Here is a 144,179-nt window from a genome sequence, read left to right as displayed (position 1 = left end):
GCTCAACCAGGAGTCTAACCGAGGCAGTGTGGTTCTGCAGGCCAGACTCTTAACAACTGTACCATAGGAAGTCTCAAGATTTGAAAACAGAAAGACTTCAGTTCAACAGAACTGCTGTTTATTGTTTCAAGTCTGATATCATTATCTAGTAAATAGTTAATGGTAACATCTCTAATACAAGGTTGTTGTGAGAAGGAAGCAAAGCAATCTATATAACCAGGCTAGCGTGCTACCTATCACATAATAAGGTCTCAGTAAATTAGAACTGTTCCTACTATAATTACTATAATTATTTTAATTGCATGCATTCTTTTATTCATCCAACACACTTTTATTTAGTTAATGCTAACCATATGTTTGTGCTAAGTGTTGGTAAATAGGAGCCCTTGGACTCATAGTATAGTAAGGGGCAATAGGCATGCAAACAATTAATTCTAGTTAGATAGATAAGTACTGTGATAAATGTATTCAGACACATCAGAGAAAGTAAAACATCTGGTAGCATCAAGGAAGGCCTCACTGACATGATATGTATGTGGCATACTTACATGGTTTAGCATCCTGTACATTTTCTCAGGTGGAATAATGAATAAGCCAGCTAGAGATATTATAGATTTATTGAGTTCACTGCTAGATTAGAAAAATCTTAGAATAAAAGGAAAAAAAAATAAGTGTTGTGCTAACAAACAGATGAATCTGATAAATATATTTTACTAAAGATTGCAGTGAGCTGAATTTATGACACTTTTTCTCAAAACATGAGAATCTGTGAAATATATGAACAATAGCCTTCCTCTCATAATGTTATTCTCATGGTTATGATATAAATTATATTCTGCCTGGTGAAGCATTTTCTTTCAACGAGAATTAATGTAGCTAAGTTAGTGTGAAATTTTAAAAATTATAGACACAGGAATACCACTTTATCAGAAAATGGAACAAGATGGAACTTTTAAGATTTAAATATACACAAAGTATGTCCAAGGTAATTAATATTGAAATATTATTAAATATCTATCAAATTGTTTTAACATTTTTGCTTTCTTCAAGCATGAGGGGGAAGAACCGTGATTCAATTCTTAATGTGTTCTAATAAACAGGACCAGGCTTCTGTGTTAACCAAGGGCGATTGTTCCTGAGAAAGCAGAGAATAGTCCCCTAAGAGCTATGTTTAATAAAACATGGTTTTAAATGAGCGTTTTGGAAAAAAAAAATCACTTTCATTATTCAACGTGAATTTCAATGCATCCATTAAGCATTCTGAATTGGAAAACATTTTAAAATATGGTTCCAAATTTATTCTCTTCTTTTTTCCTGTTTGGTCTACATTTGAAATATTAGAGAAGGAGATGAAATAACACTTTTAGGAGTTTAGCTATCTCACTCACATGCTTTCTTTTATTTGTCACACCGAGATTTAGTTTAATGGGAGTAGGAACCTTGGCTCTACTGAGACTTCCAATATCTATGAGAAGCTGCAAAGTGTTTCAGGTAACTACCTCTTAATTCTCATAGTGGCAATATGAAAGCACATTTAAATTGCAATATTTCTTATTTGTAATCTAAATGCCATATTGATTCTCATTTTTCTCATTGCCTGTATTTCATTCTCTTCTTCCTCAGTCTTTTTCATATCTTCTTTTCAATGCTTACAGGCTATATTGTGTCCTCCCCCTGTCAAATTTTATATACTGAAGTCCTCATCCTCAGTGCCTTAGGTTGTGACTGTTTTTTAAGGCAGGTTCTTAACACAGATAATTGTGTTAAAGTGAGATCATGAAAGTGTCTTCTAATCCAGTACAACTGGTGCCTATTGTAGGAAGAGAAAATTTGGATATAGACACATACAGAGGAAGACAATGTGAAGACACAGGAAGAAGACAGCCACGTACAAGCCAAGGAGAGAGAGCGAGAAGAAATTCTTCCCTCAGGGTCTTTAGAAAGAACCAACCCTGACGATACTTTGATCTTGGATTTCCAGCCTCCAGAACTGGGAGGAAACATGTTGCTGTTTTTAAGCCTCCCAGTGTGTGGTATCTTGATATGGCAGCCCTAGCAAACTCATATGCCAATTGATATTTTTGTGTTTTTGCTTATAGATACACATGTTCCTGAGACCTTCAAAGTTTATCTACCATATTGTGTGCATTTGGAATGTGTCGCTTTAAAATAATCTCTAATACAGATTCTGTATACAGAAACAACAATGAATAAAACAATATATGTATATATGTATATTTATATACATATATTATACTGATATGGTTGCCAGATATAATACAGGATGGCCAGTTAAACATGAATTAATAGAAAATATGTTTTTAGCATACATATATACCAAATATTCATGAAACATGCTTGTACTAAAAAAAAATGTTCTTTATCCGGAATTCAAATTTAATTAGGAATCCTATACTTTTTTATTTGCTGAATCAGGCAACCGTATTTACTGTCACATTTTTGAATGATGAATTTATGAATTCTTTGTGATTTTTACTTATTGGTATTTATGATTGACATGGTTTGGCTGTGTCCCACCAAAATCTCACCCTAAATTATGAACTATAAACTTCTTCATAACCAATAGAGTGGCTATAAGTAACTCCCACAATTCCCATGTGTTATAGGAAGAACTCAGTGGGAGGTGATTGAATTCTGGAGGTGGGTCTTTCCTGTGCTGTTCTTGTGATAGTGAATTAGTCTCACAAAATATAATGGTTTTAATAAGGGGTGTTTCCCTGCACAAGCTCTTTCTTTGCCTGCCATCATTCACATAGGATATAACTTGCTCCTTCTTGCCTTCTGCCATGATTGTGAGGCCTCCCAAGCCATGTGGAACTGTAAGTCCAATTAACCCTCTTTCTTTAGCAGCATGAAAGCAGACTAATACAATGACCTTTCTCAATTAAGGTTATTTCTCTTTCTTCCATCCTCTTTGTGTAATGAATGTATCTCAAACCCATCGTAGTACCTTTGCTATTTGCCATATCTTCCTCAAATTATAACCTCTACACTTAGAGACTCCAGTTTGTTCTTTATAATTTTTTATTAAAATAAAAACTTCATGGGAATAAGCAATATTTGATGAATTAAACCATTCAGAAGGTATTGAAATGTAGTTTAATAATTAAAAAATATGTTCCATAAGCTTTCATAAAACATGAAAATTATTTTGAAACATAATGCCTGAAAATATGTTTAAACATAATTCTTATCAAAAGGTAAATGGAACAATACAAATATTTTACACAATAAAAATGTATAATTTGTATTAGTTTGCAATCATAGACTTTATAATTCATTGCATTCTACAGGATTTTATCCAGCAGTATTAAAGAAAAAGTAGAACCATACCTAAAGGAAAGACTTTAGCTTTTATTCTACCAAAAGATTGAAATCCAATAATGGCATACTACTTCATAACCAATAGAGTGGCTATAATTTTAAAAACTAAAAATGCTATCTGTTGGGAGGATGTGGAACACCTAAAACTCATACATTTCTATTAGAAGTGTTCATTTAGTCACTTGGAAAATTACTTGTTTCTTTTATATAATTAAGCAGATAACTTTTGACCCACCAATTCCACTGATATTTAATTTAAAAAATTAAAACATGTTCACACATAGACTTGTTCATGAATGTTCCTAGTGCCTTCAATCATAATATCCCAGTATTGGAATAAACTCAAGTGCCCAGAATTTATCAGCAATGAGTGGTATATTTATACAATGGAATACTACTTAGCAACAGATAAAGAGGAATGGACTACTCATATATTCATCATGTGGGTGAATCTCAAAAATTGTATACCAAGTGAAAAACTAGATACAAAACATTGCAATTTGTTGACTCTATATGAAATTCTGTAATGTGTAAAATGAATCTATGGTAACAGACATCAGGAAGTGGTTACCTGGAGTAGGTAGAAAGGGGATAGGAGACAAAAAAGAGGAGGAATAATTCTGATGTAATGGAAATTTGGGGTTATTGGAGTGACAGTGAAATGGGTGTGCATAGTACATATTCTCTACAATTTAACAACCAACATGCTTAAAATCTGTGCATTTTACTGCATGTAAATTATGTTTCAATGTAAATGGAATATAGGCGTAAAAAAATCAAAATCAAAAGAGTTAAAGCATTTTAAGCTTTGGCTTTGTGTATCTACACATCAAAACAACAATTTTGTTTAAAAAGACTCATATGAAACAGTTTAAATAATCAGATCATAATGCACACAGATGGGTCCTTTCTCTCTTGGTCTTTCCACTGGTCAATTCGATAGGGATCACAGGCTAGGCTAAACTGAATGCCTTCTAAGATGTGCTTTCCAAGTATTTTAATGCATTATAAAACTTGCCATACCGCTGTAAAAGGATCTTGAATCCACAGAATGCTTTTTATGGAAAGTTTGCCTTCAGAATGAAAGGAATGTTTCTGGTTTATAGACACTCTCACTTAGTCACTCTTCCTGCTATTTGTTTTACCAGGCCAACATAATTCAATACTGTAAAGTAGGTATTATAGATTGTATCTTTCTTGTGATGTACATCAAGCATTGATGCAATTGCTCTCAAGTAGTATTTAAACACTGAATATTCATGAGTCTATTGAGAGTTCTGCATAAAGGTTCTCAGGTAAAATCTCTAGCCTCTAATGCTTTGTGATCTGAAACAAATTATAAATATTCAGAATCCCTTATAAATGAAGGTGTGAACATAACATTGAAAATACTCCCAAGACAACATGCTTAACAGAATAATTCTCAACTTAATTCCTGGGGCTTTATTGCCCAGGCAAAGTACAACGTTGAACCATTCTCTTTACCTATATTTCAGTTTCTTTGGCAAAAACAGAAACTCTAATTTTTATGTAAACTACTAAGATTTTCTGTATTATGCTTATATTATAACCAACATTTGCTGACCACTTATTCTGTGCCAGGCACAGTTCTAAGCAGTTTATTCATACTTATTTATTTTCAACTAACATCAAATCCTAATAAGGAGATGTTACTGTCTCCATTATAAAGGTAGAGAAAATGAAGAATAGAGAAAAAGAGAAGAAAGAGACTATTATCTTTGGAGGAATATTAGGTGCCACTTAGGATGTTTTTAAACTGCTGTCATATTATCACTTTTTAGGTTTCTTTTAATTTGAAATCTTAATTACAAGTAGGAAATTATAATTGCCACTCCCAACTTGACACTTTGAACTGGAGCTTTATATTATTTTTGTCCTGGTCAAAAAAAACAGTCACCAAAGTTATATTTAAAATATTTTATCTCAGAAATATCACTAAAACATTTGTGACAATTTGTATATAATATTTACATTTTAGAAGTTATGCTTAATGTGTTATAAACATTATATTTTCATAACATACTTTATAACTACTCATTCTGAATTAAAAAGAATCTAAGGTCTCTAGCTCATTCATATATACTTTCTTAAGATGAAGTTCCAGGGACCCATCCAAGATGGCCAAATAGGAGCAGCTCTGGAGTGCAGTTCCCAGAGAGAACAACACATAGGGTGAGTGATCACTGCATTTCCAAAAGAGTTATTACTGCCCACAGACCAGGAGATTCCAGGCTGAAAAGCACCACAAGTTTCCAGCACGGCTGTTTCAGCTGGCACAGAGGGTCCCTACACAAAAACTCACACAAATCTAGGTGGCCATTCAACTGGTGCGTGGAGTGCCTGGGAGACAGAGCTGCCCATTCAACTGAAAAAAGGGGGTGAAACAGAGAGCCAGGTGACCTGGCTCAGCAGGTCGCACACCCACAAAGACCAGCAATCTGAAACACTCTGGATTGAGAGTTTCACAGCAAGTGCAGCTGGACCCTGAACGGTCCAGTTCTGTGGGGGGAAGGGCATCCACCATTACCGAGACAGTCTGACACTACTGAGGCAGTCCGCCATTACTGAGGCTGTCCACCATTACTGAGGCAGTCCACCATTACTGAGGCAGTCTGCCATTACCAAGGCAGTTCTAACTACACCTCTGTAAACAAAACTGCAAGGAAGTTCACACAGCAGCTGGACAGAGCCCATGGCAGCTCAGCAACACCTCTGCTAGCAGACTGTGACTAGGCTACCTCCTAGCTAGGCAGGGCATGTCTGAAAAAAGGCAGCAGCACATCAGGAACTTATAAATAAAGCCCACCTTCCCAGGACAGAGCACCCGGGAAAAAAGGTGGTTATGAGTTCTGCTGCAGCAGACTTAAACGTACCTGCCCAGCAGCTCTGGATGAAACAATGGATCTCACAGCTCAGCACTTGAGCTCCTATAAGGGTAAGACTGTCTCCTCAAGTTGCTCCCTGATCCCTGTATATCCAGAGACACCTCATAAAGGAGAGCTCAGGCTGACACCTGATGGGTATCCTTTTGGGATGAAGATAATAGACGAAGAAACTGGCAGAAACCCTTACTGTTCTGCAGCTGTTGCAGGTGATCCCCAGGTAAGCAGAGTCTGGAATGGACCTACAGAAGTCCTACAGCAGAGGGGCCTATTAGAAGGAAAACTAAAAAACAGAAAGAAATAACTTCAACATCAACAAAAAGGATGTCCACTCAGAGACCCCATCTGAAAGTCACTAACTACAAAGACCACAGGTAGATAAATCCACAAAAATGAGAAGAAACCAGTGCAAAAATGATGAAAACAGCCAAAATCAGAATGCCTCTCCTCCTCCAAGGGATCACATCTCCTCACCAGCAAGGGAACAAAGCTGGATAGAGAATGAATCTGATGAATTGATAGAAACAGGCTTCAGAAATTGGGTAATAACAAACATCTCTGAGCTAAAAGAACATATTCTATCCTAACGCAAAGAAACTAAGAACATTGAAAAAAGGGTTGACGAAATGCTAATGAGAATAAACAGCTTAGAGAAGAATATAAATGACCTGATGGAACTGAAAAACACAACATGAGAACTTTGTGAAGCATACAGCAGTTTCAACAGCAGAATCAACCAAGCAGAAGAAAGGATATCAGAGATTGAAGATCAACTCAATGGAATAAAATGAGAAGGCAAGATTAGAGAAAAAAAAAAGTAAAAAGAAATGAACAAAACTTCCAAGAAATAGGGGATTATGTGAAAAGGCCGAATCTAGGTTTGATAGGTGCACCTGAATGTGACAGAGAGAATGAATCCAAGCTGGAAAACCCTCTTCAGGATATTACCCAGAAGAACTTCCCCAACCTAGCAAGGCAGGCCAATATTCAAGTCCAGGAAATACAGAGAACACCATAAAGATATTCCTCAAGAAGAGCAACCCCAAGGCACATAATCATCAGATTCACCAGGGTTGAAATGAAGGAAAAAATGCTAAGGGCAGCCAGAGAGAAAGGTCAGGTTACCCACAAAGGGAAGCCCATCAGACTCACAGTGGATCTCTCCGCAGAAACCCTACAGGCCAGAAGAGAGTGGGGGTCAATATCCAACATCCTTAAAGAAAAGAACTTTCAACCTAGAATTTCATATCCATCCAAAAAAAGCTTCATGAACAAAGGAAAAATAAAATCCTTTACCAACAAGCAGTTACTCAGGGATTTCATCACCACCAGGCCTGCTTACAAGAGCTCCTGAAAGAAGCACTAAACATAGAAAGGAACAACCAGTACTAGCCACTCCGAAAACACCAAATGGTAAAGAGCATCGACACAATGAAGAAACTGCATCAACTAATGGGCAAAACAGGCAACTAGCATCAAAATGGCAGGATCAAATTCACACATAACAATATTAACCTTAAATGAAAATGAGCTATGTGCCCCAATCAAAAGACATGGACTGGCAAATTGGTTAAAAAGTTAAAACCCATTGATGTGCTGTATCCTGGAAACCCATCTCACATGCAAGAACACACATAAGCTCAAAATAAAGGGATGGAGGAAGATTTACCAAGCAAATGGAGAGCAAAAAAAGGAGGAGTTGCAATCCTTGTCTCTGGTAAAATAGACTTTAAACCAACAAGGATCAAAAGAGACAAAGAAGGGCGTTACATAATGATAAAAGGATCAATGTAGCAAGAAGAACTAATGATCTTAAATATATACGCATCCAATACAGGAGCACCCAGATACATAGAGCAAGTTCTTAATGACCTACAAAGAGATTTAGACTCCCAAAGAATAATAATGGGAGACTTTAACACTCCACTGTCAATATAAGACAGATCAATGAGACAGAAAATTAACAAGGTTATCCAGGACTTGAACTCAGATCTGGACCAAGCAAATCTAATAGACATCTAAAGGACTGTCCACCCCAAAGCCACAGGATATACATTCTTCTCAGCACACATCACACCTACTCTAAAATTGACCACATAATTGGAAGTAAGTCATTCCTCAGCAAATGTAAAGTAACGGAAATCATAACAAACAGTCTCTCAGACCACAGTGCAATCAAGTTAGAACTAAGGATTAAGAAACTAACTCAGAACCGCACAACTTCATAGTATCTGAACAACTAGCTCTTGAATGTTGACTGGATAAACAATAAAATGAAGGCAGAAATAAAGATGTTCTTCAAAACCAATGAGAACAAAGACACAACATACCAGAATCTCTGGGAACATTTAAAACAGTGTCTAGAGGAAAATTTGCAGCAATAAATGCCCACATGAGAAGCAAGGAAAGATCTAAAATGGAAACCCTATTGTCAAAATTGAAAGAGCTAGAGGAGCAAGGTCAAAAAAAACTCAAAAGCTAGCAGAAGACAAGAAATAACTAAGATCAGAGCAGAACTGAAAGAGACAGAGAAACACAACATCCTTCAAAAAATCAATAAATCCAAGAGCTGTTTTTTTCTGAAAAAATCAACAAAATAGACTGCTAGCCAGATTAATAAAAAAGAGAGAAGAATCAAATAGATGCAATAAAAAATGATAAAGGGGATATCACCACCGATTCCACAGAAATACAAATTACCATCAGAGATTACTACAAATAAATCTATGCACATACACCAGTAAACCTGGAAGAAATGGATAAATTCCTGGACACTTGCACCCTCCCCAGCCAAAACCAGGAAGAGGTTGAAACTCTGAATAGACCAATAAAAAGGGCTGAAGTTGAGGCAGAAATTAATAGCTTACCAACCAAAAAAAGCCCAGGTCCAGATGAGTTTGTGGCCAAATTCTACTAGACATACAAAGAGGAGCTGGCACCACTCCTTCTGAAACTATTCCAAACAGTCCAAAAAGAGGGAATCCTCCCCAAATCATTTTATGAGACCAACATCATCCTGATATGAAAACCCGGCAGAGACTCAACAAAAAAAGAAAATTTCCTGACAATATCCATGATGAACATAGATACAAAAATCTTCAATAAAATACTGGCAAACCAATTGCAACAGCACATCAAAAAGCTTATCCATCATGATCAAGTAGGCTTCATTTCAGGGATGTAAGGCTAGTTCAACATACGCAAGTCCATAAATGTAACCCACCACATAAACAGAACCAAAGACAAAAACCACATGATCATCTGAACAGATGCAGAGAAGACCTTCAACAAAATTCAACAGCCCGTTATGCTAAAAACTTTCAATAAACTAGGTATTGACAGAATGTATCTCAAAAGAATAAAAGCTATTTATAACAATCCCACAGCCAATATCATACTGAATGGGCAAAAATTGGAAGCATTCACTTTGAAATCTGGCACTAGACAAGAATGCCCTCTCTCTTCACTCCTATTCAATATGGTATTGGAAGTACTAGCCAGAGCAATCAGGCAAGAAAAAGAAATAAAGGGTGTTCTGTTAGGAAAAGAGGAAGCCAAATTGTCCCTATTTGCAGGCAATATGATTGTTTATTTAGAAGACTCCATCATCTCTACCCCAAATCTCCTTAAACTGATAAGCAACTTCAGCAGTCTCATGATACAAAATCAATTGCAGAAATCACAACCATTCCTATACACCAATAACAAACAGAGAGCCAAATCAAGAATGAACTGCCATTCACAATTGCTACAAAGATAATAAAATACCTAGGAATACAACTAACAAATGATGTAAAGGACCTTTTCCAGGAGAACTACGAACCACTGCTCAAGGAAATAAGAGAGGGCACTAACAGATGGAAAAACATTCCATGCTCATGGTTAGGAAGAATCAATATTGTGAAAATGGCCATATTGCCCAAAGTAATTTATAGATTCAATGCTATCCCCATCAAGCTACCAATGACCCTCTTCACAGAACTGGAAAAAACCACCTTCAACTTCATATGGAACCAAAAGAGAGCCCGCATAGACAAGACAATACTAAGCACAAAGAACAAAGCAGGAGGCATCATGCTACCTGACTTCAAACTATACTACATACCTACAGTAATCAAAACAGCATGGTACTGGTACCAAAACAGAGTCATAGTCCAATAGAACAGAACAAAGACCTTGGAGGCAGCACAACACGTCTACAACCATCTGATCTTTGACAAACCTGACAAAAACAAGCAGTGGGAAAAGAATTCCCTGTTTAATAAATGGTGTTGAGAAAATTGGCTAGCCATGTGCAGGAAGCAGAAACTGGACCCCTTCCTCACACCTTACACTAAAATTAACTCCAAATGGATTAAAGGCTTAAACGTAAGACCTAACATCATAAAAACTCTAGAAGAAAACCTAGGCAAAACCATTCAGGACATAGGCATAGGCAAGGACTTCATGACTAAAACACCAAAAATATTGGCAACAAAAGCCAAAATAGACAAATGGGATCTAATTAAACTCCACAGCTTCTGTACAGCAAACGAGGCAATCATTAGAGTGAACCAGCAATCAATAGAATGGTAAAAAATTTTTGTAATCTACCCATCTGACAAAGGGCTAATGTCCAGAATCTATAAAGAACTAAAACAGATTTACAAGAAAAAAACAAACAAACCCATTCAAAAGTGGGCAAAGGACATAAACAGACACTTTTCAAAAGAAAGCGTATATGAGGCAAACAAACATATGAAAAAACGCTCATCATCACTGGTCATGAGAGAAATGCAAACCAAAACCACATTGAGATACCATCACACACCAGTTAGAATGGCAACCATTAAAAAATCTGGAGACAACAGGTGCTGGTGAGGTTGTAGAGAAAAAAGAACACTTACACACTGTTTGTGGGAGTGTAAATTATTTTAACCATTGTGGAAAACAGTGTGGTAATTCCTCAGAGACTTAAAAACAGAACCATCATTCAACGCAGCAATCCCATTACTGGGTTTATACCCAAAGGAATATAAATTATTCTGCCATAAAGGCACGTGCACCTGTATGTTCATTGCAGCACTCATCACGATAGCAAAGACATGAAATCAATCTCAATGCCCATCAATTGCAGACTGGACAAAGAAAATGTGGTATGTATACACCATGAGATACTATGCAGCCACAAGAAAGAATGAAATCATGTCTTTCATAGGAATATGGCTGGAGCTGGAGGTCATTATCCTTAGAGAATTAACATGGAAGAGAAAACCAAATACTGCATGTTCTCACTTGTAGGTGAGAGCTCATGATGAGAACACATGGACACATAGAAGGGAGCAACAGACAATGGGGCCCATCAGAGGGTGGAAGTTGAGAGGAGGGAGAAGATCAGGAAAAATAACTAATAGGTACTGGGCTTAATAGTGAGATGACAAATAATCTGCACAACAAACCCCCATGACACAAGTTTACCTAAAAAATTTAAGGTAACCGTGAACTTTAGAGAAAGTTTAAAAATTTTGTGATTCCATGAGTTTGAAACATGCCTGCTTTTGGAAGCCCACCCTGATTGGCTCTTGCCCGTCATCTTCATCTCTGACTTGATTAGGTTTCCCTCCTTGATGCCCCCACAATGGCCACTGACTAACCTATGAGCTTATTCAGTTGTACAGAAATGTCCTCTTTCTTGATTTGTCTCTCCTAATAGGATGTAAGCTCTGTGCGTATAGGTTTGACTCTTGTTTTCTGTTAGAGACACAGGACATACTGTAAGGCCTGGCACATAGTTACCATCTAATGCATGCTTGTTGAATGAACACTTAAATCATGCCTTCTCAACCCTAACAGAACTTGTGCTTTTAGATTACAGGCTTAAGAAGACAAAGATGACAGGGCTGGATATGTGTGTATTGATCCTTCCAGACTTTACTGGCCTTATGAACAAAGAAAATTACCCTTCTGTGAGATAATTAGAGAGAGGACCCCATGCCCCCAATTACCACCTGCAGCATTCAAGCTCCATTTCTTGGGTTCAAACAGCGATTGCTGGATTTTTAGGAGACCTCTGTCAATATGTATGGTGAGAAAGTTCACACACAAATCCCTTTTCAGCTAACACTTCAGTCTTTACTTTTATCAGTCAATGCTTCAGTGAGCATTTTTAGAAATGCAGCAGCAGCCAGAGAGTGCCAGAGAAAGAACAGGCACATGAACAAGCAACACAGGAGGACACCAAGACAGTTTTCACCTCCTCTGCAATTTAGCTCAGGTGTGGCCTTGCTTCTAAGTATCAGCCTTCTCCTGAATTTGTGCATGGGTTCAACCTTTTGAATTGAAGCATCCAAGTTTTCAGTTTTGTAGAAAGCAAAATTCTCCTTTCATCTTTGAACTCTTATCAGATGTGGTCCTAAAATGTACATATATAATCTTTACCTTTTAGCAGGTGTTGGACTCAGAGCTCCAACTAACTGCAGAAAATTTTGAAATGAATATACTTCTCTGCCTTCAAATCCAGAATGTAAAAGAGCAAATTTGGAATCTTCCTTTCCAAATCATATTTTGGCTAAAGTACTTAGGCTAGAAAAGTTTACATTTATCTTTTCTAATTCCTTTTCCTGAAAGCTCTACACTTACTATTCTTTAAAGTAGCTTTTGATTTTGCCTTATTTACCAGCTTCAATTAATTGCCAGTTCTGAGATTGCACTCTCAAATGTCCCTAATAGCCAGACAACCGCAGTAATTCAATAATATAGTCCATGCAAATAAACAAATTTGTATTTTTTCATGTTAAATCTTCAAATGTTATTCACAGATGAAATTTTTTAGGAAAGCATTCTCAGGGCCTCCATTTTATGGCAGCATTGCATTATACCATACTCTTAGGGCCAGCTTCAAGAACAGGTGACCTGTACTGATAAATAGTGCCCCCATGTTACAAACACACACACACACACACACACACACACACACACACACACACACACACTCTCCCTCTCTATTAGTTCATTTTACACTGCTATAAGGATACTACCGGGTAATTTATAAAGGAAAGAGGGTTAATTGACTCATAGTTCTGCATGACTGGGAAAGTCTCAAGAAACTTACAGTCATGGCGGAAGGTGAAGGGGAAGCAAGGCAGTCTTACATCATGGCAGGAGAGAGAGAGAGGAGAAAGTGCAATGGAGAAGTGCCCCTTATAAAACCATCAGCCCTTGTGAGAAATCACTATCATGAGAAAACATGAGGGAAACTCTTTCATGACTCAATCACCTTCCTTCCTCCACATGTGTGCATTACAATTCGAGATAAGGATTTGGGTGGGGACACAGAGCCAAACCATGTGAACACACATGTGGAAATCCCTCTGCTGTTACGGTCATGAATCACCTTATGTTTTAAACAGAAGCCTCATATTTTCATTTTGTAGTAGATCCCACAAATTAGATTGCCGGGTCCTGTATACTCAAAGCCATCATCATTCTCCACCTGAATTACTGAAACAGTGCTTCAGTTTGTACCCCTCCCACTGAGGTTTCTGTTCTCAGGCCCTCCTACATACAGCAATGGGACTGATTTTTCCAGTTACTAATTTCATTATGCTGACCTGTGTTCTATAGTTTACATTCTAAGCTTCTCTGCCTGGTATAGACCTCACGTCAGAACCTTGCACTTCTCTGTGTTATTTCTTGCAGTTTCTGATATGATTCTGTAGTCGGGCTGGCCTTACCATTATTCCCTATTTAGTGAACCTTAACTCTATATTAAAACTCATGCTCCTGGTTAAATGAAAAGTGTGATCTTCCTTCTTTTCTGCATATCCAGAACCATCTTCAGCTGATTAGCCCCACTGCTTGCTTCTGCAAATATCTCCCTAATTATTCTCACCCTAAAGCATTTGCCCTAACTCTGATTTCAATATTTATTATCTGCTGGACACTAATTAACACGTGTTATCAAATGTGAATATACATGAGAATCACCAAGACCTAATGAATCCAAATCATTGAGGAAGTTTCCAAGGAACATCACATTTTAAATAAGCAACAAAATGATACTGATCTAGAGGGTTCAGAAACTATACAGGTAGATAGAAATACTACTAGTATTTAGCACATACTCTCTGAATGTTGGCCTTGTGTATTTTTCTGCATTGTAAATTCCCAGAGCAGAAGTGCTATGTGTACAGCTTCTATAATTCCCAGCACAGTGCTAAATTCACAGGTATTTACCAGTTTGACAAGTTTTCATGTGTTGTATTAAAAGTATTTTGGTGGCCAGGCAGGGTGGCTCATGCCTGTAATCCCAGCACTTTGGGAGGCCACCGCAGGCAGATCACAAGGTCAGGAGTTCGAGACCAGCCTGGCCAATATGGTGAAATCCCATCTCTACTAAAAATACAACAGCAACAAAAAAGTTAGCTGGGTGTGGGAGCAGGTGCCTGTAGTCCCAATTATTTGGGAGGCTGAGGCAGGAGAATTGCTTGAACCCAGACAGCAGAGGTCGGAGTGAGCTGAGATCATGCCACTGCATTCCAGCCTGGGCAACAGAGCAAGACTCTGTCTCAAAAAAAAAAAAAATTTTTTTTTTTTGGCAAGGGACAGTGGCTTACACCTGTTATCCCATCACTTTCCAAGGCTGAGGTGGGAGGGCTGCTTGAGGCCAGGAGTTTAAGACCAGCGTGGTAAACATAGCGAGATCCTGACTTTACAAGAAGTAAAAAAAAAAAAACTTAGATAGGTATGATAGCGTGCATCTGTAAGTCCTAGCTAATCAGGTGGCTGAATCAGGAGAATTATTTGAGCCCTGAAGTTGGAGGTTACGGTAGCTATGATTGCACCACTGCACCCCAGTCTGGACAACAGAGAAAAACTCTATTTCTTTTAAAAGAAAAAAAAAAACAAAAACCCACACACAGTATTTTGGCAAGGCCAGTCTTCTCTAAAATATCAGTATAGATCTCAACTATAACCTCTTTTAGAAATTGGACCTAAGTGAAACAAACTTTTCTGATTCATAAAAAAGAGCTAATGAAAGTGATTTTAAGTTCTAAAAAGAAAACAGCAGCTCTAGGGAATATCTTAATGATTTAAATATAAATGAATTAGAATCATATGAATTGAAGTCCCCTTGAAATATATATGTGGACTAATACTTGGGAAACTGACTTTCAAGTTTTGGTAGTTCTACATGTCTAAAAAATAGTTCAAGATGCTTTGGCAAAATTAGAGCACCATAGAACTATTCAGCTTCTTGCATAATACCTATTTGCCAGCATGTATCTCTCAAATGTGGTCCTTATCCAGTCAATATACTAGGCACAATAAACCAATGTAAATAGTCACCAAAGAGCTCATAAAGTCTGTGTGTTTCTTGCTTTTTTACTTTTTTATTTTTATTATTGTTTATTTTTATTTTTTAAATTTTACTTTAAGTTCCAGGATACATGTGCGGAATGGGCTGCTATATTACATAGGTATACATGTGCCATGGTGGTTTTCTGTACCTATTGACCTGCCCTCTAAGTTCCCTCCCCTTGCCCCCCACTCCCAAAAGGCGTTGGTGTGTGTTGTTCCCCTCCCTGTATCCATGTGTTCTCATTGTTCAGCTCCAACTAATGGAGTGAGAACATGCAGTATTTGGTTGTCTCTGCCTGTGTTAGTTTGCTGAGGATGATGGCTTCCAGCTTTATCCATGTCCCTGCAAACTAGATGATCTCATTCTTTTTTATGGCTGCATAGTATTCCATGGTATATATATATATCACACTTCATCATTGATGGGCATTTGAGTTGGTTCCATGTCTTTGCTATTGTAAATAGTGCTGCAATAAACATATGTGTGCATGTGTCCTTACAGCAGAATGATTTATATTCCTTTGGATATATACCCAGTAATGGGATTGCTGGGTCAAATGACATTTCTGGTTCTAGATCCTTCAGGAATTGCCATACTGTATTACACAATGGTTGAACTAATTTACATTCCCACCAACAGTGTAAAAGTGTTCCTATTTCTCCACAGCCTTGTCAGCATCTATTGCTTCTTGACTTTTTAATAATCACCATTCTGACTGGTGTGAGATGGTATCTCATTGCGGCTTTGATTTGCACTTCTCTAATGATCAGAGATGCTGAGCTTTTTTCTTTATATGTTTCTTGGCCACATAAATGTCTTTTTTTGAGAAGTTTCTGTTCATATCCTTTGCCCACTTTTTGATAGGTTGCTTTTCTTTTTGTAAATTTGTTTAAGTTCCTTGTAAATTCTGGACAGTAGACCCTTGTCAGATGGGTAGATTGCAAAAATTTTCTCACATTCTGTAGGTTGCCTGTTCACTCTGATGATAGTTTCTGCTCTGCAGAAATTCTTTTGTTTGCTTAGATCCCGTTTGTCAATTTAGATTTTGTTGTGATTGCTTTTAGTGTTTTAATCATGAAGTCTTTGCCCATACCTATGTCCTGAATGGTATTGCCTAGGTTTTCTTCTACGGTTCTTATGGTTTTGGATTTTACATTTAAGTCTTTAATCCATCTTGAGTTAATTTTTGTATAAGGTATAAGGAAGGGGTCCAGTTTCAGTTTTCTGTATATGACTAGCCAGTTTTTCCAGCACCATTTATTGAATAGATCCATTCACCATTGCTTGTTCTGTCACATTTGTCAAAGATCAGATGGTTGTAGATGTATGGTGTTATTACTGAGGTCTCTATTCTGTTCCATTGGTTAATATGTCTGACACTAGTACCATGCTGTTTTAGTTACCGTAGCCTTGTAGCATAGCTTGAAGTCAGCTTTGTCCTTTTTGCTTAGGATTGTCTTGGCTATATATGGGGTCTTCTTTGATTCCATATGAAATTTAAAGTAGTTTTTTCTAATTCTGCAAAGAAAGTCAATGGTAGTTTGTTGGTGATAGTATTGAATCTATAAATTACTTTGGGCAGTATGGCCATTTTCATGATATGATTCTTCCTATCCATAAGAATGAAATGTTTTTCCATTTGTCTATGTCCTCTCTTATTTCTTTGAGCAATGGTTTGTAGCTCTCCTTGAAGAGGTCCTTCACATCCCTTGCAAGTTGTATTTCTAGGTATTTTATTCTCTCTCTAGCATTGTGAATAGGAGTTCATTCATGATTTGGCTCTCTGTCTATTATTGCTGCATAGGAATGCTTGTGATTTTGCACACTGATTTCGTTTATTGAAGTTGCTTATCAACTTTAGTAGTTTTGGGGCTGAGATGATGGGGTTTTCTAACTGGAAATCATGTCATTTGCAAACAGAGATAGTTTGACTTTCTCTCTTCCTATTTGAATACTCTTTATTTCTTTCTCTTGCCTGGTTGCCCTGGCCAGAACTTCCAATACTGTGTTCAATAGGAGTGGTGAGAGATGGCAACCTTGTCTTTACTGATTTTCAAAGTGTCTTTGCTATTTTTGCCCATTCAATATGATATTGGCTGTGGGTTTGCCATAAAGGCTATTATTATTATGAGATATGTTCTATTAATACCTAGTTTATTGAGAGTTTTTAACATAAAAGGATGTTGAATTTTATCAAAGGCCTTTTCTGCATCTATTGAGATAATCATGTGGTTTTTGCCTTTGGTTCTGTTTATGTGATGGATTATGTCTCTCAATTTGTGTATGTTGAACCAGCCTTGCATCCCAGGGATGAAGCCGACTTGATCAAGGTGGATAAGTTTTTTGATGTGCTGCTGGATTTGGTTTGCCAGTATTTTATTGGGAATTTTCACATGGATATTCATCAGAGATATTGGCCTGAAGTTTTCTTTATGTGTGTGTGTGTCTGCCTCATTTTGGTATCAGGGTAATGCTGATTTCATAAAATGAGTGAGGAAGGAGTCCCTCCTTTTCAACTGTTTTGAATAGTTTCAGAAAGAATGGTACCAGCTCCTCTTTGTACTTCTGGTAGAATTTGGCTATAAATCCACCTGGTCCTGAGCATTTTTTGGTAAGTAGGCTATTAATTACTGCCTCAATTTCAGAACTTGTTATTGGTCCATTCAGGGATTTGATTCTTTCCTGGATTAGTCTTGGGAGGGTGTATATCTCCAGGAATTTATGCATTTGTTCTAGATTAAGAAGGATATTCAGGACTTGAACTCAGCTCTGAATCAAGTAGACCTAATAGACATCTATAGAACTCTCCACCCCAAATCAATAAAATATACATTCTTCTCAGTGCCACATGGCACTTATTCTAAAATCTACCACATAATTGGAAGAAAAACACCCCTCAGCAAATGCGAAAGAACTGAAATCATAACAAACAGTCTCTCAGACCATAATGTAATCAAATTAGAACTCAGGATTAAGAAACTCACTCAAAGCCACACAACTACATGGAAGTTGAACAACCTGCTCCTGAATGACTCCTGGGTAAATAATAAAATTAAGACAGAAATCAAGAAGTTCTTTGAAGCCAATGAGAAAAAAGAGATAATGTACCAGAATCTCTGGAACACAGCTGAAGCAGTGTTAGAGGGAAAATTATAGTACTAAATGCCCACATCAGAAAGCTAGAAAGATCTCAAATCAACACCCTAATATCACAATTTAAAAAGCTAGAGAGACAAGAGCAAACTAATGCAAAATCTAGTAGAAGACAAGAAATAAGATCAGAGCAGAATTGAAGGGGATAGAGACACAAAAAAACCCTCAAAAAAAATCAATGAATGCAGGAGCTTGTTTTTTGGAAAAAAATAACAAAATAGATGACTGACTGCTAGACTAATAAAGAAGAAAAGGGGGAAGAATCAAATAAACACAATAAAAATAATAAAGGGATATCGCCACTTACCAGAAATACAAACTACCGTCAGAGAATATTATAAACACCTGTACGCCTTTTTAGTTTTAAAAGCCTGTTATTATAGGTTAAGTGTGGAATGAATATACTGACCAGAGATTTCAGAAACTGAGCAACATGAATGCAGTACCTAAAGCTAATACTCTTTGCAAGGATCTTACAACTAAACATAGACAACATGTCTTTCTACAAGCATTGAATAAATGTGAAAAAATGTAAAGCATCAAGCAGAGTGTAAGGTTAAAGTTCTTGCCCCAGTACGAACAACAGGTGGCCTCACCATAAGGTGTGCATATGGCTGAGATATGGTGCTACTATGAATTCTGTTCACAGAAAATTATCTTGTAACCCATGGGGAATAGAGTCTCTGTCATTGTGAACAGAATGTGAATCTTATAGGCAACAGATGTGATGGCTTATCAGAAAATCTTAGCAAGGAAGTGACTTTTATTCTTCTAGTCCATTCCCTTTTTAGTAAGGATGTTTCTTTCATGACATTCTTACCAGATTGACTACTTCAAATTAACTAGTACAAATACATCTTTTATTCTTGTATGTTGAATATTAATTACACTTTTTTGTGTAAGAAGAATGTTTTAAATTTTTAAGATAATTGATTATTTACATAGACAATATATTTTTTATACAACAGTAATTAATGGAATGCCAATGTTCATTTATTTTAAAAGGTGTGATTATATATGTATATATGTTCACATATGTATATAGAATTTAGAAGAAACTCAAATCTTACATTTTCAGCCACTGACTCTTAAGTAATCATTCTCCTGTGTGCGTTGGTCACTCATGTGTATGGAATTATCCTCTTTTTAACTTCAAGATGAGTGACCATTTATTCATGTGTTGCTTGAATCTGTTTCTTGATGTCATTATTTGTTACCTCAATTTGGACATAATTCATATAGTCACATAAATTCAAAGAAGCATTTCACATGTTTGATCATTATATAGACACCTATACTCTCTATCTACTTTCCATATCCCAACAAGAAATAAAATCTGAGGTGCCAATAATAGACATTCACTTTTGTTTTAATGTTTTAAAGTAGTTTCTTAGACAATTTAAACTAATTTCCCTTCAATTAAGTCAATGTATGTTAGTGGAGAAAAATAGCAATGCTATTTCTTAGCAAATATTACAATCAAACTGTATAATGTTGGAGTAATGATATTATATTTTAAATCTATTATAACGAAGGACAGGGAATTACTTTTTTAAGAAAAAAATTAAGACGTAAAACAACCTAATAAAAGTATAATAATAACTGACAACCACAATCCAGTTCTCCTTCGCACACTTGTCAAATATGCTTGCCATTTCTGATAATACATTCAGATCATATGACAATCTAATTTTTCAGATCACTGAGATTTAGATTCAGGTGTGTTATTCTGAAGTTTCTCTCAAAATCTGTCAAATCTCTAGAAGACTTTTGGAGTCCTCCACACTGTCATTTAAAATTATTTAGACATCCACTTGCCTGAAGGTGAAGAACAAGAGAAGATGACCTCTGGAGGGACTTTCTGGCTTTATGCTACTATTTCAGATACCCAAGAAGGAAGCTGTAAATGATGACCTTGTTCTCTGATACATTTTCTGTCTTACTCATTAACCAGTACATACTATTGTTTACAAACTTTCATGCCTGGCTTAATCCTTTCTTTTCAGGATTCTCTTGTCTATTTCTTCTGCATTTCAGAATTAATTGCTTCTTTCTTCATTCTGTTTGTGGCATCCTTCAATACCCTGAATATTCAAATGAAAGGAATGAATAAAAAGAATGACCTCTTCAAAAGCTAAGACAGAGTCAGTGGGTTCCCATATTAAAACCTCAGCCATTAAATAATGTAGTCACCTAGCCTAAAAAAAAAAAAAAAAAAGGGTAAAACAAAAAAAAACCTTATAGTTCTTTTCTTATCTGCAGAAAGAATAGTAAGTTGACATTGAAATGTTTCAGTTACAGTATACATTCACTGTACTCGAAGAAGAATCAGGTATAGCATAGATCTTCAAATTACAGCCCTTGGGCCAAATTAAACCTATCTCTGTTTCCATAAAGGAAGTTTTGCTGAAACCCAATGATGTCCTTTTATTTGCATATTGCCCTTGGCTTCTTTCTGCACCAGAATAGAGAGTAGTTTCTTAGAGATCTTATAGCCCACAATGCTGAAAATATTTACTATCAGGCCCTTTAATAAAAACTTTGCAAGCCCCTGAATTATATTATACCTTGTTTTAAGAAGACTTGTGCCTTGTGCAAGGTAATACTTTGATATGTTTGCAAAATTTAGGACTTTTTTTCCTTAAAATTTTAAAATAATTTAAGCTAACAATATTTCTACTTATAATCAATACCAATTAATAAGGCATCTTATTATATTGACACAGAAGCTTTTTCCTTGAAGCAATTAATTTTGTTTTTAAATTAGTTCATGCAGTTAAACTTTTTACAGGGAACTATTTTTAATCAGTTTTTCTCAGCATTCTCCTTGTTTCCAATATTATTTACATTTTTAATTTGGATCAGTAATAAGTGGTGTGGTCAGTGGGGATTGAAATTGTTATCTAGACTGTGATATTTACTTTATTTTAAAATTATTGAATAAACTAGATACTCAAATATTTGTTCAGTGTATAGAGATGTATTCCATTCATAGAAAAAAGAGTTATCTCCAGTCTGTGCTACTACAACCCATTGTGAAGTATACTTTAAATTGTAAATTCTTAATGGATTATTTTTTATATTAATCTTAGAAATTATTTATTATTTTTTGTATTCCATGACTGTATGTTATGCTGTTTGAAAAATAAATATGACAATATATGCTTTTAAATACAAAAATAATCATTAAGTTGGAAATTTATCGGTAAGCCAGACACTCACAAGAGAAAACTTTTCTAAAGGCGATTGGATCCCTTTGAAGAAGACGATTTGCCTTATTTCCTTAAATACCTTTCTAATCTGGAATTCCAGCTCTTGTACTCTGCATTTCTTTGTATTTTACTTTTATTTCTCTTTTTATTTCTATTTGACAATAATTTCTTTGAGAGTCATCAATACATATGTGAGTATTTCTGTTTCTTCCAGTTCCAAGAGACTTCCATTCTTGATAATTCTCAGTGTTAAATTAAGAGATAGTTAGCAGTCACCATAATTAAGTATTATGCAGAACTTCTGGTTAGTTTTATAATTCTAAAAGTCATATATGTTAATTAATCCCATTCAAAATTAATATGCACTCTGCAAGTAACTCTTCTATTAATTTGTGGTATATGAGCTAACAATATGACAATATTTTAATAAAAACATATTTAACACGTGATGGAACGACAAATCTATAATATCAGCTTTATGTTTATGCTGTAAGTGCACTTTGTTTATTATTGTTGGTTCTCAACTCCTATTTAAATTAGATGTTACTTTCTTTATTTTACATTTGAAGAAAGAGCCCTAGAGAAGATGCTAGACCCAAGATTCAGATCCAGTTATTAGATACACACCCATTTATCTTCCAATGGTTCATTCTAAAAAAACAAACAAAAAACCTTGCAATAAAAGTTTTATGGCTCAAAGATTTGTCAGTTCAATTCACGGACACATGAAATGATAGAACTGGAAACTTCACCTTAGAAAGGATCCAGCTGAATCTCTTTATTTTACAAATAAGGATATTGAAGTCCTACTGAATTTTTAAGCAAGCAAACAAACTTATCTTTGGTTAGGAAATTAATTTCTGGCACAGCAAAAACTGGAAAGCAGTTCTCTTCCCTCCAATGCAGAGGTCTTTTCACTATACAGCAAGTGATTCTCTTCTTACCCAGATGCCCTCTATATAATCCAAGTTACCTAAATGCAAGTCTAAAATGTGATTTTGGTCTTGTTTCTATTTGCTGATAAATTTCAGGTGCATAGGCTGATGTCACCAATATGTACTTACTGGAGAAGTAATTTGTATTGCCATACCCTTATTAGATTTCACATTTCTGTCACTCATACAGTGAGAACAAATTGCCTGTTTTGAAAATCGTAAGCTAAGAAAAAATAAATACGGCCCTAAAATTTCTTCTTTAGAGAGTTAAGAAGATATTTCTCACATTCTGAACTTTATACTCAAACTAAAGGATAAATACATTGTCTAGAAAAGTAAAAACTTATCGAACATAATGAAAACATTTTTGTGATGTTTTTCATTCTAAGACTAGGAATGTACATTGTTTATATTTTATTCATTTTCAGAATTCTGAGTTTTCATGATGACTTAGAAAACTAAAAGTTATTTAAGATCTTCCATTTGGTAGTACTATTCCATTACCATTGATGTTAACATTTGGCAAGTTGCTTAAGCTTTTGACAAGATTTTTTTTTTATTGCAATGAAACAAATTAAGAATTAATTGATAGATAATACAAGATTCCACATAAACTTAAGTTTTCCATGAAAGTTTTTACTTGAAAAAAAATCATAATCACAAGTCATTGTGAAAATGGAAATAATATAAGCAACTCTCATCTCAGAACACTTCTTGCTGATGAGGCATTTAAAAACAATGTTGCTTGTGCAATGGTGAATTACATAGCTTGATGCAAAAACAACATAAATTTGCTAGCTATACACATACAGACACAAACAACTATACCTATATGTGTATATATATTGGCATCAAGTGCAAAAAATGAGATAACCATTCTTCATTTTGTTTTCATCATTGTTTAAGGTCCTTCTGTTTCACTGATATATTTTATCTTTTATCCACACCTCCAAGTGCACTCGTTCCTTTCATAAAGAATGTTTCTAATGTGTTTAGTGTAATGTCTTTGAAAAAATATCCATTTTACATAGATGGTGTTGTATTTGGTCTATTTATATATGTTGAATGTATATATTTACATAAATATATATAAATATATATTGTACATATATGTGGAATATATATGTGTATATATATATACACACACGTGGTATGTGCATACATAGACATATATATACACATATACATATGCGTGTACACACTTCACATATGTATAGATGAATAAACATATATATGCACATCTGAAAAAAGTATTGTGCAAAAGCCGTTGTCATATTTCTTGACTTTTTATGATAATAAAATATGGCTAAAAGTAACACTTAATAAGGATATAGAATACAGGCTTGAAGAAATAATACTTAAGTAATCAAATAACATATCCTTGGAAAGAAAAACTGAAAATATAAAGATGTTAATTCCTCAAAGTTCAGGTGAAAGTGCCAGTAGGAATACACTGAAATTGCTCATTTTACTTGAAACAAAAGAAATATTGAAAGAACTATTGAAAATATTTAAAAATGTCTAGCCATTTTCCAAAACTAAGTGAAATTTTTTTGTAAACTCCACAAAGGAGGAGATTCAAATAGTGCCATGAACCTGACCACCCTGGTTGGAGCAAGGTTTCAATCTGAGAAGGAACAGAGGGTTAAAAAGTGCCTCTGGCAGAAATGGGATAGAAGCTGGCCTTCTAGTATGACCACCTTGTGTTTTCCAGAGGAGTTAAATATATATATTGATTAACACCTGAATTTGTTATAGAAATAAATTTTCGAGTGTATATATTTTCGAGTGAAACCTGTACATATAATTTAAAACTGTAAAAGTAATTTCAATCAAACAGAAGGCAGGAATTGATTTAAAAAAAAAAAAAGAAGAAAATATGGTTAAAATAAAATGTAGAAGAATATGGCAGAAATAAACTCAAAATTTCAATATTTACCATAAAAGTAAATGGCTTAAAATTAACTATTGAAAGCTAAAGAATATAGGTTAGATTTGTAGGAAGTCAAATATAAGCACGTTTGTTGGTAAAACACTGGGGTTGTTAGAGGACAAAGAAAGAAATGAAACCAATAAAAAGAGAGAAAGGTAGTAATGTTCCCCAGAGAAGGCAATGATTCGTTTCCAGAGCCTAAACCCTACCCAGAATTCGTTCAGCTGATGAGTTCATCAGACCATTGGGAACCACAATTGTCTGTGAGCTAGGCTCAGCTCTGTATACATAAGCTAGAGCTGTTCTGCATATGGACTAGATTAGGTATACTTGGGGACCTCTTTATTTGGAGGGGATGGAATTTTATATGTAGGTCATCTGCCCGATAACACCCTCCAAGATATTTTTCCCTTAATGGAAGTCATTTCTGCAAAGGTGTTTTTAAAAGGGCTTTTAAAAAAATAAACCTTTAAGCATTTCTTGCCTTCACGTTGTTGAGCCTTCACATTTAAACATAATTTGGCTAGATGGAAAAGTCTAGCTCCAAAGACCATTTCTTCAGACTCTTTATAACTAATCCCTCGTCATCTCATTTCTAGTGCCTCTGTTGAGAAGATGGCCATCAATCTAACTATGTTTCATTTGTGGGTGATCTGTCTTTTTTACTAGAAACTTTTAGAATTTCTCTTGGTCTTTGCTGTGTGTATATTACACTCTAATCTGTCCAGATGTGGATTTTTCCATCTTTCTACTTGACACTGCATCATGTCTGTGTTAGGCATTCATTATTTTTCTTTAGTTCTTTGAAATTCTTAGTCATATTTTCTTCAAATATTCTTCGGATAATTTTTTCTCTATATTTTTCTGGGTTTGTAACTATTGCCACAGCTACTCTTATACTCAAACATTTGTTAACATTTTTAAATATTTTCTATCTTTCCTTTCCTAACTGCTTCCTACAATTGCTCTTCCATTTCCCAAATTCATTCGTATAGTATTTCTAATTTGTTTCTGTTTGGCTCATGTGTTGTTTACCTTATTTCAACTATTGTAACTGTTATTACCAGTATACCTTCTTTTTGTTTGTTGCTTTTTGTTCGTTCGTTTGTTTATTTGAGATGGGGTCTAACATTGTCACCCAGGTTGGAGTGCAGTGGTGGTGTGATCACAGCTCACTGCAGCCTCATCCTCACCAAGCTCATGTTATCCTCCCACCTCAGCCTCCTGATTAGCTGGGACTATAGGTGCATGCCACCATGCTCATCTAATTTTTTATTTTTTTGTAGAGACAGGGTTTCACCACATTGCCCAGGCTAGTCTCAAACTCCTGAGTTCAAGCGATCCACCCACCTTGGCCTCCCAAAGTGCTAGGATTATAGGTATGAGCAACCGTGCCTGGCCTATTACCAGTATACCTTCTTAAGGTATAGGCCTTAGTGACCATTCCTTCTTCAATTATCAGTAGCTCCATTGATATAGTATTTTTGTGTCATTTTTCCTTTTTTAAAAATTCTTGATTTACTTGCTCTATTAATGCTGATTTTTCCAGTATAGTATATATATTTTGTAATTCCTCTTTTATTGATTGTGACTCTGTATATCTGGCTATTTTTTTCTGTGAGGATATTTCCCCTGAGGATATCAGCCATCTTGACTATACTTAAACAGAATATGACTGCCAACAGGTAGCCCCAGCTTGAGATGTTTCAATGAACCGGTTTGGAAGTGCAGCAGGCCCCAGGAAGTTGCCAGAATGTCATAAACTGGGTTTGACATTCTATTTGTTCTCTCCTCATTAAGTAACTCTGACCCTCAGAGAACTTCCCTAACTATACGTGACACTGCTCCTTGTTGAAAGAGTTTTTTCAGCTGATTTTCATTTCCAAGTTGCAGAATAGGAGTAGAGCAAAAGAGGAAAGAGAAATCAGCAGCAGCGGGTCTTCAGCACCAACTACATCCTTGGCAAAGCCTGCTGCATTGACCCTGCTACTTTTCTACTTTGAAATAATAATCTAGTAGTGGGTGATTCCCACAGGAAATGTGGCAGAAAAACAAGCATGCAAGAGCACCCCCATCTTATTTCTCGCTGAGGACGCACTAGGCCTGCTTCTGTTCCTGACTTCCATTGCTCTTATGCTGGGCTTTAACAGCACTAATCTCTGTTCACTTCCTCCAGTATTTCTCACAGCTTTACCTTAGCTCTTCAAATCAATATACTTTTTCCCACTTCTGTGATATTTCCAGGTTGGACTGGGGAAATAAAGTCAGCAGCTGGTGACATAATCTCCTTATTAATAACTGAAAGTCACAGTCAAGTTTTACCCATAAACAGGCACGCACACTCAGACATACACATTTAGGAATAGGTACTGTAACATTATTGTGTAGTAGAAAAAGAAAACAAGAAGCTATCAAAACGTCTAACTGTAGGGTTGTGGTTAAATTAGTTAGCTTAAATTCAGTCACTAGAATAAGATGAAGATTTTGATATCCAAGTGTTAATACAAATAACTCAAAAACATCATTAAAGAGGAAAAAATCAAAGTGCAGAACACTGTGATGAATGTGGAAGATGAAAGATACATTTATACTGATCAATATACTTTTTAAAAAACATGTATCCAGAAAAAAAATCAACTGTGCTGACCTTTTTGGGAAGGGTCTCTGTAGAGGTGTGTTGATATATATTACCATGTAATTTGAAAATTTAAAGGGACAGATATATGATTTGTAACCTTTAAAATTTACTTTCCTAACACCATATAAAGAGAAATGTTTTATAAATATAAAGAGAAATGTTTTATAAATATTGTATATGTTCTGACATGTGTACACAGACACATTCTTTTTTTTCTTTTTCTTTTTTTTTGAAACAGAGTCTCCCTCTGTCTCCAGGCGCCGGGCTGCAGTGCAATGGCGCGATCTCGGCTCACTGCAATCTCTACCTCCAGGGTTCAAGCAATTTTCCTGCCTCAGCCTCCCAGGTAGCTGACACTACAAGCACACGCCACCACGCCCAGCAAATTTTTGTATTTTTAGTACAGACGGGGTTTCACCATGTTGGCCAGGATGGTCTCGATCTCTTGACCTCATGATCTGCCCGCCTTGACCTCCCAAAGTGCTGGGATTACAAGCTTGAGCCACTGTGCCCAGCCCACATTCTTATTTAGACTTGTATATTCCAGTGGAAGGCATTGTATAGGATTGTATTAAAACCGTTATGCTAATAGATAAAAATCATAGAAAGAAATGTGAAACAGAAGGACAGGTTAAAAATATTATTTAAATGATTATGTTACAATGATGCATATTTATTTGATTAGAAGCTGCTGACTTAATTTCCCCAGTCCAACCTGGAAATATCACATAAGTGGGAAAAAGTATATTGAAGAACTAGGGTAAAGCTGTTATTAAAGTTATTAAAGATTAGTGGAAGCTAATACTTTGCTTCATTTTAATTATACGTTGAAATTTCATACTAAATAATTTATTCATATTATGTAAAATTTGTGTAGAGAAACAATCTGCATGCTAACATAAATGAGCTTGTGAAAGGTGTCAAGTGATATTATTGAACAGAAAAAAAAAGATTTGTTGAGATTAGAGAAACCAAGGCATCAGTTGTCAGTTCATCTATTTAGAAAAGGTAGACAGAAGGGAAGACAAAAGCCAATATTCAAATTATCTGCATGATTTGTTCTTTTACTGACTACAAATTGTCAATGTGAGAAGGATGTGAGAAGAGACAGTAAAATCAAAACGTCACTTTTGTTAGCAGATTAAAATCCGGTTTTTAATGGTATGGGAGCTATAGGGAGCTGTTAACAATGGAGCCACACTTACCTCCCTTGGCTTGTCAGTTTCCATTTTGAAGTATTGTTTTTAATGACCTGTCTAGAGAGTTTGGTTTTAAAGAACATGAATATATTTAGGCGTTTCATCTATCAAAAACTCACTTGCTATTTCATGATCAGACTGTATTCTGTAAGTGTGGTGTGGACCTTGACAATAGTGTCAGTTAATACTAAGGTGATGTCTACAAGGATAATAATACAATGCTTCCAAAAAATGTTCTGACTTTAATCAGAAGTCAAATCAATTAGTGCTATCTTGCTATATGCTGATTCAATCAGAACCTATAGTTTGAGTTTTCACACTAATTTCACTGATGTGAAATGAATGAATTTGAATGAAAGCAATAGTTATGGAAAGATCTTTGCAAATGTTTGCAAACACAAGTAGACACAATAATATTAAGTTAAAATTAAAATAACTCTAAAGTCAATTCATTTTCTTCAAGTGTATTTACAGGTGGAGGAATAGGAATCTATTTTTTCCTAATAAGTTTCTCTCCTGCTTTCTCCTATTTCAGTTTTCAAGAGGTGAATCACTCTGGCAATTGCATTCAATTATTTACTTTTTTTTTTTTTACCTATTTTAGGTATTTTTATATTTATTTATTAGACACAGGGTTTCACTCGGTCACTCAGCTTGATGTGCTGTGGTGCAATCAGAGGTCACTGCAGCCTTGACCTCCCAGGCTCAAGTGATCCTCCCACCTCAGCCCTGCAAAGTAGCTGGGAATACAGGTGCACACCACCATATCTGGCTAATTTTTAAAAATTTTGTAGAGATAAGAGTCTCCCAGGCTGGACTTAAACTCATGGGTTCAAGCAATCCTCCGTCCCAAATTGCTGGGATTACAGATTTAAGCTGCCTCACTCTGCCCAAATATTTACTTTATTTTAGCATCTTGAAATTTGAGTTTTGAAGAATGAACCCAACATAGAGCAATACAGACTTCAGAGCAGAGAAAATCTAGTCAATAATAGAGGAATGGAGTGGGAATAGAGAAACAGTAAAAATGAGAAAGAGAAAGAAAGAATAAATTTTGAGATTCCCAGCAAAACATTTAAACGACAACCCTAGCCTTGCCTGAAGCCAGAAAAATTCCTGGGCTTTTAAATCTTTGAGCCATTAACATTGTTATCCAACTATAATTACCTAAACCTGAACATTTATTTTTAGTTTGATTTTAATTGATACATAATAACACATATTTATGGGTTATTTGTGATGTTTTGATACATTTATGCAATATGTAATATTCAAATTGGGCTAATTGGGATATTCATCACCTCAAACATTTACCATTTCTTTGTGTTGGAAACATTCAAAATCCTCTCTTCTAGCTATTTAAAAATATACCATAAATTATTGTTAAACATTGTCACCCTACTGTACTGTAGAACACAGCACTATACTATAGAACTAAGTTGTTCTCTCTAATTTTGTATCCATTAATGACCTCTTCTTGTTCTCCTCTCTCCTCTCCCCTTCTCAGCCTCTGCGAACTACTATTCTGCTGTCTACTTCTACTTCTATGTATTCTTAACTTTTTTTTTTTTTAGCTCCCACGTATGAGTGAGAACATGCGGTTGAAACTCTTTCCCCAACATGTAGCCAACAACTGAAGTTGCTCCTCAATTGTGCTGAACTGTTGGGAGCTTGCCACCCGCTACTATAGCTTGAGATACCTGATCTACTTTATTTCCCTTGTTAAGTCAAAAGGCAGTAGTCTTCATAGTTACATGTAGTTAGAATGGGGAATGGATGCCCCTGCGAGGATGCCTAAGCACTCACTGTCATAGTGTTCAGTGAAATAGCTCTTTCAATCTGCTCACACAGTTCCTTCTTCTCTGGGGTATGTACACACTGCTAACTGCATGTAGTTAGTTTTGGTGTCATCCAGCAGAATATATTGAGATCTTCCGATATCCTCTAATGTTTTTGGAAAAATTATATCTACTATTTTCATACATGCAACCTGTCATTGTAGCTTTGCCAGGCCTTACCTTCCCTCTTTCTCATGTTCCTCATCTGCACAGCAGCGGTAGTCATCCTTACTACCTGTGGATGAGAATGAACTGAGTTAATACATGTGAAGTGCTTAGAACAATATCTGGAATATAGTAAACATTCAACAAATGTTAACGATTACTACTATTATTTCACTGGTGTTAGTACTTTGGTTTGGTTTTGTCATTGTTAATTGTGAACCCTTGGAGTTCAAGAGATCTGAACCTGGGTTCTCTAGAACACAGAGCCTGAGGCCAACTCTGTGATAGTGATTTATTTGAGGAAAGGAAGTTCAATACCAAAAAATCAAGAATAAAGGAAAGGGAAAGTAGGGAGAACTCTGTGATGGTGATTTATCTGAGGAAAGGACGTTCAATACCAAGAAGTCAAGAATAAACGAAAAGGAAAGTAGGGAGAGGAAGAAAAGATAGCAAATAAAAATGGAGTGTGCTAAACAGCTGTACAAAGCTTCACAGCATGGTTGGTTTCTTCAAACATCTCTAGAAAGTCCTTTCAAATTGCATCTTGAAAGATTATATCACGTGAAGAAGGCTGAACTTGCCACCCGTTAGTCAATGTTTGCTATATATTTTGTCAACTGTATCTCCCTCCTGGGTTGTACCCGCAGCTCCTTTGGAAAATGACAGGAAAGATGCCTAAATGGCAACAGCAGCAGCACCCCAAGGTACAGGATACAGGTAAGCCAGTAAACCAGGGGCACTCTTCCCTCGTGCACCTTCAGCCTGCAGCTGAGCAAGACCTGGAGGGCCAGTACGTAGCATTGGGTATTGGAGTGAATTACAGGACATTTTGAACTTCAGCACCATTGGGAATCCCTGAGGTAGAAGGCAAGAGGTATACCCCACAAGGTGAAGATAAGGCATAGTGTGTTGTGTCTTAGCCTAGAGTGGTATGACAGAATTAATACATGCCATGTTAATCGTGAGCTGTCAAATAAATAGTATTCCAAACAATACCATTTTCTCCCTCTCTACCCTACATAATGGCCAAAGGACTCAAAGAGCTCCCTTAACAAATAGCAAAACTATTTGTGTATGATTACAAGAATGTGGTTGGGGCCAGGTGATCTTCCTGGAGGCATATCAGAAGCATCAAGCAGAAAGAATAGCAGACAAATCTGGAAAGTCAAAGAAATGGGTCCAGGAAAATCAGACAAGGAAACTGAACACTAATTGTGGCTTCTGCCACAAAGTTATTTGTATTTTATAATGAAAGAAGAAAGACATTTCCTCTTCACAGCTCTCATTCATCTCTAAAGAGTCTCTGGGGAAATCTACCAGGGTCAAATACCCACCTATGGGTAGTTCCATTCACAGAAATGGAGCTTTCTTACCAACCAGATTGATTTGTGTGCTCAAATTCAAGAATACAGAATCCTGGACTGACAAACACATGCAGAAGGGTGGTGCTCAAATAAAAGGGATGTAAGGGTCAACAACAAAATCTATGGTTCACCTTTTCTCTGTCTCTCCCTTTCAGAGTTTTGTTAATATTTCTGTATTTTCAAACATCTGTATGTATTTATTGAATTTATTTACTTTAAAATTATTTATAAAAAGAAGTTGATGGATTATTGTTACCTTAACAAGTCTTTCAGGAAATAGTCTATTATTATTTTTCCGATTATATTGTCTTTTAATCATCTCCTAGAATAAACATAGTGGTGACATTCAATTTCCTGTATCTGGCCTTAGTATTTTCTATATTTTTCATATTTTGTTTTTTCTGTATTTTCAATTTTTATTGGATTCTGGGAAAAAATTTTCAACTCCATTCTTCAGCTCCATAATATTGTCTTCAGCCATGTCCTGTCTGCTATTCATCCTATCTTTAGAAATTTAGTTTTGGCAATCATTTTGAAACTATTTTTCTTATGCTACAAAGCTTATACCCTAATGTATCATTATGGGTTTACCAGGTATTTCTATTATCAGCCTTATTATTTGGCCTCTTCTATTATCTCTGTTTCCTTGGGGATTATTTATTCAAATAATACTCTAGAGATTTCTATGATGATAATAATAATCTGGAGATTTCATAATAATTTCATAATGATGGAGATTTCAGTCATCATGAGTTTAACTATTGTTTAATTATTGTTTTCATGTTAAGGGTATTATATCTCTTATTTAATCATTATATTGGTGTTTTCCATTAACGCTGTTTGTTTAGAGAGCTCCGTTCAGGCTAGTAAATATCTTTTGTTTAGAATGTTACATGCTATTGAAAGCCTGTTAATGTTTACTGATTCTTGGTTATTTCTTTCTTATTCTAGGTAAAAATCTAGGTATATGTATATGTATATATACTATATTATATTATACTGCATTATATCATAATAAAGTGATTAGCTAACCAGAGAGTATTTCCTTAGCACAAGCTAAGCACAAGCAATAAATGCTGATTATGAATAAAGGTACTAAGATTTTAGGGTTGGTGTAGGTGAGAAGAGTATGTGAGTAGTTTGACTTCCAGTTGTCTGAACTCTTTCTACTTTCCTCTTTGTTTTTTGTCCACACCCTGTGAGTCTCCCTCAGCATATGTCCCATTGCCTTTGTAGAACTCTAGCTGAGTTTTGTCCTGGGGCAAATGCCATAGCAACTGCTATGAAAATGGATCCTCGTAAGGCTGTCCTACTGCCCTTTAACTCAGTATGACCTCATAACTACATCACTGATCACTGTATTATCCCCTGTGCATCACTCCTTAGAATATTTTCATGTTTGGTTTCCTGTAAAAATGTACTTATTTGCAACCTTTATTTGTTCCCTGTTTACGATTCTAAGTCTTTAATTTCTGTGGTCTTTTACCACCAGCCAGATCCCACTTGCATTATATCTTCCAGAAACTCCATAGTATTCTGGTTTGCTTTTCACAATTTTTGGGGATTTTCAGAAATATGTGGTTTTCTTCTCATTTTTATATTTATCTTGTCACATAAGCCGGGATTGGGGAGATTAGGAGGGCTAAGTAATTGTGTTCAATAGGCATCATGAGGCAATACATTCTAGTTTAACTTTGAAATGCATCAAATTGTTCTTTTAAACAAGTACACAATAGTAAACACAAATGTGGAATTTTTGTAACCTAAATATGCATTTTTTAATTTCTAGATTTTCTGGTTATTATATTTAATATTGATTTACAATTAAGTTCACTGATAAAATATTTTAGCTTATCATTTCTCCTTTGTGCACAGTCATCCTCACCAGCAGAATCACAATCAAGGGGTGCAAATGAGTATCATTTCACCACAAATGGCCACCATTATGTTGTCAAAGCACAATTCAACAACTGTTTATTTAAATCTATATAAAAATGTCATTATAAATATTCCAGCTTTAACAACCTGGAATAAAAATAGATTAAATATGAATAATTTTTTTACAAAGTATCTCATAAATCCAGCAGATAGGAACAAATCAAATTTCTCTTTGTATCTGATCTTCAACAGTTCAGTTTACATGCTGCTTAAAATATCCTAAAGAATAACTGTGAAAATATTTTTAGAATACATTTAGGAGACAAAAGTTATAGCAAAATTGAAATACATGAAAAACAATTTCTTCCATTTAACGGAAAAATAAAAACTTGAGACCTTTATAGAAGAACTGTATTGATTTTCTTTCAATGTTATAGCAGAAGAATTGTGTTTTGTGAAGTTGACTTCTCACATGCTGTGTTCCATTTACTCTAGAACTATATCACTAACATTGAGCAGAATAAACTGCATTGTATTTTCTGTAGGAATAATTTTGTAATTTGATAATTTCAGTTTGAATTCCAGACTATGAACTAAAAATTAAATGTTAAAAAATGTGAATTTTTATTAATCAACATATTAACAGCATTAAAAGGATAGAATTATAATACATGTAACAACTGAAGAATCTCCAAAACATTTTGGTAATTGAATGAAGCCAAACATAAAAGGCAACATACTGTCTGAATCTACTGGTGTGAGATTGTAAAAAAGGAATAACTGTAGATGGAATTTTGGAGAGATAAAAATGTTCTACATTAAGATTCAGGAATGGCTCCATGACTTTATACTTTTGTCAAAGCTTATTAAATTGTACACTTAAATTTGGTGAATTTATAGTGTTTATGTCTCAACCAATATTAAAAGAAAAAATTTTTAAACTTCCCATTGATGGCTTACAGTCATTCAGATAACAAAGATCAAATCATGTAACATGGCTAGAGATGGATTGGCATTTTGTTTCATGTCGTTCCTGAGACTCATCTTACTTCGTGCTCTCTTTTGTTGTTTGTGCTCCTGTAGTACCAGCCCTCCTCCTCCCCCAGCATTATAGGTAGAAATATGGTTACCTCTTTCTGAAAGGTATGAGAGCAAAAATCACTTCCACAAGAGTCTTCCCTAACCACTTATATTAGGTGAGTTCTCATTCTAAAAGACCCTTGACACCCCCGTCTTCTTTCTGGAATGTGTTCCATAATTAACTTGCATAAATTTTGCTTTCATTCTGACAGTTCTGTACCTCTTCTTACCACGTACATTTACAATGATAAGAGTAGAAGATTTGGTAATGTGAAGCAAGGCTAATCAAAGCATAAGTTTGTTTAGTACAAAACCACCCAAGAAGCAGCTAATCTTGGCCTTGTGAAAGGTTTATCCTGAGGCTAAATTACTGAAGATTCCTCTCCTTTTCCTCCCATTCCCATTTCCTACTCTGGGGGCCCCATGTAGAAATAGATAAGTAACATAATTCACACAAGAAGCTGAGCACAAAAAAAAAAAAAAAAATACAGAGGGTCGGAGCAGTGGAGGTGGGAGTTAAGAAATAAGAAATGAATGTAGAGAGTGCCCAAGGAAGATAGATTTTGTTCTGACAACAATAGAGTGTTGGTTATATTGGGGCATCCCTAAAGAATGAAGGCCACCTGCCCACTGAAGGAGCAGCAGGCATGTGGTATCACTGAATAGAGTCAAATATTTGAATCTCCATCCACGTCTGATTGTGTACAGAATGTAGAGAAAACTCACATTCAAAGGAAAGAACTGTGTGGACATTGTGCAGGATTTCCCTTTTGTGTTTGTCAAGCAATGTGAATGTGATGAAATGTCTTATTCCTCCCTTGAATAATAAAGAAGGTGGAGCAGAGCCTAAGGTTATTAAATAATTATTTGTTAAATGAATATATTGTTGTTTGTCTCCCTGAAGCTATAGACTCAAACTTTGTTGTTTGCTGTGGGGTACTCCATGCCTAGCACCTTTGTCCTGCATATAGAAGACACTAACAATGAATAGTAATTAAATTAACAAATTACATTTTAAAGGACTAGAGGTCATTTTTAACACTTCTTGGACTTCTCTATTCCATTGCTGGATTAGACTATGAAGGCTCAAACTTGTCTCTCTCCTGGGTAATTAAAAAAAGATGTGGTGAGTCAAAGAAAGTCTAGTTTTACTTCATTATGATTCAATTGTATCTGAGATTGGGAAAGTAAAAGCCTGTCAGCCTCGATGCTTATTTAAATATTCAGGAGATATATTGTTCTAATTAAACAAATTAAACAAATAAACAGTACCTCTGAAAAATCAGGTGCAAATATATAGTCTGAAAAAAGGAACATGAATTAACTGATTTATGGTTTGAATTATGCCTTTATAGTATATGTGTTTTGTTGCAATTGAAATGTCTTTCTAATTAGTATGTTAAACATCATATTTTCACCAGCAGGAACTGATGATATTTTATAGAAACTATAATTTTTTAAAAAAAAATTGTAAATTTTTTAGTATGGAAAATTGAAGAAATTATTTTAGTTTTCAACATTAAGATTTTCTTTGTGTAGCTCAAAAATGATGAAAATAAGCAAATTTGTAAGATACTACCTAATACTCTTGCCCTCTCCCATAGTACCACTAAAATTACCGTAAGCATATTTTCAAAAAAGGCAAAACCAAACAAAACAAAAATATAAATTAATAAAATCATGACCAGAGAGAAGAAGAGGGTCAAAATTCAAGCAGAGGGGCAAGTCCTTATATTATCAGAACAGTAAAAACTGAGGCCGGGCGCAGTGGCTCAAGCCTGTAATCCCAGCACTTTGGGAGGCCGAGGCGGGTAGATCACGAGGTCAAGAGATCAAGACCATCCTGGTCAACATGGTGAAACCCTGTCTCTACTAAAGCTACAAAAAATTAGCTGGGCATGGTGGCGCGTGCCTGTAGTCCCAGCTACTCAGGAGGCTGAGGCAGGAGAATTGCCTGAACCCAGGAGGCGGAGGTTGCGGTGAGCCGAGATCGCGCCATTGCACTCCAGCCTGGGTAACAAGAGCGAAACTCTGTCTCAAAAAAAAAAAACAAAAAAAAAAAAACAAAAAAAAACTGAATCCTTAACTTGCAGTTGGATCCCTCAGTGAGGTTGTATTTAGTTTTGTAAGAAATATACACACTCTATTACAAAGTTACTGTTCCATTTTTCATTCCCATCTTCTATAAATGAGAGTTCCTGTTGCTTCACAACCTTGCCATCATTTGATGTTGTCAGTGTTCTGGATTTGGGCCATTTCAAAAGGTGTGTGGCTCATTGTTGTGTTGATTTGTATTGCCCCAATGACATATGCTGTGGAGCATCTTTTTAAATACTTATTTGCCATATGTATATATTTTTTGGTGAAATGTGTGTTCAGGTGTTCGGCCCACTTTTAAAAGTCAAAGTTTTTTATATTGTTAAGTTTTAAGAGTTCTTGGTATATTTTGGATACAGTTTCTTTATCATATATAACTTCTGCAAATATTTTCAATATTTTCTCCTAATCTGTGGCTTGTCTTCTTATTCTCCTGACATGTATTTTGCAGAGCAGAAGGCTTTCATTTTAGGAGGTTCCATTTATCAATTATTTATTCATGGATTGTGTCTTTGGGGTTGTATCTAAAAAGTTATCTTCATGCACAAGGTGATCTGTGTTATTGCCTCTGTTATCTTTTAGAAATCTTATGGTTTTGCATTTTATATTTAGGTCTATGATCCATTTGAATCAATTTTTGTGAAGAGTGTAAAGGCTGTGCCTGAATTCATTGTTTTATATCTGTGTGTCCAGTTCTTCCTGCACCGTTAGTTGAAAAGACCATCCTTTCTCCACTGTATGGTCTTTGCTCCTTTGTCAAACAGCAATTGACAAACGTGGGTCTATTTTTGGTCTGTCTATTATGTTCCATTAATTTATTTGTCTGTTCTCTTGCTAATGTCATAATTTCTTGATTATTGCAGGTTTATAACAAGTGTTGTTCTTCTCTTTTAATATTGGTTATTCCATGTCTTTAGTATCTCTATAAACATCACAATCAGTTTACTGATATTCACAATATAACTTCTGAGATTTTGATTAGGATCACTTTGAAACTACAGATTACATTAGAGAGAACTAACATTTTGACAATATTGAGCCTTTCTAACCATGAAGATGGGATAACTCTTCATTTATTTTGTTCTTGTTTGATTTACTTTATCAGAGGTTGGCAGCCTTCTTCAGATAGACCTTCTACATAGTTTAAAAAATATATATCTAAGTATTTCATTTTAGGGGTGATTCTAGTGTAAATGATGTTATATTTTAAATTTCAAATTTTACCTGTTTATTGCTGGTATGTCAGAAAATGATCAACTTTGTGTATTAATCTCATATCCTGCAATCTTGCTTTAATTTCTTATTAGTTCCAGGAGGTTTGTTTTTATAAATTCTTTTGGATTTTCTAAAATAATGTCAACTGCAAACAAACACATTTTCATTTTTTTCCTTTCCAGTATTTATACCTTCTATTTTCTTTTCCTATCTTATTGCATTGGCTAGGACTTCCAATACAATGTTGAAAACAAGAGGTGAGAGGGAACATCTTTGCCTTCTTCCTGATCTTAGTGGGAAAGTTTTTAGTTTCTCAACATTAAGTATGGTATTAGCTGTGGATATTCTTTATTAATTTGAAGAAGATATTCTTTATTATTATTTTGCCAGGAGACTTTGACATGAGTAAGTTCTGAACTTTGTCAAATGCGTTTTCAATGCATATTGATATTATCTTGATAATTTTCCTCTTTAATCTGTTGATGTGATGAATTACATTAATTACATTAATTCATTTTCAAATGTTAAACCAGCCTTACCTACTTGGAATAAATCTCAGTTGGTAATGTATAATTATTTTTATACATGTTGGATTTAATTTGCTAATATTTTGTTGATGATTTTTGCATTCATTCTCATAAACCTGCAGGATAAAGTCAACAACCTACACAATTAAGTCTGCAGAACTTCCAAAAGGGCTCTGAAATTGGCAATACTGGTTACTTTTAATTAGAGGTCAAGAAGGGATAATGTTGATTAGTTAAATATCTAACTGAGCAAATATTAAATCCCTTCTTCCCCTTGACCATTTTTCTAGCCAGGTAATTTCCTCCACTATAGAAGAAAACTACAAGTGTACTTTTATACAGAGTATAAAACCAAGAACGTCACTTTCCTGGATTTCCCTGTGTACTTTTGAGGGCAAACACACCATGTTTACAAGTAAGAGATTGTGTGAATATATGCATATCAGATGCTGAGCACCTTTCCCTTTACGTTCTTAACTATGCTACTGGAAAGCTGAAAGCTAGGCTTCTCCCTCTGGGCAGGAGAGAAAAAAAGTCTTTCCAGAGTGATTTTGACAGCCTTAGAATAAAGACAGAAACGCATTGACCCTCAAAGGGATTCCTTAAGGAAACTTCTCATTGCACTGTTGTTATAGGAAGGATCACAATCGACGAATTTGTGCTCAGAGATATCAATCAATTTTTTAGCTTTCTATTCCTAAATCTTAGCAGACAACTGAGGCTTATTAGGCAACTGAAGAAACTACATAATCAGAAATACAGATACCAAAACCAAGAGATGAACACCACAAACAAATGTAAATCAACAAATATATTAAACATACACAAAACAGGCATGGACAAAACTGTGGAAGAAACAAAGCATCTGTAGAATAAAGCAAACTTTAAAACATATATCAAAAATATTCTTACAAGGTAATAATTGGATCATGCCATGATGTATGAAGAATAGGGTGCCATAACAGGGAACATTTAAGTTAATAAAAATTTTAAAGAACACTGGATTGCATAAATTAAAAAAAAAAAAAAGATTCAACAGAAGATTTGAAAAAACAAGGCAGATTTTTTTGCCAAATTAATCAAAAAGACAAATTGATAGAAACATAGAAGATAAAATAGAATTAAAAGACTACTTTAGGATACCTAATATATAAGTAATAAAAATTTCAGAAAGAAAGATATCAGAAGAAATCAGAGGGGAAAGAATGATCAAAGAAATAATTCATAGAGAATGTGCCAGAAATGAAGGGTTTCTCCCGGCAGAGACTCAACAAGAAAAGAAAACTACAGGCCAATATCCATGATGAACATAGATGCAAAAATCTTCAATAAAATACTGACAAGCCAATTGCAACAGCACATCAAAAACCTTATCCACCATGATCAAGTAGGCTTCATCCCGGGGATGCAAGGCTGGTTCAACATACGCAAGTCTATAAACGTAATTCACCACATAAACAGAACCAAAGACAAAAACCACATGATTATATCAATTGATGCAGAGAAGGCCTTTGACAAAATTCAACAGCCCTTTATGCTAAAAACACTCAATAAGCTAGGTATCAATGGAACGTATCTCAAAATAATAAAAACTATTTATGACAAACCAACAGCCAATATCATACTGAATGGGCAAAAACTGGAAGCATTCCCCTTGAAATGTGGCACCAGACAAGGATGCCCGCTCTCACCACTGCTATTCAATATAGTATTAGAAGTTCTAGCCAGAGCAATCAGGCAAGAAAAAGAAATAAAGGGCATTCAAATAGGAAAGGAGGAAGTCAAATTGTCTCTATTTGCAGACGACATGATTGTATATCTAGAAGACCCCATCGTCTCAGCCCCAAACCTCCTGAAACTGATAAGCAAGTTCAGCAAAGTCTCAGGATACAAAATCAATGTACAAAAATCACATGCATTCCTATACACCAGTAACAGACTTAAAGAGAGCCAAATCAAGAACAAACTTCCATTCACAATTGCCACAAAGAGAATAAAATACCTAGGAATACAACTAACAAGGAATGTAAAGGACCTCTTCAAAGAGAACTACAAGCCACTGCTCAACGAAATAAGAGAGGACACAAACAGATGGAGAAACATCCCATGTTCATGGTTAGGAAGAATCAATATCATGAAAATGGCCATACTGCCCAAAGTAATTTACAGATTCAATGCTATCCCCATCAAGCTACCAATGACCTTCTTTGCAGAACTGGAAAAAACCACCTTAAACTTCATATGGAACCAAAAGAGAGCCCGCATAGCCAAGTCAATTCTAAGCAAAAAGAACAAAGCGGGGGGCATCACAATACCAGACTTCAAACTATACTACAAGGCTACAGTAATCAAAACAGCATGGTACTGGTACCAAAACAGAGATATAGACCAATGGAACAGAACAGAGGTCTCGGAGGCAACACAACCTTTCTACAACCATCTGATCTTTGACAAACCCCACAAAAACAAGCAATGGGGAAAGGATTCCCTGTTCAATAAATGGTGTTGGGAAAGCTGGCTAGCTGTGTGCAGAAAGCAGAAACTGGACCCCTTCCTGACACCTTACACTAAAATTAACTCCAGAAGGATTAAAGACTTAAACATAAGACCTAACACCATAAAAACCCTAGAAGAAAATCTAGGCAAAACCATTCAGGACGTAGGTGTAGGCAAGGACTTCATGACCAAAACGCCAAAAGCATTGACAACAAAAGCCAAAATAGACAAATGGGACCTAATCAAACTCCACAGCTTCTGCACAGCAAAAGAAACAATCATTAGAGTGAATCGGCAACCAACAGATTGGGAAAAAATTTTTGCAGTTTACCCATCTGACAAAGGGCTGATACCCAAAATTTACAAAGAACTAAAGCAGATTTACAAGAAAAAAACTAACAAGCCCATTCAAAAGTGGGCAAAGGATATGAACAGACACTTCTCAAAAGAAGACATACGTCAGGCCAACAAACATATGAAAAAATGCTCATCATCACTGGTCATCAGAGAAATGCAAATCAAAACTACACTGAGATACCATCTCACACCGGTTAGAATGGCGATCATTAAAAAATCTGGAGACAACAGATGCTGGAGAGGATGTGGAGAAATAGGAACACTTTTGCACTGTTGGTGGGAGTGTAAATTACTTCAACCATTGTGGAAGACAGTGTGGCGATTCCTCAAGGACCTAGAAATAGAAATTCCATTTGACCCAGCAATCCCATTACTGGGTATATATCCAAAGGATTACAAATCGTTCTACTATAAGGACACGTGTACACGAATGTTCATTGCAGCACTGTTTACAATAGCAAAGACCTGGAACCAACCCAAATGCCCATCGACGATAGACTGGATAGGGAAAATGTGGCACATATACACCATGGAATATTATGCAGCCATCAAAAAAGATGAGTTTGGGTCCTTTGTAGGGACATGGATGAACCTGGAAACCATCATTCTCAGCAAACTGACAGAAGAGCAGAAGATCAAACACCGCCTGTTCTCACTCATAGGCGGGTGTTGAACGATGAGAACACATGGACACAGGGAGGGGAGCACTACACACTGGGGTCAGTTGGGGGGAAATAGGGGAGGGACGGTGGGGGGTGGGAAGCTGGGGAGAGATAGCAAGGGAAGAAATGCCAGATGTAGGTGATGGGGAGGAAGGCAGCAAATCACACTGCCACGTGTGTTCCTATGCAACAATTTTGCATGTTCTTCACATGTACCCCAAAACCTAAAATGCAATAAAATAAATAAATGGGAAAAAAAAAAAAAGAAATGAAGGGTTTGTATTAGAATTAGAGATTGAACGTATACAAAACATTCCTGCATCAAAGCACATAATGGAGCAATTACAAAATCCTTCAAAGAAAAAGAAATCATATTGGCCTCAGACTTCAGAGTCACATAGGAAGGAAAAGGACACTGGGACAATGACTTTAATAATTTCCAGCCTAAAATTCTACATCAATGAAATTACCAATGAAGGGTCATGGCAGAATAAATATATTTTTTGATAATTATGAGCACAAACATTTCCTCTCCATTATTCATTTCCTAGTAAAATACTGGAGGATAGGGCCACCAAACCAAGAAAGTAAGCAACAAAAAATAATCATATGGATAAAATAAATTGAAGATCCAAAATAGTAAAAAGATAGAGGAGTTCTCAGATGACAACTGTTCATCTGATATAGAAAGGATAATTGTCAGTGTAAATTGGGTCATATTTGCAAGTTCCCAGAGATGCTTTTACAAGAAAATTAATTTGTAATAATGCTTGATGTGTCTGAATGTCTTCCAAAGTTTAGATAATTGGAAATTTAGTTCAACATTAAATTTGCTTTAAGAAAATAGTAAAAAAGACTAAAAACAACAACAACAAAAACAAACAATTAAGAATTAATTCCATGGGGGAAAATTGTACAGACAAAAAAGAATTCTCACTAGTCATTAGAGCTGTTCAAAAAATAGCTGGTTCTTTCATTCTGGGTGCATAGTAGTCAGGGGACTTCTCTACTCACTTAAACTCAGAGTGGTAATGTGAATTGATTTGCCCAAACTAATATGAGAAGTGATGCATGTTACTTTCAGGCAGAAGCTTTGAGACCAAGCATGTTCTTTTTATTCATACAATCAAATAAAGGCAGGCAGTACGATGAACAATTCCCCAAGGCCACCATGATGTCCATGTCCAGTAACAGCCATGACAACATGGAGCGGAGTCTCAGCCTACAGTCAGAGGACATGTACAATGGGTGTAAAATAAGCCTTTGCTCTGTTAAGCATCTTTTTCTGAATTACTTGCTATTGTAGTATAATCTAGTTTATTCCAATTCATACAGAAATTTGTTCAGAATTTGTTTTATTGGCATTAAAAACATTAAAATATGTTGCAAAGGCTATAGAATAGGGAATGAGATGGAGAGAAATATGTATCAGGCTTGTAAATGAAACAATTTATATTTTGCTATGGCAAAACATTTGGTAACATTGTTACTCATGATACCTTAAAAGGCAGATAACATACTTAAATATCCTGTAATTTTAGGAAATATGTTGAAAAGTTAAATATTGATAGCTTGAGTTTATTATTATTGCCTGCATTTTAAAAAGTGCTCAAGGAAGTAAAGGAAAATTGGCTGGTTTCCAAGCATGTATGAAGGGGAAGTAGCAAGAGTTCAGAATTGTGGGGTTGGAAGACAGAATTCTCATCCTCATCCATTAAGTGATAAAACCTAGAACATGTTGGCTAACAAAGGCCAATTAGGATTTAGTTTTGTGGCAATGATAAAATAAATGATACAACCGTTACACTATTTTTTACAATCTGGGAGTAAATTAAGATGCTTCCCAATGAATCCTTTCATCTGGAAGAAAGAGACAAAAAGTTTAGCTCTATCCTAACAACTCATTCAGTCAAGATAACCATAACTAAGTGACAGAGTGGGGGGGGGGGGAAGAGAGAGAGAGAGAGGACAGAAAGAGAAATATTGGAAAGAGAAGAACGGAGAGAGGTTAGTCTAAAAAAAGTGTATGTGGTTAGCACATGGTTTGAAATAAAATATATATGCATCTGAATAAATTTGTAGGAAGTATAATCAAAAGAAAAATTCATGACAAGGAAACAGGCTAGGAAAAAAAATGTTCATTTCCCAAAGAGTACATATATCCCAATATCCATTCCATATGTAACCTAAGATGGTAATAAAAAATAAGGGGCTTACCCAAGGTTGGAAGTATGGGCCATGGAGACCAATGGGCTGAACCACTCAAGGAAGACTTCACTCCCCATTCTCATAACTTTTGCCTGAGAGAATTTGAATTCCTTTAAATTAATGACTGGTGTATTTCTCTCCTTGTTCCTCTTTCTGAAAGTGTTGATTGAGTCATTCTATCATTCTATTTCTATTCCACAATTGTATATTGATTCTCTCTCTCTCTCTCTCTCTCTCTCTCTTTCTCTGTGTGTGTGTGTGTGTGTGTGTGTGTGTGTGTGTGTGTGTGTACATACTTAGTGTAGCTGATAATTTGTTTTTATTTTTGGTGTTCATAGGTTTCACAACTGGGAGAAATCATATCTGTGCCAGATGTACACTATCACAAGATTATTTACTTCATGCTCAATACTATGAATGGCAAGAATTTTTGAGTTTTATCCCTTGGGAAAAAAAGGAGTTAACTTCTCTCAGTGATTGCAATGTGTCTCTCATTTTCGCACCATTGAACAACAATACTCTTACATTGAGTATACACCTATCCCAACATTGTATGTTGAGTGTATGGAGTGGGACATGTTTTGATCAAGTTGAAGGATACCAAAAGAACTATATTTAGAGAATTATGCCTGAGGAATGGAACCTTTATCTATATCTAGACCAGATTTACATAATGAAATCCTAGTTCTCAGTCCCAAGCCTGATGCTATAAAATATAACTCACTCCAGAGGGGTGAGTATATTTTAACAATGGTAGAAACATAAATAATTTGTATAGGGTGAACTGGAGACTTTAACATAGTGGATAGAAGTTATTCGTTACTTCTTCCTTGAGTCTTGATGGGCTTTTGATTTTCTTTTTGACCCATAAAATATAGAGTAAAAGATGTTATATGAGTTCTGAAGTTACATAATAAAAACCATGTGGCTACTGCCTAGCCTTATTCTCTTGGGACATTATTCTGAGCAAGGTCTACTGTTATATAAAAGGTGTAGACTATCATTCAGGAAAGGCCACATGTCAGCTCAAGCTGACCTCCAGCCAATAGCCAGTATCATTTCCAGCCATCTGAGTGAGCTATCCTTGTTATCTTGCCCAATCAGGCTTTCAAATGAGTGCGGCCACAGCCATTATAGATGTGCAACTGCCATGAGAAATCCCAAATGAGAACTATCCAGTGGAGACCTTCCTGAATTTTTGACCTACAAAATCATGGCAATTTAAAATTGCTGTTTTAAGCCACTAAGCTTTGGAACAATTTGTTGTACAATAGTAACCAGAAAATCTGTCTGTAGTTTATTCTCAACATGGGAGTCAGGGTGATCTTTTGACAAATTAAGGGGAATTATGATACACCTGCAATGAAAAACCCTGCAATGAAGTAGCCCTACCAGAGGGTCCCAATTCTCTGACATCATTAGCCACTGTTCTCCGCTTACTCAGCTTACAGCCATGCTGGCCTCCGTAATGTTTGCATATCCCCTCCCTTGATATACTCATCCTAGGGCCTTTTCTTCACCTGCTTTCTCTACCTGGAACCTACTACATCCGCAGGTTTGCTTGCCTAGCTTCTTCATGCCTTTTGTAATTTTGCTAAATCTCCTCTCATTGGGACCCTCCCCCATTCCTCCTTTGTTCATGACACACTTGGTATGCTTCAATCCCAGCTACACTCTCTTCATTCTATTTACTCTTTGTAACTCTTTGCACCTTCTAACATATTTGTTTGTTATATCTTTTATCCGTTTACAATCTCTTTTTGCTAAAATATATCAATGAAAGGAGGAGGGTGTGTGTGTGTGTGTGTGTGTGTGTGTGTGTTACAGGCATCCCAAATGCCTGTAACAATGCTTGGCATGCATTATGGCTTATAAACTTTTGTTAAAGTGTGAGTGAAGAAAAATGTTTTAGTAGGCAAATCTATTGAAAATTAACATTTCTTAAGATTAACCTGTTAAATTTTTTAATTTTCCTTACAATTTTAAAATTCAAAGTTTACTTAACATTTTTTTACATAACCAATTTTTATAGTAAGAGCATATTAATTTTAATTAACTATTGCTTTTTTATTGTACTTTGGTCTCTGGGGTACAAAAGCAGCATTCAAATCCCAACATTATGAATCATTCAGAGTTTTAGATCTCAAAGTCACAAATTATTGAATTGTTTAATATGAAGTTAAATGATGCCATTTTGCTTTTGAACATTTTGGAGTTAAAGTCTGCCTCCTGATTTTATGATAAACTAGGAAAAATAATAGTCAAAATTCAGATTTTGGATCTTATGAAGGGTATCATTCATCTTCTATAATTAAGAAAATTCCAAAGCAATGCTGATACACTGTCCTCATCTCACTCTATTAAGTTACACCCATGATATCATTGTAAGCTAACATAGTTTTCACTCACAGTAATGCTCCCAAAAGAGTATCTTTCCAGAAGGTCCTATTTTAGGATATTTAATATGTGGTAACTGAGATTTTTGATAATTTACTCAATTTTATTCTGATGGCTGTTTAAAGAAACACGTTTAATTAAGCAGAATAAAAAGCCTTTGCATTCTTTATTAATAGATTTGCTCACCGCACAGACAAAAACTTGCTAAGAGAATTTTCATGTATCTCAGACATATTTTTAATTCACTTCTTAAGCTAGTTTTGAAGACTTTGCAATATGTATATGATGATTACTTAGCACGACTATAGGTGCTGGTAGTGTAAACTGAACCTAACACTTCATTCTATAAAATAGAAACATTTATCAGATAGCTAAGAGAATTTCCATAGAGAATACGTCCACTGAACATCCACTTAATTTGCAAGAGTTCAAAGGATATTCATTCTTAACTGAATGACATCAAAAAGAATTGTAAAAATATCTTGTCAAGCAGCATTGTTGTGCTGTCTAGCTTTTTAATCATAGCTTAATGTTCATACTATTAATGCTCCTGCAAAGACACATAGAGGTCAAGGATGCAGAGAGAGAGAGAGAAATAGAGAAGGAAAGAATGTGTTAATTACATTTTCTGGGAGTTTGGTAAGATGCTGTGACTGCCTCTAGTAAACTGTATTAATACTATATTTATAAGCATATGATCTCATTTTAAAATAATTCCTTGAATATAAGAATTTAAGAGATTGGCAAGACAAGAGTGAGTCAAGGTTTAAGTATAAAGAACTTAATTAATATTTATGATAATACAAAGAAGTATATATAAATAAATTGAATTGATATATTAAAGAAGAAATTTAGTCAATAATGTGTATAGTTGGCATTCAAATTGTGTATCTCATTTTATTTTTTATAATCTAATTTTTAATACTATAACAATAATATATGCAATTGAATATGAATATATTTATCAAGGTGATTAGAATTAGCATTTGATGTAGGCATATTATGTATATTTCTATACAGCTATATAGTAAAATCACCCACTATCCCTCAAAAATGTATATACATATATGTGGTCATGTACAGGCACGTTTTATCATTACTCAAAGAGAAGTATCAATTACAAGTGTTCTGGTTTGCATTGGTCAGATAATTTATTATTTACACCTAAATGAAAGAACACTTCCTTCTCTTTTACTTAAAAATCTTTCTACTTACAAGCATTAATTCTAAAATATGTTCACAGATGTTTAAATGTAGATGCAGTGTCAGGATTTCCCTCGAGTACTATAAAAAGACTCTAATAAAAATTTTGTATTGATATCTTGTGTATTTTAATATTGAAAGTAACAGATAACAGTATCAAATACATGATATGGCCTAGAGTTAGCTTTCCTGAATATCTAATGTTCAATTTTAATGAAGAGACACCTTATTTTTGCCTTCTTTTATCAGAAATTTCAAGAGCTATAATTTTCTTGCTGCTCTCAGAGACAAAGCATGCCGATCTCATATAGCAAGTGTATTCTGAAGGCTATAAATATTTGCTATTCAGAAAACCTCAATGAGGGTTTAGTTATTTAAAACTAAAGAAAGAAAATTACTATCAATAATTGGTTTCAGCTAATTAAATGTTTTTATGCAAATAGGTGGACCCTAAATATGACCTGGAAACAAAAGACTGCTTAACAGTTACTATTAAGCAATACATTAGTAGATCAATTAAACAGAACTTCTTTTTAATGAATGTGCTGTACCCTCGTTGTCATAGTAACCTGGAAAGAGAAAGCTTCAGAATGCTAATAACATGAGAAACACAACAAATGTTTGTAAACATACACCTTGAAATTTGCACAATCAGTGAAGTAATAAAAGGGTGATGCAAAGAATTTCTCAGCAAAAGAGAAAGGACGCAATTCAGAATTCAAGGTATTACATCATTTTTTTTCAATATGCAGATCAGCTAAGAAACTGCCAAACATCATGGGTCTCACTCACATGCATTAGCTGATATAAGAAACAGTCTGCATTCAGGCATTGAAAGCAATAACTAAAATCATGTGGTATTAAGGATTAGTGAAAAATCCATGTAAGTTATTTTTCAGAGTGAAGAGGAAGCTAAGATAGGGCTAAAAAAAAGAAATTCATCACATATGTAACATTTTTACCCAAATATATAACCTGTATAAGTCTTTTTTTCTCCTTTAATTTTTTCTCCCTCTAATTCTCTTGTGTGAAACCTCTTTTACCCCTTTGTTTTGGTTCATGCATTAATAATATTTGATTTGACTTAAACAATTCCTAACAAACTGAAATGTCTGGAGCTCTATAGACAAATACTGTTATTAATGCAAGTACAATTACTGAATTGAACAAGAAAAATAATTTGGGCCACTTTAGGTTCCTGACATCCAATGATAATTACTCCAATTTAGGTTATACTTTAAAGAGAAACAAAGCAGCGAAATCTCAATTCTATTCATCCAAGAATTAATTTCTTTGCTATTCACTATTATGACAGAGTATTGGATTCTTTTAGAATCTAATAAATCAGAAATTTCCCAACCATTTTGTACCGAATTTCATTCATAATTATTGAGATAGTAGTTGGGACAAAGAGAACATTCCGGTGTCACTGAAAGCAAAGATAAGATAAAGAGGGTGGCATTGTCCAAGGACATAAGGTTTGTATCCTGTCTCAGGAGCCTACAAATCTGACAGAGTGTGAATCTGCCTGTATAGCAGGCCCTGGCTGCTTCCTGATTGGCGAAGAGTGAAAAACCTTTCTCTATCTCTTCCAATTCGCTCAACTTGAGTTAATTATTATAGTATCATTGCATATTGTTGATTTCATGTCAATTACATAAAGGTGGTCAATGTGTTTGCTGCTTCAAATAACTGTGATTAGAAATGCACTTTATAATGAAACATTCCTTAAGGAAAATCATATTTCTCCAGCATCTTGTCCTGGGACATAGGAAGAACATTATATAACAACCCATGTGCTACTGTTAAGAGGTCCATATTTTCTTCCTGCCCCCATATTTATTCAGGCTCCACTCTCTAAACATTTGATTAGAAACTAACACTGTTTTGATGAAAATCATTAAATATTTATTGCCTGATTCTTCTAGATATTAAAACCTGGGATTAATTTTTCAAAGTTCTGAAGGAAAGAAATTTTTTGACAAAGTTCACATTAAGTAGATTTTACTGAACAAAAACAGCAGCACAGATTATTGCAAGTGTTATTACTCTTCTAATTTGAGAAAAAATCATTATATGAAAAGACCCATCTCCCAAATAACCAAAATAAATAAATGTTAACTTGTATCATATTTGCTTTAGATCTTTCCTTTCATGTGAGGAGGAAATAAATCATCACATAGTTCAATTCCTTTTATCATTCTGAGGCTTAAACATTTCTTCTGTGCCAGCAGGCAGCCATGATCTTGAATTTAGCTTGTAACAATTTGAAACAAAGGTTCCACAAAAAAAGAATTCAGAAGTAGCATAGGGAAAGTTTTGATTGTCATATATGTTGTACTATATCTGGATGCATTACTGTGTTTTATTGTTTTAAATTTTTATGTTTAAACAATGAAATCTAATGAGGTTATTCTAACATAGCATTTCTGAAGTTGACATATGATATTTTATTTATCCATTAACCTGTTGATGTTTAGATAATTTCATATTTTACCTTATACAAAAATGCTGCACTATTTAGCGTAGTCCTAGTATTGTCATTTCCTGGGAGTAAATTATCCCATTTTTTGGATTGTTTGCTTACGTATTTTTTTCGTGTACATTTCAGGTTTGAATTGACTAGTATTTCTTTCTGGTTTTCAACAACTTTTTCTTCTCTTACCTGTACTTGTCCTTCTGAACATAGCAATTATCTATTGTCTCTGTCCTCCTCAGGTACCTACTTAAGACCAGGTAATATATTGGTGATTGGGCTCTCTGCTTCTTTATGTACACTGCAAAATCCATCACGTATTTTGTCCCAAGTTAACATTTTTAGGCTATTTTTCCTTCCTTCTTTTTCCCAAGTCAAGTACCTGTAGTTCCATACCAGAGTGCCAGATATTGACCATAGGCTGCTTTGAGTGTTAATTACAATGGGAGGCTTTTCTGAATGTCTAGTTTTGTTGCATCAAGCCTGGCTGGTTATTGGAGGACATAAAAGTACTTTTGATCTCTAATAGGAATTTAATTTCATCTTTTGGAATAAAAGGCTTGGGGAATGTAGGTAGTAAACTCTAGTAGGCTATTGATATTTGTAACAAACCTAGGCTATTTGACAAGACATGTGGGCCAGAGGTAATCCTAGCAAGATGTTAAGTAGAACAGATGATCTTCCTTAATGTAAGAGTAGGTCATAGCTAAATGAACAAGGCATTCATTCATTCATTCATTCATTCTTGCATTCAGTCAATAATTATTTATTGACCATGGGCTTTATGCCAAACCCTGGGATAAAACTAGGTCTAGTAATATGACAAGATGCAGTCTCAATCTTCCTAGTACTTATGAAATTGACCTATTGATAATTTGTGAGACTATCTTATAGCCACATAATAGTTTTAACAGGAAATACAAAGGAAAATGCATTATTTCTAGTCTCCCTCTCTCTACAAGAATATACCTGTACCTTCTAATTCAGGAGATTAACATTAGAAAGGCTTACCTCTGTTGTGGGTCTGAGAAATCTCCTTGTTGGGGCTCTCCTGTATGAAATAATTCAGGAATCCAAACTTCTTTAGCTTGTGTTGTTCCCATCTTAAAAACATGGTCACCACAGATGTCACCACAGAAGAAGAAAAAAATGTCAGAGGTTTGAGATAGATATATTTCCAGGGCCACATACAAGTATGGGTTACATCATTCCCATGCATAATATATTGCCAACAACTTAGTCATGTGGCCCCCAAACTGGCTGCGGGAAAATGTAGCCTTCTATGGTACCCAGGAATTGGAATTACATTTGTAAACTCCTTATTAATATTTGTTGTTTTGTGATTATTTCTGTAAATAATATATTTACAGATTATTTCTGTAAAAAAATCACAAAATAAATAGTAAGGAGAAAAATGAGACGTGTAATGATATAAATATGAATCACTATTTTTAATATAGGAAGAGCTCAGTTTGTCATTTTCGTTAACTTTACTGCGTCGTAAGACAATGTTTTAAGTCTTTCATTGGTGTGAAGTTTTAGAGGACATTTGAAGATGCATTCAACAAGTGTTCAACCTGGATTTTTTTAAAAGTTGTGGTAATTTTGTTTCAAAGTGCTATGGGAAATAACTCACTTCTAGGCTCATTATGTTTAAAGTCTTCTTGAGGGTCTCAGTGATTGAATAACCCACTTTATTTTCCAAAAAATGAATAAAAGCAATGATATTGTATTAGTTTCCTGTTGCTGCGTAATGACCATATTAGTCCATTCGGACACTGCTAATATGGACATACCGGAGACTGGGTAATTTACGAAAGAAAAGAGGCTTAATGGACTCATAGTTTCATGTAACTGGAGAGGCCTCACAATCATGGTGGAAGACAAAGTCACATTCTACATAGTGGCAGGCAAGAGAGGGAGCATGTAAAGCAGAGCTCCTTTTTATAACTGCCAGATCTCTTGAGACTTATTCACAATCACAAGAACAGCATGGGAAAGACCAACCATCATGATTTAATTACCTCCCACCAGATCCCTCCTACAACACATGGGAATTACGAGAACTACGATTCAAAATTTGGGTGGGGACACAGCCAAACCATATTACATGATAGTTGTTACCACAAACTTTGCAGCTTAAAAAAATCCTTCATTTATTAGGTTACAGTTCTGTAGGTTCCAAGCCTAGGTACACTTGGCTGGATTTGTTAAGGTTATTACAAAAATCAAGATGTTGGCCAGGCCAGGCTCATATCTGGATACTGTGGGAAAGAACTCACTTCCAGGCTCGTTAAGATTTTTGGAAGAATCCAGTTCTTTGTGATTTTAAGCCTTAGGTCCCAGTTTCCTTTATTGCTGTTGGGAGAGGCCATTCTTTTCCCTAGGAGGATGCCCACATTTCTTGCAGTTTGGCCAACAGCAGCATATTGAGTCCTCTCATGCTTCAAATGTTTCTGCCATTCTTTCCTGACTTCCTCTGCTGTTTTTATGGGCTCAAGTGATTACGTCAAGTCTACACAAAGAATCTTCCTATCTTAAGGTCAACTGGGCCAAATAGCTTAACAATATCTCATCAAATTCACCAGTTCCAGAGGTTAGGGTGGCACATCTTTTGGGGTGGGAGTAGAAGTGGGGAGATTTTTAAAATTCTGCCTACCATAAATACATTTAAGGAAAGTAATTTTTTAAATCCTTGAAGAAGAAGGTAATGCTCTAATAATTTTCTAGGAGTGCTAACTTAGGGCAAATATGGATATAGTCGTTTTCTAGAAAATCATTAAAAATCCACTGTCTTTATTTGCTTGTATTCTCTGTACTGCATTTTATTTATATAGAAACCTTATTTTATTTCATGATTACTCTCATCACAAGGAGTAAAATATAGTATTTTCTCAGTAGGAGATAAACATAACACTTGAGAATACCTGGATGTTTTCTCATGTGCAGTAAGGGCTTGGAATAAGCAATAGACATATGACAAATGCACAGATACAATGTCTGTATGTTGTCATTTGTATACCAGAACCATGGTACAGGAAAGAGTCTCTGAGCATGTAGGTCCCTCATTAATGCCATTTTACATGTTGAATGTTGACAATGAAAAAGATTCTCTCCTTAAAGCTTTGAACATGGAACTATGAAGATCAAGAAATATGTGGATTGAATTGTCACTGCCAAGCACACAACTGAGATTTATGTACAGGAAAAAAAATATAATAGTGATAACCAAGCATATTTTGTAAAAGCCAAAGTTAAATGGTGTAATTTCAACTAAAACAACTTCAAAAGTTAACAAAAAATGTCAACAAATACAAGTAAATCATGTTTGTTTTTTATTTTTACACAGAAAATTATGAAAACTTTCATAACTTATATTGATGGCTGGCACACAAAAACAAAAGTTAATTCTATTTTTTGTTTATCTATACACATGATAATTTCTCTATACACACAGCATCTGTGTTCAGTAAAGCCATTTTCCGTGGCTTTTTTTCCTTCTAACATTTAGCTGTAGTTTGCACAAGAAATACAAAATTATTTTAATAGCAGTCTAAAATATATTAATTGGCATTGAAATTATTCAACATTACCAAAAAGTATAAGGTCTTATACATAAAATCACTGAATTCGTGGTAAACAAATTTGGATTTATGTATTCAAGTGAATCTTCTTCAAAAAGTTATCTAGGGTTTGTAGAGAGTCATCTTTATTAACACTGCTTGCTATTAAGCAATGCATTTTTGTAAAGTTATAATTAAGCAAAATATTTTTGTAACATATCCATTCAATGAATATTTATTTGTCCCAATTACATTGTGCTTTTTATTTTTGTTTTTTCCTGTTGATGTGTGTAGATGTTGCCCTTAAAACCCACAGGGCATTTGTGTTAAATGTTCTCACCAGTAGGGACTATTTTTCTTTTGATTATTTATTTGATCTACTAAACATTTACAATTTAACTTGCTGTTAAGTCTAATTTCTAAGGTAGATGAAAAAGACATTCTTGCTCCCAATATAGTATATTAGCACTATATTCTTCACTTGTCCAAAGCAACTTCTAGATTTCGGACTGTTTATTTTCCAATATCATATAAAACCGATGTTTTCCTTTATAACACAAGCTCCTTTACTCAAACAGCCACATTATTCCTCCTTCTTCCTTTATACACTAAAAACCTTACTAGTTTTGTGATGTTGGGCAAGTAAACATTTCTGTGCTTCATTGCACTAATTGTAGGTACCACGTATGGTTACTGTTTCCTGGACCATGGGTCTTCTTTCCAGGATCCAAAACCATGATGAATATTGCTAATATGGTTTCAGTTTCACATGGGGTCCCTTTGTGCACAAGTGTGCCCCTAAGACTTACAGGTGTACCTCAATGATTTGGTGGGTTGGATTTAGACCACAGCAGTAAAGACTGCAATAAAGGTAGTTTTGCAAAATTTTTGGTTTCCTGGTGCATGTAAAAGTTACATTTACACTATATTATAGTCTCTTAAGTATGCAATAGCATTATCTCTAAAAAAATTACATACCTTAATTAAAAATATTTTATTGCTAAAATATTTTATTGATAAAGTTAAAGAACTTCCATTATTTATCTAAAATTACTACTTTAGCTTTAAGGTTCTATATGTACAGCAAGAAAGTCAATTAGCTTCACAAAGAAACCACTACCTTATCCTTATTAAAGAATAAGTAGACTTTGCAAGGAAAAAAATAGAGCTATAGTGTTTCTCCATTTAACATGAATAGGAAACCATGGAAGTAAGATGAAACAGTGAAAAAAGTAAGTCCTCAGGGAACATAATAACCTCAGTTTATGAGAAAAGATTAATTAAAGTCCAGGTTATTTGTTGATAATAACAGCTGATTTTCTCATTCTTTTTTTTTATCAAGGCTTTACTATAAAACTTTCTGTGTCTTTTGGATTATTAAGTTTTAACTTGACCCAAATAAAGATAGTTTCAGATTTTCAAAGAACGTCTCCATCATTACAAATTTTATTCAATCTCTAAAAAAAAAAAAAAACAAATGCATGAAAGAGTTTGCAATTCACCCTAAATGTATTTAACCCTCTTAGTCTTTAAATAATACATTTTAAGTGAGTCACTCTAATAGTCCAGCTATGGCACTATGAACATCGGCAGCCTGAGACAAAGACATTGTGTTTTCCTAGAATACAATAGTATATATGCTCCTCTTCTCAAGAACCTAGTATGACCAGCTACAGATTGCAGAAAGGAAAGAAGGGCTGCCACCACCATGATAATTGTGATAGTTTCCTGATGTTTTCTACATGGCAGAGGTTCGTTCAACATTCTTCTGTTACATCTGCTCATTTAGATACCAATAAGGAATAAGTAGAATGCACCAGATAGTTGGGTATATTAAAAGGCTTTAGAGCCTTCAGAGAAGCCAGTTTCTGAGTACTAAAACCTGCAGGCAGGGGCTAGGATTTCCTCTTATGTCTCAGTTTTATGCCAGCATTTAATATCCCCTTAGTAATGTATTTCACCAAATACTTTGACTTACTTGCCTCTCTTAAAACAGACAACAGTAGGAGGAGAAAGTAATGTATAGGAAAAATTATTCTGTTTATGTTTAAACAAGAAAATATTCATAACACCAAATATTAACTAGGGAAAGGAGGGTGGCCAAAACCTTGAGATTTTAAGTTGAACAAGTGAAAATGACAAGGTCTCCTTGTCTCTACAAAAAATTTTAAAATACGAAAATTAGCTGGGCCTGGAGGCATGTACCTGTAGTCCCAGCTACTCAAGAGGTTGAGACAGGAGGATCACTTGAGCCCAGGAGGTCAAGACTGCAATGAGCTGTGATCACACCACTGCACTCCAGCCTAGGCAACAGAGTGAGACTCCATCTCAAAAATACGAACAAAAAAAATATTTTTTGAGACTAATGTTTCACCATGTTAGCTAGGCTGGTCTCGATCTCCTGACCTTGTGATCTACCCACCTCAGCCCCTCAAAGTGCTCGGATTACGGGCATGAGCCACTGCGCCCAGCCACAAAAAATTTTTTAAAAAGAGAGATGGATTCTGTCACGAAAAGAAGGGATATTGGACCGTCAAACACAATAGGTATCTTGGCACCTTTGTTCCTAAGTATATCAGTGTAAAGGTTGAACTAGGGGGCTACCAAGAAAGGGTTCTTGACTGATTCCTGTATGTAGAGTTAGCTTTTGATACTGAGCAAATTACTCCAAAACTTGGTGGTTTACGACAACCATTTGGCTGACCACGGTGGCTCATACCTGTAATCTTAGCACTTTGGGAGGCCAAGGTGGAGGGATTACTTGAGCCCAGGAGTTGAAGACCAACCTGGACAACATAGCAAGATCCCATCTCAGTAAAAAATAATGGGCCGGGTGCAGTGGCTCATGCCTGTAAAAAAAAAAAAAAAAAAAAAAAATGACAAGGTCTCCAGGCAGATATTCAGATATTCTTAATAGCAAAAGCACTTGTGAAAGCTTACCCAGTGATATTTGCCCTAAAGTAATAAAATACATGGGTATGACAGAACTGCAAAAGAAGCTGTGAATGTTCATTTATTTAAATATCCAGCTGCACATTCCAGAACAAGCAGGTGGATCTGCAGAAGAAACTACTTTGTCTTGTGATTTGTGCAATCCACAAGCCAACATGGTACTAATGGAGATGACTGGAGGTGGATAAAGTGAAGGAGAAAATTGAGAAAAGAACCCACTAAGATAATGTAATACACATAGAACATCAATTCTATGTAGCTGTTTCTGAGACCTATATTCCAGCATTGACTTCTATGTCAGACAGTCCTGAATCCTTTATTTTCTAGTGAAGAGCTCAGCATGAATCCACTCAAATTTATATTCTTTACCATCTTGCTTTAACTATATTTTCCTGTAGGGCTTAATGATATCGTACTTCCTAGTCGTCAAAGCCTGAAGTCTCTGTATGATCTTATTCTCCTGTTTTCTCTTGCTCCTAGAACATGGTTCTAATATGTTTCTCTCCCCCTCAGGAACTTCTCTTAGGTGATATTAAAAAAACAGAACATTTAACTTGCTATAAAAAGATCTATCTGATGAAACTTCCAAACCATTCACTTCAAACTGTTTAGATTTTCACCTAGGAGAGACATTTTTATGGAACAACTTTCAAATTTTCTTGCTCCTTTTATTTCTGGTTTAAGGTCTATTATTTCTTTGTGAAGTATTTCCCAAACATTGGCACCCATAATATTGTCTTCCTGCTTTGAATTTCAATAGACTATTTGGTTGATACTACTGATATGATACCTATAATATACTTTATTTTTAAACAAACAATCTTTTCATATTAGTCTATTTTGCATTGCTCTAAAGAAATGCCTGAGGCTGGGTCATTTATAAAGAAAAGAGGTTAATTTGGCTTATGGTTCTTCAGGCTGTTTATTTGGTTTATAGTCCTGTCATGTGCTCAGCTTCTGGTGATGGCCTCAGGAAGTTTTTACTCATGGCAGAACACAAGAGGAGCTGGTGTGTTGCATGGCAAGATGAGGATCAAAATAGAAAGGCGGTGTTGGAGGCACCAGGCTCTTTCCCACAACCAGCTCTCCTAGTTCTCCTGTAAACTAAGAAAATGAGAAGTCACACATTACTGCAGAACAGCACCAAGTCATTCATGAGGAATCTGCCCCATGACCCAGACACTTCCCTCTAGACTCACTTTCCACACATTTTAACATGAAATTTGGAAGGGACAAATATCCAAACTATCTCGCTTCATTAAGGGGTTAATATAACCTACATTATACAAACAGTAAATGTGAATAACCCACTATGTCTGCCCTTCAGGAAATTACTTGTTAATGTGCAAAGAAGGGTGGCATAGGCAAGTAATCCAGTTGTTATTATTTACTGTGCCATGTTTTTTGTGTTCTATAACTACTTTGTGTATCTATATAAATGCATATCAAATATGCTCTAAGTTCATTCAAGTTTGGGGCAGTACTTAATAAAACTGATTGTGGTAGATGACAATAATATGCTTTCGACCGATTGAAATAACAAATATTTATCATCTATGAAGTTCTGTGCTTTCTGGCTTTACTGTGCTATAGCAAAAGGACACGGTGTCTTGTGTTTGCTTTTGCTTTTGGGATGCTAATATACAAAATTTCTGTCTGGACCTTCCTTTTAGTTTACTTTAAAATGAATAGTACAAGGGCTGAGGAAGAGAGTGATGAGAGGGTGGAAAAGAAGAGGTTAGAGAGAGAGAGCAATAACTAAGCACCCCATTATGTAGACTGCAGACTGGGAATCTACTCCAGATAAACCTGGAGGAAGACAGTGTCTAAGGTGTCAGCCTACTGCTGCATATTCCTTTACCTTTGTCAAATATATCCCTAGCCATCCATTTCGAAGTCTACCTTGTGAGCTAAAGATTTCCCCTAGGAGGTGGCTAAAAAGCCCAGTTGGTGAAGAAGGAAGCTCAGGCTGTCACTGAGATGGTGCCTATATCAGGTCAGACACACACTTGACTTCTCTTGAGTAGTTTCCCAATTCAGGTTCCTGGTGTAGATCTGTATTACATTTACTTTTCCCTTATTTCACTGTCCTCTCATTTATTCTTAGGGTCATTGCTCCAGATTTAGAAAGGTGAAAAATATCAGGTTGCAATGGAGATTAAACAATTCTAGCTACACATTAGTTATTGGAAAAGAAACTGTGCGACCAGCAGATCCTCAGAAAGAAAAGATATTCATTCATTTCCAAGGGTCTGTGGCTGCCTTTCTAACAATGTTTCCCTTCTGCACACATCTCTTAGTCAGCAAACTGACTTTTGCTAGTCCCTTCTGTACTGCAATGTGCTTAACTACATTTCTTCAGTATGGAGCACGAGGACAGAAAATATAATTTAATGCAGCCTGTGCTTATTACCTCAGGAAGGAGAAGCAGTATATGGAAGTCCCTCGGGAGATGCAAGTGCTGCCATGTCAAGCTTCATCAGAGCCCTAGTTTTCTTCATGTCATGGCAAAGTGCCAGTTTAGCTTTAACTCAATTCTCTTGGGTTGAGAAGCAATTGGCAAAGGATGCATTTCAAAACCCAGAACGCATTTCTTTTGTGCCTTTGCTGTTTTAACTTTTATACGTGCTTTAAGTTCACCTGTCAAATCTTTTTATATACATGTATATATCTCATGCAAGTGTTGTCTATTTCCATATAGTGCCAAATCAATAAAAATAGACTATTGGTTTACAGGTGCACATGCGTGTGCACGCACACACACACACACACAGAAACACACACATGAGTGATTCAATAAATGAAAACAGACTTCATTTTTCAAGTACTTTACATTCCAGCTACATTAAGCCATATGTATGTGTTTTTCTGTTTGCTTTAAATAAGTTTGTCAGGTACTTTACAACCAACGTATATGTCCACAGTGTTTTGTATAAGTTTTCCTAAGGTGAAGTATCACATTTGCAATGACTTTTTTTTTTTTTTTTTTTTCTTTTTAAGACAGAGTCTCACTCTGTCACCCAGGCTGGAGTGCAGTGGCACAATCACGGTTCACTGCAACTTCCGCCTCCTGGGCTCAAGCGATTCTCCTGCCTCAGCCTCCTGAGTTGCTGGGATTACAGGCATGTGCTACCACGCCCAGCTAATTTTTGTATTTTTAGTAAAGACAGGGTTTCACCATGTTGGTCAGGCTGATCTCTAACTCCTGACCTTGTGATCCACCTACCTCGGCCTCCCAAAGTGCTGGGATTACAGGCCACCGCGCCCGGCTGCAATGACTTTTTAAATTGCTCACCAAGATAAATAAGCAGATGGATGGATAGATAGATAGATAGATGACAGAAAGATGATAGATAGATAGATGGATAGATAGATAACTTACACAGTGAGAGAGAACAAACATGATAGAAAGCAAATATGGCAAGGCGTTGACAAATGATGAAATGAGTGAAGGTTATACAGTATTCATTTTACTCTTTTCTTTACCTTGTAGATTTCATTTTTTCCAGTAAAAGACTGGGGAAAACAGTACTTCCGTAGACACAACTTTTGATCTTCTTAAACTATTAAAGGACAGATATTGCATGTCTAGAGCTGAGCTTTTATGCTTGCTTTGGATTGGGTTCAAAGACTTCTGGAAATTCACCTAGGTTCTAGGGTGCCTTTGTCTAGCTGGAAATCTGCAGGCCTCGGATCAAATATAATGTATGGGTCAGAACATCACTAGGGTTTGGAATAAAACAAAGGCATTGCAAAGAACAGATTTTCCTTTAAGTCAGAAAGAGCCAAATTGGCTATTATTTACAGAGCAAGAGAAAAGAATTTTTTAAAAGCCTGGCCAGCAGTGAAGCGCAGAAGAAAGGAAATAAAAATTGACTTCCACTCAAACTGGCATATGATTAAACTATCCCGCTTCCAAATCTGTCAACTATTTGGAGGATGCAAGGAGGTTACGCGGGGGTGGGTGAAATGAAAAGTGGGTAAAAAATAGTCAAATTGTAAAGGGTCCTTGGTAAGAATAAAATGAAAGGGGGGGCCATTGTGCTCTCTAAATAAAATTGACAATCAGTCAATGCTGTCAAATTCACCCTAATAACAGCAGGGAATGTCAAGGAAATGAAAGTTCTTGTCACTTTTGTGTTTGAAATTTGTGGCTTTTCTTTAATGCCTAGATTCTGAGCTGCTCTCAGAATAAGTAAAGGGAGTAAGAATAATAGCACAATTCTATGTTCTTGGAATCACTTTGTTGCCCTGTGGGAATCAGGAGGTATCCTAGCATATGAACCAGCAAACTTACGCTGGGTTGGCTGTGCCGATAAAATCCGAAAACACCAAGGTTCCATAACTTAATTGTTGGAAGAAAGAATTTCTCTAAAAATGACTGCATAGCTGCACAGAGAGTGAAGATTTTATTTAGGGAATACATGAATAATTAAATTTATTTCTAAAGCAATTCAATAAACATACATTGAGGGTTAATGTGTTCCAGGAGCTCTGCTAGATGCTGAGGATATCATAACATTGTGGGTAGGTTCTGCCCACAGGGAGGGTGGTAAATCTGTTATTTGAGCAGGTTCTGTATCTAACAGGAAGCTTTTTCTGAGTCATGGCCCCTCCCGTGAGATTCTCACAGGTCTGTAAAGCATTCTGGTTACACCTAAATGTCCAGTTGACTTGCACGTAAATAGAGTTATGATTGATGATATCTTTGAGAAGCTCTAGAAAACCTGAATTTAACCTAAACCCTCTAGAAACTCCCTGGAATGGATTAGAGCCTCCCAATAAGATCAAATAAAAACACAAAGATCAAGACCTCTTTTCAATTAGAAATGCAGCTAGGCTCAGTGAAGCAATTTATGTGGATGTTAACAAGTCCCTAATTCCTTTAGGGATCCATCTAGCCCCAGGGTAATAGGTAAAAGTTCTCTCAATTTATGGTATCATTGGTGGGGAGCGGGTGGGGAGATAGGGTGGGGTGGGGGGGTTATTGCAAGAGTGGCAGGTGATTGTAATTGAAATACTAACTTGGTTTATGTTTCCCAATGGTCTCTTTTCTTCCCCCGATTTTTTTTCACGTCCATTCAGGCAGCAGGTGGCATTGTCTATTTTTGGGCAAAAGATATGCTATCAAAAAGTAGTAGAAAAGAGAACATCTCTTCTTGCCCTTTGAATTTTAAAATTTTAAAGATTTTAATTTGAAATTTTAGGAAGGAGATCATAAATAATAGCAGCCTATCCACCTATAGATCAGAAAACTAGTCCCTATTTTGTAGGGGAAAAAAGACATTTATTTGTGTCTTTAATTCATTTTCTCAATGTTTCTAAGCTTTCAGTATACAAGTATTTCACTTCTTGGGGTAAGCTTGTTCTTATGTATTTAATACATTTCTCTGTTCATGGACTAGAACAATTAATTTTGTTAAAATATCTATATTACCCAAGTCAATATGCAGATTAAATGCTATCCCCATTAAAATCTTAATGGATCTTAAAATTCATATGGATCCAGAAAATATCCAAAGTAGTCAATGTGATATTGAGAACAAAGAACAAAGCTGGAGGCATTACACTTCCTTATTTCAAAATATATTATTGAAACTACAGTAACCAAAACATTATGGCACTAACGTGAAGGAAAACATAATGACCAATAGAACAGAATAGGAGCTCAGAAATAAGCTCACATATATGTGATCAGCTGATCTTTGACAAAGATTCCAAGAATACAAAATAGAGTAAGGATATGCTCATCAACAAGTAGTATTAAGAAAACCGGACGTCCACACGCAAAATAATAAAAGTGAACCTCTATTTTACACTACACACAAAAATTCAGCTCAAACTAGATGAATGAATGTAGAAAATATAGAAGAAAAGTTTCTTACCCCAAAACCTAAAATGCAATTAAAGAAAAAAAGGAAAAAAAAGTGCAGCTAGACAGGAGGCATGAGCTCTGGTGTTCTGTAGCCCTACAGAGTGACTATAATTCACAACAATTTATTGCATATTTTCAAACAGCTAGAAGAGCAAATTTTGAATGTTTACAACACAAATAATAACTGTTTTAGGTGACAGATATGTTAATTACCCTGATTTGGTCCATATACATTGTATACATGTATCGCACTGTGCCCTATAAATATGTACAACTATAATGCATCAATTAAAAATAAAAAATAAATAAAAAGTGAAAAAAAAAAAAGAAAAGTTTCTTGTCACTGATCTTGGCAATAATTTCTCGGCTATGACACCGAAAGCACAGGCAATACAAATAGGTGAGTGGGACTACAACACACCAAAACGCTTCAGCACAGTAGTGTCCAATCAACAGAGTGAGAAAGCAACCAACGGAATGGGAGTAAATCATTGTAAACCATTTACCTGACAAGGGCTTAAGATCCAAAATACCTAAGAAATTTCTATACCTGAATGGTGAAAACAAACAAAACACCACAAAACTAAATAATTCAGTTTAAAAATGGGCAAGGATTTGAATACCATCTTTTCAAAGAAAGCGTACCTATGGACACCAGTTATGTGAAAAGGTACACAACATCATCAATTATCAGAGAAATGTAAGTGAAAACCACAATGAGTTTTATGGATAACTTTTAAGGTAACAACTTTGAGAATAACTATTATCAAAAAGCCAAGAGATGACAATTGTTTGTGATGATGTGGAAGAATTGGAACCCTAGTGCATTGGTGAGAATGTAAAATGGTAAAGCCGCTATGGAAAACAGTATAGTCGTCCCTCAGAAAACTAAGAGTAAAACTACCATATAATCCAGCAGTCCCACTTATGGGCATATATCAAAAAAAAAATGATATCAGGATCTCAAAGAGACAACTGTACCCCAATGTTCATTGCAACTTAATTCACAATAGCCGAGTTATAGAAAAAATCTAAATGTCCCATTGATAGATAAATGAATAAGAAGAATGTAATACAGATGCACACACACACATACACACACACACACACACACACACACACGCACACACACACTGGAATATTAGCCAGCCTTAAAAAGAAAGGGGGAGGAAATCCTACCATTTGCAACATCATATATGAGGCTGGAGGACGTTATGCTAAGTGAAATAAGTCTGTCTCAAATGAGCAAACACTGCATGGTTCCACTTACATGAGGTACTTGAATAGCCAAACCCATAGAAACAGAGAATAAAATGTTGGTTACCAGAGGCTTGGGGAAGGGGAAATAGCAGGAAGTTGTTCAGTAGGTACGAAGTTTCAGTTATGTCGGATGATTAAGAATACAACATGGTGCCCATAGTCAACAAACAATATAATACTGTGCACTTTTATTTATTAAGAAAGTAATTGCCAGAAGAAGTGACTTGCACTTGTAATACCAGAACTTTTGGAGGCTGAGGCAGGAGGATTGCTTGAGGCCAGGAGTTTTAAAACAGCCTGGACCACATAGCAAGCCCTTGCCTCTTCAACGAATGTTACCTGGCATGGTTGCTTATGCCTGTATTCCCAGCTACTGAGGAGGCTTAAGCAGGAGGGTTGCTTGAGCCCAGTAGCTTGAGGTTGCAGTAAGCTACAATTGCACCACGACACTGCAGCCTGGGCTACAGAGTGAAACTCTGTCTCTTAAAAATAAAGGTAGATCTCATAAGTTTCTTAACACAATAACACACACATACAACACACAGGGACACAAGAAAACTTATAGAGGTGATGGATGTGTTTGCGTGTTTGTTACTTTGCGATAATGGTGTCATGAGCATACACATATGTCCAAATTAATCAAATTGTACATACAATTGTGTATAGTACGTAACACTTGATAATGATAAATGACTATGTTACTGGTTTACGTATCTACTATGCTATTATTTTTACTTTTTTTTAGACTGTATTCTTACATATTTTAAAGTATAGTTAACTGTAAAACACAGCTTCTGGAAGTATTCCAGAAGAAGGCATAGTATCATCAGAGATGACAGCTTCATGCATGCTATTGCTTATGAAAATTTTCCAGTAAGACAAGATATGAAGGGGGAAGACAGTGATACTAATGATCCTGACCCTGTGTAGGCTTAGGCTAGTGTATGTTTTTGTGTCTTAGTTTTTAACCAAAAAATTTAAAAAGCAAAAAAAAAAAAGAAAGAAAAAATTATAGAAAAAAGCTTACAGAATAAAGATATAAAAAAGAAAATATTTTGGTTCAGCCATATGATGTGTTTGTGTTTTAAGCTAATGTTATTACAAAATAGTCAAAAGTTTAAAAAATTAAGACATTTATATGGTAAAAAAAAGTTACAGTACACTAATTTTAATTTATTCTTTACAGAAAATATATTTTTATAAATTTAATGTATATACAGTATTATAAAGTCTACAGCAGTGTACAGTAATGTTCTAGGTCTTCACATTCATTCACCATTCACTAACTTACCCAGAGCAACTTCAAGTTCTACAAACTCCATTTATGGTAAGTGCCCTATGTTGATGTACAGTATCCAATATTTTACATTATATCATACCTTTTCCATGTTTATATGTGTTTTAATACATAAATACTTACCTGTCTATTAAAATGGCCTATAGGTCTGTACAGGTTTGTAGTCCAGAACCAGTAGACAACACCATATAGCCTAGGTGTGTAGTAGGCTATACAATCTGGGTTTGTGTGAGTATACTCAATAATGTTCACATGATGACAAAATTGCCTAGTGACTAATTTCTTTGAATTTATCCCCGTATATCTTTGTAGGTATCAGGTGATTACCAAAAGAAAAAATTCCACTTGGTTGAAAATAAACATAATATTTATGTAGTAAATCTTGCCTTTATATTTTCATTTTTGTAATATTCTATTTAAATTATTAAATTATACTAATACTGAGTTGCTCTTTGCACTAAAATTTTGAAATATTCCCTGGGGTAAAATAAATTGGAAGAGTAACTTAGCTCTGTCACAAAACACACTCACTATCAGGCACTGCAGAAGCAAGTCAGAGAACACTTGCTTTATTGGCTGACTGATTGATCAATTGATTAGCTTGAGGCTTACTGTGCTCACCTAGAACAAGGTAAAACACCATATTCACAGAAAGACTTAGCTACACAGAGATCTAGGGTTCCAGATATCATATGAAATCAACATCCAAACTCTCAACTTGCATATTCCAAAGCAGTCTGTTAACAAGAAAGTCCTGTCCATTGAGAAAGCTGTTTGTCATCATATTCATTCCCACTATATCAGTGGAATTTTAAATACAACTATTTACTAGAAAATCCCTTTGTGTGTTCTTTAAATAGAGAAAGACAGAAAACAAATAATATCTGTATGTGTTAAAATAAAAAAGAAGTGTTTGAAAATAAATTTTATCTTCTTTTAGAAATGAAGTCCCTAGAAATACCCCCATCAGGATGTTTAAGGATTAATTTAATTGTATGCTAAATGATGACAGTAGTGACATGGATAATACAAACATGCAAACAGTTTATTGGCAAAAGACTACAGCAGACAAAATTGAACTTAATGATAGACTCCAGTTAGACTTAGCCTCAGATTTACTCCCTTCAAATCTCCCTAGTTGCTCAAATGTGGCTAAAAGAGTGTTGATCCTGACTCCCAGTTGCCATTTCCTCCCGCCAACATACAACCAGACCAATACTCTGACAGGTACATCCTAGTACCAAGGAGCATCAAAACCTAACTAAACTGGCAATTTTTTGAAAGTGGTGTGCAGTACTCACTTCCACAAACAGCTGAGCTCTCTTGTTCCATGGCTCTCTGTTCTCTGTTTCCATGGCTTACCTTTCTATCCTCATGAGCCTGTTCTCATGCTGAGCCTCCCTCTCCTTGGTAGAAGCTTTTGACTTTATTCAAGATTTGGTTTTCTTAGAAGGCAGCCTTAAATAAAGAAGCTTATAATTATCCTAGGATAATAAAATACTTTTTGCCTTCTCTAGCAAGTACTTTTGGTATAAAGACTAGTACCCTTCTGGTTTAAAACCTCTGGTATCTACATAATTTTCATTCTGTCCCTGAGGCATGTCTTTTCTGGTGAATTCACTTTTTGTTTCTTTCTGTGTACCTAATTTAATATTTTGTTTGATCTATATGCCTGAGTTAAAAATATTTGTGAACACTATTATCTTAGTTTCATTTTGCTTCGGTTACACACATTATAAATAATTTGGTTCTTTTCCCTTGCTTGTTTCTAAAAATCATCCAAGAGCAAAAATAAACATCCTGGGTGGTGGATGTAGGACAGCTAATTCAAAGCTACTAAGGTGACCACCATCTAAAACTTCAGTCCAAATTGCTGACACTCTCTGACAGAATATATGGGATTTTCTTTGCTGTTTGCTATAAATAAAAAAACAGCAAATTTGAAATAATAGAATAATAATAAATAAAAATGAAATGAGATTCTCAAACACTAAAGCCAAAGTTTCTGGGAAGCCAGATGGCTGTATATTACAGCCAATTCTTGAGCATACTTTTAAACTAGTGGGCAAACAATTTCAAGAAAAATTAGAGCACTAAGGGTCAAAATTATATTCTCTTTAAAAACCCTGCAACTGTAAATTTAACATGTATATCCTTCTGCAAAGCTATCTGTCTATCTCTGTTTTTTTTCTACCTATTTTGAATCTGTTGACTTTTCTGCTAGTGTTCAGATAAAACTCAATGCTTATGGTATTCCAAATAATATTTTTTAAAAGTCTTAAGTGTCTTTCAATTAATGACTTTACAAATTACAACAGCTTTAACTTAATCAACCACGTAAATATCTTTTGAAAATGTAAATTTACTTTTGCCTAAATAACAATTGCTTAAGGTCAATGAAACAGTTAAGAATCGATAGCCTGAAAGGAAATAAATAAATATTTAGAGAAGTTAGGCTCTCAGATCAAACAGGTTATAATCTAGAGACTCAGAAAAGTGGCATAAGATACCTCTGCCTGACATAAATTTACTCTTTTTGCCACATAAAGGCTGAAAAGAAAAAGCAAACAAATCAAAACTAAACAAGAAAACACCTAGTAAAATGCTTCCCTCCCATATTGACTATTCAAGCAAACGAGATTGGCAAACAAAAAATAGACTTGTTACTAAAAATTTAAGGTCAGTGGGAGATTTTGCTTATCTCATATAATTCAGCCAGTCCCAGCTAAAATGTTGAAACTGAAAATTTACTTCTAAACTCACTTGAAGCTGAGCAGTTTTGGTTTTAAAATCAAACTGCTATGAAAATTGCTTCACCCAAAAGTTTAGTCCACAGCTTTCATTATGTTACTTGTTAGAACAAATCAAGTTTAGTCCTGTAAACATGTCCCAGTTCATCAGAAATACAATTTGTATCAAGCTATCTTTTGTAAACTTGTGATTCTGTGTTCCTACTTAATTGCTAAAATTCTAAAATGGAAGCTATAAGATCTTTGTGTGTGTATATGTGTTTAGGTGTATTTATGCATATCCACATGTATTGTGATGTATGTTTTGCTTACATGGTAATATCTGACATAGCCAGAAATCTATTTAAATATTTTATTCACATTAATGTAAATAAACAAGTGCTCATATAAGATATATAATAATTAATCCAAATGCATTTTAGTTCATGTGACTTAAGTAAATCTTTACTAAAAGTGCTGACTTTAAAATAGTTGATAAATAAAAATGTCTTCAAAATTGTCCACATACATTTTTGCCTGGGTTTACTGGTAGAACAATTTTATATATGTCTCTACTAGATGTTTGAAGGTATTGGCATTTGACATAAAAATTAGAAAACTGTAAACCAGCCAGTAACAAAATGGTCTTCGTTTGTTCAGTTCTTTGATAAGCAATTCTAATTTAGTATTGTTGAATTAATGGAAAAAGTTATCAAGAAATATCCATATATTTCACTTAAAGTATCTTACTTAAGTGAGCATCTGATATCCATGGACTATAAAATGATTAACAGAAAAATAACTGGAAATAATGATTAGCTCTGTCTAATATCTCATTTTTTATTCATTTTTTATTTATTGAGATGGAGTTTCGCTCTTGTTGCCCAGGCTGGAGTACAATGACACAATCTCAGCTCACCGCAACCTCTGCCTCCTGGGTTCAAGTGATTCTCCTACCTCAGCCTCCCTAGTAGCTGGGATTAAAGGCATGTGTCACCATGCCTAGCTAATTTTCTATTTTTTTAGTAGAGATGGGGTTTCTCCATGATGGTCAGGCTAGTCTCAAACTCCTGACCTCAGGTGATCTGTCAGCCTTGGGCTCCCAAAGAGCTGGGATTACAGGCAAGAGCCACTGCGCCTAGCCTAATATATCAGTTTTTATAAGCAATATGGGTAATTTGTCTAATAAATCTAATGTATTTATGATTTTAAAATAATACAAATGCAAATGAGATGAACGCATATATGTACACTTTTTATGTAACTTAAAGTTTGAAGTTATTTTATGTTAAATTAAATGATAGATATTCATTAAATATTTTGGTCATTTCCAAATAAATTAAATGTTAAAACAAATTGCTGAATACAAATGTTTGTTCCTGATTTCTTAAATTTTATAAAAAGAGGGAATATTTTTCTTGGAGAAATAAATAAACAAAAAAGGGTAAATAAAATTTTAATAAAAATTGAGTAATAAGAGTAAATGGAGCCGTAAATGCACATTTAAATGAGATTGTTAATAAATGGGACTATTAATGCATATTTAAAATTTATGTTATTGGAAAACATGTTTCTGAGAATTATAAAAGGGTTCTCATCTATAAAATTCTTTTTTTTTTTTTTTGAGACAGAGTTTCACTCGTTACCCAGGCTGGAGTGCAATGGCGCGAACTCGGCTCACCGCAACCTCCGCCTCCTGGGTTCAGGCAATTCTCCTGCCTCAGCCTCCTGAGTAGCTGGGATTACAGGCACGCGCCACCATGCCCAGCTCATTTTTTATAGTTTTCGTAGAGACGGGGTTTCACCATGTTGACCAGGATGGTCTCGATCTCTTGACCTCATGATCCACCCGCCTCGGCCTCCCAAAGTGCTGGGATTACAGGCTTGAGCCACCGCGCCTGGCTATAAAATTCTTATATGTGACAGTTAAAAACTGCTTGCTAAAAAATCAAGATTATCAAGTGTTAAAACTAGCACTAATATAAATAATTCTAAATAAAAAGTATACCCCAATCGATATATTTTTTATGCAAAAGGCATAAAAAAGGCACTAAAATGTTCTCTTAATTTTATAAATTGTGTTTAAATTCAAAGGTTATTAAAGCTGTTTCAAAAGTAAATTTAGGAGAGGATTAGAAACAAAGGAAAAAAGAAACCAGTAGGTAAAGAGAGAGAGAGAAATGTAAAAAAAAGTTATAGGTCTAAATTTGTATTTTTGGTTAAAAAAAGAAGGAAGGAAAGAAAGAAGATTGAAAATTATTTTTATATAAAAATAACCTTGTGTGGTAAATTTTGTCTTATTGTAAAATGGCTAGTTATTTAAGAAATAAAAAGTATAAGACAAAGCAAAATATTTAACTATGTTGTCAAAATTCTAAGCCTTTATAAACTTCATGAAGGATAAATTTATGGAAGGAATTTGTGTAATCAAGTTGGCTATCATTAAGAAAAAAAGTAAAAATATTTCTAAAGATTGAGCTTTAATATTAAAAATACACTGGCTGGGCGCGGTGGCTCACGCCTATAATCCCAGCACTTTGGGAGGCTGAGGTGGATGGATCACGAGGTCAAGAGATCGAGACCATACTGGTCAACATGGTGAAACCCCGTCTCTACTAAAAATACAAAAATTAGCTGGGCATGATGGCATGCACCTGTAGTCCCAGCTACTCCCAGCTACTTGGGAGGCTGAGGCAGGAGAATTGTTTGAACCCAGGAGGCAGAGGTTGCGGTGAGCTAAGATCACGCCATTGCACTCCACTTGAGTAACAAGAGCGAAACTGCGACTCAAAAACAAAAACAAAAACAAAAAACAACAGGCTAATACAAAACTAAAAAAAATTGCCCCCACTGTTAAAACAGCAATGTTTTCTTAAAATAATGATCTTTTCTTATTAAAAATTAGGAGACATTTGGTTTACAGTTTTCACTTAATTTTATTAATTTCAGTTTGCAAATGCAGTGTTTTCTGCTCAATGATTTTGTTTCTTGAGGTAGTTTTCATCTTAAATCTACTCAGATTTATATATCCAAAGTTCAACTTTTTTTGTATGTTGCAACACATGATTTTTAGGCCAAGCATCATTGCCTCAGCTCTTTCTTCCCTTGAGAGGGTATAAGATGATACTCTCTCTTTCAACTTTTTAATCAGTTCCTGTAACTTTTTTCTAACATTATTGTTCCCATCAGATGCTGAAATGGTTATCATGGTTTATACACTGCCAGTGGTTTCTCTATTATAACTTTATTCTGTACTCTTGACTTTTCTTATATGTCAAAATTGTTCCATGTAACCAGTAACCTTCTCATGTTATTACTGGAAGCCATGTATTACCCTATACAGGGCACTAGTTTTCTTATTTACACTCCTTTATAACATAGTGTATGCTCATTACCTTAGACACATATTCTTCTTGTGTCTAGTTAAATTCAAGAACCCTTTTCAACAGTCTCAACTTCCAGGTTATCTAAACGACCTTTCCATAGGAAGAAGTAATCACACTATAGGAGTTTTGCTTTACCTGTTTAGTTACTGACCTAAACAACAAATATTTTATATTTTATCAAGATAATTTCCTGTGTTGTCATTATTAGGTTTTTGATCACCCAGGAAAACTGAGCGTTAAATGGGTTAAGAGTTATTTTCTTTAATTCATATAACTTTCTGTATTTCTTATGAAGCCTTTTAGTTACCACCCTGATTAAATGAATGACTACTGTTTCACAGTTACCTGGAATCCTGTTTTGATCAAATGTTTTGAAGCTTTTGACATCTTTGGCAGGCCTCTCAGTGCCAAAATTCTATATTATGTCTTTTTGACTAAAATTAACTTTGAAATTTATCAGTTGGGCCTTTTGACAGTCTCAAAGATGTATCGCTCATATAATCTTATATATTTATTAAATCATTAGACTTACTTTGTAAATAGGATAAGAAACATTGTCAAAAGATAAGTGACAGAATGTCTTATTTTATATACATTTATGAGTATGGTACTAATAGGAATTTTCCAAAATTGTACAAAACTCTCAGAAACCTCTCATTAGTTAAATTCTAGATATCACTTTCTATGCCACAAAATGACTAAAGTTTTTGACTATTGCTTTTAACGAAATTTAATCATATTTTAAACATGGCTATTCTAAATTTTGTCATCCACAGTTAATGTTTTTATTTTTCTTTAAAAGCATTTGTAATCAGTTGCAGTCCAAAAAATTTTTTTATGGCAAGGACCTAACAAATACTCTTAAGCATGGATTTCTAATAACTTTAAGGGTAATAAACTAAATTTTGTTTTCAAAACTCTAATGAAGGAACTGATGGGTTCATGAAGATGCTAATCAAGATGAAGCAAAACAAAAACTACATGAGATTGAATAGTGATGTAGATAATGCTTTTGTGATTTTTATTTAAAACATTGTTCATCTTTACTTTAATGGCTTATTTTCCATATAAGAAAATTTTCTCTTTAGTTATCTATAATTTACAACAACTTGATAAAGTATACTTTGTTAACAAAAATGAAAGCATTTACTTTTTCTCCCTACTCCATTCCATCGAAATTCAAAAACTATTCATGAGCATTCTTATAAAAATATGGTTATTCACATACCAGTAAAAGTCTGCTCTCTCTTTATAGCAAGATACAATATAACACTGATTATATAACCAAGGCTTTCACTAAAATAGCACATTTGAAAATGTATAGCGTGCCTGGCTTCAAGATTTCTGTGCCTTCTAGTGAGTAGATAAAAATTGTCACTTGCTGACAGGCTTAGAAACCTTGACTCTAGGTATAATCTACAGCCTACATTGGTTTGGCTGCCTAGGCTCAAGAAATTTTAAATCTGAGAATCATATGTGATTGATGAAGAGAGGAAACGTTATGTTTCTAAAGCAAGCTATATAATACATGTTATTAAATTTAGCTCCGTACGTTGTTTTCAAGTTTTTGTTATCTATGTGCAGACAAAACTGGATACTGAATTCTTCTAGATTCCTCCAATCCAAATTTCTTCTATGAAATTACTAAAATTAGTAACTGCTCTGTTCCTAAAATATTACATGCTACAACTAGATACATGTTTATGTCTTGTGCCTGATGTATGGGCCACACAGAAAGTTCACCAGAATGCCCACAACCATAACCAGAGACATTCAAACTGCAAACCAGGATGAAAAGTTGATATTTTTACATGTAGACAGGTTTTTCCAACATATCAGAACAATATGTCATGTCACAATGAGACTTACCCCTGTTAATGCGCCACCGTTTCTTACTTGACAGGATAACAGTCATTTGATTCATTCAGTTGGTTGCCTTTAAACTGAAGTTCATGACTCAAAACCATTTGTAAACTGGGTTGTTATATTACTACTAGTTTTACTTCATATTTTCTTTTTTTAAACCTTATATTTGTTACTTGTTAATGTTTTTATAGAAGTACAACTCCTAATAGATGAATGCTGGTCCAACACTTAAAGATGATTTAAAAAAAAAAAAAAAAGCTAGGAAACAGACAAAACTAACCGTAATGATGGACTTTGGTTAGATTTAGCTTCAGAGTCATTCTCTTCAAACCTCCCTTCTTGTTCAAATGTGGCTAAAAGGGTTTTGACACTACTAGTGTCATTCACTCTCTCCAATATGCAACCAGACCAGTAACCCTGGACAAGATCATCTTGGCACTGAGGCACATAAAAACCTAACTACAGGGGGATTGATCAGTGATGCTTTTGAAGAAATATCTTGATCAAAAGAGAGAAATGTGAAAGCTGTCAGAGCCAAAATGGAGTCACTTGGGTTGAAAAGAAAACAAAATAAAACACTCAACAAATAGAACTAGGGAAAGCTATGAAAAGAGAGTTTTTATGCATAAATGCCTGATAACAAGAACTGTCACCAAAGACTGCACAACCCACAGATCTGTACAGAGGTCATCACAACCTTAAACACAAAACATTTTTCTGAGGCCACTGTTATCTAACCTCAAACTACCATTACACTTTTTACTGATCTGTGTAGCCAAAGACAATATTCTCAAAACAATTATATAATCCTCCTCATTTTTCCTTTAAAAAGTTTGGTCTTTCTTAATCTTCCTGAATATGCATATAGCTTACTATGAAATGCATATTCTTATTGCTGTGCCCTACTCCCAAATATATGGGATTTTTTTTAGTGATCTATTTTTTAGTGATCTGTGTTTGTTACGTAGGTTGACAATGCAAACCAAAAGACCTAGGTTTTCTTCCTCCTCTAATATCTCAATATGCAAAATAGGCTGGAAAGAAAAGAGCGAAATAGACAGCTGCTGAGTCTGAATGTAACAGAGTGAAGCACAGTCATCCTCTCACGCTTACATATACAAGTCTACTTATGAAGTGAAGAAGACCTGAGGAGCTGGTTAGAGTCACACACACACACACACACACACACACACACACACACACCCCAACACTCATACACACACACACACACACACACACACACACACACACACACACGAGACACAAGAGAGAGGAGAGATTTTTTGTCATATGCAGAAAAAAAAAAAAAGATTGGGGAAAATGCAACAAAGGCTATTCATTGCTGGAATAATTAATGTGAAGTCCCAATATAAACTAAATCTGTAAGCCAATACACAGTAGTACTTAGATGGGACTTATGTACCTCTTAATTGGCCTTTTACGCCTTACAGAACTAAATATGATATAACCTATGATTTTTGCTTTCTACAAACATACTTACAATGAATATGCTGTGAATAAGAGGGATTTGTTTATTTTTGATACTTTGATATTTCTTATGCCTTTAATATTATTCTTTCTTGCTACTTATCCTTTTTCTATTACTATTCCTCACATTTATTGTTTCGATCTATTCTCAAATTTAATTCAATAAATTAATAATTTTCATGATCTTTTTCATATTCCTAGTCAATATTTTTGAATGATTATTTTAAAATATATACATTTCAGGTTCATATGGTATACATTCATTGTACAAAATTTGAAAAATACAGAAAAATATAAAGGGTATAGAAAAAAATCCCAATAATATCTTACTCAAAGATCATTTTGGTGTAATTTATTTATTTTCTATGAGTTCATATATATATATATCCCCTCAAAATTCTATATTAAAGAATATGCATAATTTGGCATTTTGCTTTTAAGATATCTTTTCATCCATATTAAAATTCATCAAAATTAGTTTTGAAATGGAATATTGTTTTACTTAATTTTTCTTTAGGTTTTGGATATTTAATTTTTTAATTGTTTATTATCATAAGTAATAAATACATTGTAAATATCCTTTTACATAAGTCTTTTCCTCAATCTTTGATGCTTTATATATTGCGGGTTCCTAGGAGTGGAATTACTGGAATAATAGATAAACATACCAAGCCCTTCTCCCACAAGCCATACTTGAGAATGTCCTTCTTACAAGTTGTGGAAGTCATCTATTATTAAATGCAAGTTTTAATTTGGACATTTTGAACACTGTGGAGATGAAATATTTTCAAAGTTGCTAGTTATATGTATTTTTTAATTGTCTCCCATGTCCTCTACACACTTTAATTGTCTCCCATGTCTGAGTGGACTTGTTTATTCATTTATGAAGCATTAACACTCTCTTCTATCATCATTGTTGTGAGTGCTCATTCATGTAGATGATCGGTCCCACCCATCACCCTAGCACCTCAGCAACTTTTTTTCTCCAAACACTTTTATTTCCTCATTCTGAATTCAGCTAACCATTTTTATGATCAGCATTGTAGCTTGCCATGCCCAGTAAAACTGCCACTTCAGGAAAACGAATTTTGAGAATTATTGACATTCTTGACATTTTGTGTCATCTGCTCTCTGAATATGTGACATTTGAACATTTCTCAACTATGCTGTGTCTCAGTATTTTCATCTGTAAAATGGGATCAATACTAGTCCTTTGCTATGGCATTGTTATGAGTTTGGTTGGCACACAGTAAATGTTCGGCAACTGTTACCTATTATTATCACAGTAATACTATCTATGTAACAATTTTTCTCCTTCATTAAGAAATTCAGCATAAGTCTACATCTTATATACTCCCCAAAACTTTCTTCCCCAGTCCTAAACTTAGATCCTGTAGTCCAACCTCATTAAAAATACACTTACTTTTAATCTCTGACACCTTTTTTTTTTGTATACACAATCCTAGTTAAATTAAACTATTTATTTATTTTATTATGGGCTGAACTGATTCTTCCTCAAAAGCCATATGTTGAATTTCTAACCCCCAGTGTGACAGAATTTGGAAGCAGGGCTTTAAGGAGGCAATTAAAGTTAACTAAGGTCACAAGAGTGGGGCCCTTTATTATGACTGGTGTCCTTATAAGAAAAAAGAGAAAGGGAGGGAGAGAGAGAGAGAGAGAGAGAGCGAGCGCATAGAGAAAAGGCTATGTGAGGACCTAGCAAGAAGGTAGTCCTCTAATGGCCTAAAAGGGAGGCCTCAGGAGAAACCAAACTTGCCATCAGCTTGACCTTGAAATTCTGCCTTAAGAACTGTGTGAAATACATTTCTGTTGTTTAAGCCACACAGTCTGTAGCATTTTGTTACGGCAGCCCTAGGAAACTAATACATGTGGTTTCACTCAACCATAGGAAAATAGGAATAGGATTTTAACTGTATATTTTAAATCATAGGAAATTATATAATTAGGTCAACTGGTATCACTTAAGTTTATGATTACGTGTGCCTAATGTGTATTTATCATCAGCCAAACAGTCATATTTCATTGCTTTCTGTGTTCTTTGCTTCCATTGAAACTGTCTTGTCAATTGCACCACTGGTTTCCATTTTGCTAAATCTGATGGTCAGTTTTTTTGTCTCAATAACCTACCTTAACCTCTCAGCAATGCTTGACACAGTAAACCTTCATCTATGAAAACATTTCTTGTTGGTTTGTTTGTTGATGCTTCCCTCTGTTAATATTTTCTTCAGTTTTGGTAGTTATGTCTTTTTGGGTTGTTCTTGTTGTTAGCTCCTTCTCCTCCTCTTCTTCCTCTATCTAAGCATTAAACATCAAAGAAGTGAGCTCAATCCTGGCTGTTGTTGTTCTCCCTATTTTCATTTTCTCCCTCTAGAGTCTAATCTTACTTTATAAAAACAGTAACATCTTCATATTGTCATTTCTCAAATTTAAATATTTGCTTGTAGCTTCTTCCCCTTAACCACAGACTCTTACAGTAAGCTGCCTAATTGGCATCACCATTTGTTTAAGGTATTGGGAGATTATTTCTTTTCCATAATTTTTAAAGTCTTAAAACATACATATTTTGGTATGTTTAGAATGAGGAAGTTTCTGTATATGTTCAATCTGTTTTTCTGGCCTGGAAATCAGGCGATTTGGTAAGAAAGGAATAACTGTAAGAATGGAATCTCCAAGATAAATTTTCCATAGGCTTGCCCAAGTGCTAGGTCATACACTTAAATTGTTTAAGGACATGTTTATATAAGCTTTCCATAGAATAGCCTGTAAAGTATTACTTAACTGTCTCTAATTTTATACCACCTTTGAGAAAAAAAAAATAGAAAATGTAAAATCTTAAATAATATTAGGAAAAAAACATAGTGACTATTCAAAAATGCATTCATTTAACACAAATTAATACTAGTGCATTATCTCTGCATATTTGGCCAGTGTAGTCAGACAAATTGATGGATTCGTTTTAGGTTGTTTTATTATTTTTTATAATGTTTCAACAAAAAATTGTTTTGGGAGTCTCCCAAATTCTTTTAACCCAACTCTGTTAATGTGGGAATCTGTTGAAATGTTAAAAATGTGACACATAAATTACTTTTTAGAAATGAATAAAACAGCATATGTTAGTCTATCCATTTTTCTATAAAAGTATAAGCAAAAAGCCGATTAGCATTTGCAGAGTTACATGCATTGATCAAAACAGGATATACCCTTATGTATTTATTTATTTGATAATTCTTACAAGTAAATTGTACATATTTTCATAGTTACTTTATATAGTAATATCATATAACTATTATTTATACCACTAAAACAAATTTAACTGACAGATGAAACAGCAGCAAAAAGCTCTTGAGGTTTTCAGATAAAGAATTTTTAAAATGACTATATATTTACTCCATGGAACTTAAAGGTATTTCTCCTGTTTAAAATATACATAATAAATATGGGCAGTCATTTTATCCAAATGTGTACATGAAAATGGGAACAATATTTTTAAAATATAACCAGAAAATTACCCAATATATACTTATCAAACCTCAAGTAGCTGTTTTCGAACTTTTCTCTCTTTCAAGTTTCTTACTGGAATAATGTAAAGTGTAAAGCACTCCAAAATTTATTTTTGCATAATCAAAAAATTGAGTAAATTCAATACAAAGCTCTGCATTATGAAAATAAAGTGTTACTATTATACCAGAAACCATAAAAATGGAGATTTTTGAAAATTTCTCTCCTACTTACAAAAATGTCTGTCCCCAGAGCTAGTTCAAGCACATTTATAACTGAATAGCATCTCAGTCATTTTGGGTGTACCCCTATAGGCTGAAATATATCTAGGTAATAGAGCCATAAAATGGATTAGACAGGTTATCTAATTTAGCACCTGTACTTCAACTAAAATATTTAGATTAGTCAATTATTTTCTTGTTAGACATTTCCCAAGGTCCCAAATATTTCAGTATTTTGTTATTCTCATGATCAAGAAGTTCCCATTCATTTCCAACAAAACTCTCTCCTAAATTTATTCTTTTTGAAAAGCTATATTTGAAAATAGAAATGGAGTAAGTACATAGAGTTAAGGTTAGTTTTCTCCATGGAAGAGGAAGAATTGCATAAAGATATATGAAAGATATCCTGAGTATGGCACATACAGATGTGCAGTTCTGCACAGCACAAAGGTGTCTGCCAGAGCAAATGAGAGGGGTCTGATACTTAACCAGCCTTTCACTTGCCAAGCTATGTGGCCTTGCACAGGACTGCCTCAGTTTGGTGGAAGGGAGGCCTTTTTGTTTGCTTGCTTTCATTGTTTGGTCATGAAGCAACCAGATACTAGCCAAATGAAAAGCCTGAAAATTATGCCTAGAAAAGGTGATTTTTTTTAAACAACATAAATTAGGATCTCCACTTGCAGAATATTGGGCAGCAATGGTGACCACTTGACCTATCTGTTTTTATGCAATTAGGAAAGGAAGGCGTGAGTAAAATGAAAGCAGATCCAAAAATTTTGTAAATGACTCACCTTAATCTACTTTAAACATTATTTAGCCCAGAAGAATTGTCAGGTGATTAACTTACACAAACGCTGAACATAGACAATGCAAAGTTATCTATGGAACAAAACAAAACAAAACAAACAAAAGAAATAAACATTAAAATCTGTCTTCCAAAAATTCACTTCTGGGAGGAAAGAAGAGAGGACTGGTTTGGTTTGACAATATTCTCAGTCTAGTAGCAATAGAATTTCATACTTAGCATGGACTTTTGAGATAAGTGAAGACAGAATTTCTAATTTACGATGAATAAAATCAGCTGGAGAAAAAGAAAAAAAAAAAAACCTCAGGGATATTATGAGATTTTTAGGCTAGTTAATGAAAAAACAACTCAGATTCAATCTTTTTCTATTTGAAATATTCATTCCATTGTTCCTTCCTATATACGCTTATAGTAATTGCCACATTTATTAACCATTTATATGTATTAAAGCTCAGAATATTGATACTTTCCTTATCATTTTATAGATGAGGACACTGATGCACATATAATTTGTTAGCTAAAATCCCTTGTTAGTGCTTACAACAATATTTATGTAAACCAGAAAACTTGATTATGCATAACATACTAAAAACAATTGAGTCAATGATTCCTACCGTATTTTTAAGTATAACTATGTTAAATTTTGATTAAACTATTATTCAAAAACATATTCACAATTTAAAATACTCTTGTAATTTCTAAATGTTATTTTTACTATAACATTACTAATAAGTGCCAATAGTTTTTATTGTCATTTATATTGTTTGAAATGTGGAAACAATAAGTTTAGAATATAAAAATGCTTAACTTAAAATGCAAACAATTCAAAAGTGTTAGGTAGGCACGAAGCCTGCTAGGTATTCCTACCAGGTTCATTCCAACTGTGTGTGTCTTCATTATTTTATCAAGAAATCATCACCTTAAAGCATTCTTTAAAATACAGTATTATTTTAATTTGCTCCAATACACATAAAAAAAATTTTTGAAATTTAAAGACATTATAATTTTTTTTACTTTAATAGTAAAATAAGTAAAATAACATAATTATAATGTGCTCTTCTTTTTTTTAATTGTACTTTACTGGGATACATGTGCAGATCTTGCAGGATTGTTGCATAGGTGCACACATGCCATGGCGGTTTGCTGTCTCCATCCCCCACCCCGTCACCTACATCAGGCATTTCTCCCAGTGTTATCCCTCCCCAATCTCCCCACCCCCTCTCTCCTTCCCCTAGCACCCCACCCTCCAATAGATCTGAGTGTGTGATGTTCCTCTTTCTGTGCCCATGTGTTCTCATTGTTCAGCACCCACCTATGAGTGAGGACATGCACTGTTTGGTTTTCTGTTCTTGTGTCAGTTTGCTGAGAATGGTAGGTTCCAGATTCATCCAAGTCTCTACAAAGGACAGAAACTCATACTTTTTAATGGCTGCATAGTATTCCATGGTGTATATATGCCACATTTTCTTTGTCCAGTTTATCACTGATGGGCACTTGGTTGGTTCCAGGTCTTTGCTAGTGTAAACAGTGTTGAAATGAACATATGTGTGCATGTGTCTTTATAATAGAGCAATTTATAATCCTTTGAGTATATATCCAGTAAGGGACTGCTGGGTCAAATGGAATTTCTATTTATAGATCCTTGAGGAATCACCACGCTGTCTTCCACAATGGTTGAACTAATTTACACTCCCACCCCCACCAACAGTGTAAAAGTGTTCTTATTTCTCCATATCCTCTCCAGCATCTGTTGTCTCCAAATTTTTTAATGGTTGCGATTCTAACTGGCATGAGATGGTATCTCAATGTGGTTTTGATTTGCATTTCTCTAACGACCAGTGATGATGAGCATTTTGTCATATGTTTTTCATAATGTCTTCTTTTGAAAAGTGTCTGTTCATAACCTTCACCCACTTTTGAATAGATTTGTTTTTTTTCTTGTAAATCTGCTTTAGTTCTTTGTAGATTCTGGATATTAGCCGTTTGTTAGATGGGTAGATTGCAAAAAAGTTTTCCCATTCTGTTGGTTGCTGGTTCACTCTAATGAATGTTTCTTTTCCTGTGCAGAAACTCTTAAGTTTAATTAGATCCCATCTGTCTATTTTAGCTTTTGTTGCCATTGCTTTTGGTGTTTTAGTCATGAAGTGCTTGCCTATGCCTATGTCCTGAATGGGTTTGCCTAGGTTTTCTTCTAGAGTTTTTATGGTGTTAGGTCTTATGTTTAAGTCTTTATTCCATCTGTAGTTAATTTTAGTGTAAGATGTCAGGAAGGGGTCCAGTTTCAGTTTTCTGCACATGGCTAGCCAGTTTTCCCAGTACGATTTACTAAACAGGGAATCCTTTCCCCATTGCTTGTTTTTGTCAAGCTTGTCAAAGATCAGATGGTTGTAGATGTGTGGCATTGCTTCTGAGGCCTCTGTTCTGTTCCATTGGTCTATATCTCGTTTTGGTAACAGTACCATGCTGTTTTGATTTCTGTAGCCCTGTAGTATAGTTTGAAGTCAGGTAGCGTGATGCCTCCAGCTTTGTTCATTTTGCTTAGAATTGTCTTGGCTATATGGTCTCTCTTTTGATTCCACATGCAGTTTAAAGTGGTGTTTTTTCCAGTTCTGTGAAAAAGGTCAATGGTAGCTTGATGGAAATAGTGTTGAATCTATAAATTACATTGGACAGTATGGCTATTTTCACAATACTGATTCTTCCTAATCACAAGTGTGGAATGTTTTTCCATCTGTTTGTGCCCTCTCTTATTTCCTTGAGCAGTGGTTTGTAATTCTCCTTGAAGAGGTCATTTACATACTTCATTAGTTGTATTCGTAGGTATTTTATTCTTCCTGTAGAAATTGTAAATGGGAGTTCACTCATGATTTGGCTCTCTGTTTGTCTGCTCTTGGTATACAGGAATGCTTGTGTTTTGTGCACATCGATTTTGTATCCTGGTCCACTCCAGACCTTGCTTGCCTGGAAATCACCTGCAGGGGCTGTGGTGCAGTGAGGATTACTTCCGGATCTTTCCTCTGGTAGCTTCGTTTCAGATGGGTACCCGCCAGATGCCAGCCAGAGCTTTCCTGTATGAAGCATTTTTTTTGTTATTTAGGGGTCTGGGAGCCACTTGAGGAAGCAGTCTGTCACTTTTCTGCCTGCAGAAGTGCTGCTGGGCTGCCTTGGTCTCAGCTTGGCTACTGTGTAGGCTTCCTCTGGCTTTTGTTTACACAGGTAAGATTAGACCCACCTTCACAATGGCAGATGCCCTTCTCCCACCGAGTTCGATCATCCCAGGTTAAGCACAAACTGATGTGCTGGCTGTGAAACTCTCAAGAGAGTGGGCTTCAGTTTGATGGTCTTTGTAGGGGTGGGACCTGCAAGCCATATCACCTGTCTCCCTGCTTTCAGCTCTCCTTCTTTCTGGGGGGGCATGTAGATCCATCCCACAGGCATTCTCAGTGCTAGTCAAAACTGGCCAGATCTGTGCCAACAACTTGAAGCACTGGGCCAGCTGGAGCTGTCACTCAGATCTGTGTTGGTAACTCATGGCGAATTGTTCTCCTGTACTGTGGGTTGTAAAGGCCATGTATCTGAACCAGAGTGCCAAGGGGGTAAAGTCCCCAATCCTCAGGCCAGTTGCACTTCCCGGGTAGGGCAGCACCCTGCCCTGCTTCAGTTTGTCCTCCTTGGGCTACACCCACTGTTCAACCAGTCCCATTGAAATGAACCTGGTACCTTGGTTGGAAATGCAGAGATCACTCACCTTCTGTGTGTCTCTCACTGGGAACTGTGCTCCAGAGCTGTTCCTATCTGGCCATCTTGGTGGAAGTCTTCCTAATGTGCTCTTCTTTTAAGGTAGAAAAACTGATTGTGATGAGCTTTATCTCTCTCATAAATTTTACAGAAATTTATATAATAAAATAATTTCAATGATATATTATGAGATGTACATATTCAATTTAATCATCCTTAATTTAACATCTTTAATAAGAGATTATGAAAGATGTGAATCACTCATGGGATGTTCCAGAGCAGTAATTTTGAAACTTTAGTATGCATCAAAATTACCTGGAGGACTTGTTAAAATATAGGTTTCAGAGCCCCATCTCCAGAGTTTCTGATTTGTTAGATTTTGGATGGGGCTTAACAATTTCCATTTCTAAGAAGTTCTCCATTGATAGCAACACTACTAATCTTATAGTTTGAAAATTCATGTTCTAGAGCACGTAAAATCTTTACATGTACTCTGAATCAAAGAAAAAAAATATTTATAACACCTTAAATTTTCCTCTCATTAAACCGACATGCATTGTGTTATGAACCAGTTGTATGACCAAAAGTTCAGCTCTAGTGTAATGAAAAAAAGTCCTAAACTAGAAAAACACAATTGTGTATGTTAAACACTTGTTTTTAATTTATCCTTAACATTAGTATTTGACAGTTTAAAAAAAAAAAACATTAAATTAGGGAAAAGTAGATAGCAACTCGTTTGAGTGTAAGGTCTTCTGTGGGCTTGAAATGCTTCTGAGATTAATACAAATATTAGCTTATTGTGTCTAATTTCAATGTCAGATGTCAGTTTTTCTGAAAGGATGGTGAGTTACCAGTACCAGTCTCCACCTTTCTGACGTGATCAGATGCTGACTGGGTCTACAAATTGGCCATACTCATATTACTTTCACTCTAAATGCTCAATAATTTCTTCAATATTCAGTGTAAAGTTACCTTTTAAGTTGCTTTTTTAAGATTCTTCTTTTTTGGAGTTTTATATTGTGTTTAATTGACATATAATAATTTTACATATTTATGGAGTACATAGTTTGATGCTTTCATCCATGCACACATTGGATAATTAGCATATCCAGAACCTCAAACACTTGTTATTTCTTTGTGGTGAGAACAATTCAAAATTCTCTCTTCTAGGTATTTTGAAATATACAATACATTATTAACTATAGTCACCCTACTTGGTGATAGAACGTTGGAACTTGTTCCTCCTATTTAACTATAACTTGGTACCTACTGAACAGCCTTTCCCAATTCCCCATTCTCCTTGCTTTTGCCAACTATCAGGACTGATAACTACCGTTCTCCTCTCTGTTTCTATGAGATCAACATATTTAGATTTCACATAATGTCATGTGGTATTTGTCCTTCTTGCTTGGTTTACTTCACTTAACATAATGTCCTCTAGATTTAATCATGTTGCAAATGACAGGATTTTATTCTTTTTTGTCGATTAATGGTATTCCACTGTATATGTACCCACGTTTTTGTTTAGCCATTCATTTGCTGATGAACACTTAGGTTGATTCCACATCTTGGCAATTGTGAGCGGTGCTGCAAGAAACATGGAGGTGCAGATATCTCTTTGATGTATTGATTGCATTTATTTTTGTTATCAACTCAGAGATGGGATTGCGGGATCATATGGTAGCTATGTTTTTAATTTTTTGAAGAACTTTTAAATTGTTGTCCATATGGTTATACTAATTTACGTTTCCACCAACAGTGTGACTTCCTTTTCCTCCACATCCTAGCCATAACTTTTTAATTTTTTTGTCTTTTTGATAATAGCCATCAATCTGGGCTGAGATCTCTCATGGTTTTAATTTGCATTTCTCTGGTAATTGGTGATGTTGAACATTTTTCATATACCCATTGACCATTTGTATATTTTGTTTTGAGAAATGTTTATTTATACGCACAAAAATAAAACTAGACCCCTGTCTCACCACTTACAAAAAAAAAGACTCAAAATGAATTGAAGATTTAAATGTAAAACTCAAAACTAAAACTACTAGAAGAAAACAGGGGAAATGCTTCATGACATTAGTCTGGGCAATGATTTTTTAAATAAGACCTTAAAAGCATAGGCCAGAAAAGCAAAACGGGATTATATCCAACTAAAAAGCTTTTGCACAGCATAGAAAATAATCAACAGAGTAAAGAGACAACCTACACAATAAGAGAAAGTGTTTGTGAACTGTGCATCTGACCAGGGGCTAATATCAAGAGCATAAAAAGAACTCAAACAATTCAACAGAAAAGAAACAAATAATCAGATTAAAAATAAGCAAAAATTTGAATCTTTCTTTTGTTAGATGTAAGTGCTCTGTTTTTTTGTTTTTATGATAATTTTAGTAGTGGTGGATATTGTTGCCTCTCTAACTGGAGTAAGTGGTCAGGCACTAGTGAGATGCCTACACTTTGAGAGAGATCCAAGATGGCTGATCACTAGCAGCTCGGGATTGTAGCTCCCACTGAAAGCACAGAGAACGAGAGGACGCCACACTTTCAGATCAATTTTTGTTGCTCAAGCACCAGGAGATTCCCAGCAGAGGAGCCCCATGGGTCACCAGCGCGACTCTTGAGGCTGGTGAGGCGGTTTTGCCACAGCCTTGGTGCAGCGGTTCTCGGTGCAGAGTCAGAAAAGCACCATCAATCTTAAAGCCGCTGTTTTGGGTTGCTCAGATTTTAGCGCCAGGAATCAACAAGTTGGATGTCCCTTCAGAAACCCAACTATAAAGACGGTAATTATAAAGACCACAGATGGATAAATTTATAATGAAGGGAAGAAACCAGCCTAAAAAGGCTGAGAATACCCAAAATCAGAATGCCTCTCCCTCTACAGGGGATCACAGTTCCTCATCAGCAACGGAACAAGGCCTGATGGAGAAAGACTGTGTTCCATTAGCAGAAGCAGGCTTTAAGAAGTGGATGATAAGAAACTTCTGTGAATTAAAAGAACTTGTTCTAACCCAATGCAAAGAAACTAAGAACTTTGAAAAAAGGTTTGATGAAATGTTAACAATAACACGCAATTTAGAGAGGAATATAAGTGAATTAATGGAGCTGAAAAACGCAACACCAGAACTTCGCGAACTATGCACAAGTTTTAACAGCCGAATTGATCAAGCAGAAGAAAAGATATCAGAGGTCGAAGACCAACTTCATGAAATAAAACGAAAAGACAAGTTTAGAGAAAAAAGGATAAAAAAGAACGAGCAAAGTCTCCAAGAAATATGGGACTATGTGAAAAGACCTAATCTACGCTTGATAGGTGTACCTGAATGTGACGAAGATAATCAATCCAAGCTGGAAAATACGCTTCAGGATATTATTCAGGAAAACTTTCCCAACCTAGCAAGGCAGGACAATATTCAACTCCAGGTAATACAGAGAACACCACAAAGATATTCCTCAAGAAGACCAATCTCAAGGCACATAATCGCCAGATTCACCAGGGTTGAAATGAAAGAGAAAATACTGAGGGCAGCCAGAGAGAAAGGTCAGGTTACCCATAAAGGGAAGCCTATCAGACTCACAGCAGATCTCTCAGCAGAAACCCTACAAGACAGAAGAGAGTGGGGGCCAATATTCAACATCCTTAAAGAAAAGAACTTTCAACCAAGAATCTCCTATCCAGCCAAGCTAAGCTTCATAAGTGAAGGAAAAATAAAATCTTTTGTGAACAAGCAAGCACTCAGAGATTTCATCACCACTAGGCCTGCTTTACAAGAGCTTCTGAAAGAATCACTACAAATAGGAACAACCAGTATCAGCCTTTCTAAAAAATACCAAAAAATAAAGAACATCAACATAATTAAGAACTTGCATCAACTAATGGGCAAAACAGCCAGCTAACATTAAATGGCAGTATCAAACTCACATATATTTTTATTAATTCTAAATTTAAATCGACTAAATCCCCCATTCCAAAGACACAGACAGGCAAAAAAAGCCAAGACCCATTGGTATGCTACATCCAGATCCATCTCACATGCAAGGATACACAAAGACTCAAAACAAAGGGATGGAGAAAAATTTACCAACCAAATGGAGAGCAAAAATAAATAAATAGAAAGCAGGAGTTGCAATTTTTGCTGATAAAATAGACTTTAAAGCAACAAAGATCAAAAGAAGCAAAGAAGGATATTACATAATGATGAAAGGACCAATGTAACAAGAAGAGCAAAAGATCCTAAATATATATGCACCCAATACAGGGATACCCAGATATATAAGACTTATAAAGAGACTTGGACTCCTACACAATAATAGTGGGAGACTTCAACATCAATATTAGACAGATCAATGAGACAGAAAGTTAACATCGATATCCAGGACTTGAACTCAGATCTGGAACAAGTAGACTTAACATTTATAGAACCCTCCACTTTAAATACACAAAATATACACTCTTATCAGTACCACATCACACCTATTTATACGTTTAAATGAAATATTGGTTGGCTGCTTGTTAATTATTTTCTTCCCTCATTTTTTTTATGTCTCTATTATTAAATACAATTACAGGCATACCGATTTTTAGACTGCATTCTAGCCCGGGCAATAAAGCAACACCCCTGTTCTCTCTCCCTCTTCCTCCTCCTCTTTCTTCCTCTCCTTCATTCTTTTTTTTTTTCTTTTTTTTTTTTTTTATTATTATTTTTTTTTTTTTTATTTTTTTTTTAAAAAAAAAAAAAAAAAAAAAAAAAAAAAAAAAAAAAAGATGCCTATGCTTTGAGATCTGGATACTTCATCTATCAGGACTGGTAGAAAACAGATTCTTCAGTCTTTGGAGCCTATGTTTCACCAGAATTTTACTTCAGGTAGTACTAACAGCATTGTGCTGGGTTCAGTAGTGAAGATGTCCTGGTCCTCTAAACTCTTGTCACAGACTGGACAGGAATCTTCTGACTTATGTTACTGCCATAACTTTCTAAGCCACAAGAGAAAACATGCTTAGCTTTGGTGGGTGACTGGGCTTTGTTTCTACTTTTAGGAGCCTCATGGTAATCTCTTTCATTTGGGGAATGAGAAGCTCAAATTAGTAAACTTCAAGAAGGTGGTGAGCTACATTTAAAGGGCTAATCTTCAAATGTAGCCAAAAACAAAAAAGTAAAGCCTGTATAAGATGGAAGGAAAAAGAAGAGATGATGGTTGTGTTAGAAGTGTTAAGAAGGAGAGCTTTCAATACCAGAGTAATAAAAAAAATTCTAAATTTGAAAATCATTAATATATGAGATATCCTAAAGTTGGGTCACTATTACCAGATTTCCTCAACACTAGTAATTGATGTATAGGTTTAATGTGATAGAGTTAACACAGCAGAGATGTGTTTGCACAACATACTTAGCTCTGGTGTATCTGTTGACACCCAAGATACCTGAGCATTAGGGGAAGCCTCTCCAGGACTGAAATTAACACTTGAATAGGTACAGTGTGGGGAGTTGTACTGCCTCATTTACTAGGAGACTGGAGATCCAGTGGTATGTGTGGAGGTTTTTAGTTCTTCCAATGAACATGTAAGGGCTACCAAACTACTCTTGGTAAGAAGATTGTCACACATATAATAGTTACAAAATATACTTAGTTCATATAGACAAGAGCAAGATGGATCACAGAGTGTTCAGCTGACCAACTCATTCATTTGAATTTCGAAAATTGCTTGCCATTGGCTTGCTGAAGTGGATCCCATTAAATATATAGGCCCTATTAAGTTTGAGAGGCTGCCTACCTATTCCTAAGTTGCCTTATATTTCTTTTGTTAGTTTATAACTCACTTTAAGAATGTCTTTCCAATTTAATGGAACACATCTGTATATAACATACTCAATCCAACAGGGAACAACTACATGGAGCACATTTATGCAACTTATTTTTACTTCTTAGGGTAGGTGACTACCTTGGGTGATGATGGTCCTGTATATCTTCCATGTAAGTATTTCCTACTCACCCATTCTCAATTTTTACTATACAAATTTTTTATAATTTTAATATGATATTTTTACTTAAGGCTGTATTATAAATATTCATCATATAGCTCATTACATTTCTAAAATTATATTTTGTAGATATAGAATATTTTTTACATATATATTAGAATTAATGAATCTTTAAATGGCAAATATCCGGATTGTTTCTCTACTTTTACATAAGACTGATGTAAATGAAGTTATGGATATTTTTGTATGGGTCTTATGGTTTCCTTACAATATATTGTGGTTACAGAATTGCTTTTAACATAGATTCTCAAATATTTTCTTCTGGGAGATTGCATCTATAGATACATCCCTATAGGTGTGAGGATTCTTCCTGCCCTGGATTTTGACCAGTACTAGATGCTTATTATTTTACATTGCTCTAGTGATACATAAAATTAGTACCATATTTGATTGATTTTTGCTTTTCATTTATTTACTTTTAAGTTATGTTAAATACAGTGAGAGTATTTATATCATTGAATTTTTCTTAAAAATATAACATATTTCCACTTTGTGTATACTTGTGCGTCATATATATATATGTGTGTCATGTATATGTGTGTGTGTGTGTATGTGTGTGTGTGTGTGTTTTAATGATTATAACTGCTATCTATATGGGGGAGGTAACTGCTGTGGTTTAGATATAATTTGTTTGTCCTCACCACAATTCATGTTGAAATTTGATCTCCAGTATGTCAGTGGTCGGAGGTGGAGCCCAGTAGGGGGTGTTTGGGTCATGGGGATGGATCCCTCATGAATTGTTTTGTGCTATTCTTGCCATTGTGAGTTAGTTTTCACTCTGGTGAGACTGAATTAGTTCTCAAAGGAATGAGTTAACAGAGAATTGCTATAAAACCATGATGGCCCTTTGGGTTTTGTCTCTTCACATGTGTTCACTTCCCCTTTGACCTTCTCCACCATGTTATGATGCAACAGGAAAGCCCTAACCAAAATCCAGAGCTGTTTCTTTGAAGTTGCCAGTCCGCACAATAGTGAGCTAAAGAAACCTTTCCTTATTAGTTACCCAGTCTCAGGTATAGGAACACAAAATGGACTAAAACTGTAACTTTGCTATGTACAATGCAAATTATTTTCTTATTGTAGTGTATGCCTTTTATTTTAGTATTTAATATTTCACAATTTTGGTCTTCTTGACCTATTATTTTTAATCTTCATAGTAATCTCATATTCTTTAAAATGTTTAATTACTTGTGAAAATATGTGTCTATATGCTTATTAGATATTTATGTTTTCATTTTTTCTTTTAACATTTAACTGCTTGAGCTAATTGCTGCTTATTTTGTATGGTATGTGCTTTTTTTTTTTTTTTTCTAATGGAGATTAAGGCATTTTCTCTTCCCAGGAGAAGACTTTTCTTTTGCATTGATATTCGCCACTTCATTGTACCACTTTTTGCAAATGTCTAAGTCTTATTTCTCCCTATCAAAAAAAGCCCAACTCTCCCATTTTTCATCTTCCGATTAGACCTCTTTATTAATTCTTACCTGAAACACATGGTTTTCAAGTTTGCCCACCATTTGGGATTGATAACCACTTTGTTGACCAAAATTTCTTTAAGCAATTACATTATTTATGTTGGCCAATATATGGCATTTTGGTTTTTGCAGTATGGGAAATTCATGTGTGTATTTCAAAAAGCTTTTATCACATTGTACCTGACCTTTCACTTCTAAAATAACCACTCACAACTCCTTTAAGCAACTCAACCTGTTTCAATTGATTGCAAAAAAAAAAAAAAACTTCTTTTTTAAGCTACTGCTTTGTGTTTTTAGTAGAGACAGGTTTTCACCAACTTGGCCAGGCTGGTCTTGAACCTCTGACCTCGTGATCCACCTGCCTCGACATCCCAAAGTGCTGGGATTATAGGCATAAGCCTGTAATCACCAACCTTTATACTTCAATCTATTTATTGCCATGTCAAATCATATGTTAAATTTCATTGCATGATACCCAATTTTAGAATTTTCTATATTCTCTCTCTCTCTTTCAATGCTTTGACAGAGATGTCTCAAAATTAACTCCAAAAAGTAGAAATCCCAATAACCTTGTTGATCATTGTTCCTTTTTGTATTTTTAAGTGAAAGCAAGTTCATTAAAAAGTAAAGAAATAAAGCACGGCTATTCTATAGCTAGAGCGCTACTTGAGCTGCTTGACTAAGGATACTTATTGTTACTTCTTGATTATAAGCTAAACAAGGTGTGTATTATACATGAGGTTTCTGGGAATGGGGTGGGCAATTCCTGAAACTGAGGGTTTCTCACCTTTTTACACCATACAGGGTAACTTTCTAATATTGCTATGGCATTTATAAATTGTCATGGAGCATGCTAAGGTATTATAACTGCATATAATGAGCCATGAGAACAACCAGAGGTCACTCTTGTTGCTATCTTGGTTTTTGTGTATTTTGACTTGCTTCTTTACTGCAACCTGTTTTATCAGCAAGGTCTTTATGACCAGTATCTTGTGTTGACCTCCTGCCTCACCCTGTGACTTAGAATGCTTAACCTCCTAGGAATGCAGCTCAGCAGGTCTCAGCCTTGTTTTACCCAGCCCCTATTCAAGATGGAGTGGCTCTGGCTTGAGCACCTCTGACCTATTTTCCCCTTCTCATTTATAAGAGAACCCTTAACCCTAAGGTTTGTAAAGGGACAATGATTCATTTTCAGTAACTTCCTTGGGCTGAATAGGGGCAATGATATTCCTGCCTAATTATTAGGGTCTCTGGTATTGGGGTAGAAAGATGCTCAGTCAGAAAGTGTCAGTGTGGGCTGGGTGTGATGGCTCACACCTGTAATGCCACCACTTTGAGAGTCTAAAGTGGACTGATCACTTGCAGTCAGGAGTTTGAGACAAGCCTGGCCAACATGGTGAAACACCATCTCTATTAAAAATACAAAATTAGTGAGGCATGGTGGCAGGTGCCTGTAATTCCAGCTATTCAATACTTGGGAGGCTGAGGCAGGAGAATTGCTTGAATCCAGGAGATGGAGGCTGCAGTGAACCAAGATCCTGCCACTGCTCTCCAGCTTGGGTGACAGAGTAAAACTCCATCTCAAAAAAGAATAAAAAAAAGAAAGAAAGAAAAGAAAAAAAAAGGCATCAGTATGTCAAGGGTCATTCATAACTCTGAGTACAAACAAAAGGTGATATATGGAAGATTAATAAGTATTCAATATAAGAAAATGTTGAATAAGCTTATGCTGCATTCACACAAAAGAGTACAACAGCAATATAATCCACAACAGTAAAGGAAAATTATCGCCAAAAAAACTAAGTTAAAAGACTCTCCATGAACTGGACAATGATTGGAACCAAGATTATATGGGGTTGCTAGCTAATCCCAATATGTGCCCAGAATCAGAATACTGATTTCAATGTTTTTACTTTGCCAGTCCCTCTTGTTTCTTCTGAGCAGCAGTCAGAGGTCACTGGTTGGTTTACAGAAATAAGCAAAATTAGTCTAAATTGCAGGAAAAAAACTCAAAAACAATTGAGACTAGAATCTAATAATAAGTGTACCATAGTTCTTGAAACAATTTTTTTTCTCTCTCTAGTCTCCCATTTTTACAAAAGACTAATCATGGTAAGATTGATTAGCTTTATTTACTTGACTTGATTATTTATATATATAAAATGCAGCAAGAATAATTATTTTTCACATGGGCTTTTAAAATTGGCTTTGATGGAAATGTATTTCATAAGGAATCTCAGGTAAGACTTTTTAAAAGCCAAGCCCAGCCATGGGTTTGTACCCTCAAATACCTATGTGAGTTTGGTCAATCCCTTTCCTCCTGAGGTCCCAAGATAACTTGGGGCTCCTGGACCTGCCAAAAAGTGACATTCTTTATTTAGCACAGGTCAGGAACCCTGTACAGGGACTGTGTAGACAAGGTATGAGGCCAGTTGTCCCAAGGGGCTTTTATTAGCTCTACAAGTCAAGTTTGATTCCTTAAAGAAAAGCATGATGCATGAAGCACCACCCCAGTCAAAGCCTTGGTAAAAATAACCAGTTTCTCCAATTGTGTGCTGTTGCAAAATAAAATATTCTTATTGCACTTATGCAAATAACCATATTGCCATAAGTTAAGAATAGTCACAAATAGTTTCTGAATTCTGGAGAAATCATGTAGAGAGAAACAAATATGCTCCAAATATTGTTCACAGGAGTATAATTTACTGAAATGTTAAAAGCTGTAAATAGGTCAAAAGTTTTCTTGTTTCTGAAAAATGAAACAAAGGATCAACAATGTTTTAAACAAAAAAAGTCAAAAAAGGTTACTTCAGTCTTCTATTAGTTCAGTCCGTGCAGTTAACTCTTGTTCTGTCGATATTCATGACTATTTCAGCTCTCCACGAGTACTGAAAGTTTATGCCTCTACTCTAATGTCAGTCTCCAGTTATCAGAAACCTGCATTCAAGAGCACCTGTCAAAGCCCTAGAGCTGATTATAAACCACTTTTTGAACAGGTTTGAAACAAGACAATTTTTTGTGGATGAAAAGAGTCTAATTTAGGACAGTTGCTATTAAAGCCACAATTGACAAAGACATTTTGATTACTTCTGTGGTATATAACAATTTTACATAACAATCATAACTCTTAATAACATACACTAAGTTATATCAGGAGTATAGAAGTTTCTCATAAATTTGGAACTTATGCCAATAGCATATTTATACAAATACATCCAAAGAAAGCCAAATATCATTTCCTGTTTGACAGTGGTTCCTGTATGATGTTTACAACAAATAATCTGAATATGTCATTTTGGAGTTTAGGGGACCAAATATCTAACATATTAATTAGGTCAGAAAAGATATCATTTATAATCTGATTTTGCAAAGTTTAAAACACTTGATATTATAAAATCAAATCCTAGGTCACCATAAGTCATTTACTTAGCCAACACGACAACTCAAACATTTTAAAAGGCAGAAATCTTTACTCATTGATAAAGGGAAGAATTAGCTTTCCAGAGAATCTGTCTTTTTTCTTTCCCTTCTTTTTCCTATAGTTTATTTAAAGGCAAACAAAAATCTTTTTTAACATAACATGGAAATCCTGTTCAAGAGAGAAAGCCAAATTTCACCCTTTGCTTTAGTGCACTATTGATGTCAAACCTAATTCTTAATGATACCTTACAGACAAATCTATCCAATTTTAATGTCTGACTATAAGGTAATATTTTCATAAACCTTTTATAACCTTTTACAATGTTTGTTAAAGCTTGGATCATTGCTCTCAGGAAACCCTGTTGTGCTTTTATTCCAATGCTCAAGTTACACATAAACTGAATAATACCCCTTTGATTTTAGCCAATATGTTCACACATACAATTTCTTTTACAAGATTATTTTTTCACAAACCTTCCACAACTTGTTCAAACCTTCAGCTTTATTTTACCTAATGTAAAACAATCATTTAACCCTTTAATCTAAATAGAAAAAATTCACATTCCCTTGACTTCTTATAATCTTTTACCAAAAACACATTTCACTTTCTTTACACAACTTGCATGTAAAACAGTTTCTATGTAATAGAGATTACTTAATTAATGTGAACTAAAAAGCATTATTATTTTGATTTTTCTGATAAAATATTTGATTTAAGCTCTTATTATTTTAAAGCCAATAAATCAATGCTCTTTCATGTCACACACACACAACACACATAAATGCACAGACACACAGAAGATCCTGTAGCTGTAAGGTTTTTCATTTGCCAGCTTTTTAATTGGATTACTGGCTTCAGGATCGATCCCTTGGAGGAATAGAACCAGGGAAGCATGGAGTTTCTACAGCCTAATAAGCAGGCACAGTTAGAAGGCAAAAACAGATCCCCAGAAGTTAAGGGTTCCCTTTTTATACCAGATTCTGGGTCTTAAAAAGAGAAATGCTATGGAGCAAGACAGTATAAAGATTTTACTGTGCAATATTACAAAGCAGCCCAAAGCTGATCAACCCATTTGGTGATCAGCCAATCCCCCATGGGAGTCTTATCTCTCAGTGGTGGGGTGGGGACATCTCCATACCTTCCAGGTAGCCAAGAGCATGCTTCTCTGATCCTTATGTGCAAAGAAAAGAGCTGAGTATCCCTCTATAACTGCCATTATCTATGCCCAAAACTATATTTCCTACATGGTTATTACCCATCAAATCTCTCTCATAGTGTGAAATAATTTCTGATACCCCCAAAAGTAAAAAATGTCAGATAATCAATGCAAAACAGAATAGAACCTCAGATTTGAGAAGGAACAATTCAATTCCTATTCCTGGATTTTATGAGGAAAACAGAAGTTTGTCTCAAAACAAGATCTGTGAAAAAAACTCCTTATTTTTCCCAAAGAGTCTCAGGCTGTTGGAGCTTAAATATCAGCTTTTAATTAAGCTGACTTTTAACCATAGCGCTATTCTAAAAAGTTCTTTAACTTTCTTACTACCTGACATTAGTCAGGCCACATGGTTGATATTTCTGACATTTAAACTCTATCAAAAGCAAACTCACAGGTGAAATCAATAGGCCTTAACTAAGGTTATGATTTAACCACAAATGTACAATGTATTTTCAAAGAGGTGGTATGTAATGTTTATAAGACATAATGGTAGCTCAGAGAAAGGAAAATTCAAGATGGTTAAGGGAGGGGAGGAGAATCGACAAATGGTTCATACAGATATCAACCAGAAAATACTTATCCCTTAAGCCAGGATTGCACCCCAGGCTGCCATTTTAAAATGGCAAAGTCTTAGTTGCTGAGCTACAGCATTGGGAAGTTTCCATTGCCATTTTTAGAAGGAGCCTAGAGCAGCTAGTGTTGAGTTTATAAAGGCTTTCAACTGCTCAAGATAATGTTTAGGGCTAAGTATGACATGAACCTCCAAATTCTCGTCCACTGGACAGCAGAAATCAAGAGGAAGTACCACCACATGGTTACAAGATTGAGCTCCCATGGGCATTTTTGAACATGTGGTTTCTGGGCAAGATGTTCACCCTGAGTAACAAAAAAGACAGGAAAGGTAAAGGAGAGAATGAACTAAAAGCATTGCCTGCAGCAGGGTGGGAAGGGGAGGAGCTCAGGGAGGCTAGAGAATGGCCCACCCATTGTAGTGACACTGAACAAAAATTCAGGTGGCTGCTTGTTATTTGTGAAGGGATCTTTTTCCAGGAGTCCATCAGCTCTCAAGTTTCCCCTTTTAGGGGAGGAAAATGCTCCCCATGTCCCACAATCATGTAAATACCTAATCCTGTCACCCACAATTCTCAGCAAAGTCTGCAAGGCAGATAAATGGAAAGAGAATAGCAGTTAACATTCCATACTGCCAAGCCTGTTTTAAGCCAGCAGGGACTTTACTCAGGACAGGTGGACACTCACATCCTCAATCTTAACAAGGACTCTAACCTTCCTAATTTGGGCCTCAAACACAAGTCTGGCCAAGCGTCCTTGCCCTTTTTTAAGAGGGGTCTTTGGCACTCCCTGTCTTAGGAGAGATTAACTCCTCTAATTTGGGCCTGTAACGAAATCCCATTTTTTACCTGTGTACCTCACCACTTACCCAAAGTCAGCCAATTTGTGCTGTAGTCTATTTCCTTTGAGTCAGGAGTCTCCTCAGCATCAACCCTTGAGGGTTAACCAGGAAGATGTTACTGGAAAGGAAATGGGTCCTGATCCAAACCTCAACAGAAGGTTCTTGGATCTCTTGAAAGAAAGTATTTGAGGTGAATCCATAGAGTAAAGTGAAAGTAAATTTATTAAGTAAGTAAAGAATAAAGAATGGCTATTCTATAGACAGAGTGGCCTGATCACTTTTAATAGCATCTCTAAATAGAAAGGGGAAAGTAAATCAATATATCATTTTACATAAAATTCTACAAGTGAAATTACCATTCTATAACTAATATATTTTTTATTTTTTTCTTTATTTTTCTCAGTATATGATAGAAAACTAAGTAATAATAAATATTAGAAAGAAAGATACATTGAGGTACTAGCTAAAGTCCTTCATTAATTTTTCTGTTTTATTTAAATTATTTAAATTATCTTTCCTATTTATGGTTTTCCATCTACTATTGCTGTGTGTGTGTGTGTGTGCATGTGTGAATTTAATGTGCTTTTATTAATTGATCAATCTCAATTGGCCCTAAGTCTCTGTTACCTCAGTGTTGTATCATATTAATTTCCTACATTTATCAAGGTTTTATGATAAACAAATTAATATTCTTAGTTGTAAAAGAAATATAAAAATTTTAATTTGAGAATTATCTTTTAGACAAAAAACCTAGAAAAAATTGGTATCAGCCTATTTGTTTTATTTTGCCTAAAAATCCATTAACCAATTGCAACATCAAAGTCAAATAACAATATATTTCTATTACATTTCCTAGCACATTAATCCTGTGGGTACCATTGTCAGCAATTTCCAAATTGACTTGAACTCCTTACAAAAACCTGAAAATTGAAAAATAATTTGTGCTGCTATTAGGTATTGTTTGTCTCATACATTGTATTGTGCTGATACTTATTAACTCATTGATTTCTGAAATATCTAATTTCCTAAAATTGTTACTTGTTTAAAAAGCTTGTTTTAGTGATATCTGGGTTTTTCTTTGGATAGATAGTCTATATGCTTCTTAGTTTTTAATGGTAGTATTTTCTTTTGTTTATAACAATTAATACCTCCCTATCCCCCAAGCCTGTCAGAGCTAACATAAGAAAAATGAGACCTAGGATACATTGCAATAAGACCCCAACTACTTTTATTTATTTATTTATTTATCTATTTATTTATATTTATTTTTGAGTCAGAATTTTACCCCTGTTGCCCAGGCTGTAGTGCAATGGCACAATCTCGGCTCACTGCAAGCTCTCCTTCCTGGGTTCAAACAATTCTCTTGCTTGGCCTTCCAAGTAGCTGGGATTACAGGACCCCACCATCTCACCTGACTAATTTTTTGTATTTTTAGTAAAGATATGGTTTCACCATGTTGGCCAGGCTGGTCTCAAACTCATGATCTTAGGTGATCTACCTGCCTTGGCCTCCCAAAGTGCTGGGATTACAAGCATGAGCCACCACACCCAGCCTATTTATTTCTTTATGATACATCAATGCCCATTCTCATTCTTTTAACCTTTACATCATTTTATTTTAAATATATCTCTTATAAACAGCACATAGGTGTTTTCAAGGTTTTGAGTGAAGCTGAAATTTTTAAGTTATAATAAATGAGCTAATCCTTTAATATTCATTTTCACAACCAATATTTTGCAAAGAATATGTATCATACATTATACTCAATTCTATTTTGCATAATTTATTTTCAGAAATCATAATTGAGCTCAAATATTTCTTTCTTTGTTATACTGATTTGATTAAATTAGATCCTGATTGACTCTCTTAGTGATTAAACTTTCATTACAAATTTTAAACAATAGAAACTACAAAGCAACCAGCTAACAATTTCATAAGATTAAAATCTCATATGTCAATATTGACCTTAAATGTAAATGGTTGAAATGTCTCATTTAAAAGGCACAGAATGTTATGTTGGATAAAAAAACAAGACCCAGTTGTCTTCTATTTTCAAGAGACCCATCTCACACGTAATGAAACCCATAGACTCAAAGTAAAGGGTGGAAGTAAGGTCTACCACATAAATCAAAAATAAAAATGTTGTAATATCAAAGAGACTTCCAACCAACAACAGTGAAAAAGGACACTGAAAGGCATTACATAATGATAATGGGTTCAGCTCAACAATAAGTTTTAATTATCCTAAATAAATGCACACCCAATATTGAAGCACCCAGATTCACAAGACAAGTATTCTACACCTACAAAAAGACTTAGCCACACAAAAGTAGTGGGTGGCCAAGGGGTTTCAGCACCCCTCTGACAACATTACACAGATCATTGAGCCAGAAAGCTAACAAAGGAATTCTGTACTTAAACTAGACCCTTGACCAACTGGATCTAATAGACATTTACAGAATACTCTACCCATCAATTACAAGATATGCATTCTTCTCAGCTTCACACAGAACATGCTCTAAGATCAACCATACGCTCAGCCATAAAGCAAGTCTCAAAATAATTTTTAAAAAGTAAATAATAACAACCACACTTGCATAACACAGTGGAATAAAAATAGAAAAACAAAACAATCTCTAAAAAATATACAAATACATGGAAACTAAATGACTTACCCCTGAATGACTTGGATAAACAATAAAATCAAGGTAGAAATGTAAAAAATTTTTTGACATAAATGAAAACAGAGACATAACATCACAAGCTATCTTCAATGTAGCAAAATTGGTATTAAGAGTAAAGTTTATAGGGCTAAATGCCTACCCTGAAAACTAAGATGATCTAACATCACACCTAAAGGAACTAGAAAAATAAAAACAAATTAACCCAAAACTAACAGAAGAAAAGAAATAACTAAAATCAGAGAGAAACTTAACAAAATTAAGAGCTAAAATTCCATATAAAGAATCAACTAAATCAAAAGTTGATTACTTGAAAGGATAAAAACAAGATTGATAGACCACTATCTCTAGTAACAAAGAAAAAAATAAAGAAGATCCAAAGAAGCACAACTAGAAATGACAAAGGTGACATTACAACCAATCACAAAAAATACAAACACACACACACCCCAAAATACAGAGATAATTATAAATGCACACAAGCTAGAAAATTGATAAATTCCTGGAAAAACACCACTTTCCCAGATTGAGTTAAGAAGAAATTGAAACACTAAACAGACCAACATTGAGTTTCAAAATTGACTTAGTAATAAAAGAACCTACCAACTAAGAAAAGCCCTGAACCAGAGAGATTTACAGCCAAATTCTACAGAAGTACAAAGAAGAGCTGGTACCAATTCTACTGAAGCCATTCCAAAAATTGAGACAGATAGGCTCCTTCCTAATTCATTTTATGTAGCTAGTATCAATCTGATGCCAAAACCTGGCAAAGACACAAAGATAAAGGAAAACTACAGATCAATATCCCTGATAAACTTAGATGCAAAAATTCTCAAGAAAATACTAGGATCTGAATTCAACAGCACATTAATAAGTTAATTTATCATGATCAAGTATACTTCATTCCTGGGGTGAATGGTTATTTCAACATACACAAATCAACAAATATGATTCATCACACAAACAGAATTAAAAACAAAAACCATATTTTCATTTTAATACACACAGAAAAATCTTTCAATAAAATCCAGCATTTCTTTATGATAAAAACTTTCAAGAATCTAGGCATTGAAGGAACATATCTCATAATAATAAGAGCCATCTATGACAAACCCATTGTCAACATCATACTGAATGGGCAAAAACCAGAAGGAAGCATTCCCCTTCGGGATAAGACAAATATGCACATTCTTACCACTTGTACTCAACATAGTACTGGAAGTGATAGCCAGAGCAATCAGGCAAGATAGTAAATAAAAGGAATCAAATAGGAAAAGATAAAGTCAAACTATCCATCTTTGCAGCTGATATGATTTTGCACTCAGAAAACACTTAAGACACCACCTAAAGTTTCCTGAAGCTGATAAACAGTAAACAACTTTATGACAGTAGTTTCAGAACACAAAAGTAAATTTCAATACAGTTTTAGTATACAAAGTTAGTGTACAAATATCAGTAGCATTGCTACATAACAGTAAAGTACAAGCTGAGAATCAAATCAAGAATGCAATCCCATTTGCAATAGACACACCAAAAATTACCTAGGAAAACATTTAACTGAAGCGGTAAAAGATCTCTGCAAGGGGAATGACAAAACACTTCTGAAATAAATCAAATGAAACAAAAAAAAAGAAGAAAATTTCATAGTCATGAATAGAAAAAATTAACATAATTAAAATGGCCATACAATCCAAATAAATCTACAAATTCAGTGTCATGACATTCAACTACCAATGTCATTTTTCACAGAATTGGAAAAAAGTTATTCTAAAATTCATATGGGACCAAAAAAGAGCCTGAATAGTCAAAGCAATTCCTAGCAAAAATAACAAACCTGGAAACTTTACATTACCCAGCTTCAAACTATACTATAAGGTTATAGTAATCAAAATGGTGCTGTACTATTACAAAAACAGACATATAGACCACTGGAACAGGATAAATAACCCAGAAATAAAACTTCATGCCTACAACCATCTTATCTTTGACAAAGTTAACAGAAATAAGCAACGGGGAAAGGGTTCTCTGTGTAATAAATAGTGCTGGGATAGCTACATAGCCAAATACAGAAGAATGAAACTGGACCTCGAACTTTCACTATATACAAAAATTAACTCAAGATAAATTGAAGACTTAAATGTAATATCTTAAGCTGTAAGAAACCTAGAAGAAAACCTAGAAAATACTATTTGGTATTTCAGTATTGGGAAGGAATTGATGACTAAGTCATCAAAAGCAATTACAACAAAAACCAAAATTGACAAATGGGACCTAGTTAAGCCAAAAAACTTATATACAGCAGAAGAAACTATCAACAGAGTAAACAAACATTTACAGAATTGGAGAAAATATTTTCAAATTGTGTATCTGACAAACATCTAATATCTGGAATCTATAAAAAAATTAATTAAGCAAAAAAATCCTTAAAAATTGGCAAAGAACATGAACAGACACTTCTCAAAAGAAGAATACAAGTGGTCAATAAGCATATTTTAAAATGTTCCACATCACAAATAATTAGAGAAATGCAAATCAAGACCACAATGAGATATCATGCCACATCTGTCAGAATGGCTATTATTAAAAGTCTATAAACAATGAAATTGGCAAGGCTGCAGAGAAAAGGAACACTTCTACCCTGTTAGTGGAAATGTAAATTAGTTAAGTCACTCTAAAAAGTAGTACAACTGTTTCTCAAAGAACTTAAAATAGAACTACCATTCAACCTGGCAATCCCATTATTGGGTATGTATCCATAAAAAACAAATTGCTCTACCAAAAAGACACATGCACTCACATTATCATCGCAGCACTATTCACAATAGCAAAGATATGGAATCAATCTAGGCTGCAATCAATGGTGGACTGGATAAATAAAATATGGTACATATACACCATGAATACTACACAGTCATAAAAATGATTAAATTATTTATTTTGCTGCAACCTACATGCAACTGGAGGCCATTATCCTCAGTGAATTAACACAGGGACAGAAACAAAATACTGTAAGTTCCCATTTGTAAGTGGAAATTAAACATTGTGCACTCATGGATGTAACAATGGTAACCGTAAATGCTCGAGCTTACAGCTCAGCACTTGAGCTCCTACCAGGGATAGACTGTCTCTTCAAGCAGCTTTTCAACCCCCATATATCAAAAGAGATCCCTCATTAAGGAGAGCTCAGGCTCACATCTGGCAGGTATCCTTCTAGGATGAAGATAACAGAAGAAGAAACTGGAAGCAACCTTTACTGTTCTGCAGCTGCCACCAGTGATCCCCTGGCAATCAGGGTCTGGAGTGGACCTCCAGCAGTCCTACAGCAGAGGGACCTGACTGTTAGAAGGAAAACTAAGAAACAGAAAGAAATAACTTCATCATCAACAAAAGGGATGTCCACTCAGAGACCGCATCTGAAAGCCACAACTACAAAGACCGCAGGTAGATAAATCCACACAGATGTGAAGAAACCAGTGCAAAAAGGATGAAAACACCCCAAACCAGAACACCTCTCTTCCTCCAAGGAATCACAACTGCTCACCAGCAAGACAAGAAATAACAAACATCAGGGCAGAACTGAAAAAGAGACACAAGCAAGGGAACAAAGCTTGATGGAAAATGAGTCTGATGAATTGACTGAAACAGGCTTCAGAAGGTGGGTAAAAAAAAACCTCTGTGAGCTAAAAGTACATGCTCTAACCCAAAAAGAAACTAAGAACCTTGAAAAAAGGTTTGATGAAATGCTAATGAGAATAAACAACTTAGAGAAGAATATAAATGACCTGATGGAGCTGAAAAACACAACACCAGAACTTTGCGAAGTATACACAAGATTCAATAGCCGAATCAACAAGGCAGAAGAAAGGATATCAGAGATTGAAGATCAACTCAGTGAAATAAAATGAGAAGGCAAGATTAGAGAAAAAGAGTAAAAAGAAATGAACAAAGCCTCCAAGAAATATGAGAGTATGTGAAAAGGCCTAATCTATGTTTGATAGGTGTACCTGCAAGTGACAGAGAGAATGAATACAAGCTTGAAAACACCCTTCAGGATATTTCCTAGGAGAACTTCCCCAACCTAGCAAGGCAGGCCAATATTCAAGTCCAGGAAATACAGAGAACACCACAAAGATATTCCTTAAGAAGAGCAACCACAAGGCACATAATCATCAGATTCACCAGGGTTGAGATGAAGGAAAAAATGCTAAGTGTAGCCAGAAAGAATGGTTGGGTTGCCCACAAAGAGAAGCATATCAGACTCAGAGCAGCTCTCCTGGCAGAAACCCTATAAGCCAGAAGAGAGTGGGGGCCAATGTTCAATATCCTTGAAGAAAAGAACTTTCAACCTAGAACGTCAAAGAGGCAATTGCTGAGAGATTTCATCGCCACCAGGCCTGCCTTACAAGAGCTCCTGAAAGAAGCACTAAACATAGAAAGATGCACTAAACAACCGGTACCAGTCACTCCAAAAATACACCAAATGGTAAAGAGCATTGACACAATGAAGAAATTGCATCAACTAATGAGCAAAACAACTAGCTAGCATGAAAATGGCAGGATAAAATTCACACATAACAATATTAACCTTAAATATAAATGGGCTAAATGCTCCAATCAAAAGACAGACTGGCAAATTAGATAAAAAGTCAAAATCCATCAGTGTGCTATATCCAGGAAATCCATCTCACACGCAAGGATACACATAGGCTCAAAATAAACTGATGGAGAAAATTTACCAAGCAAATGGAGAGTGAAAAAAAAAAAACAACAAAAAAACAGGAGTTACAATTCTAGTCTCTGATAAAATAGACTTTAAACCAACAAAGATCAAAAGAGACAGAGAAGGGCATTACATAATGGTAAAAGGACCTATGAACGAGAAGAGCTAATGATCCTAAAAATGTATGCACCGAATACAGGAGCACCCAGATACATAAAGCAAGTTCTTAATGACCTACAAAGAGACGTAGACTCCCACATAATAATAGTGGAGATTTTAACACTCCGCTGTCAATATAAGACAGATCAAGGAGACAGAAAATTAACAAGGATATCCAGGACTAACTCCAATCTGGACCCAGGAAACCTAATAGAGCTGGTACCACTCCTTCTGAAACTATTTCAAACAATACAAAAAGAGGAAACCCTTCCCAAATCATTTTATGAGACCGACATCATCCTGATACCAAAACCTGATAAAAACTCAGCAAAAAAAAAAAAGAAAACTTCAGGCCAATATCCATGATGAGCACAGATGCAAAAATCTTCAATAAAATACGAGCAAACCAATTGCAACAGCACATCAAAAAGCTTATCCATTGCAATCAAGTAGGCTTCATCCTGGGTATGCAAGGCTGGTTCAACATACACAAGTCTATAAACATAGTTTACCACATAAACAGGACCAAAGAAAAAACCACATGATTATTTCAATAGATGCAGAGAAAGCCTTTGACAAAATTCAACAGCCCTTTATGCTAAAAACTCTCAATAAACTAGGTATCAATGCAATGTATCTCAAAAGAATAAAAGCTACTTACAACAAACCCACAGCCAATATCATACTGAATGGGCAAAAACCAGAAGCATTCGCTTTGAAATCTGCTGCTAGACAAGGATGCCCTCTCTCACCACTCCTATTCAATATAGTATTGGAAGGTCTAGCCAGAGCAATCAGGCAAGAATAAGAAATCAAGGGCATTCAATTAGGAAAAGAGGAAGTCAAATTGTCTCTATTTGATATGACGTGATTGTGTATTTAGAAGACCTCATCATCTCAGCCTAGAATCTCCTTAAACTGATAAGCAACTTCAGCAGTCTCATGATACAAAATCAATGTGAAGAAATCACAAGCATTGCTATACACCAACAACAGACAAACAGAGAGCCAAATCAAGAATGAACTGCCATTCACAATTACTAGAAAGAGAATAAAATACCTAGGAATAAAACCAACATAGGATGTATTCATAGTTCTTTACAAGAAGAACTATGAATCGCTGCTCAAGGAAATAAGAGAGGGCACAAACAGATGGAAAAATATTCCATGCTCACTGTTAGGAAGAATCAATATTGTGAAAATGGTCATACTGCCCAAAGTAATTTGTAGATTCAATGTTATCCCCATCAAGCTACCTATGACCCTCTTCACAGAACTGGAAAAAACCACCTTGAACTTCATATGGAACCAAAAGACAGACCACATAGCCAAGACAATTCTCAGCACAAAGAACAAACCTGGAGTCATCACTCTACCTGACTTCAAACTATACTATAAGGCTACAGTAATCAAAACACCATGGTACTGGTACCAAAACAGAGTCATAGTCCAATGGAACAGAACAGTCTCCCTGGAGACAATGCCAGACATCTACAACCATCTGATCTTTGACAAACCTGACAAAAACAAGCAATGGGGAAAGGATTCCCTGTTTAATAAATGGTGTTGGGAAAACTGGCTAGCCATGTGCAGAAAGCAGAAATTGGACCCCTTCCTGACACCTTACACTAAAATTAACTTCAGATGGATTAAATACTTAAGTATAAGGCCTAACACCATGAAAACCCTGGAAGAAAACCTAGGCAAAGCCATTCAGGACATATGCATAGGCAACAAAACACCAAAAGCATTGGCAACGTGCTAAAACACCAAAAACATTGGCAACAAAAGCCAAAATAGACAAATGGGATCTAATTAAACTCCAGAGCTTCTGTACAGCAAAGGAAACAATCATTAGAGTGAACCAGCAATCAACAGAATGGGAAAAAAATTTTGCAATCTACCATTCTGACAAAGGGCTAATATCCAGAATCTACAAAGAACTAAAACAGACTTACAAGAAAAAACAAACGAACCCATCCAAAAGTGGGCAGAGTACATCAACAGACACTTTTCAAAAGAAGACATATATAAGGCCAACAAACATGAAAAAATGCTCATCATCACTGGTCATTAGAGAAATGCAAATCAAAACCACATTGAGTTACCATCTCAAGCCAGTTGTTTCATTCAGAGCTGCTGGGCAGGTACGTTTAAGTCCGCTGCAGCAGAACTCATAACCACCTTTTTCCCAGCTCTGTCCTGGGAAGGTGGGGCTTTATTTATAAGTTCCTGATGTGCTGCTGCCTTTCTTCAGAGATGCCCTGCCCAACTAGGAGGTAGCCTACTCACAGTCTGCCAGCAGAGGCATTGGTGAGCTTCCTTGGCCTCCGCCCAGCTGCTGTGTGAACTTCTTTGCAGTTTTGTTTATACAGGTATAGTTAGAACTGCCTCAGTAATGGCAGTCTGCCTGAGTAATGGCGGACTGCTTCTGTAATGGTGGACTGCCTCATTTATGACAGATTGCCTCAGTAATGGTGGACTACCTCGGTAATTGTGGACTGCCTCAGTAATGTTAGGCTGCTTTGGTAGTGATGGACTGCCTCAGTAATGGTGGATGCCCTTTCTCCGACAGAGATGGACCATCAGGGGTCCAGCTGCCCTTGCTATGAAATTCTCAATTCAGAGTGTTTCAGATTGTTGGTCTTTGTGGAGGTGGGACCCTGTAAGCCAGATCACCTGGCTCCCTGTTTCAGCCCCCTTTTTTTCAGTTGAATTGGTAGCTCTGTCTCCCAGGATTTCCCGGTGCCAGTTGAAACGGCCACCCAGATTTGTGTGAGTTTTTGTGTGGACACCAGCTGAGCTGGCTGAAACAGCCATGCTGGAAACTCGTGGCACTTTCCAGCCCAGGAATATCCAGGTCTGTGGGCATAATAACTTATTTGGAAATGTGGTGATCACTCACCCTCTGTGTTGTTCTTGCTGGGAACTGCATTCCAGAGCTGTTGCTATTTGGCCATCTTCACAAGCTTAAAGACAACTTTTTGCTTTTTTATAAAATTTTAATTATTGAATTTCAAAAAATATAACTAATATGTCTATGATTTAATTATGTGTGAATAAATTGAATATTTGGATATTAATTCACCCCAGTAAATTATTTTCTCTTATGACTTTATTCTATTTTTTATCTCTAATTTAAGAACATCAACTTTATTAATGTTTAGACTTTAATGTCTCCTGTATTTATGTTTGTTATTGTTTAAATATTTTTCTTATACACCATTTTAATATTCTATTTTTTACTATATTCCTTGATTTTCTTTAGTTTTTTATTTATATTGTTTCAATTTAATGTGATTTTGCCTATTATTAATTTTAAATTCAGTTATAAAATGTTTTAAAAGTGGGAAAAATGTGTAGAAAACTATGAAAATAACAAAGATCCCATATATAATTTAAAACTGGTACTAACGTATCACTTTTTTTTCAGAATATGCATAATATAAAGGTCTCTGTAAAGCAAAGCATTTACTTTCAGTAGACTCTAGAGTGAAGATTACATTTTAAGAATGTACAGAAAGAAAGACCAGAAGGTAAAATAGGCTTTTGTTTATAAACCTGGAGAGCTAATGTCATAGGCAGAAGGCTGAGAAATCTACGCTAACTCAGGTACAAATGCTGGTAGAGGTAATGAGAGACTGCGTTAAGAAAAAAAAAACAAAAAACAAACAAAAGAAAACTTCTCTTTCGGTGTCCATGATGCGTGTGGTTTCAAAGTTAGGAGTTTCCCAGCACCATGCCTCCGTCCATGCCTCCATCCAGGAACGTAAAGTTCTTTGTCTGAGTTTTCTGAGCATGTGAGCTAGGTAGAAAAATCCAGGCGGGCTTCTTTGTCCAAAAAGCCCACCGAAAGCTCTGGGGGGAAGGGGCTCTGTTGTGGACCAGGCAACCAATCTGGTATCAGAGTAAAAGATCAATCACTTAAGAGGAAGTTTGAAAGAACTACTCTCATTGGATGAGAACATGAATGGGGAGGAAATAACTCAAGGGTTCAAATCCCGCTTCTCCCTCCCTATACAGACTCCTTCTCTGGATCCCCTCCCATGGCAGCATGGGAGTTGTCTCTCCTTCTCTCTCTCTCTTTTTCTCTCTCTGCCTAATAAATTTCTCTCTGCAACACTCTTTGGGTCCACAATATTTATTCAAATGGTAAGCTCACCATGCCTCTAGGGCCCCTTTCCGCATTCTTTGGGGTAAGAGAGGCCAAGGGCCTCGGATTGGGGAATTGGGAGTGTCTTCTGGATGACCCGCTCCCTCCCCCAGTTACAGTAGGATATTGGGGTCAGAGAATCAAGCAAAGCTTTAGAAAGAGATCTGGGCTGGGGACACAAGCCCACAACAAGCTTTTCTCTTCAGCCATTTACCAAACACAAGGTAGGCACAGGTGGGAGGCAAAAAAAACAAAGCAGAAAGTTTTTGAAAAGCTGAGTAATTTATTTTGGCAATTTTGATTCAGAGAATTTGGGTCTTACTAGTAGGAATAGTCTCAAATAAAGCAGCAGAAAACTCTTCAGGATCAGTAACAAACCAGAGCTAGAATAAGCCTTACTGGCATTAAATCTTAACAGCATCAGCACATACTTCAGGACAGAGCCTTAATTGGTTAAGGTCTTCAGAGACAATATTGCCTTCCTGCACGACTAGAAGGGGGAATTCTTACTATTTAGAGAAACCATCATGTGGATGCTGCAACATTTTTAATATACAACTCCTGGCATTTATTTACAAAAACATTTTGTCAAGCAAATATATAACAAAACAACTTTAAAAAAAAGAAATAGCAACATATCCAAATATGATCAAAATATTTGGATTAACCACCTTACAATAACTGTGTAATATATTCAATATAATGAAAGCAGAAAATAGTCAAAAATAAACAAAAATATGAAGAGTTTTACCAGATAATGGAAACTACTTAAGAAAAGAATCAAGTAGTCATTCTAAAATTGAAAAACAAAAAAAAAAATAATAGAAAAAAAATAAGAATTAACCAAACAGGATTAACTTAACAATAGATTTGAAACAGTAGGGAATAAAATTAATATTCTAGAAGGTAGGCCAATAAAATACTCAAACACAGACAGAGAATAAAAGAAAATACAGGAAATATATTACATATATGTAGCTGTTAGTGAAAAGGTCTAATATGTGCATGATGCAATATTAAAAAAGGAAAAGAAGGAATAGAGTGGAAGCCAATAGATTTTGAAAACTGATCAAATACATGAAGCCACAAAGAGGAGAAAGACTATGAATCATAAACAAAATACACAAAAACAAACCTACACAAAGGTATCTTATGAAACACCATTAAGTACCAAAGACATGGAGAAAAGCTTAAAAGTAGCCAGAAGATAAAAATAAGTTTGTCTTACAATGAACAACAATAAGACTTATAGATGACCTTGCAACAGAAACACTGAAAGTCATTATACTATGAAATAACATTTTCAAATTGCTATAAGGAAATAATTGTAACTTATATTTCTCCTTGCAGTCAAAAATATCTTTTAAAATTAAAGTAGAAAAAGACTTTAACAGAAAAGCAGAAATAGAGAAAATAACCAGATCTGAACCAAAAAAAATAATAATAATAACTAAAAAGACATAATTTATAATCTATAAAAACCATCGAATATCTAGGAGAAATATTTTTATTTGTTTATATTTGCTAGGTACAAGTACATTTTGTACCATGCATAGATTGGGTAGTGGTCATGTCAGGATTTCTAGGCATCCATCAACCAAATAATGTATATATTACCCATTGATTAATTTCTCATCATCCAAGCTCCCTCATCCCCTCACTTTTCTGAATATTCACTCTCCATATCCATGTTTATGCATATTTTAACACCGATTTCTAAGTGAGAACGTATAATATTTGACTTTCTGTGTCTGGCTTGTTTCACTTAAGATGGTGACCTCAAGCTTCATCCATGTTACTTCAAAAGACATCATTTTATTCTATTTCATGGCTGAATAGTATTCCACTGTGTATATTTAGACCCTATTTTCCTTATCCAGTTACTCACTGATGGAAACTTAGGTTGATTCCATATCATTGCTTTTGTGAAAAGCTCTGTGATAAACATAGGAGCATAGGTATAACTTTAATGTATTGATTTATTTTTCTTTAAGTAAATACCCAGCATTGGGACTGTTTTATCAAATGATAGTTCTATTTTTAATTCCTTGAGAAATCTCCATACCGTTTTCCATAGAGGTTGTACTAATTTACACTCTCATCAACAGTGTGTAACAGTTCCCTTTGCTTCATATCCTTGCCCACATCTGTTCTTATTTTTTTGTCTTTATAGTAATAGCCATTCTAACTGGTGTAAGATGATACCACATTATGGTTTTAATTTGCATCCGATGATGCTTAGTGATGTTAAGCATTTTTCATATACCTGTTGGCCATTTGTGTGCCTCTTTTGAAAAATGTATGTTCACATCCTTTGCCCACTTTTTAATGGAATTTTGTATATTTTTGTTGTTGTTGAATTGATGTCTTTGTATATTCTGAATGTTAGTGTCTTGCTGGATGCATAGTTTGCCAAAATTTTCTCCAAATCTGCAGGTTGCCTGTTCACTCTGTTGATTATTTCTTTTGCCTAGAAGGAAATTTAATGAATGTTATACAAGACTTTTATACTAAATAACATAAAATGCATAGAATTTTACTGAGAGTTATTTAAAAGATTTAGATAAACAAATATATGAAGTTCATAGATTATAAGACTATATTTTAAGGCTGTCAATTGTTTTTTTCTATTGAATTTACTGATAAATTCAATACAATTTTATTTAAAATCACAGTTGCGTGTGTGTGCATGTGCAAACTGATTCAAAAATTCACACTGAAATGGGAAAGACCAAGTAGATGAACAAATCTATAGGACTTACATTACCAGTTATAAAGACAAAAAGCTATAGCACATGATGGCGTTAGGTCAGTGCAAAAATAATTGGCCTCTTAATGGCAAAACCGCAATTACTTTTGCACTATCTTTCAAGAATGGACAAATAGATCAATATAGTAGATAGAGATTCTAGAAACAGATCCACATATGTTTCCCAATTTATGAGAATAACGATACTGGATTATAGTAGGGAAGAGAAAACTTTTCAATAAATTGTGCTGGTCAAATGGATATCTACAGATATAATATGTACTTGTGGATGCTTGTGTATGGGCAATATCTCTAGCTCATACAATATACTAAAATAAGTTAACAGATTTTAGATGTAAAATAAAAGGTAAAAACAATAGTAAAAAATTATTTTTGGTCTGGGGGTAGGTAAATATTTCTTAAGATGTAAAAAGCAATTATCCACACATTTTTTAAAAAGCTAAATTAGACTACATTGGACTAGTTCAGTTTTAAATTTTTAGTTCATCAAAAAGCAGTATCAGGAAGTAAAAAGGCAATCTACTAGATGTGAGGATAGATATGCAATACATTTATATGTTGAAGTACTTATGACCTGAATATAAACAGTATGTCTACCAATTAACAAGAAACAAAGCAGATAACAACCCATTGGAAACATGGACAAAAGCATTTTTTAGGCCATTCACGAAAGCATATATCCAAATGGTAAAAAACAAAGTCATTAGAGAGAGCAATTTAAATCTAAGATTATTACTGACACATCAGCAGTTAAAAGAAAAAAAGACAATATCAAGTATTGGTGAGAATCTGCAGTAATTAGACCTTCTACACTCTCCTATTGGAAGTTGATTAGTATAGCTATTACAGAAAAATATCTAGTGATACCAAATAAAGCTAAATATGTGCATATCATATAACTCGGCAATTCATAGCAACAGTATTTATAATGGCTAAAACTATTCATACAAAAAAATTACATAGTATTGAAAATCTTTAAATACATTCTAGTGAAAATAAAAAAGATAAAGAGAGGTAAGCTTATTCGTTCAAGATGAGTAATACAGCAAACTCAAAAAGGAAAGGAATACTTAAACTAAGTGAAGAAACAAAACAGATCAAAACACTCAAAATACAGAGAATACTAAAAGTACGAAAAGCTATTTTAAAAGATTAATATAATATACATTATGCTTGAATTACTTTATAGTTATTCCAAACATTGAAAATATATGTAAATAAAGGAGACGAAGATACTGGTTTTATGAATACGGCATGCCTTAGCTTTCCTCGGAATGCCAATCATGAATTTTTAAATTTATTCTTAAATTTGTATGTTTTATTATCTTATTTTGGTTTATATTCATTTAGACTTATTATACTAAATTACTCATCTCATTACTCTTCTAATTTTTTCTCTTATTTCTTCTTTCAATGTCAACATTTCTACCTGGGGCTTTTTTGCCATGGAAAATATGTCAATATGAAATCATCTCACCCCAAAATCCTTTGCATAACTATTATTATATTTTTTATAAGCCTGTTTATTGCAGAAAAAACTTTAAAATCTCCTTAGAAATCTTGTTAAAGCATATGCTTTCTTACATAATCATGCCATCTCATTTATTTTTCTAAATATTTATAGATTTTCTATGATTTTTAAATTTGTTTAGTTAACATCTCCCTATGTGAAGTCTCAAATAAAGGATTATGTTTAAGATATACAAAAGTTTGGAAGCAATTGTTTATCACGGGGACACTGGGTGAATTAATTCAGCTCGCTCAGGATGACAACATGACTGAGTCTGCATTGGTACTAACAGGTGTTACAGTATGTTCGTACTTACCGCAACACTGATACTACAATTAAGTCATGTCAAAACTGCAAAATAATAGATTACTCACGACAAACACATTTCATTTAAAAATACAGTATGTCACAGTTCTAAAAATGGAAAATTATATTTCAAGTCATAATGATCTAAAGTTAAATTACCAAAATAGCTGAAAAGCTTAAATTGGATAACAGTGACTATGCTATTCATGTATTGCCTATGCACAGAAGTGCTATGACAAATACATTTAAATATGCTTGATGTTCCAAAACCTGCAGAGGCAATTAGTGGCAATAAAATTTGTATTGAATTTGGATAAATTTTAGACAATTAGCCATCTTCTAAATGTGATTTTAGCCAAGTAATCCAATGGGACACGTGACTTATCCACATTTATTACTCATTAGAGGAGAGTAATTCCTGTCATAGCCAAACATCAAGGGATTTATTGCCATAAATTCAGATCAGCTAATGGACTCTGTAACCCTTTGTGCCAAAGTACAAATCCCTGGGTAAGATATATGAAATATAAATTGATCACAGATATGTGCTCTAATACAGACTGAATGTACACAAATACCTGAGATTTTCCAGTCTATATTTCTAATACTTTATAGAGTTTATATGTATACGTATCTAAGTTACTTCAACTCACATGGCACATATTCATCACACATACACACACACAGAGGAAGGAAAATTTTAATATTTCTCCTCATAAAACATACTCCAATTGTTTCTGACTAGAAGACTCTTAAGTGTTTTATATGTAGTATGTAAATGTTTATTTGCATATCCCACACACATTTTTTTCAAGTGTACTTCAATATCACAGACTGTACAAAAATGTCTCCTGGCTACTCTTAAATAGCCCATGAATTTGAAAACTATCACCCCAGACCTCAAACAGCATACCCCCTTGACTATTTTTCCTTCCCTTATAATTTTTTCCCCTGATTATTGCTTATTTTCTAATAATCTGCTACACTGTTTTTAGGAGCAGAATACTTTCCCCTAAGATTCTTTCAATTCCCTTCTAGCCAAAAATGACACAGAAAAGCTTGGGGAAGTCACACATACTCATCCAGGGCACAGGTCACATTTGTTTACACATGAGTCCCTTCTCCTCATCTGTCTCTGAGGTGCTGATACTTTGGAGATGGCAGCTAACTGCTTTATTTCCCAGCAATGACATTTCCTGTCAGCAGCAGAAATGGCGTACCAGGTTTGACTTTATGAGAATGGCCTGTGGTTTTTCATCAAATTTAAACCATACTATGTGCTAGTGCGAGGAAGGAACTTACAGAACTTTTTATTTTACATTTTCAACTCAATTACACCGTCTGACATTGCTGGATATCATCAACAAATAAGGGCAAATAATTGAATTACCCTCTTTTCTTTTGGAATTTTTATTCTATTACCTCTGCGAGAAGGTATTTTCATTCTAATTTATTTGATGTTTTATTCAACTTGAATAAAATTTTTATTTTATTTAGTAACTTGATGAAATATTTGTAATTTTTATGAAATGTTTGTGGGAGATTGTCACTAAGAAATTTTTTTCAATGCTAATAAGGTATACATTTGTGTGAGTACAAACACCACCCGAAATTTCAAGCCATTGATGTTACTTCTCTTTCAAAAATAAATTTAACACCCATAACAGAATAGTTAGCAAACTGAAAAGTATTTGTTCTATGCACAGGTCAGGGAAAGTTACAAATATCTGATAAGGAATGGGAATGTCCTGTTTGAAGGCCAGTACAAAAATTACCCTGATTTCTTGGTACTCTGCTATAATCATAAGACAAATTAGCTTTTCACTGAAAAAGAATGAGATAGTCTTCCTATTTCTCAGAACGGGAAAACAGGCTCACTTAAACTAGTCTAAGCCTATGCAAATATTGCAACAAACCAATCAGGGTATCCACATGACGCAAAGAAAACTTCTTGGTCTGCCCTCCCTGAGAAGGCAATCACCTTTCATCCTTATCTAGGACCTCCCTCAGCTTTTCTTTGGTTTATTTTGTTGATTTTCATTGAGTTTACTATGACCTGGAATATTTTATTTAGTTACGTAGTGTTTGGTCTCCTCTATAGAATGCAAAAATCCATGTTCCCAGGGATTTCACTACAAATCTACAGCATCTAAAATAAGGACCAGCACATGCTAGAGCAGTTACAAATACATAATGAATGAATGAAGGAAGGAATGAATAAGTAAACAAGTTTCATTTCTATAGCTCCTTGCAGCTTAAAAATTATTTTATCCACTCTACCTTTTAAATTAAATTTAATTTCCTATATTTTTTGTTTATTTTGTTATTTTTCTTCCTATTTAGTTCTGCCCAAGCAAGGTAAACATAGAAAGAATATTCAAGTAATACATATGTGTTATCCCCAAGAATAAAAAATTATACATGGAAAAGAATAATATTTTACAAAATAAATGAGTTCTACAAATATTAATTATAGTTTGGAGAATAGTGACATAAATTTAGGAAAGTGAAATCTGGGCAGATTTTGTTAAAACAGAGGTGAACCGGGTTTTGAAAACTGGATAATATTTAGATAGGGGTTAAGATGTTAGAAGGGAACTAAGTACATACATAATTTTATAAACAAGAAAGCTCAGAGATAGGAAAGAGCAATTAGGGGCCAAGTAAAAGAGCTGTTTGCCTAAAATTAAACATTGTAAAGGCAGGAAATGGTAAAAGGGAAATTGGGAAAGACTTGTTAAAAACCAATCACAAAAGAAAACTTCTCAGCAGAGACCGTTCTCTGAGAGAATTAGATGTGAGGCAGACATATTTTGGATTGACAATGAAGAAAAATCTTTAGTACTGGGCATTTCCAGGGTATAAGTAAGTTTCTTAGTGGTGCTTCCTGAGCAGCATGAGAGCCATGGAATTAAGGTACACAAATGGGAAGTGCTAACAGTGTGGAAGACATTGGTGAACAGATGATCCGCTTTCTGCAGCTTCTACATAAGCAAGTCTTGCATATCCACTTCATAAATGAGAATGACCTAAGATCATCTCCTTCAGTGATCTTCAATGCTGGCTGCACATTAGAATCACCTGGGGAGCCCTAAATAACTATCAAAGCCTCGCCCCACTTCCAAACACACTGATGTAATATTGGTCTGCCGTAGGTACCAGGCATCAGTAGTTTTAAGATCTCCCCAGGTAATTCTAATGTGTAGCCAAGGTTGAGAACCACTGATCTAACCTAATGCTTACTCTTTGCAAACAAGGAAATTGATACCCAGAGAAATTAAATGTGGCTCAGGGCCACACAGATTTTAAGTGGTTAATTTTTTCTTATCAATTCAGATTTACTTCTCGGGTTGTCTTTTCTAAAAAATACTTCTCCAGTGAGTCAAAGGTAGGTATACTTCCCATAATATCCTCTACTGTTTTGGCAGATGCTGTCCCCGCTCTCTCTTCTTCTTCACTATTGGGATATTTCTTTAAGGGTGGATACGTGACATTTTTTAAGTCTTGTTTTTCCCGAATAAACAGTGCAGTGCTCAGTAAACATTTATGAATGAAAGAGCAATAAATGCAAACTAGCCCTGCTCCTGAAGGTTTATTTTAGTGTTTTTCCCATGTTCTCTTCCAGTATTCCTATTCTTCAGATTATGACTTCAAATTTGAAGGACAGGGAGAAACTCACAGTTCAAATCTTCTTCTTTAGAATCACTCAAGGCCATTGTTGACTGGCTAGCTCCTCTCATCTACTCTCCTCATTTTTTAGAGAATAAAATCTCAAATTCCATACATGGGATTCATTGTTCTTAACAATAAAGTCACTATCTTTCTAAACTAATTCCCTAGAATACATCTTCAGATGATTTCATATTTCTTTCAAAAAGGGCATATGCTCTTAAGTCAGTTGCTTTTCCCTCTCCCTGGAATTCTCTTCCCCCTGGCCCTTTTTTATCCAACTAATACCCATCCATCCTTTAAACTGAAGCTCAAATATCATTTCCTCTGTGTAACCTTTCCCTGACCTTTCAGACAGAACAGATCACTTCCTATTTCATGCTCTCTTAGCACTCAGGACATTGTGCTGCGGTGGATGGGAGGCCGTAGATGGGTGCCCCTCCTCCATACAGCCCTGTATACTGCCTCTGGGAAGAGAAGACTCCGTAGTTTTATTTATTTTCTACCCCAACACTTGGAACAATGATAATATACTTGGCACTTAATAAATGTTTGTTGGTTGAGGTCAAGTAAAAGCTTGTGAATTTTTTCTTAGGTGTTCTTTGGGTTTTAATAGTTTAACTGTATAAGTAACCAAACTCAAATGATATATCAACAACAAACCAAAGAACTATACTTTGAAACCCAATCTTGATACTATTAACTGAAATTTAAGATATTCACTACAGTGGCAAAATTCTGGGTCTCCGGTTCTAATGAATTTCTAAACAGGTTAACTGTGGTTCCTAGTTTATAATAGTGTGAAACTGATGTATTCTTTAATGTTAGATTGTTAGATTTTTTTTTCCTTTTTTCTTTCTTTCTTTCTTTTTTTTCTTTTTTTTTTTTTTTGAGATAAGAGTCTTGCTCTGTCACTGGGGCTGAAATGCAGTGATGTGGTTGCTGCTGATTGTACCTCTCCCAGGTTCAAGCAGTTCTCTTGTCTCAGCCTCCCAAGTAGCTGAGTCTATAAGCATGCACGACACCTGGCTAAAATTTTTTTGTATTTTTAATAGACATTGGGTTTCACCATATTGGCCAAGCTGACCTTGAACTCCACCTGCCTCGGCCTCCCAAAGTGCTGGGATTATTACAGGCGTAATAAGCACCCCAGCTGGCCTGATGTTAGATTTTAATGTTCATCCATGATCTAACTTCAAATTCTGGCCACTATGCTCTTCCCTCATAATGACAGAAATATTGAGATTTCTAATCAATTTGTGTGTGTGTGTGTGTGTGTGTGTGTGTGTGTGTCTGTGTGTGTAATTTGACTGGCGGAGTAAATTAACCCATGTATATTTAAGAACAAATATGTCAAATATATCAAATTTTGAACGTAAGGAATAAATAGAAAATGAATTATTCTCTGGTGCCCAGCTTCTTTTATAAACATAGATAAAAATGCCCCTATAGCAGCTAATTACTTCATTAGAGTTATTTCAAAGTTACAAATAGAGTAATCTCATTTAAAATGATGGTTATGTAGTTGAGAAATAATTAATTGAAAAGCAATTGGAGCATGGCCCCAATATTCTGCAAAGGAGCTCGATTCATTAAAAACATCAGCATCACCACCATAAGATGTAGAAATTGAGAGAGATGGGCAGGATCTTGGAGATGCTTTTATAAATAAGGAAACTGAGTCTTAGGACCATCAACCAAGTCACCGAGAATCTCATAGCTAGTTCTCAGTATAGTGGGTGCTGTAGCGCAAGCTGGGTGGTTGCTCTTTTTTCCATCCGATACTGCTTCTCTTTGTAAAGCTTTATCTTGCAATTCTATTTTCATTGCAGATCAACCACTTGAGTTCATTTTTATAGTTCCATTAAATTCAATATGAAGAATTATCTGAGACTATTTCTTTGAATATGTACTTTAGTGCATACTTTTGCATGTTTCAGAAATGATAACATCTCATCAAATTCACAATAAAATGGTTTTGTTCCCACAAGAGCAAACTGTCTCACTACGATGTCATCTTTCATGTTTGTGAAACACTGGTCCCTCTTGGTTGTGCTTCCCACCTCCCTGGGTAAAAGTTACCATTCTTGAATCTCTTAGATGAAAATTTCTCCAGGAAAATACTCAAGACTCTCAGTTATGTGCTGTTATTATGCATATCATAAGCACCCCACATACTGTCTCTGCATCTTCACATATCTGAGGGGCTTTCTGGTGCATATATGCCCATCCCCTAGTTTCCCTGAAACTTCTCAAACTGGATAATGCATACCTATTCACATGGCTACCTAGGAAATCACTATATTCTTATGTGACCTTTGTCATCAATTAGTTTTGAGTGGATATCTGAACCTTTCTGAAACTATTGTAATGCAATATTTCACCTTCTTATAGTTGATCTATTGATCTATTGGTGTGCTTTTGACCCATCCTGACATTGTTGTCTTCCCTCCATTTTTTAGGTAAATGGCCTGTATTCATCTAATGGGTAGAAAATTGCTAAATATTGAAGTAGATCATGTTATTTTCCAGAATGAGACAATGGTGGCAGGAGTGCAGCATATTTGGTTACAAGATACATTTTCAGCTCTGGTTTGGAGTACTGGGTAGTTATGTGCATATGGTGGTTAAAGCCATGATGGAACAACACATCTGCTGTCTCGGCATGTGATTTAGTAGATATTAGGCTGCCTAATAAATTTCTCTCCCACCCAAACTTTCACTGGTGACCTACATCTGTGATTTTACAGCAGGATGTTCCTGGCATTCTAGAAAGTAATTTTAAAAAATGTTTAGCTGAAGCCTCTTGGCTGTTGGAACTTTTCCATTTTGGCGATAGACTGGATCCTTGTAGCAAGATTGAAACAAGTTTAACAAGACACAAAGCCCAACTGTCAATTCCCCAGGGCCATGTAGTCAACATATGTTCTAATTAAAAATTAATTTTTGTCCATTTAAATTAAGTTCTTAGTCATACTAATTGTCTATTTCTTCCCATTCTTTGTCTTTCAATCCCCTGACCTGAAGTTCCTGTGTCAAAAGATTGGACACAAATATATCTTCTCGGGTTGGGGGATGTGGCATTTACCAAGGGCTGACAAATGGGAAATGGAAGAGAACAGGAGGATAGAAGATTTGTAGGTCATTTATTGTCAGTATTTGTTGCTTTAAGTACTCACTGTGAAAGGTACTGGGGCAGACTGATCCCCCTGTAGCCACATAAGACTGATTGGAGGGTTTTGTACTCTTTCTAGCAGCAATGACCCATCATGTATAAATGCCTGAAGAGGAGCTTTTAAGACTGGCTTTGTGTAGTTAGCTTGGGAACCAAGAGCAGGAAGTCAGAATAGATTCCTTCTTACAACTTTCACCTGTAAATTATTCACTTTTCCATAGATGTGTTTACTTTCTAATTTGAGTAAATATGAAAAAAAATCCTTTCTCTGACCTTTCTGATTTGTCCAAATATGTGCATGTTTGGGGAAAGAGAGGATTTAAGTCTTTTCATAATGATTCTTCTGCTTAACCTGTCTCAGCCTCAATTTTCTCATCTGTAAAAAAGGCATAATAATATATTTTTGGGAGGTGACAATGAATAAATGAAATGATATGTGTCGAGCTCGTGGCATATTGCCTGGTTTTTCATAAATGCTTTGTAAATTGTTGCAATTAGTAAGCAGCATATTGGCACTGCGCCCTAGCACACTGCAAAAGAAAGAGCTTCATATCAATGTGACTTGGAGAGTGAACAACGAGGTTTTCCTTTCTAGCTGCTTCATAGTCACAAAAAAAAAAAAATAAATAAATAAAAATAAAAAACAGCCAGTAGTCTTTGGTCAATTTTCAGGGAAATGAGGGAATGAGAGAAAGAAAGAGCAAGTTGAAACTTCCAGACTCAAGAAGAAAAGTTGCTGTTTAGTGCTTTCTTGGAAGCTATAAAAATACTGAATTTCTAAATGCCTTCAAAATTTAATGGTATTATTTATGTCGAATATTTTTAATTTAATTCATGCCTTACTTAATAGCAACAATAACAGTTTATAATTCAGATCTCTATAATTTTCAAAACCCTATTATGCAAAATTACCCTCTTTACCACAATTCTGTGGGAACAGCAAGGGCTGCCTTCTGTCTCCATTCTCCTGAGAATTTAAGAGGCTGTAAGAAGGGACAGCCTCCCTGTTATTCAGATCAGTATTATGACCAGGAAAAGCACCCCAATTGTTTGGCTTCCTGGCCCTCGTAGTAGGCTGAGTCATCACTTGCCAATATTGTTATGGACTCTGAGGCAATAGAATGTAATAAAGTATAACCACAATTACTCATCCATAATACAAATAAATTCATTTGGATATGCTTCGTGGCATGATTTCAAACAGCTCACAGACATCCTGTGCCATCTCATTCACTCTCACAGGCCTCTGAGGTCAGGGAGATAACAGTATTAGTGTTGTATGATACTGATACAAATCTGCTCTAAATACTGTGGGGATGCTGGTGGTGTTATTTCTGGACTGCAGTATGGAAGTTCCATGAGCCAGTGGAAATCAATCACTCAAGAATATCATTTAGATTTTAAGTAATTTTTAAATTTAAAATTAAAAAACTGACCACCCTCTACTGAATGGAATATTTTGCTTAAATGAAATATTTATATCCTAACTCATGATAAGGGCAAAGATGTCACGTGCTGTAATTAGTTTTTTCATGTTATAAATTTTTAGGGTATGTTTTTAGAAAGTTATTTCCTTTTTTTTTTTTCATTTCATTTTAGGATCCTAGCTGTAAATCAGCAATGCAATACAACATGTATTTGGATGAAATATCACAGGAACTTTTCATTTTAGTTAGGGTTATATTAGTTTAGTTATAACTTACAAAAATTGTGTCCATGTCACAAAGCCCTTTTAGGGTTTGTCTTTCAAATAGTTGTAACTTAATTGATAGCAAAACATATTGCTTAAACAGATAACAACATTCTAAAAAATGTCCTGGAACTAGAATATTCTAGCATGAAATAGTATCAATCTTTTGAAAAGACACTTTATAGTAACATAAATATTTTAAATTATTCACTTTCAGCATTGAAAATCATATTTAGTTCTTTGGGACAAATGTATTTTATTTTTAAAATGCCTTGTAAAGATTTTCTTTCATTCATTTGGTCCTATTAACTTAAAATTTATAGAAATTGGAAAGTAACACTTGTTTCCTGTGTGATAAGACACAAAGAGAAACAGCAGCCATGTTTCTACTAATATTCTCTCCAGCACGGTGCCAGTAATTCCCTATCTTCTGTAATGCCTCCAGTGACTGGAATCATTAATCCCATGTTTTGAAAATTATTTAAGATTGAAGGTGCCACAGTTGTACATATTGGTTCAGTCTCTAGAGCCCTAAGAAAAGATTTAGTGCATTTTCAAAAGAATTTTGCAGGTAGGAGCCCAAATGGATTTTCAACTAGGCCTCAACCTTTTTGAAACCTACTGATGTTGAATAGTCTTTTACTGGTTGCCATGCCAACTGATACCAGAGGAACACTCTGCAGTGTGTTCATCCCCTAGAAAGCTTCACCAGATGTCTTCAACAAATTGCTATGAAAAGACTTTGGTCTGTCAGCCTTGTTAGGAGATAAAAATCAGGCTAAGAGACGTCCCTGCCTCCACTTCTGATAAAACCAACCCATAAAATATGTAGACTTGTTCCACTCTCACAATAAACCAGTAAAATCTCTCACCCCCACCCCAACCCTCCTTACTTCCTGTAGCAGGATTTTTAAAATATTTATGCTCTTAATTCTACATGAAGCAGAGGCCATTATGTGTTGCAGCTGACATTGTCTGGCCGAGCAAAGCGAGAAGCATCTGGCTAGCAGCAAGGAAAGACTGCAAGTTGATAAATTATTGATTTACATAAATCAACACCCTTTAAATATTGGTCTTTTGAAGAAAAAAGCTTTTATGTTATTTCAGGTTGAAAAGTGTTAAGAAGATAAACACAAATCAGCTGTGTCATGATTTTATATTTCTAATCAAACATATACAGGCATCACATGAATATATACAGTATATCCTATACATTTAGGACCAAATGACTAAACTTTGCTTTTGTGAAGATCAAATAGGCAAAAAGGAATATTTTTTCAAACATATTTAAATTTTAAAATATTTTTCCTGCCTAAATATTAATACATTTTCTGTACTGAAAATGAAAAAAGAAAAATTATTTAAAGGGTCGTTTTCTTTAGGAAGAGAAAAAAGAAACTTGGCAAAGAAGATCCGCATGGAATATTATTTACATGCACCAACTGGCATCTGTATGTTTAAATTGTGGGTTTGCACGTGCAAATGAATCATTAACTGTCAAATTACTTGTTTGCATATGCAGTTATTCCAAGCAGTATAAAAATGTGTGGAATTTGCATATACAATTGAGGCTTAGGCATTTACAAAGCTTGATTTTTAAACAGGAATTTTAAATCTTACTGCTAATTAGCAAGATAAGGAATTACCAAATTGAATCCAACATGTATTTTGGACTACATTGTTGTACTGCAGTTCAAATTCAAAGCCCAGACAAATCACCTAAATTTAGGTTTAATCAGCCATATAATGCCATCTATTTGTATTTCCAGGATGATATGACCCTTTGTCATTCTGCGTGTGTGTGTGTGCATGTTTCACGTGAATGTGAACATCTATTTGATATGTTTGCATTTTGACATGTACAAGAGAAACAGTTTTAGAAATGTAGGAGACAACTCATATTCACATTTTTTTAATCTTTCCTGGAATTCAGTTATTTTAGCATCACATTATCCAAGTCATCTGATTAAAAATTCCATTTTACTTCAATTTTTTGTTGTGACGGTTCTATAAAGTCAGATCTATTGAGTTTCTTCCCATATTTCAAAGTGAACTAGAAGCACGGACATTCATGACATGCCTCCTTATCAAAGAACAATAAAATAGGAGTTTAACAAAATATCTATAAATAAAAAAAAATAAAGATTTTCAACATGGAGAAGAAAATTTGCTCAAAAAATTTAGTTGATTAAAGACATTGCTTTACACAGAGAGAAGATAACTTATCACTGTCTGTCTCTGGATAATAGATTAGAAAGAAATTAATAGAAAATACTATACCATGTATAAAATATAAGAGGCATTTTTACAAATGAAATTAAATTTTTGTGTTGTTATAGATTCCATTTATATAGATGTTTATGTCTCGGATGTTTTAAGAGAAGTCCCGCAAGTCGTTTGTTTGGGAGTTAAAGAAATTGTAGTACTGAGGGATAAAGGAACAGGGACAATACAGGTTGGGTTATCAAGCTAGCCACCACTTTGCTGGGCTGGAAGAAGCCTGTGGGCTAGTGTAAAAAGCTTATCTTAAAGTTGTCTAAGGTAACCTGTGTGATGCATCATGCTCATTAAACAGTGGCAGTTGGAAGCCAGGTCAGCGTGCACTAAAGTGGAAATGAGAGGATGTGGACTTGTTGCTGCAATTATGAATACATGAATACATTAGTCCCCCTGATTTTTCTCTCTATTCTATACAAACATTTTAGTAACTTCATTAAGATACTCATACTCACTAAAGCAATTTTGCGTTGCCTATATTAATGTGTCTATAATCCATCATGTGAATTGATTTTACTCTTAGCAACACTAAATAAATCAATTTCTACAACAGCTACCCAACTTTCGTATGTGCATTAAAATCACCCTGGGGCACTTGACCACTTGGCTTACCAAACCCCATTTCCAGGGATCTTGATGCAGGTGGTTCATATGGATCATATACTGAGAAAATTGTTCTACAGAACACTCAGTTAAAATTTTATTCCAAAAAATATTACCACATATAAGGGTAATAGTCAATATTTTTTCTGACTTATAGCTGATAGACCACCATGCTCTTTTAAGGTAACAGAATGACACAATGAAAGAACTCTCATCTAGTTTTTGAAAGCCTGGATTAAACCCCTGGCAATGCCAGGTATTAGCTGTGTGAGATACAAAACAACACTTACCCTCTCTAAGCCCTAATTTCAACACCTGCAAATAATACGATACAGCAACTATATTATTTAGAAATTCAAGTGTTTCTAAAATTAAACTCAAAGGAACTTTTTGGTTGTCACCCACCTTCCTTCAAACTACATGTATAATTTAGGAATTATAAAAATTTATATTTATTGGCCTACTTAAGATGGAATATTAATTCAACTTAAAGTTTCTGTGATTTAGGACAGTTTACTTGACCTCTTCAGATCTTTTATTTGTTTTGTATTAAATGAAAACAATGGGTTAGGGTTATTTCTTAAGTTTCGTATAGCTCCGACATTCTATGAGTCATTTGATTTTGTTTTGTAAAAAATATTAAATTGAACACGGTTAGCCCCACATTTCCTTGTGTAGTTTGTATTCTCTAGAGCAGATGCTGATATGGAGTTTGGGGTACAAGATATTTATTAGGAATTAACAACTATGGAAGGAGAGGGATAAAAGCAATCTGGGGGCCGGGCACAGTGGTTTAAGAATATAATCCCAGCACTTTGGGAGGTGGAGGTGGGCGGATCAAAAGGTCAGGAGTTCGAGATCAGCTTGAGAAACATGGTGAAACCCTGTCTCTACTAAAAAGTACAAAAATTAGCAGGGCGTAGTGGCACATGCCTGTAATCCCAGCTACTCAGGAGGCTGAGGCAGGAGAATCACTTGAACCTGGGCAGCAGAGATTGCAGTGAGCTGAGATCATGCCATTACACTTTAGCCTGGGCGAAAGAGTGAGACTGCACCTCAGAAAAAAAAGATCTGTGGCAGAAGTCAAACTGCTATTGGACTCAACAAATCCAGCAACCTGGACTGAGGTTTGCGTGTCAGTGTTTTCCATGAGGGCTGAACTGACCGAGCCTTCACACACCACCCTCTTTGCTTAGTCACCTGATGCAGGCTATCCTGAGAGAAGCCTGATCCCAATCAAGGTGGCTATCTACAGCAGAAACAACCGCGCTCCTCCTCTTGAAGGAGGTGACAGCTGGGGGTTGTCTGCCAACTACACACATGTTGATGTTTTGCAAGTCCTTTCTTGAAGAGAAATCTGGCCAATGCATTTCTATTTCAACCTTCACCACATTTCCCAAAGACTAAAATACATGGCCTGTAACTTCCCTACAAGAGAAAAATGACTGGTTGTCAAGATTGCTTTATAGACAGTCCAACATTCATGTCACACTTATTTGCAAACTCTCTCTAGTACTGATGTTTGCCTGAGTGATTTTTAAGTTGATAGTGTTTGTGGCCAAAAATGTGGATGTAGAGAGCACAAGGTGTTCCTTCTCAAGGTGGGTCAGCACATTTACCTCTTCTGGAATCATTAATACTTGGGTGCTAAAACATATGTGTATTATATGAACATGAAACATGTAAATTATTCATAGAGGTATTATAAAACAGCATGTCTGCGTATGCTACGCTTGACAGTGAGGGTGGAGGATGGTAAATTCAAGCCCTGCTTCAACACCACACAACATCTGGACTACTCTCTCTTCCCTGAGCCCCCATTATATTTTGCAATGAACCTCCTATTTGAGTGTATCAGTTCCAACAAGGCAAAGCTCATGTTTAAACACGTTCTTCTCAGTCATCACCATAGTAGACATTGCTGATGGCCTGTCTCATATCTCCTCTGCCCACCTCTGAGTTCATCTGCAGCTGTGTAGAAAGTTTCCTGGAAGGCTGACATCTTCCCACTTTAAGTGCCTGTTTTTCTCTACCTCCGTGCCAGAGAACAACTAAAAACAGCTGGCAGAGGACACTTCCGCCCCTCCAGCAATCCTTCTCCCATGGCAGATGAGAAGCGGTGTTCATATGTTCCCCCCACCACCATCTCCAAGGGGTGTTCATATGTTCCCCCCACCACCCCCCTTCAAGGGTTTCTCAGTGTGTCTCCAACAGAGTGAAGCGCCAATTGCCCCCTTATAGATATTCTGTTTCCTGTCTCACTTTCTATACTTTCTTTACTTGTGCTGTACGTGGTCACCTACTAAATCAACTATCTGCAACCAATTCCTTGTCTCAGGATCTCCTTTTGCGAGAGTCCAAACTAGAACAACCACTGTATGTCCAGTAACTTTGTGTCTGGGGCTTAACAGTTCAGCAAATGAGTGCTCCATTCTCAGAGTGTAGGCGTCCAGTTTTAGCTGAAAGTCTTGGGTCCAAAGCCAGAGGACCCAGTCTCTAGTCCTCACACGACTATTTACTGTTCCTGTGACTTTGGGCTCTGGGCTTCACCTTCCTCCTTTGCAGTCACCTTCCTCACAGGGTTAGTATGAGATCAGAGGGTATGATGCACCCACATGAAGGCATCTCAGATTATAAAATGTTCCACTTGGCATTTATGTAACTTATGTAAGTTATGTAAGTTTCCTTTAGTAGATTCTAAACTCCTGTGGTGGGGATCATGCTTCAATAAGCCGTATATTCCTAGATGGTCATAGGGTACAGCCTGGAAATTGGAACATAATTAATAATTGAAGAATGTATTTTAAATAGCCAATGTCATCCCCAGGGCTGTAAATGGTGATGAGCAATAAACATTTTCTCTGTCAAGTGCATTATTGCCCCGCTGGGAGAAAAGACAGCACAGGTAAAAGAATCAGAGAGCTGAGCTCTGTGGTAAGCTTCTGACTAAGTGCCGAGGGGGTGAAGAGAAGGGAGACGTCGTATTTGCTAGGTTAGTTTTGGCAGGTTATGGGAGAAGTGAGACCTGGCGAGCACCAAAGCCTGGGCCGGAAGAAACCTGCCTAAAGGATCTGTAAAGAAGGGAGAACAGCATGTAGATATGCCAAAGGAGTAAGCAACTTTGTGTGTCCTGGAGACAGGGTATGAGGTCACAAGATCATAGAATGCAGAAAAGCAATGTAGGATATAGCCAAGAAGACGAGCTTGGAGCCTGTATGTCTGTCTTGGGATATCACTGGGTCCTGGCTACTGTAGATAACCCTCCATTTCCATATCTATATTAATGGGATGATAAAATCAACCCCCAATGTTGTATGACACTTAAATTGTGTCACTTATGAGACACATTTACCATGTATTACATATTACTGCTACTATATAATCTTATATAGTAAGCATCTTACTATATAATCTATAATTATTATATTCTTAATAATTTTATCGCTACTCTATGGGTTAGTAGTAAATACAGCCATTCTGTATGACTCAGGTGTAAAGACTCTACTAATGTATTTGAATTTTGGCTCTCCTCGTCAATTCCAAATTCAGCCACTTAAATAGGAAAAAAACTAATAAAAGTAACAACCTAAAAAGTCTACTGAATTTTCAGTACACCTGCTGTCATCATATATATTTTTCCAGAATTTAAAGAAAAAAGCGTGCTGGTAAAGGGAAATGTTGTATTTCCTAGAAAGTGAATATTATTTAATTTTCTAGGTTTATAACATGGCTTTCACTTGCAAATTACATCTCTCCATTCTGGAAAGTTTCAAGAAGAAAAATTTTGGCTGAGCAGGCAAGTGCTTCCCAGCAATGTACTTGTTGCATTGGTTTTATTGTCACTAAATGTATTTATTTTGGGAAGAGATGGAATCAATGCACTTATTTTGAGAAGAAACAGAATCAATGGTATATTTGAATTTACACAAATAAAGTGCCAAGCAATCAGGCAGAAGCTTGTTCTGCCTTTCAGTTATCTTTATCATCATCTTATGTTGGAAATTTTGGTCAATTGTTTTCAATCAGACACTATTAAAACACTGACTTAATTTCATTTTTTGTGAGATATTCGATGTGAGACTTAACCCAAACAGCTTCCGGTATTCAGAAATTATTTTCTAGTCATTTCAAATATATTTGGAAAACAAATACTATTCTCATTAGAAACAGTCAATAGTGTGAAAGAGGAAATAGCATGTATGCAAGTATTCATTCTACACTTTTAATATACAGAATATTCTGCATGTATTTATATTTTTATTGGACTAGTGATATTCTTTGAACTTTTATTTGAAGGCTATGAAATTTTTCTAGGTAGCCTCTTTTATTATTGTTGAAAATGAGCTTATCACTTGAGATTTTTTATATTACTCTTAGATTAGAAGTCATGGGTGATATCACTATAAAGAAGAGCAAGGAAATGATTACTACAAATAAAAGGGTAAAGATCACCTTTAGGGAGAAAGAGAGAAAATGTTAGCAGGGACACATGATATTGTCTCCTGCAAATAATTATTGTCTTGCACACATCATCTACTCCTTCGACCCTCTCTACTTCTGATTAATTATCAGAATAATTCATTCCTGATTAATTTTTACTCAGCTCTATACCTGTATGGAAGTAGCAGGAACTACCCAAAGAAAGCATTAACCATCCATTGTCTTTTTTTTATATTTATGATGATAAACCCAAATGATTCCCCATAGCTGCCCAGTAATCCTTCCACATTTCCACATTTGATTCACCCTTCCTTAGTCTTTGAGGGTATTTTATACTTTCCCCTGTCTTCTTACACCTCAACATTCTTCCTTTCTTCCCTTTTAGCTGAGAGCCTCATTTCCTTGGAAAAACCAAGGCAAGTAGATGAAAAGCTCATTTTCTCACCTCTGAATCTATGAATCTGCACTGGTGCTCATATATCATGCCTTTCCTGCTGCAAGAAAAGAAACTGTTCTGCCCTTCTCTAAAGCCAAGGCTTCCATAAATATTGATTTCAATTCCTGCTTATTGTTTGAGAATTATTATTTTGGTCTTTTCTGTTTTCTCGGCTACCCTACCAGTTTTTTCTGTACTGGATCACTTCCATCATGATAGAAACATACTGAAAGTCTCTCTTTTATTAAAAAGAAAAAAGAAAACCTCAACCTCTGCCTTCATCCTGATCTGTTTCTGATTCCTTCTAATCCAAAATTTACTGTCTCCATTTTCCAACTCCTCTCTGTTTTCTCATCCACTGAATTTAATTAAGCTATCATTTCCTTTATTCTACTGAAAATGTACTTACAAAGGGAGTGAAACCCCCCATAAAGCCCAGTCCAAAAAAACCCCCCATAAAGCCCAGTTCTCTCAGTTTTTGTTTCATGTTGTGCTTTAAGCAGTGGTTGCCATGGCTGATCAAGTTTTCAGAGTACTGCCTCCTATATTGTTTTCTCTTCCTGAATATAGCTCTATGCATATTACTTTCACACACTGGATCTCTCCTTCATACCTGGACCTCTAAATTCTGGGGTCCCAGTATTTTAGTCCTCTGACTCTTTACTTGTCTCTAGTCTCACTTTAGTGATGCATACATCCAAGTATATAACTTTAAATACAATCTATATACTGAAAACTGAACATTTGTATAACTAACCAAGACCTTGCCCCTAAATGCCAGACTGCATTTCTCTATGTTAATTTCTAATAATTATGTCAAATTTATTAAATACCTAGGTCAAAACACAATTCTTAATTCCTTCATCCTCCCCACTTTCTGATTCTTCCCACCCTGAACAATGATATCACAATTTACACAAATGCTCAAGCCATAAGCCAAAGAATCCTTATTTATTCTTTTCTCCTTATATTTGCCACATGCATACTATAGTATAATTCACCACCAAATGCTATTGATTCTATCTTCAAAATATATCTTGAATCTAAGCACTTCTTTCTTCCCAATCAAGTTTTTTTTTCTTTTTTTGAATCTAAGCAATTTTGTCCATTCACATTGCAAATCACTCTCTGGTCGAAACAAGTCTCTTGCCGCAAGTTCTGCAATAACCTATTAATTGATCTTTTGCATATACCCTTCCCCCATCTTTCTGAGATCTATTCTCCACATAGATTGAGCAATCTTTAAAAATCATCCTAAAAAGGCCAGGTGTGGTGGCTCATGCCTGTAATTCCAGCACTTTGGGAGGCCGAGGCAGGTGAATCACCTGAGATCAGGGGTTTGAGACCAGCCTGACCAACATGGAGAAACCCCGTCTCTACTAAAAATACAAAAAATTAGCCCGAGGTGGTGGCACATTCCTGTAATCTCAGATACATGGGAGGTTGAAGCAGGAGAATCGCTTGAACCCAGGAAGCAGAGGTTGCAGTGAGCCAAGATCGCTCCATTGCCCTCCAGCCTGGGCAACAGGAGGAAAACTTCGTCTCAAAAAAAGAAAAGAAAGAAAAGAAAATCATCCTAAAAAGAAGTCAGTAATTTTATGTGTTGCTGTGAAAGAAAGGTGAAAGACAAATTGTTCGTCGCCGCTGCTCCTATTGAACATTGAACCGAGTCATAACCAATTGATAAAAGGAGTAAAGGGAAGAAGTACATAAGGATTGGAAGGGAAGATGCCACCCTTACTTATTTTCAAACACTGTGATTTTCTATATAGCAAAATCACACAAAATAATGAAAAACAGCCGTTAATCATGTAAAAACACCTATGACAGAAATTGGTAGTTGTCCTCCAATAATTGTTCTCTGAGTTTGCGTAATAATAAAATTGTTACACTGAGTACATTGTCACCCAAGTAAAGACATTTTCCAGTATCTTTTATGGCTACGGTAATCATGAGCCTAAGTTCTGGAAACTAAGATACAAATAAAGGGCATGTATGTTTTTTCTAGGTTGTGCTTTTAATAAGAATAAACGTGCCCTCAGTTTTCCTTTCTTCCTCCTGCTGGTTGGAATTCAAATATGATGTGGAAACTGAAGTATTTATCTTGGCACAAGATGGCATCCACAAATGGCAGAGAAGTTACATAGAGCTTCGCCCTCTGAACACTGTGTAATGCCACTCTACCAGCCCAGATATTGAATATGACCGTCTCATTTTGCTATGCCTGTTATAGTAGTGAAATGTAGTGAATATACAAATACATCAACAAACAAATTAGGTAAATGTTAGCATTATTTTGTAACTGCTTTGACACATTTTGAATACATAAAATCTTGAAGTTAATATGTCCCATGTACTCCTTACATCTTTTCTCATTTCTCTCAAAAGGTTATTATCATCATAAAATGTCTCTGTCAAGAATATAATTTATATCTTTATTAAATATTAACATATTCACAAACCATATAGGATACCATGTTGGTCGTGCCTGTCTTTAAATGTTCCTTTAAAATTTCAAATAATATTTAACATTCTGTAACTTACTTTTTCACTCAACATTGTCTTCAAAATTCTAATTATTATGTTATATATTCATCTAGTTCATGCATGAAAATATTTTATAGTATGATAGTCTATGAATGTAACACACAATGTGTATTTCGAGGTTGTGAATTTTTCCATGTAGTTCAGTGATTTAGAATGTCTATTACAGAGTTTGGCAAATAATAAACATTCAAAATTTTTTTCTAATAAGTGAGTTAATTCATGTCCCTGATTATGATCATTTGAATTGCTCCAAATTTTCATCATTACACATAAGGCTACAGTGAATACATTTGATCAAGTCTTTGTGTTCAGAATGTCTATGAGATGAACTACATCCTAAAATACAATTGAGAATTTGCAGGCTACAGGTAACTTCAACTTTAATGTCAAGTTAGTCTTTAAAGTTTGTAACAACTTCCTTGTCAACACACTTGATACTGACAAACATGTCTTTTTCGTTTAACCAATTGGATAGGGATGAAATTGTATTTTCAGAGTACGTGTGTTGTTTTAATTCCCCTATCACTTCAGAATTATTTACAGCTTTAGTAAAATGTAAGCATAAAACAAGAACATGGATCTTTTTCTAAGTATATTGGCCATTCCAGTTTTTTCTTTTGTAAATTCTGCTTATATCCTGTGTCTAACTTTTATCTGGCTCTTTGTCTTATTCTTATTGATGCATAGTAGTCTCAGATTAATTAGATGCTAACCCCTTACCTATTCTCTCTCTATATATATATTTTTTTTTCTTTGTTGAAGCATTTTTTTCCAGACATTTAAAATTCTGATGTAGTCACATTTATTGATCGTTGTCTTAGTGATTCATGAAATTAGTATTTAGGTAAGAAATTCTTCTTAAATCCTGTTTTATTCTAATAATAGTAAGTTGTATTTATCACTTACAGATTTTTAATCCATCTAAACTCAAGTAATCCACATGTTACACTAATTTTTACATGCTTTTACTATTATATACTGAAATTTTACATGTATTTGGATATCTGTCAGCTCTTTATTCTGCCCCATCAGGATATATTTCAATTTATTTATAAATGTAATGATATGTTAATTACTATAACTTTATAAAATAGCTTTCATTTTTAGTATGGCAGGTACCCTTCATTACCAACATTTCTCAGAATTGTCATAGACATTGTCAGACACATACTCTTCCATATTCTTTCAAACAAATGTGTTGAGCTTTAGGAATAAAACAGTGGAGATTTTGAGTAGAATTGTACTGAATTTATAACTTGTTTTGACACCTTTGAAAGCATATATTATGATCCCATCTTTATATATTTTTACCTACCAAGCAATCTATTGATACAAAAATATTGATAACATTTTGGGAAGTGAGATATTTGATGCTTTTTCACTTTTTATTTGTACCTTTCTCTATCGCACAGCATGTAGTATTGTTACAGAAAATAAGCCATCATTCTAAAAATTCAGAATGTATACATTTTAAATTGATCTTAGGATGAATAGGCAAATAGTAAACTACACTTCTTTGTAACTGTCTACATGACATGTTAGGGTCGACATAGTTGATGTTGCTCAGAATTCTAGGATCCTATTTGACTTAATTCACTTTGTGTTTAGTGCTTCTAATGCCTCACACCTGAAACTCTTTCTGGAGGATGTGTAAGTGGTTATGAGGCCCACTTTGACTGCCTATGCAGAAGCTAAGAGATATATGAGGCTTTAGGCATCGTTACCTCTTTAAAGGCCAATGTCCGGTGGTGTAAGAAAGCACAGAAGCCACAGTTTCCTTTCCTGAGTCAGGACAAACTTGAGTCGTATTTCACACTCCTGAGGTCACAGCATGATCAGGATGGGGCTGAGGTTTGTCCTGATCTGCATCCTTTCTTAGTATACCCTCATTCCTCTCCTGTTTCCCCCAATCCCTTAAAAGTTTGTTTTAGTAGTGCTTTGTTAGTAAGTAACTTGCAATAAATCCTCATCTCACGTTCTGCAAGTGTCTTTTCTTTATGCCTTTAAAAATACCATAGTGTTATTTCAAAAACGCAGAACAAACCAAAACCTGATTACAGACCTATCTTTTGAATCATATATCATGCTAGTGAGAAAGTAAGTGTAAAATATGATCATGGATTATCTTTAAAGTTTAGTAGATTTTTACCTTTGTCCCTAAAATAAAGAAATGCAAATATTTTTAAATGTTATGACATACACGTAATATTTATAATAGAAATTCTGATTTATAACTACATGAGCCCCATGAATTGTGTTGTTTCCATCAAGATTTCAGTTTTCTTTATTATGAAAGTACTAGACATTTAACTTAAAATATAGAGTATGTGGCGGGACTGTAGCTATAAAATAGATTAAATGTCTCTCACAAAAAGCAATGTTAATCTTAAAAGCAAAATCATCTACAAAGTGTGTGATTATGGAATACTTAAATGTTCTTTTATCCCACATAGATTCCTCAAAGTTTCTAATTTTAAAATTAGGGTATAAAGATACCATTCAACCATTTTCTCAGTGTCACGGTGGAGACAGTGGTCCTCATAATCCACCACTTTACTTGATTCTGGGATAGAAGAATGAAGCAATGAGCAAAGATAACTGTGGGCAAGGTGCTATTCAATTCTATAGTGTAATCTGTCTCCTGCTGCTTTTGCTTATCACTGCCCTTGCTTCTCTTTATTTCCTGTAAGAACCTGCATGCAGCTTGACCAGGGTAGTAGAATTATTACTGAAATCAGCCCCATTGCTGCTTGACCAGTGAATAAGATTCTGATGATTCCTTGATCCCTGTTTGGATTTATACATTTTATCAATTGCTAATGTGGTCTCTGCTTGGTGTTTCCCATCCCCCACCTTTACACCTTCCTAGAAAAAAGGCACATCAAGTTTTAATATAGAACGGAAATTTTCTATCATTCTTTCTCTCTTGTTTCTCATTTCTCTTTTCTGAAATCCACCATAATGAAGGCTATAACTTAGAAACAATTATTTGGATATTATGCTATTTTAAGTGAATGAATTAAATTTGTTGACTTGATAGATTTTGACTTGCCTCTCATTCAATCTTCTACCTGAGCCAAATTCTTTTTTTTAATACTATAGAAATTATAATTTCTGATAGTACCTTATAAAATATTCAGGGGTATGGTTGTTGACAAGGTATTGGTTTCTGTTCTATGTGGCAAAAATTTGTAAAACAAGGAATCTGGAGACAAAATCTGGATTTGAATTTCTGTTCCTATGTGATTTCATTTAAATTAGTTCACATCTCTGTAACTCTGTTTTCTCATTGGTAAAATGAGAATAATAATAGTATGTATGGAAAATGTTTTCATCAAGTTATGAGAATTAAATGAGATGAGCACAACGTACGTCACATAGTGAGTACAGTCAATACATGTTAACTATTACTTTTGTTATTAACACTAAGGGCTTTTAAGGATTCTTTAATCTTTTATTGAAACATTGTGTGCTAGGCATTTGGCTTGGTGCTGAAAGTGTCTAGATGAATAAGACACAGGGTATTTCCTGGGAAAATAATTGGTCTAAAAGAGGAGTCAGATAATGCTAAAATAATTACAGTATAACATATATCTATGATAGAGGTTCATGTGAAGAACTTAGCAGGTGGCCTCTCTATACTACATACCCTCAATATAACACTCCCTATATAGCTTCCCTGTTTATTTCTCTTCATAACATCATTAACATGTTAACGTATTTTTGTTGTGTATTTGTTTATTACCTGCATATTCTTACTAGAATGTAAGCTCACAGAAAAAAAGGGACTTCTGTCATTTACTTTACTGCTGCTGCACAAATACCTAGGGCACTGCTTGGTACATAGTAAGTCCTCAATAAATATTTGTTTAAAGAATGAATTATCAAAGTTCCCCAATTATACGCTACTCTTGCCAAAGGGCCAAAGAGCTTCCTCATTCAGGCTCTTCTGTTGTCCTAGAGGATAGGACTTAAGATGCACCTTCTCACCTTAAAGCACTGTTAGATGAATTTAAGAATAAATAATAAAGGGCATGCATAACAGTTTTTCTCTTTCAATGAAGAGAAATAACTCCATCAAATGTGAAACCACAAGCCAGGAGTAATAAGATAGAATCTAAAGGAGGTAAGTTTATGTTCCTACACTTGCGGTCAAACTAAAAAAATATATACGTAGAACAGGGACTCTGTTTAATAGCAATTCATGGAAAACAAAGGAAAAATGTAGGATAGTTCATTTATCGTAACTATCTAATAGGCCAAGGGCTTGCCAAAATAAGTGATGCTGTTGTCTTCTTAGTACCAAACTCGGACTTACCATTCCTATTCTGGTATGTACTGGCTGGCAACATTTGAGCAACTGTGCTGACTTCTGGTGTCAAAAGTTGACAGCAGCTGCAAATGGTCTGGAAAAAAAGTCATGTAAATACTGAACAAACTAAGTGTCCTTGGTCTAAAAAGGAAAAGATGTAGGGAAAAATATAATTGCTGCTTTCAAATATTTGAATGATCATTTGGCTTAGGGGCTTACACTGTTTCCATAAAGTGGTGGTTGGCAGGATGCAGAGGACACAGGCATACTAGTCAAACAGAGCTGACTTCAGTTCTAGCGCAGACACAGACCTCCTGTGTCGTTTGGCCCCCGAACCCTCAGTTTCTCAAATTCAAAAATAAAATAGTTAAGCTTACATTATATGGTTGTTGTGATGATTGAAAATACCGCTCGTTAATCACGTGTCACATGTTAAGTCTTCTAAAAATTATCATTTTTTGGCATGGCTCTCAGTAGCAGAAGCAGTACTAACAGAGTCACAGCAATATTCAAAACAAAGAGGTTGTTCAAACATGGAATCAGTAGCCTTCTCAATGAGTTCGTTATCGCTGGAAGGACTTCAGTGGCTAAATTGGCACCAACAGGTTTGTAGGTCTTCTTATTCAATGATTTAAATACCTAATGTAGCCTCTACCACTGCAATGGAACCTATTCCAGAAAAAAATGAAATGATTTAGAATGTTTTGAAATAAATGCAATTATTGTACCTATAGATATTATTGAGTACAGAAAAAATGGACTTTTATGCGTCAGTATATCTTCACAGATTAGTAGAAAGTTCTTAAGAGACAGGACAGGCTTTGAATCCCAGCAGTGTCACTTAGCAGTGTTGAACACTTAGATAATTGTTAATCTCTCTTAAACTCAAGAAACAGCCAATTATAAGTGATATCATCTCAAGGAGTCATTGAGAATAATGTCCTACATGTGGTACAGAATCTAACACATTGTAGTCATTCAATAAATCATTATTTCTCTCTTGCTACTGCCCAGAAAACAACAAATTATGACATTTTTTTGTTTTTCATTCTATTTTCTAAAATAGTAACTGGAATGCAGTACTGACATTGGAGCAAAATGAGATTTGAGAAGAAATGGTCATAGCTGTTTGAGACTAACAGTAATCAATCTATAGATGGGCTATAAGAAACAATGAACTAAAAGTCAGGCAATAAGGATTTGGTAAAATAAGGACTGCCACTATTTCTGACACCTTGAGCAAGTCATTAAACTCTTACCTCTCCCTACAGGACAATGAGATAGTGCTCTTGACCAAGTAGGACAAAAACACAAAATATATATGAATGGTATGATGAACTGTTAGTTTCACTTAATACATTTTACATTTTTTTTCAAGGTGGACAAGTATCCTATGTCTACAGAATTACCAGAAAGACAATGACAATAAATAGAAATAGTTGTCTATAAAGTACCTTATTACTTCCAACAATAACATAATCAACGAAGTCCTTGCTTTTATAGAAATAAATAAGCGAGTACATTAAAATTTTAGGTAAGTTCTCAAAATAGTGCTATACATTTAGTAATTATGTAATTAGTTTTAGAGTCTTCCTTTCTGGATGGTAAGTAATATAATGGACAAGGTGGGTAGGGGAATACCTCTCTTGTTTGCCTCTGTATCTCGAGTGCTATGTGAACACAAGTTCAGTGATTATATTTTGGACAAATGAATACATGATTCAAGCAGGCCACCTAAAACTTTGTTCAGAGAGGACCGAACACTCATTCCTGCTTTCTCCCTCTCATCCCCACATCAATGTGCACTTCATACACTCTACCGCCACCATAAACTTTTTAATGTAAATTGTATCTTGTTTTTCTTGACTCCACTTTTTGAAAAAAGACTCATTTTATTACTCTTACATTCACAGTACTTAGGAAATAGTAAACCATTAAGAAGTGTTTAATGAATGACAGAGCAACACTTCACAATTGCAGGAAAGAAAATTTTTCATGGCGACAAACAGGCTTCAGGCAATATTTCAGCTCTGATGGTGAGGTATCTTAGCTGCTTCAGCATTGGATCATGATGGCCATCCTTCCCATATTTCCATTTCTGTCACCTGTGCCTAGAAACATACTTAGGTGCAAGAATTAGATTCAAAGTATTCAACAATTGCTAAAGAGTTGGAGCTAACCAATCAAACCAGGAACAATTCATATGCTAGCTAAGGCAAGGTCCTCAATGCCTCTTCTGGTGCGACGCATTATTTTGTAGATGCAAAACAGTACACTGGGCTTGAGTGGTAGGGGAGGTGATTGACTATCAAACTAGGATAAGGAAGGGGATACCAGGAAGAAGAGAATGGTAACCATTTGCCTACTGAAATGTTAATATTTCAGAATGTTAGCAATCAGTTTGGCTGTGCTAGAACACACCAACTGAATATGAGCTCTGCTTAGCAACATGTATTAATAAAGGAATTGGCAGAATGTCAACAAGTTTTAAAAACTGGAATTCTGCCAATTCTTTTTGACTACCACAACTCTTTACAATCTCTGCTAACATCCCTTTTCTTGAAGAATGCAGACTGGAAAATAAATGGGGAATTTTAGTATCTGCAGAAATGTGAATGGTATAACAGTATTTTACAGAAATCTGATTTATAGGAGGAGAATGGGAAATAATGTGTGACATTTAAAATTGTGTTCTCTTGGGATCTTTTCTCCTTTTCAAACAAGAGTCATATCAGGTCAGATTTTTATTATTTTTGGCTAAAGGCCAACAAAAAATCTTACAATGTGATCTTAACATGTTATAAAAAATCAAATCAGAATAAAGTTACAGTGAAATTCTGAGCATAAAACTTGATAATGACAGTTGAGAATTAATTTCATAAAAAGAGACAACAGCCTAATACTTCATTGTTTTTACTTGTGATGTCCTAACGTTTCATTTGCTGCTATAAATCAGACCTAAAGAGAGACATCAAACTCTACCAGTAAAGTCTGAATAAAGAATTTCTTCTTTCATAAATTCCTGAACTCAGAGCTGCAAAGAAGCTTCTTACATAATCACAAATTCATTCTGTAGCATCCATAGCTGTATAAAGGGGCCTTAATTCAGGGACTCCATTGTCACCAACTTATGGTTTTGATGAATCCCGGGTACTTGTCTTTAATTAGGTAATTTGCCATCATAACATTTTGCAGCTGAAGAAATTTAAAAACAGCCAAGTACAAGTTTCTATTTCATATTATATCTAAATTCTTTAAATCACATATATTTGGATGATTAAATATTTTATGTGACTTTAATAACAGTTATTCATGGTGGCAATTGGAGCATATGCAAACCCTTCATAATAAATTACCAACATATAGACAGTGTGTCGTATTTAAATCACATGTGTTCTATAAACATAGACAATAATTCAATGTATTTAAAAAATATGCAAGCCCTTTTAATGTTAATTAATCTCTTCCCTTTCCATTAAAAACAAATAAGCACGTAAACCAAAACTTTGACTAAATGAGAATAGTTCAACATAATGAGAATAAGATAATTTGTATGAATTAGAACATTCTTTAAAGAGTTAGAAACACATATAAGCTGGTTTTAACAGCATTTTTAAAAACTTTCTGACAAAATAAGTTCCTATTTTCCCCACCGCCACACACACAAATAAAGGTAAATTATGGGCTCTTAGTTTATTTTCTAACATAGAAATGGAGTGTTTGGACCAGGCGTGGTGGCTCACGCCTGTAATTCCAGCACTTTGGGAGGCTGAAGCAGGTGGGTCACCTGAGGTCAGGAGTTGGAGACCAACCACCCAGGGCAACATAGCAAAACCACGTCTCTACTAAAAATGCAAAACAGATTAGCTGGGTGTGGTGGCACGTGCCTGTAGTCCCAGAAAGGAAAAGAAATAGAGTCTTTGAATATAATATTTTCATTATTTATACCTTAATTTTTCTCAACTGATTAGTCTCTAAACAAGGAAATTTTGACCACATTATCCCCTTACATTAGGAATAATAATGGCTACTTGCTGCTGAGATATTACAGATCATGTTCCAAATACACATTCCTTATAACTATGCACATATATCCAATAACAAATGTAGGGAATGTTCATTTCCCTGACTTACTCCTTTAACATGTTATAAAATAACTCACTATTTCTTTTGGTAATAATGACAGGATAGTGAATTTTTTAATTATGGCAGAAAATGGGCAGTGATATGGAAATGGAGCCCATGTAGGAATGACCTGAATTTACTCCCACTTTCACAGAAGGAGCCATGTTCATTTGAGAGGTAAGTAGGAAGAGGGCTTTCTCCCAAGCATTTTACTCCTGATACACTGGAGCTATAAAATCACTGCGTAGAGCTGAAGATTGGGGAGGAAAAGTGATGTAATGGCCAGCTCTTATTACTCATTTCTTATTTAGAGAATATGGTCTCATATTAACAATCTCTTATTTTAAATTCTATATACCTGTAATGATTCTCTTTCATACTTTCTAGAGTTATGAAGCCCACAAATCTGGGCATAGTTTTGTGTTTTTTGGTCTTGCCCTCAATCTTTCTAAATATGTTTGTGATTTATAGATTTTCTGAGTCCTCCATTTCACTCAAACTGGTCTACTCGCCCTATTCCTCTCCATTAAAACATGCCTCATCATCTCTAACTTTTTTGCCAACAATACCCTCAGAAAACAATAGACCAGGATCTGTGGTGTTAATTAGTCTTATATTAAAGAAAAAAAATACACTTCTCTTCCAGTGAGGCTTCCCAGCCTTCCTTACGTTTGTTGCATTCATGTTATGCTTTTACATCACCAGTTTTACCAACTGGAGTAAGAACCACCCAATAGAGGTTCCATGTCATGTGTTTTGCATCATAGCACCTTCCTAAATGAAATGCAAGAATATAGACGATGCTTAATGAAACCTGGTTTTCCCTATGTGTTTCTACATTCCTATCTGTGTATAATTAAAGCAACAGTGATAGAGGAGGGCATGATGAGAGCCCTCCTCTCATTAGAGAGAATTGCCTCTAATCTGTAATTTAAGATATCTTCTATGATTTTTAAGAAAAAAGTACAAGCAAAACCAAAAAGAATGAAGAACATATTAGCAATTGCTCTCTACCTCTGGTGGTCATTAGGCTGCTCACCATTATTTCTGGCTCTGCATCTTTAAGAAATGTGACAGGGTTGCATTTTCTGGCTATTTTGTGGTTGAAAAAATGACGGCACTGGCCTGTAGGTTGTGAGTAAAAGTATTACTTCCTGGCCACAGTATTTAATTGTCGGTAAGAGTAAAACTTTTCCTGTGCCTCAGAAATTGGCAGCATATGAGATGGTGTATGTTCCCTCATCATGCTCCATTATGCTGCCTGTCATCACCAGCAGAACTCTTCTGCGATCCTCCATGGAAGAGTAGCAAGAGTGAGAAATGTCTTTATTGTTTTTAAACTTTGAGCTTCGGGGGCCACTTGTCACTTGAGAATAATTTAACCTATCTGATGCATCACTTCACCTCCATTTTGAGTTCTCATAGAATTAGTTTGATGTGTATCTTTCCACGTCTTGGTTCACATTCAGGCAAACAAATGCAAACATATACACACAAATATGGAACACTTTTACAATCAAAATGGAATTACACAGTTTGTAATTATAGAACACTTTACAATCAAAATGAAAAATTACAGTTTTCCTTGATTGGTAGATTTTTACAATGATAAGATTATATTGTATATATTTTGATTGTACATAAGATATTTCATAGAAACAATTGATATGCTTCTTCATTTAATAATACAGAAAACTTCTCACTTTATCATTAGGGTAAAATCTTAATATAAACAGGGAAACTTTCAGGCAAATGTACGTCTTTTGTAAAAATTGTTCACAATTTGGAAAAATGATTCTATTCATAAATAAGGTTAATTGGCATAGCATTTCTCTTCTGCTCACTATATTATATTCTTTTCTATATTCTGAATTATTATATTTTGCATTCCTTGTATTTTAACTATATCAAAAATAAACAAAGATATGTAATTTTCAAGAAAATTTTTATAGATGTTTCCAGAATCGCATCTAGTAAATGGAATACTTTACAATAAAACACTACTTAACTTTCTTATATTCTGAGGCTATAATTTTACTATTTCACTTTGCTAATAATTTTAATCTATTGAAGTTTCATGTAAGTGCTAGATTACTTAAGAAATAGTTGCTTCTATTTTCACAAGTTTAATAAGCACTTTACGTAAACTATTATGAAATTCTGGGGCCAGGTGCGGTCGCTCACGTAATTCCAGCATTTTGGCAGGCCAAACTGGGCGTATCACCTGAGGTTGGGAGTTTGAGACCAGACTTACCAACACGGAGAAACTCCGTCTCTACTAAAAATACAAAATTAGCCGGGCATGGTGGTGCATGCCTGTAATCCCAGCTACTCTGGAGGCTGAGGCAGGAGAATTGCTTGATCTCTGGAGGAGGAGGTTGCAGTGAGCCAAGATCGCGCCATTGCAATCCAACGTGGATGACTAGAGCAAAACTCTATCTCAATTAAGAAAAAAAAAATGGGTAAAAGAAATTACGATCAGACCAAACGCTGTTTTAGTTCTAGGAACAGAACAAGTTGCTTATATACATTAAATTGGTGTATGAGCGATGGCTTGAAAAGCCCGTTTCCAAAGAATTTACAATAATTTCAGGGAGATAAGACCCACATTTCAAGTAATTTAAGAGCAGAAGATTATATAATTAGGCACTAATCTTATCAGCATATTTTAAAATAAAGTTATCTCATATTTTAGACAAAACTTCTGGTTATATCAGTCATCTCCCCCAGAAAAAAAAAAGAAATGCAAAGTTGATGTAGCTTCTATAAAAAAAAAAATGAAATTAAAGAGCTTTCAAGAAGACCGATTTTCTGAGAGTTTACATGTTTACAATATGATTTCTTCAAATAGGCAGTGCCTCAGTACATATTACATAATGACAGAGTAAAATTAATCTTTTTTAATCATTATTCTTTTGTTATTAAGGTGACCCAAAAATAACTGGAAACTTCAAGTTGCAAGTTTATCATTTCTTATTACCTATAGAAATAATTAAAATGTACACATATAGAATTTTACTTATTTGCCATTAATAAAGTTAAATGGTTATGTATAAATATAAACAAATTGTATTTTCAACTATATGTCAGTGTTCATTATGCACATACTTCATTATGTTCTAACATTGAGATATTGTTACACATATAATTTATTTTTACAGTATGCAAATAGATGTGCAATGACCAGGACATCTTATTTTACAATACTGAATGTTTCTTGTACATGAGAAACCCGGAAAGAGAGAAGGTGTAAAGACTTATTTTCTTATATGTTAATCATTTTGAAAGTTATTTATAGGACAAAGAATGGTTTTATAAGAATATAACCCTTTATTCTAGCACAACATTTTTAATTCACAGGGAGCAATGTACAATAAGAAGAGAAATCTTGTTGGTTATTTCTGAAAGCTGATCTAGGGTACTAATTCTTAGAGATGAGGGGAGATAGATATAGCAAAATAAGTAAGGAGATGTTCATAGGCCTGACAGCTCTACAGAAGCGGCCATCAGCATCAAAGCAAAAAAGAAAAAAATGTGATCACAAAATTACTATGGTAATTTTAATAAAATGATACAATATTTGCATATATTAATTTTGCCTATAAATTATGTTTTAAAAAAACCTAAATGTAACCCAGATTCTCACTTAGAAGATAAAAAATTAAGTGACCTACTTCTTCAGAAGATCTCACTAATGGCTATGGATTAATGTTACAATTAAA

This window comes from Sapajus apella, unplaced genomic scaffold (genome assembly GCF_009761245.1).
Source record: "Sapajus apella isolate SASKATOON/1434 unplaced genomic scaffold, GSC_monkey_1.0 scaffold1, whole genome shotgun sequence".
NCBI classification, from domain to species: Eukaryota; Metazoa; Chordata; class Mammalia; order Primates; family Cebidae; genus Sapajus; species Sapajus apella.
This window is presented reverse-complemented; position numbering follows the sequence as displayed.